General features: G+C 44.7%; 3 protein-coding genes and 1 long non-coding RNA gene across 4 annotated transcripts; 2 read left to right on the top strand and 2 right to left on the bottom strand.

The window, feature by feature from the left end:
• Positions 1–4,100: 4,100 nt before the first annotated feature.
• AARS2 (alanyl-tRNA synthetase 2, mitochondrial) lies at positions 4,101–17,413 on the bottom strand. Its single transcript, XM_066359303.1, has 22 exons — positions 16,944–17,413; positions 16,148–16,339; positions 15,464–15,609; positions 15,111–15,278; positions 14,549–14,693; positions 13,013–13,158; positions 12,689–12,797; positions 12,268–12,306; positions 12,073–12,184; positions 11,454–11,587; positions 10,870–11,014; positions 10,461–10,633; positions 10,228–10,341; positions 9,984–10,124; positions 9,045–9,182; positions 8,856–8,965; positions 8,608–8,716; positions 8,221–8,343; positions 6,174–6,284; positions 5,545–5,628; positions 5,328–5,438; positions 4,101–4,801 (listed from the first exon to the last, which is right to left on the bottom strand). The coding sequence occupies exons 1-22, from the start codon at positions 17,184–17,186 to the stop codon at positions 4,637–4,639; spliced, it is 2,958 nt and encodes a 985-aa protein (XP_066215400.1). The 5' UTR covers positions 17,187–17,413; the 3' UTR covers positions 4,101–4,636.
• A 28,241-nt stretch (positions 17,414–45,654) lies between these two features.
• SPATS1 (spermatogenesis associated serine rich 1) lies at positions 45,655–69,904 on the top strand. The gene is made up of 8 exons (XM_066361402.1): positions 45,655–45,787; positions 52,029–52,173; positions 56,419–56,543; positions 58,151–58,312; positions 65,539–65,659; positions 66,775–66,837; positions 68,059–68,174; positions 69,817–69,904. The coding sequence occupies exons 1-8, from the start codon at positions 45,655–45,657 to the stop codon at positions 69,891–69,893; spliced, it is 942 nt and encodes a 313-aa protein (XP_066217499.1). The 3' UTR covers positions 69,894–69,904.
• Positions 69,905–72,981: 3,077 nt separating this feature from the next.
• LOC136387549 (uncharacterized) lies at positions 72,982–75,243 on the bottom strand. Its single transcript, XR_010748131.1, has 3 exons — positions 75,195–75,243; positions 74,077–74,150; positions 72,982–73,196 (listed from the first exon to the last, which is right to left on the bottom strand). It is a non-coding gene; the product is annotated as an uncharacterized lncRNA (long non-coding RNA).
• An 18-nt stretch (positions 75,244–75,261) lies between these two features.
• Positions 75,262–130,379, top strand: CDC5L (cell division cycle 5 like). The gene is made up of 16 exons (XM_066359302.1): positions 75,262–75,436; positions 78,135–78,238; positions 79,408–79,569; positions 80,759–80,886; positions 82,979–83,078; positions 90,379–90,597; positions 92,623–92,767; positions 94,674–94,862; positions 99,245–99,393; positions 101,458–101,620; positions 102,939–103,103; positions 104,889–104,969; positions 105,254–105,496; positions 108,675–108,872; positions 121,161–121,373; positions 122,480–130,379. The coding sequence occupies exons 1-16, from the start codon at positions 75,392–75,394 to the stop codon at positions 122,582–122,584; spliced, it is 2,409 nt and encodes an 802-aa protein (XP_066215399.1). The 5' UTR covers positions 75,262–75,391; the 3' UTR covers positions 122,585–130,379.
• The last annotated feature ends 6,373 nt before the right edge of the window (positions 130,380–136,752 follow it).

Raw genomic sequence — 136,752 nt, 5'->3', positions numbered from 1 at the left:
GACAAGATGCCCCTGTTTGGCCAGGGCTGTCCTTATTTTTGATGGCTTGTGTCTGGTGGACAAGTGATCTGGAAACCAGCATGTGCACAGCAGGAGGCAGTGTAGCAGCTGGCTAAGGACTCAGGGGTCAAATGGCCTAAGGTCAAATCTCCACCCTGCCCCTAGCATCTGAGAAACCTTGGGCAAGTCATTTTACTCCCACTCAGCCTCCATTTCTTTCTCTATAAATGGGGATGGTAATTAATGTAGCTACTTCATAAGATTATCTAGGACTAAGGAGCTAATGTGTGTGAGGCATTTCATACAGTGCTGGGCTCAGAGCCAGCACTCAGATATGTGTTAGATATTACGATGAAAATGTGAGATGCCTTACCCAAGTTTATTAACGCATTACCGAGGATTATTATTGTTGTTACAGCATCATTATCCCCCATTTCACAAGATTTGAGTTGATGTCTGAAGCTCTCTCTTACTTCCAGGAACAAAAGCATTACAAGTAGTGGGATGTTGGGGTTGCTTCCTAACTGCCTTCAACTAGCTGTTCACAGCGCTTCTCTGGTGGATCCCCCCGCTTTCTCCAGCTCACGAGCTCTCTCATCTTGTCGCCAGAGTGGAATGTAGGGGTCCCCTTTCGGTGCTGACCTGAAGAGCCCAGGCTCCCTCACCCCCCTAAATCGCCACCAGGCACAGGGTCTTTCCGCAGAACTGGATCGTTGCCTGTATCCTTTAGCTTAAGGCCCCGAGGGGACCCGTGAGCATCCCGCAGAGCCATGCTCTCCTGGCCCACAGCTTAGGGAATCCTTTCAGGGGACGCCTCAGACCTTCTCCATCCTTCTGAAGTCCCCGCCCTGTGTCCTCAACCGCATTGGGCAGGGGCTCCTCCCACCTGCCCCCATGGGAAAGCTGAAGATGCTGGAGGAAGCCAGCTCCCCTCCCTGCTCATCACACCCTGGTCCTCAGCTGTCCTCACCTCCCTTCCTCTGAACTGAGACGCTGAAGCCTCCGGCCCTCCTTAGGCCTGTGAGCACCTCTGTGTCCCTGGACACTCTGATGGCCTACCTGACACGGCTTCCACGGGGCCCACCATGCTCCACCCACTTCTCTCATGCTTCTTGTGCCTTCAAACCCAGCCCTTCCTTCAGCCCAAGCATCTGTCCTCAGGGCCCTGGGCTTTTGTCCCCATTTCCCAAATCTTTCTCATGGCCACCGTGTCAGACCCTACCTCAGGTCAGGTCACTCCCAAATTCCTATTTAGGAATTCTCAGTTAGTGGAATCACAAAAGAGGGGCCAAATAGTTTCTCCAGGCCCAGCCTTCCTGGTCCCTGGCGAGTGCAACAGCCCTGGGCCTGGCCCTCCCTTCGCTCTTGTTCACTTAGGTCTGATGTCTTAAAAAAAGACCCCAGTGGCTTCACTCCTCAGCTCTCATCCCTACCACCGGCTCAGACACCTCAGCGGGACGCTCAGCACCAAAGACCAGCGAACCCCTCCTTCAATCGCCTAGGAGACCCGGTTACTCCTGGGTAACCACGGAAAACCAGCCCGGGCTGTGGGAGAGATGGAGGGAGGTGCGGAACCTTCTGGGCCTGCAGCAGGGATTGCCGATCCGTAGGAGCTGGGGTGGGGGTGGGGGTCAGTCTTCCTAAGAAGACTGGAGCCCTGGGTTTAGGACTACTCTTCTCCACGACCTACCTACAAATGCCCTATTTCCACCTCCCTCCTCACAGTACCCCTTTCTCCTTACTTGCACGCAAGCCCTAAGCCCCTGGGCCAGTTTGCAGACAGACACCGTGGCCCTACAGACCGGCCCTTCCCCGCCAAGTGAAATGTGGGAGCCAAGACTGGGACCGCGGGCGGGCTTTGGGCCAGGTGAGGGCGTCCGGCGGGGCGGGAATGAGGACAGGGAAGGTTCAGCCCTATAAGGGACACCCAGGGTTGAGTGTCCTCTCTCCCGGAGGTCACCTCACCGGCTCTCGGTCCCTAGGCGCTCGCCTTTCCGCAGGCTCCTGCGTGGTCTGCGCCGGTCGTTAGGGACGCCCCACGTCTCTAGGGGGCGGGTCCAAGCCGGGCGCACTTGTGTGTGTCTGGCCGCGTGCGCACCAAGTCTCTACTGGGTGCCTTGCTGGCGCGCGGGGCTGACCTTTGACGGCTGTCATTATGGGCCTTGGCACGGGGTTGACGCAAGGAAGTTTCTGGCTAATGCGCTGTGTGCGGCCGCTGTGCGGGTGGAGGGAACTCCGTGGCCATGGGCATGCTCTGTGTTTCTGGGGAACATGTTTAGGAGAGGGGAGCTCTAGCGGGGGAAGGTGGGGAGTAGGCGCCCTAGGCAGGACTCCAGGACTGGAGCGCTGCTCCTTCTTGGTACATTTTGTGTAGAAGTAGGGATGAGGGGTGACTTGTTAGGACGGTCCAGGAGAATGATCAGTCTCTTCTAGAACATGGGGAGGAAGGGCACCTGCAGGTGTTACTGGAACTCCCGTGGGGCGCGCCCTGCAGGAGAGCTGCGGGCTGCAGCGTCCCTGCTGGGTGGCACCTGCCACCTTTCTCTAAGATGTAAACAAGGCTGATGTCTGGCACCAGGCAGGAAGGCTCCAGCCTCCACAGGACTCCACGCAGCTCTAAGCCTGATGTCAGCCCCCTAACCTCCAGCCCTGGGTGACAGGATGCAGTCCCCACCAGCAAGCCCTGGTTGATAGGGTAGGTGTCCCTGAGGGGCACAGATGACCAACCTCACGGGGTTGGCTAGGAAGAAAAAGAATGTCCTTCAGGAGGGAGAGGCAATCAGGGTGGTGGAAAGTTGCACAGGAAGGCAGAGATAGCTTTAATTTCAGCTCCGCCGATGATTATGTCCATTTGATGTGTGGTTGGGAGTCCGCAGAGGACTGATCCAAGTTGTGCGTGGATTTTCAACTGCACGGGTGGTTTGCACCCCTAACCCCTGTGTTGTTCAAGGGTCAACTATACTAGTTGGTCACCCTGGATCAAGTAGGGTACCATACCTTACTTTGGCACCCACATATGGAGAGCTGGGCCTTTGCTGAACACGACTACTGCTATATTTGCCCAGATTTTGAAGTACAGCTTCGCAGCTTCGCAGAGCTGAGAAAGTGGTTGGGGCCAGGCACCAGGGGTTCGGGTCCCTTTCGAGTCCTCATCAGTGATTTACCAACATATTACTGGTGCCTCCATAGAATGAGAGATTGTGCAGGAAAAGCTGCCAGGAGGGCCTGCTCTGCTCTAATAATCTTAATTAAACACCCCCAGAACTTGGTGCCCAGGGGGCCTTTGACTTGTTGGGTCCCCTGAGGTCCTTTCGTTCTTATAATAACAGGGATTTGGGAACAGAGGTGGAGCTCTGGCATCTGACTTGGTTCTGGTTCGATTCATTCTGGGAGGGAAGGAGGGCTGCCCTCTCCCCCTCACTTTCCTCCTGCTCTGAGCTGCCAGTTTTCAGCTTCGGCTCAGGGGTGGGGCAGGTGCTGTGCAACGTTTGAGTGCCGCTGCTCCGGTTCCTGCTCCTTTGAGCCCATCCCCTGCCTCTCCTAGCTCAGTGTCTGCCCTCCTCCTCCCAGGGCCTCCGCTGTGGCTGTTCCCTCGGCCTGGACAGCTCTTCTCTCAGATGCCACTGACCACCCCCCCAGTCCCGACCCCCAGTTCACTTTCTTCACAGACCTCATCACGGGCCAACACCCTCTTCTTTCTTTTTATTGTGTTTCCATTGGAAGGAAGCTCCACAAGGACAGCAAGTTTCGTCTGGTTCTCACTACATTCTCAGCAACTGACCAGTACCTGTTACTCATTTTCTCAACAAATCACCAGGGCCTTCCATAAGATAGTTATTATTAAAGAACTAAGGGACACCTGAGAGGATCTGCCCTACCACAGATCCTCTTTTCATGACAGTTGTGTGTGGCCAGGCTGGCACAGAGAGGCTGGCCGAGCACTTGTGGCGACGAGGATGGTTCTGATGCAGGTACTAGGTGGCCTTCAGCCCAGTGTGAGGAGTCAGACTGGTGATGGGCACCCATACCAGGTTGCTGGGAAGGGAGAGTCTGCTCTTTTTTAAACAAAAGAACATTCTGGAACTCCCTCTGCTCTGGGAAATAGTTTTATTTATTTATTTATTGAGAAGATTTTATTTTTCAATTTACAGAGAGGAGGGAAGAGGACAGGGAGCGAGAAGTACCAACTTCACTTTATAGCAATAGTTCCTTCACTTCAGTTGTTCGGATTGCTTGTGTATGTGGCTTGACCGGGCCAGCCCAGGGTTTCGACCAGTCACCGCTCTCCGCCCTGCGCCACCCCAGCCAGGCTTCTGGGAAATACTTCCCAACGAGCAGTCACAGCCAGGACAGTCCACGTTTGCACATTCACCTAGAGCAGTGTGTCTCTGGGCCGACCCTGCCTTCAACAGCCCGCATTTCCTGTGTCCACGAAGAACCCAGCCCGGGCTGGCCCTTTTCAGCGCAGCTGCTTGGCCCCAGCCTCTCGCCCCCACTGCCGCCTCCAGGGAGGTCCTGCTGGGGCCGTCAGGGCTCCTTCGAGGAGTTTCATGTTTGGTTCTCACCATGTTCAGCTACTGAGCAGCAACTGTCACTGGCCTGTCTGCTGTCTCCTTCGTCTGCGGGAGTCCCTGGGTCAGAGCTGCTTGAGGGCGTAGGCTCGGGCTGTACGGAGGGCAGCTTCCAGGTCAGCAGTGCTCCCGGTGCCCTGGGCCACCACTCGAGAACCCCAGGCCTTGCCCCCCATGTGGCTGCACACGGCCAGCGCCCAGGCCTCTGCTGTGAAAGCTGGCGTGGCGCTCTGGGGAGAGAAACAAATGCAGCAGCAATGCAGAGCAGGCCACCTGCCACCGTCCACGCAGTGCACCGAGTGGAGCCATGGTGATTAGCACCTCCATCCAGTCAGGTGCACGGTGGGGGGAATCAGCAATGCAGAGCAGGCCACCTGCCACCGTCCACGCAGTGCACCGAGTGGGGTCATGGTGATTAGCACCACCGTCCAGTCAGGTGCACGGTGGGGGGAATCGGGCGAGGACAGGTGAGGGCTGGCTTGGGAATGTGTGTGGAGGTTGACGAATGGCTGCTGCTTGTTTGCAAGGGATGTGGAGCCTGGAGGGGGATGGTGGGAATCAGGGAGTCTCATGGTTCCGTCTCGGGTGGGGACGGGTGGTGGTTAGGGACAGGGAGGTGACCCTCTCTATGTCCTGGGGTGTCCCTCATGGATCACATCCCCCAGCCTTGGCTCCCTTGTCTGGGAGGAATAATAGGAGTGGAACCGGAGGGCTGGACTAGGAGATGGGTGGGGTGGGCTGCTCTGTTCCCCTCACCTGGGCCACCTGACAGGCACACAGCACGTGCCCCAGGGGCTGCGGGCTGAGCAGCAGCACGGACGTGCTGGGCACCTGCTCACACAGCTGCCGGACCACCTTCACCAGCACCTGGGCAAAGGAGGGCAGGTGGTGACCCCACAGCCCCAGCTCCTGTATCTCCTCGTTAGGACTTTCCCCTCCGCAGACCGTGGGGCCACCCCCACCCAGTACTCACCGAGAGGGACTCAGTGGAAACCGTGTCCACGATCAGTGGCCCCTCTGAGTGCCGCTGCAGCAGCTCCTGGGTTTTCTGTGCAGCCTGCGGGGCAGGAAGGACAGCACAGGGGTCAGGCTGGAAGGCAACAGGTCTCTACTTCCGAACTGAACCGTGTCCAGAACCCCCCCAACCCTCCAGCAGGTCTTCAGCTCTGAGCAGAGGGGCCAGGCACCCTGCCTAGAGCGGCCTCCTTCTCTGGTCCCACCTGTGTCCTCCCTCCCGTCCCTCCCAGCTCCAGGCCCCGACAAATAGGTCGCTGAAGGTGAAAGGACTAAGGCTGGAGCACAGATGGACGAGAGGGGCTGGAGGGAGAACGCACAGTCAAGGAGTAATTAGGGCTGAATGGAGAAATCAGCGGTCAGCTTCCTGGAGGGACAGGCTGACCAGACTTGGGAGCCGGGGAGACACAGTTTGGCAGAGAAGTGGGCATCTGGTGATGGCACCAGCTGGCACGAGAGGGAGCTGACACCTACTCCCACCCCCACGCCGGGCCTTGAGGCTTCTCTGTGTTCCCACTAGAGTGTCTCTGGCCCTCGATGGGTGTGGCCGGCATCCGCCCCCATGGGCGCAGCCCAACCCCCTCCTACCTGCCTTATTTCCAGCTTGCGGATGGCAGTGTTGGCACGCCGCTGCAGCGCCTTCAGTGTGGCCTGCAGCCCCCGCCGCTGCCAGTGGGGCATCACAGCAGTGTCCACAGCCTACAGCCAGAGGCAGTACGTCACCTCACACCTCCCTGGGCCTCCACCTCTGAGGCAGGGACAGCAGGGCCAGGGAAGGGACCACACTCATCCTACCCCACCCTGCAGACAACTGACAAACATCTGGGCCAGCTGGAGCCAATGGGAATGCTGGGGAGAGATGGAAGGGTCCAGGGAGACACGGGGAAGGACACAGGACCAGGACACGGGGTGTGTGTGTGTGTGTGTGTGTGTGCACGGGGTATGCATGTGTGTACATGCTGTGTGTGTGTGTGCATGCTGTGTGTGTGTGTGTGTGCACGGGGTATGCATGTGTGTACATGCTGTGTGTGTGTGTGCATGGGGTGTGTGTGTGTACATGGGGTGTGCGTGTGTACATGCTGTGTGTGTGTGTGTATGCATGGGGTATGCATGTGTGTATATGCTGTGTGTGTGTATGCACGGGGTGTGCATGTGTGTACATGCTGTGTGTGTGTATGCATGGGGTATGCATGTGTGTATATGCTGTGTGTGTATGCACGGGGTGTGCATGTGTGTACATGCTGTGTATGTGTGCATGGGGTGTGCGTGTGTGTACATGCTGTGTGTGTGTGTGCATGGGTGTGCATGTGTACATGCTGTGTGTGTGTATGCACCGGGTGTGCGTGTATGTACATGCTGTGTGTGTGTGTGCATGGGGTGTGCGTGTGTGTACATGCTGTGTGTGTGTATGCACGGGGTATGCATGTGTGTACATGCTGTGTGTGTGTGTGCACGGGGTGTGCATGTGTGTACATGCTGTGTGTGTGTGTGCATGGGGTGTGCGTGTGTGTACATGCTGTGTGTGTGTGTGTGCACGGGGTATGCGTGTGTGTACATGCTATGTGTGTGTACATGCTGTGTGTGTGTGTGCATGGGGTATGCATGTGTGTACATGCTGTGTGTGTGTATGCATGGGGTATGCATGTGTGTACATGCTGTGTGTGTGTATGCATGGGGTGTGTATGTGTGTATGCACCGGGTGTGCATGTGTGTACATGCTGTGTGTGTGTGTGCACGGGGTATGCGTGTGTGTACATGCTGTGTGTGTGTGTGTGCACGGGGTATGCGTGTGTGTACATGCTGTGTGTGTGTACATGCTGTGTGTGTGTGTGCATGGGGTATGCATGTGTGTACATGCTGTGTGTGTGTATGCATGGGGTATGCATGTGTGTACATGCTGTGTGTGTGTATGCATGGGGTGTGTATGTGTGTATGCACCGGGTGTGCATGTGTGTACATGCTGTGTGTGTGTATGCATGGGGTGTGTATGTGTGTATGCACCGGGTGTGCGTGTATGTACATGCTGTGTGTGTGTGTGCATGGGGTATGCGTGTATGTACATGCTGTGTGTGTGTGTGCATGGGGTATGCGTGTGTGTACATGCTGTGTGTGTGTGCACAGGGTGTGCATGTGTGTACATGCTGTGTGTGTGCATGGGGGGTGTGTGTGTGTACATGCTGTGTGTGTGTGTGCATGGGGTATGCGTGTATGTACATGCTGTGTGTGTGTGCATAGGGTGTGCGCGTGTGTACATGCTGTGTGTGTGTGCATGGGGTGTGCGCGTGTGTACATGCTGTGTATGTGTGCATGGGGTGTGCGTGTGTGTACATGCTGTGTGTGTGTGTGCATGGGGTGTGCGTGTGTGTACATGCTGTGTGTGTGTATGCATGGGGTGTGTATGTGTGTATGCACCGGGTGTGCGTGTATGTACATGCTGTGTGTGTGTGTGCATGGGGTGTGCGTGTATGTACATGCTGTGTGTGTGTGTGCATGGGGTGTGCGTGTGTGTACATGCTGTGTGTGTGTGTGCATGGGGTGTGCGTGTGTACATGCTGTGTGTGTGTGTGTGTGTGTGTGTGTGTGTGTGTGTATGCGCACACGCGCATTGCAGCTCCACGGTGGGCACGGCCCTCACGTCAGTGAGTCGTCCCATGTCCTTGGCCAGCCGCTGAGCCTCCACCACATCCTGGCTGCCCCGACTCAGCCGCTCTGTGGCCGCTTCCACCTCCTGGGCCAGGCTCTGGCCCACTTCTCGGGCCTGCAGGGAGGGAACAGGATGGTCAGGACACTTTGCTTATTTTCAAGGCTCTCAACCTATAGCTGCTTGGAGCCAAATTAGAAACGTTTAACAATCAGGACCAATCAAGGCACTGAATAATCCCAGCAGCTGCCAGCTGCCAGCAGTGCACATGTAGGGACACTGGTTCTGTTGCTGGGCAGCCCCCAGCCTGAGAGTATGCTGCATGCGTCCCCTGCCCCCAGGCACACTCAGCACCCGCCAGGGCCCTGCTGGCGCGCCGACCTGCTGGGCCTGCTCCCCAGTGATGGCCAGCAGGCGGGTGGTGCCCTTGGCGAGTTGGCGCTCCCCAGTGATCACCAGGTCCCTTACAGCCCCCGTGCGCAGCAGGTGCCTGTGGACAGAGGGGGGCGGGGGAGGAAGTCAGGGGGGATTATGGGAAAGAGCAGCCTAACCAGGGGCTGTGGCTCCAAAGACCAAGGAAGGGTGAGGATCCGGCCCCAGCCCAGGGCAGGCAGACACGGGAGACTCACGTCCCACAGCACAGCTCCACAGACGCCTGCAGTGCAGCTTGAGAGGCTGGGTCTAGTGCACGGGCCACGGGTACGCCCACTGACACCACCCGCACCGGGTCTGGGTACACCTGCGGGTGAGAGGGGACAGGTCTGCTAACTGGCCAGTGGGGGAAAAGTGATCTCGACCAAGGGGCTCCCCCAACTCACCTCATCCAGACAGCGCAGGCCAGGGACGTGGGCTGTGTGCGCCAAGGCAACCTCCTCTGTGTACACAACCTCGTCCCGCCTCACGGCCTCCTGCACGGCGCTCTCCACTGCCCGGAGCTGCTCTGGTGTCAGCGGGGTCTGGCGGGTGGGAGGGAGATGGACAGGCCAACAGGTGGTCAGCCCCATGCCTGCCACTGATGCATTGAAAAGCAGTCACTGGGACCTGGGCGGGTGGCTCACTGATTAAAGCACCTTGGTGCGCCAAGGTCATGGGCTTGATCCTTAGTCAGGGCACGTACGAGATACAATGAGTGCACAACTACGCAGAACAACTAAGTGCAACAATGAGATGATGCTTCTCTCCCATCCAATCAATCAAAAAATAAAACCAACAACAAAAAACTACAGTCACTGTTCACTGAACTATCCCCAGGTTCTAGAATGTAAAATGTGTTCAATAAACTTTTGTGGAGTGAATAATTTTTGTCTTAGAAAACTACCTGGGAGTTGGGCCTACTGGAAGCTGCAGGCCTTTCATTAGGCATTTAAAGTTGATGGAGAAATACAATGGAGGTTCTATACTCAGGGAGCTTACAGGGGCAGCCCGATGGAAGAGAACTAGAGGCCGGGGAGATGCAGAAGCAAGGACAGCCAGGTGGGATGGGACTTAGGGAGGGAGGGCTTCCTGGAACCAGATGTGCAAGGAGAGGAGGGAAACGGAGAAGGGAGAGGGCAGCTGTTGGTGAAGGAGGGCTCCAGACACTGTCTAGCCAATTCCTTGCTGTGCAGCAGGAGTCTGATAGGAAGACACTCCCCAGGTTCCCACAGTGACTGAGTGACAGGGAGACCAGGCCCGTGGACTGGCCAGACTCCCCACGCCACCAGACTTCTCACTTCGAGCCTGTCGCCTCACTTGAAGCCTCTCTGTGCCCTGCTCACCTGGGTGGCCACATCGAAGCGCAGCCGCTCGGGGTTGAGATGGGAGCCTCGCTGCTCGGTGCCAGGGCCCAGGGTCTGCCGCAGTGCCCAGTTGAGCAGGTGGACTGCTGTGTGCTTCTCCATGCAGCCCAGACGCCAGGCCTGAAACGTTTTTGTCACCCAGCTTCCTGGGTGAGAGTGTAGGGGGGTGTAGAGAGAGGAAAGGGGCTGCAAGGTACCAGGAACAGCCAGGGGGTATCCTTACCGTATCCACATGCAGCTGCACCTGCTCCCCCACCTGCAGGCACTCAGGGGCCACCACCTCGTGGAGGATGAAGCCTCCGCAGACCTGGGCCCGGGCCACTGGGAACAGCACATCCTGGGGAAGGGCAAGGAGCACGCTGCCAGAGTGACTGTAGCTTCTCCCTCCCCTTGGCTCCCTTTTCAGCTCAGATCTGCCTCCTGCAGAAGGCAGCCTGTGTGTGTGTAGGGGCTTACCTGTTGCCCCACCCGCACCAGGTAGCCTCGGTCTGAAGCCTGACCTCCCTGTTCAGCGTAGAAGTTGGTTCTGTCTAGGAGGAGGCCACAGCGCTGGCCTTCCCCTACGGTGGCCACGGCTGTTCCACCTTCTGTGTACAGCTGGAGCACCTGGGCCTCGCAGAGGCCAAACTCTGCCAGGGCGAAGAATGGTTATCAGCGCCAGGCAGGTTTAAGACATACACGTGGGTCTGTGATGTACTTGTAGCCAAAAGGCACACGGCTGGGGTGGGGGGAGGGGGAAAGTCCAGCTGAGGACCACAGCGGCCCCTGGTGGCTACCCCGGGAAATGCAGAGGACAACCCTCTGCCGCCCCTCCCAGTCACCACCAGGTAAGCCTGTGGCCACCCGGCTCAGTCCAGGCTCTCACCATAACCCCCGCTGGGTCGAAGGCAGTAGTTGTACTTGGGGCTGTCATCAGTTGGGGGCACCCCTCGGCGCTGCAGTTCTCCCAGTGCATGGATGTCGAGCCTCAGTCCCTGCTCCTCAACTGGCTCGGCCTGCTGGGCCCGGAGCTGCAGGGCGGGCATGCGCGTGTGCGCGTGCAGAAGGGATACGTGGAAAGCGCAATGGGAAGTGAGCCTCCGCAGGGCCCTGACCCTGTCACAGCTCTGTGGACCCGGCAGTCCCCTCGGGAGTAAGCGTGCAGGGCTTTGCTCGCTGCTGGAGACCCTGGGTGTGCTGGTGAACCATCCCTTGTGCAGGGTCCCTGGATCAGGGCCCCCTCACCCAATTCTTCCCCTGGAGGAGCCTCCTAGGACACTGGGCTGGCCTCTCCCTCTGTTTCTGTTTAGCCCACTGCACTAGTGTTCCTCTCTATGGGCTGTGGGTGGGGCCTGAGGTGAAGGACAGACCCTACCTCAGCCTACAGCTCCAGGTTCCCCCCACCCAGGAACTCAGGGTGGGGGAGGGGCTGGCAGTCCCAACAGAACCCTAGGGGGTGACCAGCCTCACCTGGGCCTCCTCCTGGGCAAGCTGCGCTAGCCCAGCCGAGTCCAGCTGCACCCCTTTCTCCTCCAGCATCAGCTCTACCAGGTCCAGGGGGATCCCCAGGTCCCCAGATATTGACAAGGACCAGGCCACTTCGGCTTTTCAGAAGGAAGACAAAGGGTGTTGGGTGGGGAAGGGCAGGGCGGACGGAGGGATAGAAGTGAGAAGGGTCAAGGCATTTCTAGCCACACCAGGTGCCAGGCACCACTGCCGTCTCCCCACGCCGGCTGGCCCAGGACAGGGGTCACCTTCCGAATTTGTGAGCCAAGGCCAGAACTGGGGGTCGCCTGGGGTACTCTTGGCCGCCATCATTCAGAGGAGGAGGGAAGCTCATTCCAGGCATGAAGCTAGCCTTGGAAAGCGGAGTCTCGGGCAGGGCCGGCCCGGCAGTGAGGCGGTGAGGACTGGGGAGGGGCAGGGTGGTGTCCCACCAGAGAGGTATGGGTGTTAGAAAGAGCAGAGAGAGGGACATGGGAGGAGGAAGGGGGGATGTGAGGCACAGGCCGGGCCCACAGCTCCCTCCTCGGCCTGCCCTGGCTTGCCTAAGTGAGGCCCTCACACCGTGGTCAGGCACCCCACTCACCAGGGAACACGTCAGAACGTCCCAGGCGCCTCAGGGTCCGATCAATGATCCGCCGCCCCCGCTGCAGGGAGGCCAGGAAGGCTGCCTCGTCCTCCGACACCAGGCTGGCTATCTGCACCGGGGGTGGGACAGGACTGGAGGGAGAGCCTCTCCCCACCACTCCCGCTGGCCCCCTCTCCCATCCGAATCCAGTACCTGGGCCGAGCTCCTCCGCAGTTCTGGGTAAGTGTCTCCCTGGAGGAGGCAGAGGGCGGAGGTATGAGAGGCAGCCAGTCTGTTCTGCACCCCCACACCCTGGGCTCCCCTGAGGACACCTGTCCTGGAGGCTCAGACAGGCTGATGGCAGGGGAAGGGCCCCAAATGGGAATGAATATCCCTGTGAGGTGGGGACAACAGGCAGAGGGGTCCCAAGGTCAAAGGCTCAGCAGCCTGGGCAAGGAGGCCTCCTGAAGGCTCTCTGCTTTTTGTACGCAATTCTCGCTTTCTCAGCCTGCTGGTGGGACACCGGGGTGGACATTCAGGGTGACGAGCCAGGATGGGCTCACTGCCTGGGCTCAGCAGCAGGCTCCCTGAGTGTGCAGGGAGGCTCACAGGAGTGAGAAAGCTCTGTCCTTACCAGCGTCTCTACCACTACAGGTACCAGGCTGCCTAGGAAGCCAGGTGGTGCCCGCAACACCTCGGTAGCGAACCGCACAGCTCGACGGAGGATCCGACGAAGAACCAGCCTGAAGGGGTTCAGAGCCCAGATGTGAACCCCCAGCAGCCCCTGGTCGGCAGCGTGGGCATCCGGGAGGGCGGGGTCTAGTGCGCGCTCCCGCCACAAAGCCCTCTTCCTCCTGGCTCCTCCCGCCATCCAAACCCGGCCCACCTCTCATCTGCTCCCTCTCTCCCGGCGGGCCCCAGCTGCCCCTGCCCCTCTCTGTACTCCTTCCAGACTCACGGGGCGCCTGACATTCCAGGGGAGACGCCATCGGCGATGCAGACACTGAGTGTGCGGATGTGATCGGCCACCACGCGGTATGCCATGTCTGTGCGGCCCTCGTCTGCTGCCCCTACCCGGCCCGAGTAAGGGGGTGCCCCACAGCCCTGGAAAGCAGAGGAGGAGGAGACATGGCTGCTGGCCCTGAGTGACCTGGCCCAGGTGGGATGCTCTTTGTCAGCCCTAAAGCCGACCACATTTGGAATGGCCTGGCTGGAGAAGTTTCAGAGATGAATGGGAGTCAGACCCCGCCCTCAAGGGCCCACATTCACACCAGCAACAATCCCAGGTGTGATCATTACTGAATCTTTACTATCAGAACCGTGTGGGTGTTTGGATGACATGATGTCTAATCCCCAAAACATCCTGTTCTGGAAGGTAATACTATCCCCACTTTAAAAGGAAACAGAGGCTCAGAGGATCTAAGGGCCACAAGGCCACACAACTCATCAGGAGCAGATCTGAGATTTGAACCAGGCCTGTCTGACTCCAGGTGCTCCCATGACCCACACCTGCTTCTACAGGCTTTACGGGGGGCAGAGAGGAGAGGTAAATGTGTGTTCATGTGTGTGCCCCAGGGCAGACTGCCAGACTCCTGCAGCTCCAGACCTGCCTCTTCCTCAAGCTGCCCCCTCTCAATAGACAGTCCCGCCATTCACCTCGATGCTCGAGTCAAACACTCGGGAGCCAGCCTTCTCCTTCCCCTCCTCACTCAACCTATCAGTGGGCCTGGACTTCCACTTCCCGGAGAGCTCTCAACTCGCGCTCCACTCCCACTTCCACTACCAGCAGCCTGAGCAGGACCTTGTGTCTCTTCCCGGGACTAGGAAATAGCCCCTCAATCGGTTTCTCGGCTTTTACTCTCGTTTCCTGCAGCCCGTCCTCCATTTGCCAACAGGAGTGACCTTTTAAAGTGTCAGTCAGATGACACTCCTCCCTACTTAGAGCCCTGCTCACCACACTTAGACTAAAAGCCCCACTTGGGACGTCTAGGTTCCACAAGATTGGACTCTAGCCTTCCTCTCTGTGGTAGATTGTTTGTAAAAATGGCCATAGTTCTTCCCTTTTCTGTGTGCATGCCACTTTGCACTGTGACTTTACAGTCGCTTTCAATCAAGGGATAGAAGCTACTTCTCCATCTCTTGAATCCGGGCTCGGCTGTGACTTGCTTTGGTCCACAGAGTGCAGTGGAAATGACCGTGTTCTGAGCCCAGGCCTCAGGAGGCCTTGTGTGCCTCTGCGCTCCTTCTGGGAACCTTGCTGAGCTGTGACGTGAACAAGTCTAAGCTAGCCTGCCGAGGATGACAGACATGTGGCCTGGTCACCCTCATTGCCCCAAACTGACAGCCAGCCAACGCCTAGAAGTACAGCTGCCCCAACTCTCCTGACTGCTACCTTTTTCACTTCCAGCCAGGAACTTTCCTGCATGGAGACCAGATTCCAAAAGCACGGTGATGAGCAGGGCAGAGGCTTCTGGGAAGGAAGAGGCAGGCTCACCTGGTGTATAGCGCTGAGCAGCGGGGAGAAGAGGTCAGTGTCGTAGGTGGAGCGTCTGCCTTGCAGCACAGCGACCAGCCTTTCCAGCCCCATTCCGGTGTCCACGTGTCGCTGGGGCAGCGGCTGCAGACTTCCATCTGCCTCTCTGGCCGAGGAAGGGGTGCAAGGTGAGGCCCCGCACAGGATTACACGTGAGAGGCAGAAGCTCAAGTGGGGTACAGCAGTGAGGAGGGCTCCAGGGAGGACAGAGCGAGGAACCAGAGGGCACTAGAACCCACCCCCCCACCCCCAAACACAGACGACGCTGGCCTGGGCCCTGTCCTTTCTTATAAAGGGTGATCTCCACCCTCACCTCACCTTGGGCCCTTTCCTGGACCCAGACATGCCCTTTCTGGGACAGAATACTTTGCCCTTAGAAAGAGGAATGTCAAGGCTGGAAGAAAACCTTAGAGACCATCAAATTCAACTCCATCACTTACTAAGAGAGCAGAGGCCACACAGAGAACCACAGTGACTAGTTTAAAGTTATGGGCGAAGACCAGAAGCTTCAGTACCGCATTACCTGTTGTGCTGCATGAAGACCAGATTCCAAAGCTCCACCAGCTGGGGAGCCCCGACCCCGCCAGCCAGGTCATAGTGGATCTCGGTACAGGGCCCACAAGGGCCAGTATCCCCCATCTCCCAGAAGTTCTCCTGTGGTCCAAAGGAAAGCACGCGGCTGGCAGGCACCCTGGAAAGAAAGCCAGGGTGGTGGGGAGACAGACAAACTCAGAAGCTGGACCTTCTCTGCCGTGACAGTCTCTCCATCAAGCTCAGCAAGAAGCGGAACAGGACTGATCCCACAGTCCTGGGACGTGCTGAGACTCTAAGGACTGGTGCTGGTCCAGGAGTGGACATTAGGGAAGATGGACTTACCCTAAGCTGAGCCAGATGTCCCTGCTCTCCAGGTCTGGGTCCAGTCCTGCTTTGGGGTCACCACCAAAGTAGGAGACCCACAGTCTGTCCTCAGGGATCCCATAGACCTGAGTCAGCAGTTCCCAGGCCATGCTGCAAGCCTCCTCCTGCAGTAGAAACCCACATAGGGTGGGAAGAGGAAGATGGGTGAGAAGAAAGCCCCATGGAAGCATCAATCAAGCCACATGAGTTCAGCCCTCAGCTTAAGACAAAACCATTTCCACTGTCCACCTTGTTTCTAAAACAAGCCGTGACCATTTCTCTAAGTTTTTTCCTGCCCAGAAAGCTTCCTCCCTCCTCTAAATCCTCCTTTCTTTCAAGTTCCACCTTCTCCAGAAATCTTCTAACCAAAGTAGCCTGAAATGATTTTCTTAACTCCTGAATTTTAGTGTCATTGTCTATTCATACAACTATTATTGACCAGCCATTAGGAAAGAGGCACAGTCCTGGCCATCAAGGAGCCTGCAGTAGAATTAGGGGAATGAGACACATTCCTATTATACCTGTTCATCTTGCACTTAGCCTCTGGGTCTGGCATGAGGCCCTGCCTAAGTAAACTCGAGGACTGGAGAGAGGACTAACCTTGATCCACTTCTTAGTTGGCCACTGACCCTTTCCTAACTCCAGGACTGCCTGGAGACTCACCTTAAAATATTCACCCCCAAAGGCCCAATTGCCAAGCATCTCAAAGAAGGTATGATGGGAAAGGTCTCGGCCCACATCCTCTAGGTCGCTGTGGCGTCCTCCAGCCCTCACACATTTCTGGCTGTTGGCCACACGTCGGAAGCCTGCCATCTCACTTCGTGGGTCCACAGTGCCCAGGAAGATTGGCTTGAACTGGAACACATGAAGAAGGGGGAGACGGATATCCCAGTCCCTCGTTAGAAATCATCAAACAGAGATCCTCTGCTAGAAAAATAGGCAAAATAAAAGGAGGAGCTCTGTTCTGGTGGCTGCATCCTCCACCTCAGCTTCTTCAAGCACATCCAATAACTTCAGGGCACAAAACAGACCACAGGGTACTGGGGATCCTAACAACACCAGCGTTTAATAGGGATCTTGGCACAGTCTCTAAGGTTAACCAACCCCCCACTCCCCAGTTTACAGATGAAGACAATCAAGTCTAGGGATGGTAAGCAGTGCTCAAAGTCAACATACAGCATGTGCTCAACACCCCAATCCTGTAATGAATGACTGAATGAGTTTATTCAGGGAATTAATAAATGAAGTCAGACTTCCTCCACCAGTGTGCCCCCATGGGACTCCAAACCCACCATTCCCGGGCCTAATACTCAACCAAGTCTTTCCTAGACCCTAACTCGAGCCCCCAAGGCCCAACCACTGCCCTCTTTTTCCAAAAGGTATGACTCCGCCCCTTGCTTCTTTTACCCAATCCCGTAGCGCCTTTCTCCCACGAAAACTCACAAACTCCGCCCCCCACCTGGTTCATGCCGGCATTGACAAAAAGTAAGCTGGGGTCGCCGCGGGGCCGCACGGAAGCGGACGGTACGAGCCGGTGGCCATGGCGGTCCCGAAAGAAGCTCAGGAAGGCGTCACGTATGGCCGTTGCCTCAGATGGAGGAGACCTGGATGAGAGCGGCCGGCGGCTGGGACCTCCCCACGAGGGCGACCTTTGAATGGCCCGCCACAGTCCTCCGACTGCAGCGACCATCGGCGCCGCCATCTTAACTAGGGGCAGCGACTTCACGGGGTCAAAGGACACCCGGGATAGACGGTGACGTGGAAGGAAGTGGGCGCGTCCTACAGCGGCTCCTGGTGATGGGAGGACTCAAGGCTGCCTCTGCGGCTATTGCTGAAATGACTGTGAAAGGGTCTCTTGCAAGAGTGGCCTAGCAGTACTGCCTGGCACACTGTAGGCACATAATTCATTCGGCATTAAACAAATATTCATTGAGAGTCTACAATGTGTCAGGCATTGTTTTAGGAGCTTAAGGTACATTAGTAACAAAATTAACAAAAACCTCTGCTCTCCAGATGTCTACTGTATAGTATTTTGTAACAGTAATTGCTAACTTAATTTTGCAAGGTTACATACAAATGGAATTGCATCAGACAGATGTGGATTCAACTTCGTGTGTGTGTGTGTGTGTGTGTGTGTGTGTGTGTGTGTTTCCAGGCTAAGAGAAGAAGGCAAGAGTGCCAAGGGAGCTAATACTAGCATTCAATCAAGAGACATTCAACAAATTTATTGAATACCTATTATGTGCCAGGCACTGTTGTAAGCATTTGCTAGTTTCCTGTGTCCTTGGCATTGGAAATGGCTGGTTGTTTTTTTTGTTTTGTTTTGTTTTGCGACAGAGACAGAGAGACAGACAGAGAAAGGGACAGATAGGGACAGACAGGAAGGGAGTGAGATGGAAAGCATCAGTTCTTCGTTGCTGCAGCTTAGTTGTTCATTGATTGCATTCTTATATGTGCCTTGACCCAGGGGCTACAGCACAGTGAGTGACTTCTTGCTCAAACCAGAGACTTTGGTTGGGCTTCAAGCCAGTGACCTTTGGGCTCAAGCCAGTGACCATGGAGTCATGTCTATGATCCCATGCTGGAGCCACTACCCCATGCGCAAGCCTGGTGAGCCTGTCAAGCCTGTGATGTTGGAGTTTTGAACCTGGGTCTTCTGCATACCAGCCCAGTGCTCTATCAACTGCGCCGCCGCCTGGTCAGGCGGCTGTTTTGTTCTTAAGGACTGAAGCAGACCCTTTAGGACAAGAGTCTAGTAGAGAGGCAGAAGCCAAACAGCATCTACTCCACTATTAATTGATTAATAACATTTGGTCTTTTAATTTATTTTGCCTGGGAATTAGTGAGAATCCCGTTGGTTAGGGCAAGACGAACCTGCTGGCCAATAGCTGCAGAGATTTTTCTCTCCCTAAGCAACCCAGTGCCCCTAGGGTTTTGTGTGTTTTGATTTAGGGTTCCACCTCCCCTTCTGTCTTTCTCTCCATGGTGACAGCTGTGACCATAAGGGCCACACAGACCCTTGAGGGTGTCCCCTAGGGTCTTCACAGTGCTTCTCCTGATATCCCTCTGCTCTTGGTGTGGAAAATTAAACATTGAAAAGAGAATTTGCCACGGTAAAAACCAGGTAGGGGCAGAAGAACTGAGGTCAGTGTGGTTACATCCAGGCCTCAGCCATCCAGGGAGGTTCTCTTGGCTGCCATTCTTTGTGAGCTGTGTTATTGAGGGACTTTTGAAACACAGCTTCCTTGGGAAATGTGTGGTCTTTTTTGGACTTGAGTTTCTGTAATGATATTCTTAAGTTGGTATTCTGTTCTGTCTCATGATCCTCTGTTTCTTCCCTGGCCCACATAGATTAAAGGTGTTTTGACAGTGTGTTTTGCCTGTTATGGTTTTTCCAGAGTTTTTGGAACAGGAACCTAAAGCTAGATGGGGATTTCCATTAGATTGATAATTTTGAGACAAGACTGTGAAATTCTTCCCCAAGTTAAGACGGGAATGTTTTGCTAGGGAAATCTAGCTGAGGCCTTTACCTAGTAATGATGTCAACTTTTTTTTTTCCCTTCATATTTTTTCCCAGAAAGGTTTTACATTGTAGTAGGAACTCCATGTCTTTAGACTAATGTGGATCTAGTATGGAGCCGTGGATTTTTTTAAAGTTTTATTGAAATATAATTCATATACCATACAGTTCACTCACTTAAAGTGTGTATTTCAGGGGCTTTTAGTACAGTCACAGAGTTGTCATCCATCACCACAATTAATTTTAGAACATTTTCACTGTCCCCCAAAGAAACCCCATACCCTTTAGCCATTAACCTAACCCTCCAATCCTCCCAGTCTGGGCAACCATTAATCTGCTCTCTGTCTGTATGGATTTGTCTATTCTGAACATTTCATATAAATGCAACCATACAACATATGGTCCTTTGCGACTGGCTTCTTTCACAGTCTTCTGAAGTTCATCTATGCTGTAGGATTTTTAGAAATGCGTTTTCTGTTTGAAGAAGGGTTTTCCAACCTTGTCTTGCTGTTTTGTCTTTGCCATTAAAAAATGATCATTGTGTTTTTGTTTGTGGAGTTCTTCGGTACGTCAGCCTCTTCTTTTTAGTATTTCCCATGAGGCATAGTGGTTCTTCTAGGACTGGGATGTGTCTACTCTGATTTCCCAGTCATCTGATGAGGAAGTTAAACTTAAGGTCGGCAGTTTCCCAAGATAGATGGATATGGAGAGAACATACCAGAACTGGGAAGTTACTAACCTGGGAACTTCTCTCAGGAGTTCATACCCACTGACTTAATATTAGGAGAATTTTAATTTTGAGGTTTAAAAGGCAAGTGGAGCCTGTTTCCTGGGAGCTGTTTAGCTGGGTTTAGATACTGCCTTCCCTGGGTCTGGGATTCTTCCTATGTTGCCATTTGACTGAATTACCCTGCTGTTCCCAGCTGCCCATTCTTTGAACTCTCTCTTTCCATGTTATTCATAAGCAGCAGCACCCTTACCCTGCGAATGGAAATTGTCCATCCTGATTTCCCCACGGCTCTGAGAGCAGGAACCTGAGGTCAGTGATGCATTTTGTCCTGGACTGCTGGTCAGAGGAGGCACGAGGGAATTTTCACCCTTAATGCGCAGAGAACTCAGCTTTGGGGACTTCCTCTTGTAAATCATAAAGGCTGTGCTTTAGCGTGTAGGTTAAAAGTTCAATTGTTGTAGGTGTTCCCAGCTTGATGTATTTATGGCTCGGTGTTACCTGGATGTAAAAGCCACGTTTGTCACATGTGAATACGCATGATAATCTCCTGAGATCTTGTTAAAAATGCAGGCTGATTCAGTAGGTCTGGGATGAGGTAGAAATTCTGTATCTCTGTCAGGCTCCTACCTGATGCTGTTGCTGTCCCCTCGTCTAAGATCATACCTTGAGTGACAAGGGTGTGGTAGAAGACTGATGGGAAGTGTTAGTACAGAGACTTTCGCGGGCGTCCAGGTCTCAGGGATTGTTTCCCTGGGCTCTCCCTTTTCTCCCAGAGCGGGTGGGGGGAGCCCAGAACTCCTCGTGCTGGTAGGGGAGGTGGCGGTGGAGTCTGCCTGTTGCTAAGAGACAGGGAGGTAGTGCCCGCCTGCGGCGGGGAGGGGGGGCGGGGGGAGCGGAGCCGGCGGCAACCGGCAGGAACCAGCGAGGGAAAGGGGGTATGGATGGCGGGGTTTGAGGAATGGGAACCTCCTGGGATCGGAAGTTCAAGGGTTAGTGACCTGTCCCCGGTCGCAGTGCTCGGGTTTGTCCTTATGCATTGTGAAATGGTTACATAAGTACCTGCACACTATCCTCGAGTTTGCCTCCTTTACAGCAAAATCTAAAATATGTCCTGTATGGCCCATTTTGAAAGGAGTTTAGCACCTCCTGTATTTGAGGTTTAAAAAAGATTTTTTTCCCTATATCACACACACAAAAAAACAACAACCAAAAAACAAAAAAAAAACAAAACACAGATGCAGAAAAGTTGACTAAACTAAATCTATGGCTTCATTATTAGATGGCAAACATTTTTGTATCCAGGTCTCGAAAAGAACTTGGCAACCACCCCAGGAGCCCGCCATGGACTCAGCCCTCACCCAACCACCTTCCTCCTGGCAAAGATGACTGCCCCTGACTTCACAGTAACCACAAGTTTGCGTGTCTTTGTAGCTATATCACCCACATGTCCATCCTTAGATGTTACAGTCTTGTCTGTTATTTTAAAAGGCTTACTTGATAGGCATTTTAAGCCTTTTAATCTGTAAATTCCCTTTTAATTTCCTTCTTTTCTTTAGACCAGGGGTTGGGAACCTATGCCTCGCGAGCCAGATGTGGCTCTTTTGATGGCTGCATCTGGCTCGCAGACAAATCTTTAATGAAAAAGATAATAACGTTAAAAATATAAAACATTCTCATGTATTACAATCCATTCATTTCCTACCGCTCATGTTCATGGTTGTGGGTGGCTGGAGCCAATCACAGCTGTCCTCCGGGACAACACCAAATTTTTATTGGATAATGCTTAACGTACACGGGTTGTTGTATGGCTCTCATGGAATTACATTTTAAAATATGTGGTGTTCATGGCTCTCTCAGCCAAAAAGGTTCCCGACTCCTGCTTTAGAGTGTATCCGCTGCAGGGCCAGGCCGGTTTGGCCTGTAGCATTTCCCACAGTTTATGTTTTTGCTGACCAGGGCCAGCTGGTAGTGTGTGAGTTCTTGACTTTGTGCACGAAAAATCTCATGACACAAGGTCCAGGTGATTTATTTATTTATTATTTTTGAGGGAGAGAGATGAGAAGCATCAATTTGTAGTTGCATCATTTTAGTTGCTCATTGATTGTTTCTCATACGTGCCTTGACCAAGGGGCCCCAGCTGAGCCCGTGACCCCTTGCTCAAACCAGCAACCCTGGGCTCAAGCCAGTGACTGTGGGATCATGTCTACGATCCCGTGCTCAAGCCAGTGACCCTGCGCTCAAGCCAGATGAGCCTGTACTCAAGCCGGCGGCCTCAGGGTTTTGAAACTGGGTCCTCAGCATCCCAGCTGATCTCTACCCACTGTGCCATCGCCTGGTCAGGCGGTGGTGCCATTCACTGGCAGGGAAAAGCCTGCGGAAGGGGCACGGCTGTGGAAGGGAATCAAGACTTTGCTTTGAGCATATTAAGTTTAAGTTTAGATATTGAAGTGGAGATGTCACTTGATGTTGAGTGTCAAAGTCTGGAGCACAGAGGCAAGATCAGGGCTATCTTTATAGATTTGAGGGTCACTGGTTCATCGGTGATTTTGGATGAGATACGATCACCGAGTGGAGGAGCGGGGTGGAGGAGGCATGAGGAAGGACAGGTCCTGGGCTGCGGGCTGGAAGAGGAGGCCCCTGCAGGGGAGACAGCGGTGGGGTAAAGAGGAAAACTGGAAAGAGTATGGTCACATCAAAGCCCGAAGAAGGGAAGAGGGGTGGCCAGTTGTCTCAAGTGCTGCTGAGGGTTGAGCAGAGGGGAGCAGAAAGCTGACCAATGGGCAGATGGGAGAAGAGTCAGTGGGCTGGTGGAAGGGAAGCCCAAACGGAGTGAGTGAGAAGGGGGTGAGAAGGTGAAAACAGGAAATATAGATAACTCTGGAGGGATTTTGCTGGGGAGAGAAGCAGAAAAATAAAATAGTAGAGGCTGGAAGAAGCTTTGATTTTTAGGGAGCATGATTATTTATTTTTAAGAATAAATAGCGCCTGACCGGGTGGTGGTGCAGTGGATAGAGCGTCGGACTGGGATGCGGAAGACCCAGGTTCGAGACCCCGAGGTCACCAGCTTGAGCGTGGGCTCATCTGGTTTGAGCAAAAGCCCACCAGCGTGAACCCAAGGTCGCTGGCTCCAGCAAGGGGTTACTCAGTCTGCTGAAGGCCCACGGTCAAGGCACATATGAGAAAGCAATCAATGAACAACTAAGGTGTCGCAATGCACAATGAAAAACTAATGATTGATGCTTCTCATCTCTCTCCGTTCCTGTCTGTCTGTCCCTGTCTATCCCTCTCTCTGACTCACTATCTCTGAAAAAAAAAAAAAAAAAAAAAAAGAATAAATAGCAACATTCCCTCAAATGTGAACACACAAGATGGTGTACAGAGATGTGTTGTAGAATTGGGCACCTGAAACCTGTATAATTTTGTTAACCAGTGTCAGTCACCCCAAGAAATTCAATTAAAAAATTACCAACATGAGCCCTGGCTGGTTGGCTCAGTGGTAGAGCGTTGGCCTAGCGTGCGGAGGACCCGGGTTCGATTCCCGGCCAGGGCACATAGGAGAAGCGCCCATTTGCTTCTCCACCCCTCCGCCGCGCTTTCCTCTCTGTCTCTCTCTTCCCCTCCCGCAGCCAAGGCTCCATTGGAGCAAAGATGGCCCGGGCGCTGGGGATGGCTCTGTGGCCTCTGCCCCAGGCGCTAGAGTGGCTCTGGTCGCAACATGGCGACGCCCAGGATGGGCAGAGCACCCCCCCTGGTGGGCAGAGCGTTGCCCCTGGTGGGCGTGCCGGGTGAATCCCGGTCGGGCGCACGCGGGAGTCTGTCTGACTGTCTCTCCCCATTTCCAGCTTCAGAAAAATGAAAAAAAAAAAAAAAAAAAAATTACCAACATGAAGGCTCATTTGTATGCACATAAATATGATCTATCCCCTACCAAGAAGAAACTGATAAAGTTAGAGAATGAGAGGATTATTGAAATAGCAAAGATTTTAAATATTTGAAGAGACTGAAGAATTCAATGCAAAGTGGAGGGATAGGCTATGGCCAGGAGCACAGACATGGTTTCCGTTATAACAAGAGAGGGAGAACTGGATAGGAATGCTCGAATGCTCGTAGGTCAGTGGCTCTAGGGCTGGGAAGGTGAGGGAGTCTTCATCCTCATGCGTCTGTTTCCTTAATGAGTGAATGTGCAGTGAGATGAAGAGATGACATTGCTGTCGTGATAGAAGGAGATTTACTGGGGAAGCGTAGGATTAGCTGATGGCGTTGGCCTCTGTTTTAAGATTTGAAGTCATCGATTTAGACTATGACTGGTAGGCACCGTGGGATCCATGCTTAGGTGCTCAAGTGCTCCGAGCAGATGGGTAATGGGGTATAATCAGGTCTGCTGTTCCGCCTTCTGAGTGTGATGGAGGGAGGGGGGCAGGCACGAGTAAGGGTGTTTGCAGGCAAATGGTTCAAGTCCTGAGCGTTGTTCAGTATTTGAGTTCTAGTTAGCATCATGTCTCAAAACACAAACTTGCTCACAACACAATCGACAGTTCAAACGCTATGGAGATGTTTACCTGAAACCTGTTTTCTTGTTGACCAATGCCACCCCATTAAATTTAATTCCTAAATAAAACCAATAAATAAAATAAAGATGTTAACAGAGTGCCTAGCTAGGCACTATGCTAAAAGCAAAAACAAAAACTAAACCATAACCTTTAATCAAAAATGATACGTGGCTTCTTCCTCCTTCGCTCCCTCCTTTTGAAGCTTTGTTACTTACTTTAAGGTGGAGAAAATAGACAAGAGATAGTCACTAGTTTAGCAAGAGAAAAATTTGCTGACTTTTCCTCAGAAATAATAGAAACCAGAAGACAGTGAAAAGGCATCTTTAAAGTGCAGAAAGAAAAACTATCAACACAGGATTCCTTATCCAGCATAAATACCTTTCAAGAATGAAGACAAAATAAAATTATCAGATAAAAATACTAAGAGTTTATTTATTTATTTATTTTTATTAATTTTAATGGGGTGACATTGATAAATCAGGGTACATATGTTCAGAGAAAACATCTCCAGGTTATTTTGACATTTAATTATACTGCATTCCCATCACCCCTAAGAGTTTATTGCCAGCAGACTGCACCACAAGAAAATATTTCAGGCTGAAGGGAAAAGTTACCATATGGAAAAGTTGAGTCTTGGTCCTGGCTGGTTGGCTCAGTGGTAGAACGTTGGCCCAGCTTGTGGATGTCTCGTGTTTAATTCCTGGTCGGGCACACAGAAGAAGCGACCGTAAGCATCTCCACCACTCCCCCTCTTACCCTCCCCCCTCTTTCTCTCTCTTCCCCTCCTGCAGCCATGGCTCATTTGGAGCAAGTTGTCCCTGGGTGCTGAGGATGGCTTCATGGCCTCCTCCTCAGGTGCTAAGAAGAGCTCGGTTGCTGAGCAACAGAGCAACACCCCAGATGGGCAGAGCATTGTCCCCTAGTGGGCTTGCTGGGTGGATCCTGATCAAGGTGCATGTGGGAGTCTGTCTCTGCCTCCCCTCCTCTAACTGAATTTTTTTTTTTGTATTTTTCCAAAGTGAGAAGCTGGGGGATGCAGATAGACTCCCGCATGTGCCCGACCAGGATCCACCTGGTATGCCCACTAGGAGGCGATGCTCTGCCCATCTGGGGTGTTGCTACGCTGCAACCAGAGCCATTCTAATGCCTGAGGCAGAGCCCACGGAGCCATCCTCAGCGCCCGGGCCAACTTTGCTCCAGTGGAGCCTTGGCTGCAGGAGACAAAGAGAGAGACAAAGAGAAAGGAGAGGGGGAAGGGTGGAGAAGCAGATGGGCACTTCTCCTGTGTGCCCTGTCTGGGAATCGAACCTGGGACTTCCACATGCCGGGCCAACACTCTACCACTGAGCCAACCAGCGAGGGCCACTCTCACTGAATTAAAAAAAAAAAAAAAAAAAAAGAACGTTGAGTCTTTACGTGAATGAAGAACACAGGAAATGTAACTGTGGATGACTATAAAAAAACTATTCTTTTTTCTCAGTTTGTTTAAAACACATTGAACTGTTTAAGCAAAAGAATTTTGCAATTGTATAGGTCTATTTAATGCTCCTGTGCTTTGTGTTATATAATATATCATAAAGGATGGAGACGGTAAGTGAAACTTTATAGTTGCAAAGTTCTTACATGTTGCATGAAGTGGTAAAATATTTACTCTGGGTATTCTCTGAAAAGTTAAAGATGTATATTATAATCCCTAGAACGGTGGTTCTCAAAGTGTGGTACCAGGACTTTGGGGTTCCCAGAGCCTATTCAGGGGTTCTGCTATGTCCCCCTTTTTACAATTATGTATCTCTATGAGGTTGGCTTTTCTTCATATGGGCCAACCAAAACAACACGTCACAACAAATTGAATGCAAAAGTAGATATGAAAACCCAACTGTCTTATAAGCCAGACATTAAAAAGATTTGCAAAAATGTAAAACAGTGCCTCTCTTCTCACTTATTTTTACAGTGTTAATTGTTTTTGTAATTACTTTATTTTTTTTAAAGTTAATTTTAATGGGGTGACATTGATAAATCAGGGTACATATGTTTAGAGAAAACATCTCTAGGTTATTTTGACATTTGATTATGCTGTATTCCCATCACCCAAAGTCCAATTGTCTTCTGTCACCTTCTAACTGATTTTCTCTCACTTTTTTTTGAAAACATATTTTTCATAAGAACATGTTGTTTATGTTAACATGTAATGGATTTATTATTTAGTTAATTAAAAATATTTAAAAATTAATTATATATATAACTTGCATAAAAGCTCTTTGGGGGTCTTTAGTACTTAAATTTTTTTTTCAATTGAGTTTTAGAGATGAAGGGAGGAGAGAGAGAGAGAGAAACATTGATACAGTGTTCCACTTATTCATGCCATCATTGGTTGATTCTTGTATGTGCACTGACCCAGGATTGAACCCGCAACCTCAGCTTGTCAGGTTGACACTCTAATCAACTGACCTACCTGGCCAGGGATCTTTAATATTTTTTAGGGCTATAAAGGGGTCCTGAAATTAAAACACTTGAAAATTCTGCTGTAGAGCAAACACTTAAAAATAATGCAATGAGCAGCTCTATTTACAATAGCCAAAAGGTGGAAATAACCCAAATGTCCATTAATGCAAGAATGGAAAAACATAATGTGGCATCTGCATACAATGGAGTTTTATTCAGCCTTAGAAAGGAATGAAGTACTGACACATGCCACAGCACGGATGGACCTCGAAGAGATGCTAAGTGAAAGAAGCCAGACACCAGGCCACATGCTATATGATTCCATTTATATGCAGTGTCCAGAATAGGTAAATCTATAATGACAACATTGATTGCTGGTTGCTAGGCATTGAGGGAGGAGAGAATAGTCATGCTTAATGGGTCTGGAGTTTTATTCAGGAGGATGGAAATGTTTTAGAACTAGATAGAGGTGGTGATTGCACAACATCGTCAATGTACTGAATGCCACTGAATTGTTTCAAATGGTTTTATTTTAAAATGGCTATTTTATGTTATGTAAATTTTTTCTCAATAGAAAATATAATCAAAAAGCCCATAGAGAAGTTAAAATAGAATTTTAAAAATTAGTTAACGCAAAAGAAGATAGGAAAAGAGGAAGAAAGGAACAAAAAACAATGGAGCAAACAAAACAAATAGCCAAATGGTAGACCTATATCCAACCATATCAAGAACTACATTATTCACCTGACCAGGTGGTGGTACAATGAATAGAGCCAGGTTCGAAATCCTGAGGTGGTCGGCTTGAGCTTGGAGGTTCATCTGGCTTGAGCATGGGGTCACCAGCTTGAGCATAGGATCATAGACATGACTGCATGGCCACTAGCTTGAGTCCAAAGGTCGCTGGCTTGAGCAAAGGGTCACTGGCTCTGCTAGACTCCTGTCAAGGCACATATGAGAAGCAGTTAATGAACAACTAAAAGGCCACAATTGTGAGTTGATACTTCTCATTTCTCTCCCTTCCTCTCTGTTTTTGTCTCTGTCTCTCTCTCACAAAAGAAAAGAAAAGAAAAGAATTACATTATTCCACAACCTAGCAACTCTAGATATTTAACCAAAAGAAATGAAAGCATATTTCAAAAGACTTGTATATTGACATTTATAACAACTTTACTTGTAATAGCCAGGAACTTGAAACAGCCCAGGAGAATAGAGAAACAAATTGTGGTATATTCATATGATGAAATAAGAGGTAGGGATGTGAAAGAGCAAACTACTCAAATAGAAGAAAGGATACATGACCTAGAACTGGGACCCTGGAGGTAAGTACGTATTCTGGTGGAGGGGGGAAGATAAAAGGGTCAAAGGGATCAGTGATGGAGAGTGGGAAAGAGGGAGGGCAATTAGAGCCCACCTGTGAATGTTTGTCTGGAAAGGACCTGTTTCGAGAGAGGAAATTACATAAATTACTAGTTTTTCTGTTGCTTTAGGCACTTAACACTCGAGAGAATCATGGTAGCGATGGGAGCTAAGGGAGATCATCTGGCTGTTTGGGCAGGATCTCTAAATGGCATGATAGGGTTTGGTTCTCAGGATCACAAGTCCAGAAACTAAAACATCTGAGTACCCCATGTGTGCCCAGATCATGCCAGCCCACTTCACAGGAAATTACTGCACAAACCAGAATGATGGGACATGGAAATGCCAAGTGGACCAGATGTGTGGGGCAGATGGTCATTGCATTCTGTCTCCTGTGGGCATGAGAAACAAACGCCTTCAGACGCCTCCTTGGGGAACAAAGCAGTGTGGCAAGAGGTGCAAGTGGGTTGATGGCTTCACGGCTGACGTCATTGATTTAGGGTGGCCAGACACTTGCCTACACATCCAATTGGAAGCTTCACCTTGGCTAGATCTAGCACACTCTCCTCTGGGCATGGCTGGAGACACTCACATTTTTGACCCTTGGTCTTATTTCTAGACTCCATGCTGCTTCTGTTAACAGTTGTAATTCTTTATATGACACAGTGAGTTGGGTTGTGACATTTTAAGTCAGTTATCCCATGGGTACTTTCTTTAAAAAAATTTTTTTTTGATTGATCTTAGAGAGAAAGAGAGAAACATTGATTTGTTCCACTTATTTATGCATTCATTGGTTGATTCTTTTATGTGCTCTGCTGACTGAGAATTGAACCGGCAACCTTGGTGTACTGGGACAACGCTCTACCCATGGGTATTTTCCATGAATTAATGCCACTCCTTTGCACACAGGAGTCAGAGGCACATAAAATAACCATGGTTGGGGAGTGGGAGGTGCTAAGAAAAGAGAAAAAGTGATGGTAGAGATAGACAGCCAGTTGTGCACTCAGACTATTTGTCAGGCCCTTTTCAAAGTTTATGGTCTCTGTGGGTTCTACTTGGATTTTAATCCTGAGTTTTTCATGCCTCCAGCTTGCTTTACCAGCTGGTACACAGAACCATTGTGAGTGTGTGTGTGTGTGTGTGTGTGTATGAGAGAGAGAGAGAGAGAGAGAACGAGAGAGAGACAGGAAGGGAGAGGAATGAGAAGCATCAACTCATAGTTATGGCACCTTAGCTGTTCATTGATTGCTTCTCACACATGCCTTGACCTAGGGGCTCCAGCCGAGCCAGTGACCCCTTGTTCAAGCCACTGACCTTGGGCTCAGACCAGCGACCATGAGGTTTTGTTGATGATCCCACACTCAAGCTGGTGAGCCCACACTCAAGCCTGATGAACACATGCTCAAGCTGGTGACCTTGGGGTTTCGAACCTGGGACCACAGTGTCCCAGGTCGATGCTCTATCCACTATGCCACCACCAGTCAGGCATTTGGACCCATTTTCGATACCTTGGAGAGTGACATCTTTTTCTATACTCGATTCCTACAATGCATCTTTGCTTGGAGCTGAAATAAGTCTGCCCTGCACTTGTCACTAACGGTTCTGATGGGATTCTCTCTCACCATCTCAGCCGCAGTCCCTAGCTGAGCCGTCTTTTCTAGATTGGCAGATAGAAAATGGTAAAACATCCTTACCTGGCTAACCAATATAATGTAGGCATTTGTCAAAACTCATGTCAAAACATTTCATGATGTATAATTTAAAAAAACTAAACTAATATTAAGTCTAATTGATGATATACATGCTGAACTGTTTAAATTTTTTAAATTAATTTTTAGGGAGAGAAGAGAGAGAGAGAGAGAGAGAGAGAGCAAGAGAAACACAGACTTGTTGTTCTACTTATTTATGCATTCATTGGTTGATTTTTGTATGTGCCCTGACCGGGGATTGAACCTACAATCATGGCATATCAGAACGACACTAACCAATTGAACTACCCGGCCAGGGCCATGCTGAACTTAGTAGAGGTAAAGTGTTCTGACATTTGTAACTTATGGTGAAATGCATCAGAAATAGGATGAATTTAGTCAGCGGGGGCAAAGGACTCAAAATTTGTTGGGCGCTTGTTAACAGAGCACCATCATCTAGTCACTGGTTTTAAAAAAGTAGTATTTATTATAATTATTATTTTTACTTTCAGAGCTACATGTGTATTAAAAAAAAAAAGGCTGAAGATTGAGCAGCTTCCCTTCAGTGTGGTTGTGAGTGATAAGGATGCGTTGTGTAGGAAAGCATCTTTCCGTCGGGGGCCCAAGACGCTGTGGTGCTGGGAAGGGAGGGAGGAGCGGCTACGTTGCACAAAGAGCATGCGCGGGAGCCTGGCCCTGCCCCTTGCTCGATTGTAACTCTCACTGATGGACGCGTCTGAGCAGCTTCGAGGGGCTGCACAATGAGGGGTCTATTCTCTCATCCGAATTGACCAGGGCCGGGGACCCTGTGTAATGTTTGTTCCTTCCAGATTCTTTATCTGGAATAAAGAAGTTCTAGATGTACTGCTATGGAAACATCTCCAAAAGTGAAAAGAAAAACAAGCAGACTGGTGTGAGAGTCTGTGCAGAAGGGGATGGAGAGAGCGCGCATGCTCGTACCTGCTTGTGTGGCTCTGGGAGGGCCCCGCAGCCTCCCCAGTGGCTTCTGTTAGGATGGAGAGGAGGGGGGACCTGGCCCGACGTGGAGAGGCGGGTGCGGTGGGGGGAGGCTTTGCGTGTGTACCTTTTTATAGTTTTTGATTTTTCAAGCTCTGTAAATGAATTTCCTGTTCAAAATTAAATACACTGCTCACAAAAATTAAGGGATATTTCAAAATGAATATGAAGCAATAAATATCCCCTAATTTTTGTGAGCCGTGTAAATGAAATATAAAAAAAGAATATAGAATAACATGAGACGATGCTCTTCAGTTTCTTGGAAGAAACAAAAATGGGAAATTACAAAGCTGTGGCATTCCCCAATTAATCACAATTTCAGTTACAAAGATCAGCGCTACGCAGTGAGAGGCAGAGACTCTGTCTTCATAAATGTTATGCATGTGGCTCTAATAAATGTCATCCACGTGGCTCCGCTGTCAAGGTCCATTATTTTGATACTGGTTTTATTTCTCGTTGCTTTGTGTTTGATTTTGTTTGTTGATTCTGTAGGTAAGTTTATCAACATACCCTTCACCTTTCACAACGGTGTTTGGGCATATGCCTGCCTGTAGGTGGGATTTGGGGATACAGAATAGCGTTTTCTAGAACAAATTCTACAAAGGCAGGCATCATGTGATGGGAATCAAATTAACTCATTCACCAGAATATCTGCCTTCCCTGTGGCTTCCTTCTCTCTTGCTGTTTGAGCTTTTAGGCATGGAGATAGTCACTCTGGCTTTGATCTAGAGGCTTATGCTGAGAAGCCCTTCTGCAGTAAGTGTTTAATAAATTAGAAGATCAGCTTCCATTATCCCTTCTTGAAACGGGACCTCTGTCTGTCTGTAAGGCTATCTGGAGAATGGAAAAGTAAACACGGAATAGGAATCCTAACATTAATGCATTTTCATTTGTTATCAGCTTCCTCTATTGTCTTTGAGATGCTATTAAAAATGCGTGCAGGATGTAAGTGAGATAAAACATATCAAAATTCAAGTTGATGCCAATTTACAAAGGCTCCATTTCTCTAGCCCTCTGGCTCCCAGCAGCTTGAGTTGTTTGGAGTGTGGCCCAGAGTGGGGAGGGGGGAGGGGGAGGGCAGGCCTCTGAGCAGCGAGGGGTGCTGCTGGCAGGCTCAGGAAGCTCAGCTCAGAGGAGGGTCTTTCTGGCACCCAGCCTGTGAGATCAGTAGCTTATTTCATATTAGTGATAATAGCTCTCACACTTACTGTATGCCAGCTGACATGCTTGAATGTAACAATTTATTTAATCTTTATAACAACCCAATGAGTTATTATAATTCTCAAGTGACTTGCTTAAGGTTCCACAGACAGTGGGTAGTAAAGCAGTATTTAGTCCTAGGCAACCTGGCACCAGAACCTACCTTCTTCTTCCTTCTTCCTTCTTTCTTCTTTCTTCTTTCTTCCCCTTCCTCTACCTCTTCCCCTTCCCCTTCCCCTTCCTTCTCTTCTTCCCCCTCCTCCTCCTCCTCCTCCTCCTCCTCCTCCCCCTCCTCTACCACCACTACTACTACTTCTTCTTCTTCTTCTTCTTCTTCTTCTTCTTCTTCTTCTTCTTCTTCTTCTTCTTCTTCTTCTTCTTCTTCTTTTTATTCTTCTTTGAGAGAGAGAGAGAGAGAGAGACAGGCAAGAAGGGAGAGAGAGAGGGACGAGAGAGATGAGAAGCATCAACTTGTAATTGCTTCACTTTAGTTGTTCATTGATTGCTTCTCATATGTGCCCTGAGGGAGGGCAGCCAGTGACCCCTTGCTCAGGCTTGCCATGACCTTGGGATCATGTGGATGATCCCACACTTAAGCTGGCGACCCTGTGCTCAAGCTGGCAACCTTGAGGTTTTGAACTGGGGATCTCAGCACCCCAGATCGATGCTCTGTCTACTGTGCCACCTCTGGTGCAGAGCCTATCCTCTTAACTATCTCTACTTGCATCCCATTTGATTGTCTGTGTGTGTGTATGTAACATATATAATTCTAAAAAGCTTGGCTATTTGATTTTCTGACTCTAAGCAGATTAGGAAGTGGGGCTGCTAGAAGCAAGCATACTCATAGCATCAAGCAGTGATTGAGAAGGTGAAGACCTGTAAGCTCAAGCAGTCTGGGTCCTTGCTAGAGTCAGTCCTGCACATTTCAGCTGTCCTTGAGGGAACCACCAAAACACAGCATAGTACCATGATTAAAATTTATAAAGATGGTGGCAGACACTACGCTGTCCATAAAGTTCAATTTCACCTTCTCTCACTTAGTAATAGAGCCCCCAAGTTCTCCATGGATCATGGCTGCTGGGTGTGGCCATGTGGCTCAGTTTTGGTCCTTGGACTAGGAGCAGAAGTGAGACATGTCAGGTCAGACAAGCTCTGCCTTCTGCCTTTTCCTTTCCACAGGCTGGGTTGCAGTCCTGGGGTCAGGTGGTGAGAAGGGAAGAAATACCCAAAGATAAGAGCAAATGAAATGGGCTCAGGTCCTTGACTCTGTGGAGTCACCTGGGCATTCTGGACTATTTATTCATTCTTGCATTGTTACATGCGAGAGAAACAAACTGGCTTGTTTCACCCATTTTAGATGCCCTTAGAGCAGCCAAACTCACAAGCCAATGAGTAGACACAGGACCTCAAGGAAAGGTTACATTATGTTTGCTGTATTTTGTTAACAAATCAAGGAAATATTTAAAGCATTTTAGAAATAGCTCAATAATGTGATTTGAGGCCTAATAGGGACAACTTTAATTATTTGAAACTTTTTACATGGTGGCAGAAAAAGGTTGGTATAAAAGAAAGAAGGTAATTCAGTTCATTTCCATAGATATTTATGGAATGGGCACTGTGTGCCAGGCAAGGCTGCTAGAGTCCTTGCCATCAGGAAGCTCCCGGTCAGCAAGGTGTGGGGACACAGATGAACATGTGGCCAACGCTAGTGGCATAGGACTCAACCCTGACTTGGGGCACCAGGGAAGGCTCTTTGGAGGGACAACTAGGCAGAGTCCTGAGGCTGCGTAGAAGCTTTGCTGGCCCGTGTTCTAGCTCTTGGCAGTGTTGCGTTTTCCTTAAAGAAAGGAGGACTTGTGTCTCATGGAAGCTGGAGCTGAAAAGCCCATTCAGAGGCTTCTCTGCCTTGAGAGGTGTGTCCCATGGAAGTACCATCTGGAGTCTCCCCCTCTCCTTTCTTTCTTGTTCCAAGCTCCTCCCACCCATGGGAGAGGTTCCAGTGAGCTTCAAGGTGGCCATTGTGCCCTCTTGCAATGTGCGTAAGCAGTTATCACCTAAGAATATCATCCAGGAATCAAAAGAGTCTTCAGCTAATAGTTTCTTTTTTTTTTAATAGTTCACGTTTAGTTTTTTTCAATTGCACTTTCTATTTGTACTCATTTCAGGTGTACAGCACATACTTTACAAAGCATTCCTCCTGATATTTCCAGTACCCACCTGGCACCATACATAGCTATTATAATATTATTGACGATATTCCCTATGTTGCACTTAGCTAATAGTGTCTTTTCTTTCATCTTTCGGTAGTGGTAAAGGCTGAAGCAATAGCCAGGAGCTCGGGGAATTAAATAGAGCAGTGCTCACTGCAGTCAAGTTGGCTCCACCTCACACTCATCCTCAGTGACAGGCTGATAGCTAATGGGAAAATTATTTAACTGTGATTGTCAGCTCTGTGGATGATGATGTTACCCTTACCCAAGCAGGGGACTTCAGGGAATGATCAATCGAAGGTATCAGATGGCACTTGGCGGACGGAGAAAGAGAGTCGGTAATTAATAGCTTTGGAACAGTCTTGCAGAAATATTGATGCCCGAAAGACGCTTGACATTTTCTTTTCCCCAGACGGCATTAACTCAGGAAGAGTTCAGATTATGGTAGCTGGGGTGGCGCCGTGAGCTGTAGAACACAGAGGAGGAGCAAGAAAAGGCAGGGCAGGGTCAGTCAGTCAGGAGAACTGTCTTTCCCTACGCTGTGGTTTGAGTCTGGCTGCGTTGGGGGCTCACCCCATGGCTTTTGCTTATCTTTTCAGTGTCCCCAACGTTACGACCTGCATCAGATTTCAGCTGAGTCCTAAATCAAAGCCCAAACTCAGCAGCTTACGGTCATGGACTTCTAAAAAGCTGACTATAATTTTATTTTAAAGAAAACTGTTTTCTTTCACACACACATATATATCCCTGTATATACATATGTATATTTACATATAAACATTTTTATTTGACTTTTAACCAAGATTAATCACATTTGTTTTTCACACAAAACTTTGTGACTTGATAAAAAAAAAAAAAAGACACTAGAAGTGGAATAAATAAAATACCAAAACGAAAAGTCCTTGATGTTGCTGAAATGAAATTTCAGTGATAAATGAGAAGGCTTCTTTTAAGCCTGATTGAGTTAACATTGTCCTTCCTCTTTGCTATAATAGATAAATACATTAAGCAGGAATTATTTGGCACACTCTACTAGTTATTTGAATTTTAATCTTTCCCTGCCAAAAAAAAAAAAAAAAGAAAGTATAAAATTGCTTCCTGATGTTCTTAGGAGAGAGTACGAAAAGCCGCAGCCCAGCCCAGCAAGCCCTGTGTCCCCCGCCTGCCGCCCCCCCAATTCTCCGTCCCCTTCCCCAGTTTCATTTCCTTCGCAGCGCTATTTCTGTCTCTCATGCCCACATCTATTTCTCTGCCACTTTCAAACTTGCCACTGAAGTATATAATACAGGTGCTGAAAGGTGCACTTCGGTGACTGTTGGAAGGATTTTTCCAGTGGTCATGGACTTCTTAAAATTTTATTTTCATTGTAAACTATATGTAACATAGTATTTAGCGTTCTATCTGCTTTTAAGCGCACCTTTCAGGGGCATCAAGAACAGTTACATTGTTGTGTGGCCATCACCGCCATCCATCGCCAGGACTCATTCATCATCCCGATCTGAAACTCCACACCGGTGAACCCCGCGGTCCTCCCGCCCCCGCCCTGGTAACCATCAGTCTCCTTCCTGTCTCTGCGAATCTGACTGCCGCGGGGACAAGGGCTTTGATATGAAGTGTACTGGCTATGGCCCCGAGGCCCCATGTGCCTCCCATTTCTTTTTATTTGGTGTAAGTTTATTACCGTCCAGCTGTGTGATGACAGTCTCCAGCCAGCAAGTGGTGCCTGGAAGGCTGTTGCCATGGATTTTTCTCTCGTTTTCTGTCATCGCCATGAGAGACTGCTATGCAGCTAAGGTTTCAGCGTCAGACCACTGTCTCCAGTGTGAGTCAGTGTTGCTGCCAACTTCACAGCTAACTTCCCTGGCCCCGTTGCAGGATTAAGTGGCTTCCTTCCCCTTAAGTGGTTTCAGTTCAGTGCTCGGTGGTATGAACGCCATCTCAGAATAAATCAAAGCCACGTTTGAGGGATGCTGCTTCCAGTGGTGACGATTTCCGAATGTTTCTTCTTCATCTGCTCAGGAAGACTTGCCTCCTAAAGGCAAAGGTTTCATATCCAAGAGTGTGTGAAAGAAAAATGTGTTAGGTAGGCCGTTCTGCTACCTTTCTCCTGCCCTGACCCCTTCCCTAAAGCTGAATCCTGTGTAGCCGAGCAAAGAACATCTGGAAAGTTTAAAGGCCTATTTCATCTGGGAGAAAGGCACATCTGTGTGGTTAGAGCGTTTCTGGAAAATGAAAAAGCAGAACAGAAATTTGTAAAGGTTGCCGCGTGTTGGAAGAACATGCCCATGTCTTACTCCTGAGCGTGAGAATCACGAGGACATCTGGTTCGGAGGAAGCCAGTTATCCCACAGGCGAAGACTCCCTCCCTCCAGAGCCCCACAGAGTGAATCTGTGGGCGGTGTCAGAAAAGTGGACCACGAATTTATTGTAAGAGTTGGGAGAGGACAGAAGAGGAAGATGTTTCCCCCTGCACTTTAAAGTAACAAGGACTAATGGTCTCCCATGCCCCTGGGTGTATTGGAGGAATTGCTGAGCATAGATGAAATTTATCAGAGTAAGTTCTTGTCCTCAGCTCGTCGCACCCTCCCTGTGTTAGAGCTATATATCCACACCCTGTGCCACGTGATTTTGCATTATCTGGTGTGGATGGGGTATGTGTCCTCACTTCACCGATTTTGGGTTTCCTCCTGTGATCACTTTGACCAACAGAAGACGGGTGGAAGTGACAGTGTGGCAATTCAGTCACCCCTCTTGTGCTTATGCCACATGACACAAGAAGAACGCAAGTCGTGGAGCGGTTGACCCCAGGAGCATGAGACCACTCTCAGTGAGTAAACTGCACCCTTGAGCCAGGCTGCACCCTTGAGCCAGGCTGACCTGCAGTACCTTGATGTTTAGCTGACTTCCAGACCCATGAGTAATCAAGATACATGCTTATTGTAGGCCACTGAGTTTTAGGGAAATTTGTTACAGAGCATTGCTGTGGCAATAGCTGACTAATGCAAAGACCAAAATGCAGAAACAGAGAGTAAAAGGATAAGTGAAGTAGGTGGCTAGCCTAGGAATAAGGAAGGAAGTGGTGGTTGGGTCTGAGCATAGAGCAAGTAGGGAAGGGCCTGAAGAAGAAGACGAGGTGAAGATGAGAGGAAAAGGAATGCTATAGCCGCTGCCCCATCCGATGCTGGGTGGGCGGTGGGAAGAGAAACAACACACACGCATGCGCATGCATGCATGCTCACGCACACACGTATGCACACACACACACCTTTCCTCTGTGCCTCTGGTAACCACTGGGTGTCTTTGTTCAGTTTTGCCAATGTCTGGGAGGTAGATGCTTGCTTTCTAGTGGGGGTGGGGTCTAGACTTTTAGTGTTGGGGTCTATCTAGGTTTGTGGTCACATTATGTCATGGGAGCAACAATAAAAAGGTCGGGCACATGAGGTCTAAGGACAGAGCTCTGCTTAGTGGGTACTGGCACCACTAACCACGGGCAGGATGCTTCTGAACTTTAGAAAGTCTTTAGCACAGGGAACCAACTCAAAAGCACATGCCCGTGCTGTGAGCTGGGCTCTGGAAGGTCTGGTGAGCTTGGGGAAGTGACTTAGCCTCTCCAGACTGAGACTCGGAGATAGTGGCCCTCACAGTACCTACCCCGGGGGATTGCCAGGAGAAGTTAAGAGAGAGTGGATGTTGGCAGAGGAAAGCCCTCCACCCATTGATGTCAATAACCGTGCTGCCATTTTGTAATAAGAACTGATAGCTGATGTTCAGTAAGGAACTGATATATCTTGTTTTCCTGAGCCTTGATGTTTAGTGAAGGTAGGAGTCCCACCGAATGGGATGTCACACCTGACCAAGTCTTGAACTCTCATTGGCAATCCTCTGAGCAAAAAGCCATCCTCCGCCCTGGCCGGTTGGCTCAGTGGTAGAGCGTCAGCCTGACGTGCGGGGGTCCCGGGTTCGATTCCCAGCCAGGCACACAGGAGAAGTGCCCATCTGCTTCTCCACCCCTCCCCCTCTCCTTCCTCTCTGTCTCTCTCTTCCCCTCCCGCAGTGAGGCTCCATTGGAGCAAAGATGGCCCGGGCGCTGGGGATGGCTCCTTGGCCTCTGCCCCAGGCGCTGGAGTGGCTCTGGTCGCAACAGAGCGACGCCCTGGAGGGGCAGAGCATCGCCCCTTGGTGGGCAGAGCATCGCCCCTGGTGGGTGTGCCGGGTGGATCCCGGCCGGGCGCATGCGGGAGTCTGTCTGACTGTCTCTCCCCGTTTCCAGCTTCAGAAAAATACAAAAAAAAAAAAAGCCGTCCTCCACCTGTGGTTGCTTCTCCCTCAGCCCACATCAGCCACCCTGCTGGCTTTGTTTCTTCCTTTCTCTCTTTCTCAGGGAAGCCTGTTTATTTCTGTGCTTGTATGGGGGTGGGAGAGGACCTGAAGGTGGCGGAGTTCAGTAGGACACCCCAGCTTACCACCAGTTTGGGCTGTGACGGTACAATATTCTAGTTGGCCCACCCACCACGATCTAGGTGACTCCTCTGTCACACTTATGGATTGGAAGAATGGATCAGATGACCCTTATCACAACCTCAGTGGGATATTTTTAGCTAGACTGGTCTCTGGACACTAACTTGCATTTACCTCTGAATCTACTGTATGCATTTGCTCCACTTCTGTCTCGTACTCTCCTTTTCCAGCGGAGAATTTCCAGACCAATGGGCACCTTGTCCAGCCTTCTTTCCATTTTTCTTAGGGTTTAGGTGGAGGAAGCCCGTTGGCCCCAGAAGCCAGTCCTCCCTAACTGCTTCCTACAGCCAGTCTCCCTGGAGGCTCTCTGTGCGTCCCTGGTCCTGGTTCGGACACCTGAGCGGGTGGGATTCTGCAGCCCGCCTCTCAGAGCAGGTGGTAAGCAAGGCAAGGGGGATCCCAACCCCTTCCCCAAAGGCCTCTAGCCCAGCTCTTCAACAACCTGCAAAATAAACATTGCTTTTATTGCTGGGTCTCCTTACCCATTCCCCAAGAGAACAGGCCGAATACTGCTCCTTCCTCTGCATCAGACTTGAGTTTGTTGTTCATTATAATACAAATCAGTCATAGAAGGAAATGCTCTTAACAGGAGTGCGCCCTTACGGGCTTCTTACCATCTGCATTTTATTCTAAGTGTCTTGTATCTATTTATTTACTCATCTGCTCAGTCACCGTGTGAGGTGCGTGCTATTGTCACCACGCTTTACACGTGAGGAAACCGAGTCTCACAGAGCCTGACTTGCCCAGGTGTGCCCAGCTAGTGGGTGGAAGGGGCGAGATCTGCACTCCCGGAGTGCGACCCTGGCGCCTGCACTTGTGCCTACTATTGTATGTTCTAACGCTCATCGACACAGTGTTGGCTGGCTTGAAGGTCACTCCAACATTCATTCACTTCTTTCCTGGAAAAGTAACAAATATTTAGCAATGCTCAGAGATTTGGCAGGCTCTTACTAGGTCCTAGGAAGACTTGGGCCTTCCACTCAATGTTCTCTTTAGAATGTGGATTACTCAGTAATGCCTCTTTGTCCCCAGCTCTGAGCCCCAGGTACCTAGTCCAGGAAACAGGAAAAGTCCAACTTCCTGTTATTATGTCAACATCTCTCCACTCTCAGCTTTTCTGAAACGGAGTCAACCACTTCCCTCGTCACCCCTCTTTCCTCTCTAACTCACACGGGGACTAATGTACAATTAGATCCATTTTCTGAGACCTGAGGCCCTCGGGCTACAAGTCTTGCAGTGCCTTTGTCTCCTCTGTTTGGCTTCTCATACCCAGTAAGTCCCTTCTGGCCTGGTCCTCCTCCCCAGACAGTGGCCTTCCGATCTCATCAGACAACGATCCGCCTAGAGCACTGGGGCCCCAGCAGGAAAGGCCTGGCACTCTTAAACTGGTCAGTGACATACTGTGATGAAGGGACAGGTCCCAGAGGTGCAGGTGGGATTTAGGAAAGTCAAGGAAGGATGGAGCAAGACCCCAAGGCTGTAACAGTGAGGGTGGGGGAGTCCCTTCTTCCCCAGGCCCCAGGGTCCGGGGAAGGGAGCAGTTATGCGTGGAGAGGGCCCTGATAGGGCTAGGCCTCCAGAGGAGGGCTATGGATAGCTATTCAGTCTTAATGGGGAAGGAGTTGGAATAAAATCCCTGATTTTAATAACTCTCCCTCCCTCCCTTTTCCCTCCTCCGTTCTTCCTCCCTCCTCCCTCCCTCCACCCTCCCTTCTTCCCTCTGGTGCCTCCAAAGGGAGCTGGGGGAGGCAGTTTGTACCGGTCAGCCTGCTGGGCATAGAGCAGGGTGGAGACAGTGGGGCATGGACCTGGAGGGCAGAGGGAGCTAGGAGGGTGCACATGTACCATTTCCCCTCACCTTCATTCTGCTGCGGGATCTGCAGTGACTTCCTGTCCATGCTGGGCCACACTTGGTATTCAAGAATTCCACAACAAGCCCATCAAATCCAGTCTTCTCCCTTCTAAACCTATAGAGAACGGGCATTGCACTCACATACACTGGTATTCTTACTCTGCATGTCTATTTTATATATTATATACATTTTATTTATTTTTAAGTGGAAGTAGGGGAGGCAGAGAGACAGACTCACACATGCGCCCCGATTGGGATCTACCTGAAAATCCCCGTCTGGGACTGATGCTCAAATCAACCAAGTTATCCTCAGCGCCCAGGCCGATGCTTAAACCAACCGAGCCACGGTTTTGAGAAGGGAAGAGAGAGAGAAGGAGGAGAGGGACAGGAAGAGAAACAGATGGTCGCTTCTCATGTGTGCCCTGACCGGGGATTGAACCCAGGATGTTCATATGCCAGGTTGATGCTCTATCCACTGAGCAAACCGGCCAGGGCCTTATGTACATTTAAAAATCATAGTAATTTATTTATGTTACTCTGATACCCAAGGCAAGGGGGTTGTGCTCATGAGGATGAGCATCACCTAAACCCCTCCCAGCATCCTAACAGCCTTGCTGGTCCTGAGATGGCAAATGGCCCCCTCGCTGCTGAGAGTACACACCGGAAGGCTCAGATAAGTGGAGAGCCCGGGCTCTGAATCCTCAGAGAATGAATGGGTTTATACTCGAACTTTGCCACTTACCAACTAGACCAGGACTTCGCCCCTTTGAGCCTGGCTTTCGTCATCTTGTAAATGGGGATGACTCTCACAACACGTTCCTGTTGTAGGATTAAATGAGATTGGCATAGCGTGGGCACTCAATAGGGAAGGGACTGAGTCTTACCCACCTTCGAATCACTGCCCCTGGCAGTGCCTCAGACACAAGAGGTGCTTGGGAACTTCCCTGTCCTGAAGTGGGGGTGAGGTCCTGCAAGGATGTGAGAGCTAATGGTGTTAGCAAGTTCCAAGGTAGCGAATGCTCCCTCTCCACATCCTTGCCAGAACCCATCTGCCTTCCCTGAAGGTTTTCAGAGGCGATCCTGAGCCGGTAGTCCATTCAGCCCCCGTTTTCCCAGCGCCCTCTTTGTTTTAGTCTGTGAATCTCCTGCCCCAATTGCCTGTCCATGTCCTGGCTTACACTGCCCTCTGGTGTATGCTCATGGGACGAGCATGTTACATGAGGGTTTGTGGTGACATTTTCTTGACATTGAGGAAGAAGTTCCCTTATAGCTGCTGTTTGCAGTATTGTTGGGGTTGAGAGCTAGTATTTAAGACCCCTTCCCGAATTTAGCTCAAGACTCCTAAGGTTTACCAAACACGAGGCATTTTACCAATGTCCCTGATGACTCAGCCTTCAAATAATATCGCCCTTCTATACTCAAGTTTCTCTCTATGGCAGGCACTTTGTGTTTGGCTGAGACCCAAAAGGAACAAGGTAGTTGGGTGTCGTTCCCCATTTGCTGTCTGTTTTCCTCTAGTCCCTGGACACTTAATTCTTAGAGATTCTCCATCTGCTTTTAGGGGTCTGAGGTCATGGGAGGCGTTGGACCCAAGAGAGACCCAGAATCTACCCTCCCTATGCTGGGTCTGCAACTGCCCGCCCTTCCACCTGCTTCCGCCGCCTTGCCTCCTGTCTGCTGTCCCTTCTCAGAGCTGAGCTCTGGGTCAGTGAGTGCGAACTGGGGTCGCTCAGGCCAGAAGGGGGCAATGGGCACTTAAGTTCAGCTCACCTTCTGCTGACCTTGCTGTGGCACCTGCTAGAAGCATATGGCTTTTACCATTAGCCTGAATCATGAAATTGCCCATATGGAACAATTTTTGACCTACAAAAACAACAATTTCATATGGTTTGGCACAATACTTAGCCACATCAACCCTGTGTGTGCTGTTGGTGGCCCTGGAGTCCAACACTCCCCGGCTCACTCAGACCCAGGTTTGTGACATATCAGGACTCCGGACTGTTGAGCTGCAAGGAGGGCCCTAAGGCCCTAGAAAAGGTCAAGTCGACTTCAGGGGCCCGTGGCCAGCCTCACTCTCCATGTCAGAACCCTCTGATCCTGCACGAGTTCCTCGGTGACCTCCAGGCCAGGCTTGGTTGGGGCACTGCTCAAGGGAGGAGCTGCTATCGCCGTGCCAGGTAGCAAGGGAACCCCGGAGAAGCGCTTCTTATCAGGTAGTGCTCACCCTCTCAGAGTGGCCTGCAGGGAGGCAGGAGGGCAGGAGGCCTTGGGCTTCCGGACACACCAAGCACCCCCAACCCTCACCTCTGCTGCCCAACCTGGCAGCCCGGCTGGCGTTGGGTGTCCCCAGACTGAGTGTGAACTCCGCAGGCCACCAGGACCCTGCAGATGGCTCCTGTGCGCCGCCAAACTTCCGGCTGGTAGCCTGAGCCAGCCTGGTTCAGGAGTCATCTAGAACGTGCCCAACAATGAAGGCAGAGTGGCCCCGGAGGTTTTAAAGCTACAGAGTCATGGGAGGTTTGTGAGTCGCAATTCATCACTGAAAATTTCGACTCTGAGATTCATCAGCCTGCTTTGAAATCCCCTGAAACCCCCAGGACTAACACAGAGATCTTGATGTCTTAGAACCTGGTGGTGCAGGTTAAGGACCTAGTGTCTTTCTTCTCAGGAGGATGCAAACAAGAGAGGGAGGATCTCAGCTCAGGCCATTTTAGCATCCATCCACCCATCTGTCTAACCATTCATTCATTCATTCATTCAAATGATTATTGAGTGCTAATCTGTGCTAGGCACTGTGCTAAGTACTTGGACAGCTGTGAACAAAACAGACAAAATGTCTGCCCTCCTGGCATTGCAGCATCTTGGGTCACGCCATTAGTAACACTGCAGTTGCCCAGCTAACATTTCTATTACAAAGCTTACCACTTTTACCATGGGATGAGATAATTAAACAGATAAGATGTGTTTTTCTCAGACTTTAATAAGAGGAGATGCCCTGGATTTAATGTTAAATAAAAAAGCATGAGAGAAAATGATATATGCAGTTTAGTTCCAATTATGTTCATAAATATGTGCATAGAAAAAGGACTGGTGGGCATTACCCCTAATTATTAGTAGTGGTGTGACAGGCCGTATTTCCTAAGATGACCACAACAAAGTCCCCCATACTAGGCTCTGTATGCAATGTGAACTTGATTCTTCCATTGAGAGGTGTGGTCAAGGATTCCTCTCCCTGCATCTGTGACAATACAACTTCTGCCTAGCCCTCCTGGGATGCTCCTATTTGGAATGCCAGATGCTGTGAGGAAGCACATGGAAAAGCACATGTGTAGGTGACTTGACCAAAGCCCAAGATGAGGTCCCAGCTGATGGCCAACACATGCCATGAGACATGAATGAGGAAACGAGAGCCACCTTCTGACTGTAGCCATGTGAGAGACCCCAACTACGACCAGCCTCGTTTAACCTAGCCAATCCTCAGAATCAGGAGATAATAATGAGAGTTGTTTAAAGCCACAGACTTTGGGGATTTTTTGTTAAGTGAGAGGAGGGGAGATAGACTCCCACGTGCACCCTGACTGGGATCCACCCAGCAACCCCCGTCTGGGGCTGATGCTTGAATCAACCGAGCTATCCTTAGTGCCTGGGGCTGATGCTCAGACCAGCCAAGCCACTGGCTGTGGGAGTGGAAGAGAAAGAGAAGGGGGACAGGGAGAGGAAGAAAAGCAGATGGCATGTGTGCCCTAACTGGGGATTGAACCCGGAAAATCCATATGCTGGGCTGATGCTCTATCTACTTAGCCAACCAGGCAGGGTTGATTTTTTTTTTTTTTAATATAGCAATAGAGATCCAGAAAAAGTGGTTTATCTGCATTGTAGGACTGTGGGTGTTAATACTACTGTTCTATATTTTCCAAGATTTCTACAATAACCACTTTATTTTATAATCCATAAAAATTGTCATTAAAAATAAAACATCTAAATTTTTTCACTTCACCTAAGGAGAATTAAGATCTGAATTTGAACTGAAGGCCTTAAATTAGACTTGGAGAAAGCTTTCCACACAAGGCTGATGAGATGGTGCTGGAAAGGATTAGTAAGGTCAGTTCAAGTTGGTATGATGAAAAGAGTGGTAGATTTGGAGGGAGGAAACTTGGAAATGAATCTCAGTTTTCTGGGTGACCTTGAGCAAGCCCTTGCTCAAATTCAGCTTTCTATTTTGAAAAGTGCAGCTGGCTGCACAAGGCAGATAACACCCACCAGGGCTCCTGGCCCAGAAAAGGCGTTCTGGAAGCGCTAGGTGATCCTGTCTAATCAATGCCTATTATAAGCGGGCATCTGAGAGCTCTGTGGAGGGCTCATCCTTCACTGCCACCAGAGGCTCCAGTTCTAACAATAATGTGCTATAATAGCCCAGAGAAGAGCCAGAATTAAAAAAAGGAAAGAAAGAAAAATCCAGAAACGCTGAGCAACTTTTCCAGTAGTCTTTGCTCACGACGCCCCACCATGGCCGAAGCCTCTGATTCTGCCCATCTCAAATGACTCCATCGCACGCCGGAGCCCCCAGATGCAAAGGGAAGAGAACCCGGGGCCCCCGCCTGGCGCGAACCCGCGCTGCAGCGAGTTGCTGGGGCCGGTGTCCCGGCAACCTCAGAACTCGCCTCTGTGGGAGGAGTAGGCGGTGGCCGTGTCCCTCTGGCCTTTGGCTCTGAGTTTCCAGCCAGGGATCCCGCAGTTGGGCCGCCAATTGGTGCGTTGATCACTGCATCTTCCTGTGAGTCCTCCCAGTGTAGAGCCGGGCCACCTTTGGGTAGGAGGGGACGGAAGACCCACAGGTGGAAAGGGAAAGGGCACCCCGGATGCGCGGGCAGTGAGCCCTGATGGGGCTGGGAGAGAACTCACTGGAGCTCTGGGGCATCCAAACCAAGAAACACCTGGTAGAGGGAGCCAGGGAAGCTGGCCAGCCCTGCCCTCTTGACTTTCAATGGCCTGTGGAATTTCTGTTTGTTTTGACTGCTACCGTTCTTACAAAGGTCTTTTCTTTGTCTCCGGGCTGCGGTTACTATTTAAAATCAACACGTGCAGAGATGAGTCCATCCATGGGAAACGGTCCCGGGGACTGCCATCCGCCCTCCGTCTCCAGGGCGACCCACAGCGGACAGCTGGAGAAGGTTCAAGAGGAAGAAGACGCTGGCACCACCGCGGTGGAGAGGAGACACAGTTGAGTTTAAGAAATCAAGAGGGCTGGGTGTGGATTTGCTCGTCATATCCAAGTGTAATAGAACCAAGAGACAACCCCTCTAGTTTAAAAGGAGGCTGTTTGGGGGCATAAAAAAAACTACTTGTGTAGCATCGAAGCAGAGAGTCTCATAAATGACTTCCTGGACCTCATAACAGCCCTGGGTTATATTACAAATGAGGAAAGGGAGCCAGAGGTTTGACTGACCTGATACTACAGTCAGTAAACAGCGAAGCTGGGATTGGGCAGGAGTCTTCTGGTCTCCACGGTCCAGGCTCTTTCGTTTTTTTCCTTGCTCATATAATTTTTTTTTTTTTTTTTGTATTTTTCTGAAGCTAGAAACGGGGAGGCAGTCAGAGAGACTCCCGCATGCGCCCGACCGGGATCCACCCGGCATGCCCACCAGGGGGCGTTGCTCTGCCCATCAGGGGCCATTCTAGCGCCTGAGGCAGAGGCCATGGAGCCATCCTCAGCGCCCAGGGCTAACTTTGCTCCAGTGGAGCCTTGGCTGCGGGAGGGGAAGAGAGAGACAGAGAGGAAGGAGAGGGGGAAGGGTGGAGAAGCAGATGGGTGCTTCTTCTGTGTGCCCTGGCCGGGAATCGAACCTGGGACTCCTGCACGCCAGGCTGATGCTCTACTACTGAGCCAACCGGCCAGGGCCAGCTCATATAATTTGTGGCACTGTTTATTGGATGGGACAGATCAGGTAGAAATTATGATCACCTTAAAGAAAGGTCTGAAATAAATAATGGATAGTAGTTCTGTAATTGGCTCTTCAGGCTGAGGATGGTGTTTGGGGGCACATTTGCCTTGAGAGAACGGTGTTGTGGAGCAGAACAGCCACAGTTTCTCAGAAAACCGTAGAGTAGTATATGCCCAGGTTGACATTTACCTGTTATTATAAGTGAGTGGACTATATGCTACAGAAAGGGACCATAAGGTCTTCTGTCTCGTCCCCATCAGATCTTAGTGTGGTCCCTGGTCTTCTGTATTCAGGTCTGCGATCTCATTCTTTTTCACAAGTGCGGGGAGGGGGGTGCTGTGACTCACCACACCCACTTACAAGTGGGGCCAGTGGAACGGGAGGAAGTAGCATCATTAACTGCCCAATAATACCCTGGTCAGCAAGGAGGAAAAGGCTCTGGGCTTCTAACTCGAAGCTCCAGACTTCTCTACAGTTTCCAGGTGGATCTGGGTGAAGGAGGAAGCTGTTATTTTAAGGGTGGGTCACAGGGGCTCAACGTCTCTGAGTTAGAGGCACCAACCCCTGAGATCCCCAAACCACATTAACCAAAGTTCCGTGGCTTCCTTTTCTGCTCTGAAGGTGTGTCCACTTGGGAGACCACACCTGAGCTCGTGGGGTTCAGGAATGAACGGCTCCAAAAACCAGTTGAAGACGAATGCACCACTGTGGGTGTCCATGCGTTTTTCTAGCAGAGGGCTCCCAATACTTTCATTACTTCTCAGGGGAGTCCGTGATCCAAAAAAATCCGGTTAAATGCCACTGTCCTAGATCCTTAAGTTATTTGTTGAGCAGATAAGCAGGGGTGGGAAACTGAATGTTTAGAGAGTATTCATATGAAGCTAACTTGGATCGTTGTGTTATTTTCTCCCTTCCAGACAGTGCTATTGTGTAAATCAGCTGAGATGACAAGTGTGTGAAAGAGCCTTGGTTATATAAGATGTTATTCCTGCCTAAAGAAAAGGAGATAATTATCCTGAGTTCGGCAGATGGTACCAAAGAAGCCGAATTTCTTCTAAACTCTCCTTCTCCCCTGAATTCCTTTCTAGCCCCTAGAACCTTCGCTTGGTCCTTTGGTTTCCTCATCTCGTAGTGTTTTAGTGACTTGTTAGAATTTCCTATCTTATGGCTTACTGAATATTTATTGCATTTGAATAACAATTATCATGATAAATGGTGACCCTTTCAAGAAGGATGTACCTTAGCTAGAGAGAGAGAGAGGTGGGGGAGGAGTTGGGGGCTGGGCATGGAGAGGTAGTTGACCTGATTAAAGTTACTTGATGTCAAGCTCACATGGGATCATCAGCATCAGAGTGGGAGGGCTCAGACTCTCCTACCTGAGCAGGTGCTGAGGGACAGCGGGAGGCCACGTGTAAGTGTCTCCAGGTCCTGTTTGAGGAGGATTGCTTCTGGAAGGATCCTGTAGTCAGTTGGCTCTGGAGAAGGTGCTGATGCCAGTGGAGCAGAAAGACTGCTCTTTTGGTCCTTGGCTGTCAGATCAGTCTTCCCTGTTATTCAGCCACGGGCCACTTTCTAGAGCAGGGGTCCCCAAACTTTTTACACAGGGGGCCAGTTCACTGTCCCTCAGACCGTTGGAGGGCCAGACTATAAAAAACACTATGAACAAATCCCTATGCACACTGCACATATCTTATTTTAAAGTAAAAAAACAAAACAGGAACAAATACAATATTTAAAGTAAAGAACAAGTAAATTTAAATCAATAAACTGACCAGTATTTCAATGGGAACTACGGGCCTGCTTTTGGCTAATGAGATGGTCAATGTCCGGTTCCATATTTGTCACTGCTAGCCGTAACAAGTGATGTGACGTGCTTCCAGAGCCGTGAGGCGTGCATCCCACGTCACTGGAAGTAGTACTGTATGTGAGCGATGCCATGCTTTGCATCTCTCACTGACCACCAATGAAAGAGGTGCCCCTTCCGGAAGTGCAGCGGGGCCGGATAAATGGCCTCAGGGGGCCGCATGTGGCCCGCAGGCCGTAGTTTGCGGACCCCTGTTCTAGAGTGTTGCCAATACAAGCCTTCTTAAGCAAACAAGGAAATATGCTAAATCTGTACATGTGATTTCACTGCTTGCTGCTCAAAGTTATGCAATATATTCAAAATTTTCCCCTAAAATGAAAAAATAAAACAAAAAACTTCTGAAGGGCCCCTCTGATACCATCTGTAGCAACCAGTTTTTGCTTTGGTGAACTTTCCAGTCCTCTAGTGGCAAATGTCCCAGGTCGATGCGCTATCCACTGTGCCACCACTTGGTCAGGTTGAAACTACACTTTATAAATTATACCCCATAGCTCTGTCACCTTGCAAATGTTATTTGAAATTTTGGGTCCTCAATTTCTTTATGTGTAAAGGTATTTCTAATTTACCTATAATTGTGACCTCCTTCTTCTTCCTAATACTGTATATTTGTATTTAAATATTTTTCTTGAACTTTGTTAATCTGTTTTCTTGAACTTTGATGATCAGAACCCATAGTTCTGATCATCTTCCTCATTTCATTTATTTCTGTTTGTATTTTATGATTTACTTCTTTATAATTTTAGGGGATTTATTCTCTCCCCTCCCCCTTATTTTTTGAATTGAAAGCTTAGCTCATTAACTTTGGAATCTTTGTGTTTTTTTTACACTTTAACCCATCAGTTCTAAGATGAACATTTTTCAGTTTGCATCTCTGAAGTTGGGTTGGTCTAACCGGTGCTGTGGGCCCAGTGGCAGGTGTGAAGTAGTTGTCATAAACTTTGCTGCATGAGCAATGAATAATGCAGAAAGTATGTGAGAGGCTTCGGAGAAAATGCCAGAGGCAATAAAGGAGCAATCATTTAGAAATGCTGCATCACCCATGCTGTTGCACCGACCTTAATAGAAAATGTGGATATTAGTGATTGCTTTGAAGAGTGAGTTAGTAATCAGATTTTCGAATGGGAGTATGGTTTGATAATGCTTTAATCAATTTATTTTGCCTTTATTTTTCTTCTTATTTATTTATTTGTTTTTGCGAGCAAGAGAGAAGGAGAGAGAGAGAGACAGATGGGTATATATAGACAGGAAGGAAGAAAGATGAGAAACATCAACTCATAGTTGCGGCACCTTAGTTGTTCATTGATTGCTTTCTCATACATGGCTTGACGCCTGGGGATAGGGGGACTCCAGCTAAGCCAGTGACCCCTTGCTCAAACCACCGACCTTGGATTCAAGCCAGTGACCTTGGGCTTCAAGCCAGCGACCTCTGGGCTCAAGCCAGCGACTATGCTGTCATATCTATGATCCCATGCTCAAACCAGCAACCCCCGTGCTCAAGCCAGTAACCTCGGAGTTTTGAACTTGGGTCCTCAGTGTCTCAGGTCAATACTCTATCCACTGCGTGACCACCTGGTCAGGCTCTTTTTCTTTTTTTTAAATTTTTCCAAATTTAGAAGTGGGGAGGCAGTTGTCAGACAGACTCCCGCATGTGCCTGACTGGGATCCACCTGGCATGCCCATCAGGGGGCGATGCTCTGCCCATCTGGGGCGTTGCTCTGTTGCGGCAGGAGCCATTCTAGTGCCTGAGGTGGAAGCCACAGAGCCGTCCTCAGTGCCCGGGCCAACTTTGCTCCAATGGAGTCTTGGCTGCGGGAGGGGAAAAGAGAGATAGAGAGAAAGGAGAGGGGGAGGGGTGGAGAAGCAGATGGGTACTTCTCCTATGTGCCCAAACCATGAATCTAACCCGGGACTTCCACATGCTGGGCCAACACTCTACCACTGAGCCAACTGGCTAGGGACTTTTTCTTTTTTAAAGGCGTCTGAAATCAAATTTGTTTGGGAAATGTTGTATACCATGTCCCTCATTTGGATGTTAAAATGCATTAATTTTTTTTCTTGCCAGCTATATATATCAGTAGCTCATTTAAAAAAAATTTATTTTTGTATTTATTTATTTATTTATGAGAAAGAGAGAGGCAAGAAGGAAGAGGAGGAGGAGAGAGATGAAAAGTATCAACTTGTAGTTGCAGCACCTTAGTTGCTCATTGATTGCTTTCTTATATGTGCCTTGACTGGGTGGGGGGGGTGTCAAGCTGAGCCAGTGACCCCTTGCTCAATCAAGCCAGTGACCTTTGGGTTCAAGCCAGCAACCATGGGGTCATGTCAATGATCCCGTGCTCAAGTTGGCTAGCCCATTTTTAATTTTTGATTGATTTTAGAGAGAGAGGAAAGGAGAGAGAGAGAGAGAGAGAAAGAATCACCAATTTGTTGTACCACTTATTTATGTATTCATTCATTGGTTGTTTCTTGTATGTGCCCTGACCAGGAATCAAACCTGCAACCTTGGCATGTCGGGATGATGCTCTAACCAACTGAGCTACCTGGCCAGGGCTGTTCTTATTATATTTTCATAACCAAAAGTTACATTATGTCTACTGAACTTCTATGCTCTGTGAAATTATGCATGTACTATCCAGCCTGACACAGTATATGAAGCATCAACCTGGAATGCTGAGGTTGCCTGTTTGAGACCATGGGCTTGCCTGGTCAAGGCACATGTGAGAAGTAACTACTATGAGTTGCTGCTTCCTGCTCTTCCCCCCCTTCTTTCTCTCTTTCCTCTCTCTAAAATCAATAAATAAAATTTAAAAAAAAAGGTACTATCCTGTCCACTTATCTGACATTTATAAAATGGACAAGGTACACATCTCCATCCGAAGAGGAGAGTACAGTTTGTCTTTCACGAAGCAATGATTGTAAAGAGGTGAAGACAATGGACACACTTCTCTAACCGGCAGTCACTGGACTCCCTTAGATGTACTTGTGGGTGACTGGGGAGTGCTACTTTTTTTTCCCACTTATTGAACATCTATTTTGTGTCAGGCCCTGCACTGAGTGCTACGAAGATGACCAAGACACACTCTGGTGGGGAAATTGCGTATATAAACAAATGACAACACTACAGTATAAGGGGAGCCGATGGACGTCTCTGAAGACAAATCTTTGGGTTATGATCACCAACTATATTCATTATTCTTTCTATGAGCAAATCCTTTGAAAAATTGTATTTAGAGGTCAGTCAAGATACAGTGATATATAACTCAAGTCAGATCTTACCTTTCACTTAGTTCAGAGTAGACTGTGTGGGGACGAGCAGTCTAGCCCAGTGGCTAGGAATTAAGACTAGTGTCATAAAAATTGTGATCAAATCTGGGCCAAGATGTTTATTTTTTACGTGATTAAAGGCAAGTTGCTTAACCTTCTAATCTTCAGTTTTCTCATCTGTAAAATGGAAGGATAAATAATCCCTACATCTGTGGGTAGTGATGAGAATTAAATGGGAAAATGTGTGTAAGATGTCAGCACAATCCCCAATATACAAGAAATGCTCGAAAAAAAATAATGCTAGTTTTTAAAAAATATATAATCTAGGGAAAGAGATAGAGTGGAAAGTATTTTCATTAATGTAATAAATGGCCATATCTATGTGTTGCAGGTACTAAACACAAGGAATTTGTGGAATCTGCGGGATGCTTTGCCAATACAACATCTGGCCAAAGGGTCAGTCCCTCAACCTCTGTTGTATCAGGTCCAGGTGTCAGTGAGCCTCTAGGCTCCTGCAGAGAGTCTGCCCACCTAGAGTAAGTAAGCGTCCAGTGAAGAGCCATAGACGATGGGGCAGTTTCGACCAGCGAGCCAAGAGCCTGATAGGTGTCTTGACATCTTTGGCAAGAACATGAATTCTGGAGCCAGACGAGGTTAAAATCCTCGCATTACCACTTAGCATCTGTGAGAACTTGGGCGAGTGATTAAATTACTTCCTGGCATATAATAAGTGCCGTGCAAGTGCTTGCTATTATGAGGTTCAAAAGTAGCTTAAACTAACCTAAACTATATTTTTTAGGAATATATACATACATACATAGGTGGCAAATTTTAAAGAAGAGCGAAGAAATGATTCCTATGAGGGTCAGAGTAGGACAGTGGCTACTTCTCTGGGAAGGGAGCACGACGATGATTTCTGGGGAGCAGGGGGCAGGGCTGGCCTTGTTTTATTTGTTTCTTGTCCTGGATGTTGGCTTTATAATTATAAAACTGAGTTTCTATTTTATATTTGGTCTATTTTTCTCTGTTTATATTTATTTTACAGTAGAATTTTTTAAAACCTTATTCTAACAAATTTTGTTATAATGGAAATAATTTCAATTCATTGTAATAATTTTTGCAAATATAAAAGCAGTATTAAGAAAATCACAGTAACTTCATCTCTTACAGAATCAATGTTAACATATCAATGTTTTTAGTATATGTAAGAAAAAGACTTCTAGTTCTTCCTTATGGATATAAATATATATACTTTATTGATATATATTTATTTTTATTTTTTATTTATTCGTTTTAGAGAGGAGAAAGAGAAAGAGAGAGAGAGTCAGAGAAAGGGTGGGGGGAGGAGTAGGAAGCATGAATTCCCATATGTGCCTTGAGCATGCAAGCCCAGGGTTCCTAACCGGCGACCTCAGTGTTCCAGGTTGATGCTTATCCATTGCGCCACCATAGGTCAGGATAAATAGTATATATACTGCTCACAAAAATTAGGGGATATTTAAAAAATGACTATGAAGCGATCAAATATCCCTTAGTTTTTGTGAGCAGTATATATTTATTTGACACAATTAAGATCTATTATACTACTCTTTTTATTATTTTTATTTTAAGTGAGAGGAGGGGAGATAATAAGTCAGATTTTGCATGTGCCCAACCAGGATCCACCCAGAAACCCCTGGTCTGGGGCTGATGCTTGAATCAACCCAGCTATTTTTAGCACCTGAGGGTGACACGCTTGGACCAACTGAGCTAGCTTCAGCACCTGAGGTCAATGCACAAACCAATGGAGCCACTGGCTGTAGGAGGGGAAGAGGGAGTTAAGGGGGAGAGGGAGAAGAAGAGAAGCAGATGATTGCTTCTCTTGTGTGCCTGACTAGGAATCAAACCCAGGACATCTACACACCAGGCGGACGCTCTATCCACTGAGATAACCGGTCAGGGTCTAGACTACTCTTTTTAAATCCTGCTTTTTTCCCCCTCTTCATTTACTCACTCTTCCACAATCACCTGTTTATCTGTCCATGTTCTCTGCCCCTTGACTCTAAGCTCCTTGAGATCAGGACTGTGTTGGTTCCTTGGTGTCTAGAACAGTGGCCACCACAAAATATACTCAGATAAATGTTTGTTGAGTAAACAAAGTAGGTGAATACTTCTAAATTTCTTTTGGAAAGTTTCCTTTATCCTTGCAATCTTTTTTGTACAGTTTGTTTAGCAAAGTCTTTTCAAAAATATTTAAGAGGCCCTGGCCGGTTGGCTCAGTGGTAGAGCGTCGGCCCAGCATGTGGAAGTCCCAGGTTTGATTCCCCATCAGGGCACACAGAAGTGCCATCTGTTTCTCCACCCCTCCTCCTCTCAGTTCTCTCCCTCTCTCTCTCCCACCTCCCTCCTGTAGCCATGGCTCAAGTGGAGTGAGTTGGCCCTGGGTGCTGAGGATGGCTCTATGGCCTCCACCTCAGGTACTAAGAAGAGCTCAGTTGCTGAGCAACAGAGCAACTCCCCAGATGGGCAGAGCATTGCCCCCTAGTGGGCTTGCTGGGTGGATCCTGGTCAGGGTGCATGTGGGAGTCCATCTCTGCCTCCCCTCCTCTCACTGAATTAAAAAAAAAAAAAAAAAAAAAAAAAAAAAAAAAAAATATATATATATATATATATATATATATATATATATATATATATGTAAGAGATTTATTTCATCCCCGTGTCAAAATTATCAATATTCTGAACTGGGGGACTCTGAATTATTGCATTTTTTTTTGCTCTATCTGCACACAAACTCAGAGTTCAAAAGTATTAGTATACATGTATTTATTTAAAACTGGAGATCCAGCTATACAAGACTAGTGAGTTATTGAACTAGACTTCCTTATGATTTTTAGGCAACGCAGTCTAGAGTGAGGCTACAGATCAAGCTCTGACCCTGCCTGGGTGTGTTTTATCCTTAACTTCTCTGAAGGCCCATTTCCTTTTCAAGTGGAAATGATTTTATATTGGCCCTGCCTACCTCACAAGGTTGTTAGTAGGGAGCAAACACAAGCAATATGAAATTGCTTTGAAACTATTCAAATATAAGGGTGATGTTATCTTATGAAGAAAAAGCCTATGACTTGAGAACAGATAACTATACTTGAAAACATTGGCCAGGGCCATCTATCATATGCAAAGCCTCTTAAACCAGAAGTGATTGCTTTTTCTGCTGACACCCACAGTACTTTGTTGTGGGACCTACTAACTTCCAGGAAGTTTAGCACCAGACATAATGCTCTGTTGTTATAACCACTTCAGTCTAGGTTTGTTTTTGACTGTTCTTTCTCTTTTTTTTTTTTATACTTAGTTGTCATTTAATGGTTCCATTGAACATGGATCTTTTTTGTAAGTTTTATGTTTTTGAATTGTATTAGGGTGATTCTGGTTATTATTGTACAATGATACAGGTTTCAGGTGCCCAATTCTACAACTCATCTCTATACGCCATATTGTATATTCACCCCCCCAAGTCAAGCCTCCTTCCATCACTAGGTACCCCCCCATCCCTTCCCCCACCCCCCTCCCAGCACTCCCCACCCTCTCCAAACTGTTTTCTGTGCCCATGATGTAGCAGTTCTCGTGACGCCTAATTCACATGCTATATAATTCACTCATTTAATGTGTTCAACTCAGTGGTTTTTTGTGTATTCAGAGTTGTGCAGCCATTACCAGAATTCTAAAACATTTTACTTACCCCCAAAGAAGCCTGTGCCCCATAGCAGTTACCCACCCCGTGTCTACTATCCCCCAGCCATAGACACCCACTAATCTACTTTTTATCTCTATACATTTGGTTATTCTGGACACTACATATAAATGGAATCACCAATATGTTTTGTTTTTGTTTTTGTTTTTTTAGTGTCTGGCTTCTTTAATTTAGCATAATATTTTCAAGGTTCATCAGTGTAGTAACATATAGCAAGCAGTACATCATACCTTTTTTAGAAAAATTGTGGCTAGATATATGAACATTTGCTATTTTATCCATGTTTAAGTGTACAGTTCACCGTCATTAATTACACTTACAATGTTGTGCATTTTTCACTACCATTTAAAAAAATATTTTCATCATTCCAAACAGAAACTCTGTATCTGATTAGCAATAATTACCAATTCTCCCCTCTCCCCAGCTCCTGGTACTATAATCTAACTAACCTAATCTACTTTCTGTCCTTATGAATTTATCTATTCTAGATATTTCATTTGAGTGGGATCATACAATATTTTTTCCTTAGGTATTTTGACTTATTTCACTTAACATAATGTTTTTAAGGTTCATCCGTATGTAATACATATCAGCACTTCATTCTGTTTTATGTCTGAATAATATTCCATTGTATGTATATGTGACAGTATAGTTATTCATTCATCTGTTGGTGGACATTCGTGTTGTTTCTACTTTGGGACTCTTATGCATAATACCACAGTGAATATCTGTGCGCATGTGCCTGTTTGAGTTTCTGTTTTCCCTCTTTTTGGGTATTCCCTAAATGCCTAGGGGTGGAGTTGCTGGGTTGTATGGTAATTCTACATTTCAATTTTTAAGGAACCACCAAACCACTTTTAAGCATGCATCTTTTGAATATGTTTCGGGCTCCCGAATTGTGAATAAATAAATTATATGCTCATGGATGTGCATGGAAGAGGGAGCCTGGGTATCACGAGTGAGGTAATTCTAGTGTAAGAAATGTCAAGCTCAGGTTCTAAATACCAGGTTCAGCGCATGGAAGAATTTAATCCTGCTACTTCCCTTCCAGGCCAGCTGCAGAGTGGGATCTGAAATCCTCCTCCTCACATTCGGATCAGTCCTCTGAAACCCTGCGGTCTGCAGTCCAAAAGGAAAAATATCTCGAGGAGTTCAGCCTGCTCAAGTTGCAGACAGGTAAGTCACAGCTCCTCTTCCACACGCCTCCAGGCCCATGGTCCTTCCGGAAGTCCACCCTCCTGTTGGGCGCCATGTACCGGAAACCCACTAAGGGCCAGGCACTCGACATGCTTCATCTCTAAATCTCACAACAAGTCTTCTGGGGAAAACATCATCGCATGTGTTTCAAAAATGAAATGCTTTCTACAAAACCATAAAAGAACTGTATAAAATGCTAAAATAATAAAGAGGTATATAAAGTATATAAAGAAATACCTTCCCCAATATTCTCCAACAATACCCCCATTCTGCTCAATAGCTGTGAAAAGTTTAATATCTACACACCATTCTTCCCAAACTTCGAACTACATATGCATTTGTATACGTTGATATATGAGCAATAGTATTGAACCACATTTTCCCCAGAAGAGACTAGTATAGAAACTATTTTCACTCAAAGTAAATAGATCCTGGACTTCTTTCTGTGTCAGTACACAGAGATCTATGTGGCTAAGAGAGACCCACCTATTTTACACAGGAGACCGAGGCTTGGAGAGATTCAGCGGCTCGGACAAGCACACGTAGCTAGGAAGGAAGCAGAGTGATGGGATTAGAACCCCGACTTGCTGACCTCCAAAGCCCAGGATCGTTCGCTGCCCTCCGCAGGGCCCACGTGTTTCTCAAGCAACCATGGAGCTACTAGGAGATCTTTTAGTGCTTGAAATCACTTTAGCAATTTTGTAGGAAAATGGTAGAATGAGGAGACAAAGATGCCGAGAGACCCAGTAACTCACCTGGGTTCGCACAGCCGCCTTTCTCCTTTGCCGTAATCACGTGGATGCATCTTCTGGTGTCGCCGTAGGGCATGCAGGAGCCACTGTTGCTGACACCACCAGGTCCCAGTTGCCATGGTTGGCCCAACCCTTCCCTGGTTGGTGAGCATTGTCTTCTTCTTACTCACTTATCAGAGTGAAGGTTGGGTCACAGGTGCTTGTAAATGGTCTCTGAGCTTCCCAATGCACAAAATCACTTTCAACCATAAAATTGGCTTTATTTTTTGGAAAAAAAAAAAAGAGGCCTCTTAGCCTGACCAGGTGGTGGCACAGTGCATAGTGTCGGACTGGGACACAGAGGACCCAGGTTTGAAACCCCAAGGTCGCTGGCTTGAGTGCAGGTTCATCTGGTTTGAGCAAGGCTCACCAGCTTGAGCTCAAGGTCACTGGCTTGAGTGAAGGGTCACTGGCTCTGCTGGACCCCCCGTCAAGGCACACATGAGAAAGCAATCAATGAACAGCTAAGGTGCCACAACGAAGAACTGATGCTTCTCATCTCTCCCTTCCTGTCTGTCTGTCCCTATCTATCCCTATCTCTGTCTCTGTATCTGTCACACACACACACACACACACACACACACACGCGCGCGCCTCTTAGATAGCTTTCTTCCCATGTCCCTTTCTTTTGTGTCTAGTCCCACAGAGGCTAAGGGTGCCGTGATGTAGGACCAGGGAGTTATACACACTGATCAAAGCCAGAGAGTGCCTGGGGAGTTTCCCCAACCTTTCGTCACCCTGTTGCATTATGAGGCTGGGAGCGGTGCTAATGTAGAGACCTCTGATGTCTTGCAGAAGATGGGCAGCGTCCTGAGTGGACATTTTACCCAAGGCTGAGCAGCAGTATCCACACATACCATGTTGGAAAACAGTGCTTCTTTAATGGGGTCTTCCTCGGCAACAAGAGGTCTCTATCAGAGAGGACGGTGGACAAGTGCCTTGGGAAGAAGAAATACGGTAACATTTTCCTTCTTGACCTTGACTGTGCAGTGCCTGAAAATCCCCTCCGGTTGTGCTTCCACAGGCCCAGCCCGGCAGGGTCAGCGTGTCAGCCTGGCGCAGCCAGCAAGATAGGACAGGGAAGGGGAGGGTTGGCGGCTGCAGTTTTTGGCAAAGAACTCGCAGCAGATGCTGATCCACATTCTTGCTTTTCTCTGAATTTCATAAAATGCTAATGTGACATTTAAGTCATCAGATAAGTTCTCTCAGATACTTATTAATAGAAACCTTCATTGAAGTTTGAAGAAAATCATTTATGTTTTAGTTAGGTGCTGCCTGTCATTTGCATTTAAATTGTACTTTATATTTTTCACAAGGAAAACATCCTATAAGTCTTAGGCTAAGGCATATATTGTTATTTCATACCTTATTTAATAAAAGGTAACTGGCACAAGAATTTATATCTATCTTTCTATCTATTATCTATCTATCTATCTATCTATCTATCTATCTATCTATCTATCTATCTATCTATCTATTTATCTATCTATCTATCATCTTCTGCCTATCTACCAATTTGTCTCCTTGTTTTATAACATGGTGAGTTTTCTGTTCCCAGCTATTCATAATTTATTAAAGACCTTAAAGGGTTGCTGAATCCCAACAGACCTTTTATGACACAATCTTCTACAGAAATACCTGTGTAGGAGGCAGCCACTGCTTCAGGGATGCAGAGAATTGCTGTAGCAAGAATACAAAGACAAAGAAATAGAAAGTTCTCATTTTTGAGCTTTAAAATAGGCTTTTAAACTCTTATCAGTGACACATGGTTTTGAAAACCAATGATTTTGTTTAGACAGAGAATAATGAAAAGCCAGACTGGAGGAGTTAGGAGGATATAGCGATATGGGAGTGTTGAGGAGGCTAGCTCCTGAGATCAAAATCCAGTGGGTGATTGGATGTGACTCTAGCTGGGGCTTCTGCCTCAGAGTGTGACTTGGGGATAACCTGGAGCCTCAAAGGGAAATGTTAGCTGCTTGACTCTGAGCTGGAGAGTGGTGATAGCTTTGGCAAGGATGGGCAGAGAGCCAGCCTCAGGGTCTCACCCACCCAGGAGGTGTGGGAGAATAGCCACACTTCTGTACCTTGTGAAGGCTGTGGAGGTTGGGACAGAGAGAAAGGATGAGAGAAAGAGAGAGAGAGAGAGCAAGCCAGGAGAGCCACATAGGACTCATTCTGGAATGCCAGGAGGCCATGGTAGAATGCGCTGTGGATGATCAAACCAGGGATGTTATGAGAATAATTTTATGCTTCACCTGATGCATTGTGGAGGGGGATGGCTTCTTGAGGCTCAGACTGGATGGCACATTTTGCAGAAACAGAAATAGAAATAGATGCCAGCTTTCAGAGAGTAGCAGAGGTCAGGCAGGCAGCAGATACCAGTGTGGTCTGCAGACAGTAACCTGGGCCCCAAAGCCTTCCACTAAAGCCCTGATGTCATATAAGCCTGCTCTGCACACCCCTACTTTCCACTCTCAACTGAGACGCAGCCATCGGGCAGAATAGGAAGGGCTTATTTTACTGGTTCAAATCAGAAACAAATGAGAAAAACCAAGAAGGAACTAAGTTTAGCTGTATATTACTTAAGAATGCTCTTGGCTGCAAGTAAGAGAAAACCCAAATCACCAGAGGCTTAATTTGTAAGATATTTATTATATACCTAACAAGAATCTTTGAAATCTAGGTGGCCTATAGGGTCTTGTTGCCTAGAAATATCATCAAAGATACAGGCTCATTCTGTCTTTATGCACTATCATTCTTTACTACTGTGTTGGATTGTTGTCTTATCAAAAATGTTTCTTGTTTTATGGTCACGAGATGACTGTTGCAGTTTCAAGCATCATGTCTGTTAATAAGACCAGAAGAAGAGGAAACTCTCTTGTTGTCTTTTTCCTCCCTTTCTTTTTTTCTTCTTCTAGAAATATGGAACACTTTACAACCCCACATGCCATCCTTGAGCAGGGCCACATTAACCTCTCTATTGCTCCAACTCTAGAATATGGACTGTGGAAGCGAGAACTTGCCTTCCCTTTTAGAAGGAAGGAAGAGTTTGCTATATGGTCCTTGGGAGATTTTTTTTTCACTCATGCCTCACTGACCAGAACTGGGCCAGTGACAAGTATATATCAAAAGTGGGCCCTGGCCGGTTGGCTCAGTGGTAGAGAGTCGGCCTGGAGTGCAGGAGTCCTGGGTTCGATTCCTAGCCAGGGCACACAGGAGAAGCGCCCATCTGCTTCTCCACCCCTCCCCCTCTCCTTCCTCTCTGTCTCTCTCTTCCCCTCCCGCAGCCAAGGCTCCACTGGAGCAAAGTTGGCCCAGGCGCTGAGGATGGCTCTGTGGCCTCTGCCTCAGGCGCTAGAATGGCTCTGGTTGCAACAGAGCGGAGCCCCAGATGGGCAGAGCATCGCTCCCTGGTGGGCGTGCCGGGTGGATCCCAGTCAGGCGCATGCAGGAGTCTCTCTGACTGCCTCCCCGTTTCCAACTTCAGAAAAATACAAAACAAAAAAAAAAAGTGAGTGGGATTATCATGATGATCCAAGTCCTAACCCTAACTCATCACTTCCCTCTGAACTCAACAGTAAAAAGTATCCTAAACTTTGTGATTATTCTTTTTCTCTTCTTCCTTTTATGTTTTTTTCCATAAATACTGAGGCATATTTATGAAATAATTATTGACTATATAGAATAAAGTTTCACACTTATATGATTCTCAGTCCATTTAAGAAATGACATATTATGTTTGTATTTGAAGCCTCCAATAGGCCCCTCCTTAAATATAACATCTTTCCTTCCTTTATTCCAGGGTAACCACTATTCCACCTTTATTAAAAAGGAAAACAATTTTTTTTTAAGTGAGAGGAGGGGAAGATGGAGAGACAGACTCCTGCATGCAACCTTACCGGGATCTACCTGGCAACCCCCATCTGGGGCTGATGCTCAGATCAACCGAGCTATCCTCAGTGCCTGAGGCTGATGCTCGGACCAGCCAAGCTATCCTCAGCACCCGGGGCCAACATCTGAACCAATCGAGCCACTGGCTGTGAGAAGGGAAGAAGAGAGAAGGGAGGGAAAGAGAAGCATATAATCGCTTCTCATGTGTGCCCTCACCAGGGATCAAACCTGGGACATCTCTCTATCCAATGAGCCAACTGGCCAGGGCCAAGAAAAACTTTTTATTAAGGTCATTTTCAAGTGTGTCAAAGTAGAAAGAAGAGCACAATGTAACCAGAAAATCATCACTTAGCTTCAATAGTGATTAACATGTGACTAATCTTGTTTCATTTTACCCTTCTCCCCCAGGGGTTATTTTAAAACTAGTTCCAGGCATCATATAGTTTCATCTATAAATATACTTGTATGTACCTCTAATAGATAAGGATTATTTTTATTAACATGACACCAATACTATTCTCATATCTTTAAAATAAAACTAGCAAAAATTCACTAATATCACCAAATATTCAATGTTCAAATATTCAACTGCTTCCCAAGAGCCATAATTAAAAAACATTTATAGTTTGTTTGAAGTAGGATCTAAATAAGGTCCACACTTAGCCATTTCTTGAAAAGTCTCTTAAGTCTCTTTTAATATATCGGTTCTCCCCACCCCCTTTTTTCCGTTGCAATTTATTTGGTGAAGAAACTAGGTCCTTTGTCCCTAGTCTAGAGTTTGCCACAGTTGAGAGATAGCTGATTACACTCCTTGATACCACTTAACAGATTCGTCTGTCCTGTGTATTTCTTGTAAAGTGATGCTTGATTGGTGTTGGTGTGATTACCTCTTCTTCGGTGATGTACAACGACTTCCTTCAACGTCCAGTGTTTAAGGGAAAAAAAACCCCACCAGGGTCTTTTCCTGCTTCTTCTCTTTCTTGGTTTTAGTTCAGCTCTTGATATTGTGAAGCTTGCCACTGAACTTTTATTCCTTTGTGAAATTCTCTCCTCCCTCATTATTTTCCTTTTTAAAAATTTAAAAAAACTGCCTGACCTGTGGTGGTGCAGTGGATAAAGCATCGACCTGGAATGCTGAGGTCGCCGGTTCAAAACCCTGGGCTTGCCTGGTCAAGGCACATATAGGAGTTGATGCTTCCTGCTCCTCCCTCCCCCTTCTCTCTCTCTCTCTCTCTCTCTCTCTCTCTATTTCTCTCTCATTCTCTCTCCTCTCTAAAAATTAATAAAAGTAAAAAAAAAAAACCTTCTTCAGTTACAGTTGACATTCAGTATATTAATTTCAGGTGTACAATGTATTGGATGTGGCACACATCCTTTTTGCTCACACTCTAGTGGTCAGAACGTGGCTCTGCCTAACTGCGTCGGGGGTGGAGAGATGCGGGCCAGAATACGTTACTTGGTGAACAGTTGCTAGTTTGCTCCTTCATATGGTTCTTTGATTTTAATGTGTATACAGTATCCCATTTTCTACCTCCTGAGTGTCTTTCTAGCTGGGACATTGCATGGTTCATCTGGAAGCATAAACAAGCAGGATATGGATCTATCAGCTATGCATACATGGTGGCCAGCACTTTGTTCTGACAGCCGTGTTTGTGGAATATTCAGAAACTATCCAAGATCCCATATTATACCTAATAGCTTAAACAAACATTATTTCAGAGGTGTTGTTTGGGAGATTTTCTTTTAAAAATAACATCTTATATTTGGACACAAGCCATTGGTTCTTTTTCTACTTGCTGACATTATCTTGTGAAATCTAGTAGATTTCTAAGTGTTGCCCTCAGAACACCTGTATCATAATCAACCAGAGTGTTTATTAAAACTTTTGGTTCTTGCCAAGTATTGTTCAAATATGCAAGGGTTGCGAGTTTGATCTCCAGTCAGGGAACATACAGGAACAGATGGATGTTTCTGTCTCTCTCCCTTCCTCTCTCCTAAAATCAATGAATGAAATTTTTAAAAATTCTGGTTCTGGGAACCACTCCAGAGCTTCTGAAACAAAATTTGGGGGGTTGGGCCTGACCAGGTAGTGGTGCAGTGGATAGAGCTTTGGCCTGGGATGCAGAGGACCCAGGTTAGAAACCCTGAGGTCGCCAGCTTGAGCATGGGCTCATCCAGCTTGACCATAAGGCTTACCAGTTTGAGTGCAGGGTCACTGGCATGAGCATGGGATCATAGACATGACCCCATGGTTGCTGGCTTGAGCCCAGAGGTCACTGCCTTGAAGCCCAAGGTTGCTGGCTTGAGCAAGGGGGTCACTGGCTCAGCTCTAACTCCCTGGTCAAGGCACATATGAGAAAGCAGTCAATGAACAACTAAGGTGCTGCAGTGGAGAATTGACGCTTCTCATCTCTCCCCATTCCTGTCTGTCTGTCTCTCTCTCTGTCTCTGTCTCTCTCACTAAGAAAATAAAAGAGTTAGTGAAAAGCTTAGATGAAGAGTCTTAGCAATTGAAAAGGGTTTTAAAAGAAAATGGTAAAAAAAATGAAACCCTCCAGTCCTTTCACTCCTGTGAGGTGGCGTCTCCGAGTCAGCTAGAGGCGTTGGGTCGGTAGGGAACAGCTTATCAAAACCCTTCCCTGGCTTTTCTGTTGATTTTTTCCCCTTTAACTCAAACTGGCCTCACCCAGCATCCTGACTCCCCCACCTCCCTCTCCCTTGCTTAATTAATCATTCTGCCCTCAGGACAATGAGGCTCTGGTCAGCATCTAGTAGTCTTAAGGACAAGGTCCTGGGTCTGTTGACTCCAGAGACAGAGTTTTCAGTCAAACGAAAGATGACATCTTGGCCTCAGCTGTGTTTTAGCTCTGTACCCAGAAAAGATGAGTGATCCCACCCAGTGAACAAATCCTTGCAAATTCAGAAAGAACAACTCCATGGCTGACATCAGGACCAGATACAATGATCGATTACCCCCTGCTCTAGCACCAACTGATCAGTAGAGACCACGACCCTAACTCCTTTAGTCATGATTCATGCTTTTTTCCCTATATAACCCTTCCCCTGGAAGCCATTGGGGAGCCAGGTCTTTGAGCATTAGCTCACTTGTGACTCTGGGCATGGTGCCATCTCCTTAATAAATCCTTACTTTCTTGGCTGCTAACTCCTGTTCGTGTCTTCCTGGGCTTTGATGCACAAGGGCAAACAGACCCCTTTAGCCTGGTAACATGATCCCAAGGCTGTGTAGTCTTGCAGTTAAGGTTTGTTCCCTTAGGAGGTGCATCTGGTGTCAGATGTGTGGGTTTAAATGACTATCTTGTACCAGCTGTCTCCTTCCGAGCTCAAGTGATTACTTGTTCGTTATTTGTTCCCGGGGTGCCCGAAGGAGCTAGTTGAATATCCTAGTATCAGCTGAATAAGCAATGTGTGCTCTTTCTCCTAGCTCCTCTTCACTGGGAAGCCCACTTTCTGCTGCTGCACTGCCCCAGTCCTTGAAGCAGAAGGAGAAGGACTCTCATTGGCCGATTTCCTCCTGAGAGCCATTCAGAGGGGCAAAGCCCCACGATAACTCCTCCTAGAGCTTTATAGGACTCAGGGATTCAAAGCGTACTAATGCTCAGGGATGAAGAGATTTAAGTTAGAGTCCTTGCTCATTGTTGACACCAGAATTTTAAAAAATTCATTCACTGATTTTAGGAGGCAGGAAGGGAGAGAGAGAGAGAAAGAAACATCAATCTGTTCCTGTATGTTCCCTGACTGGGGATCAAACTCGAACCCTTGCATATTTGAACAATGCTTGGCAAAACCCAAAATTTTTAACTCCAGTTGATTATGATACAGGTGGTCTGAGGACAACACTTAGAAATCTACTAGATTTCACAAGATAATGTCAGCAAGTAGAAAAAGAACCAATGACTTGTGTCCAAATAGAAGATGTTACTTTTAAGAGAAAATCTCTCCCAAACAGCACTTCTGAAACAATATGTTTGTTTAAGATATTAGATTAGGTATAATACGATGACCTCTGAGTCATCATTCATTTTAACCCAAACCTCAGCTATTCTTCTTTCCCAGGGTGAGAAAGTCATAACAATACCTTTTAGAAAACGTCCTAAACACAGGTTCACACTTTTATCTTCTTCTCCTCAATTATAAACAGAAGTTTAAGATACCTATATGCATCTCATAATAAAGCGCTAAATTATCTTATTTCCATTGTCATCTCAGTGCTTAAAGCAAATCTGTGGATCATCTTTAGCCAGTTTTATGACTTTTTAATACATCTTTCACAGATATTGATACCAGGAATGGAATCCCAAAGTTAACTCCAGGAGATAACCCATATATGTACCCAGAACAGAGTAAGGGTTTCCACAAAGTAGGATCAACGCTCTCACCAGTGAATTTTTCAATGTAAGTATACACTAATACTAGGGTTACTTAGTTAAATTTAAAGAAATTCTATCTGGGGTGGTGAGCACACAATACAATATACAGATGATGTAGCATAGAATTGTACACCTGAAACCTACATAATTTTATTAACCAATGTCACCCCAATACATTCAATAAAAAATAAAAAAAGAAAACATTAAAAAATAAAGGAATCATATCTTTCTCTACTATAAAGAAATTATATTTAACAAGGCGTAGATCTCAATAAAACATAGTGGGTGAAAATTTCTAAAAATGTCCGTATTTAGTTTGTTAATGTAGGCATACATATAATTAAAATTATACACAGGACCTTTACTACAAAAAGTGGTTGTTAATTATATTCCTATTGTTATTACCACACATCTGAAGACTTTTCAGGTTTCATAGTGAATCAGGTTGTTGATTAGTGACTACTATTTGAGTTCACTTACACGGGGAACTAAACTTAGACCAAAGTGAATGAGGAGAAAGGGAGGACCATTAAATTAAAAGAAAAATGATGGCATATCACATTAAAAATTATCTATGTTTAATGATGTTCACTAAAAATGATAAAACTAATAAAAATTATGGCCCTTACATATTTGAAGCCCATATGTAACAATTAAAATGAGAAAATAAGCCCTTCCCAGTTGTCTCAGCGGTAGAGCGTCGGCTTGGCGTGTGAAAATCCTGGGTTTGATTCCCGGACAGGGCACACAGGAGAAGAACCCATCTGTTTCTCCACCCTTCCCCCTCTCCTTTCTCTCTATCTCTCTCTTCCCCTCCTGCAGCCGAGGCTCCATTGGAGCAAAATTGGCCTGGATGCTGAGGATGGCTCCCTGGCCTCTGCCTCAGGCGCTAGAATAACACCACTTGCAATGGAGCAACGGCCCAGATGGGCAAAGCATCGCTCCCTGGTGGACATGCCAGGTGGATCCCAGTTGGGCGCATGTGGGAGTCTGTCTGTCTGCCTCCCTGCTTCTCACTTCAGAAAAATACAAAAAAAAAAAAAAAAAAGATAAAATAGGACATTTTATTGACCGCAATGACGTACTGATCTCTTCGCTGTAGGAGCAAACTAATTTCATGCTCACCTTTTCTGTTTTCAGAGTGCCTTATGAAAAGGCATTTGATACATTTATTCCACTTGAGCCTCTTCCACAAGTTCCCAAGTGAGTTCTCTCATGTTTTTTATTATTCTTTCTCTATGAAAATATCAATTATTTATTATTTTTTCCTATGGAGAAACTCATAGACATCCAACACATAGGGACGTTTTGAATCCCAGCAGGTGGGCGGGGCAGTTTGTATGGACAGTTTTTGGTGAGACAGTTGGAGACAAGTGTCTGTAGAGTCTGACAGCTGGGCTGCTCACAAGATATGATTGACAGGCTACCAGATGCCGTGTGGTGTGCTAGGGATGCGCTATGTGGGGATGTTATATGGAGCAAAAAGACAGGAGTCCCTGGCTTCCAAAACTTGAGAGTTTGTTGGCAAAGAAAGACACATGCTTCAGTAAGTGCAGCCAGGGAATATGATTAGAGTTTGAAAAGGCAGAGAGAAACCATTGGAGTATTCCTGTATTTCAATGAAATATCATGCTTCCCACTTTTTGATTTTGCTTAGCTCCACTCTAAACTTTATTTATTTACTCAAGTAAAGAACGTCCTTCATCTTCCTGCTTCAGCTCATCTCAGGAGTCTCACTGCCTGATACCTCTTGGGACACACAGGGCACAGCCCGGCATATACCATTTCAAATCGCAACGGACCTGGGAGGGCCCTGGGTGTCTGCATTAGCTGAGGTCCCAGCAGAAAACAGAAGGCACACTTCCCTGGGATTCTGAAAGCAGTTCAGTGTAGGAACTGTGTACAGATGTGTGAGCAGGTTGAGAGAACTCACACGGGAGGGTGAAGCACCCAGGGGCTCCCAACAGTGGGAAGCTCTTACCACGAGGTCTGAGCAGCAAGAGGAGGGATCGTGGTTCACCGAGCAGTGGGCAATGGAGAGGGCTCTTGGGAAGGACTCGCGGCAGTGGAGCATGCCGCCACTGCCAGAACTGGGGCTTCTCAGGAGACAGGGCAGAGCTAGGTAAGATATTTCCCAACCTCTCTCTTCTCACCTTCTGATCTGTTGATGCCTCTCATTGGCCAAGCCCAGCTCACAGGTGGGGGCAGGGAGGAGTCAAGTTGATGACAGCTGCAAGGGTCAACTTCCTGGACAGAGAAGGGCAGAAAAAAATATCTTCGTTTGGGTCAAGGACAAATGGTGAACAATTAACACGGTGTCTTATTCTGACACTGATCTTCTAAATTTGAGGCCTTCTTACTGACCATGTTTATAAATTTTGCATCGGACAAACACAAGCTCTGGGTGTTGTTTTCTTCTGACAGCTTGCCTTTCTGGGTAAAGGAGAAGGCCAACAAGCTGAAGAATGAGATAAGAGAAGTCAAGGAGCTTGATAACTGGCGCCCAGCGATCCCTTTGATGCGCCGCGTATCCTCTGCTGGTGGGTGTAAGCACCTTCAAAGAATAGCGTAAAAGCTGGAGGCGAGCCCAGGAACGCAGGGTTCTGAGGGCTTCTTCACGGAGAAGAGGAAAGGCAGAGCCTTTCCCAGAGTGGATGGTGTCTTTTGCCCCACCCAGGTGGAGGTCCTTGGGGCAGATGCCATGGCCACACTTCCTGGGTTGACTCTTTTAATGAAATACCACCTTGAACTCAGTGCCTCAACCCGTAGGTATTTTGGGTACCCCAAGACAATCCTGAGCAGAAACAAGCCCACAGAGCATGCACCGAGCACTGTGGGGAGCCTCTTCGAGTCCATTGCATCTGCTGGTGTGACTGTTCTCAATCAAATGTTTGACTTTGAGAAGGAATCACTGGGCTTTGCTTTTTTATTTATTTATTTATTGATTGATTGATTGATTTTTGTGGCAGAGACAGAGAGAGTCAGAGAGAGAGACAGATAGGGACAGACAGACAGGAAGGGAGAGAGATGAGAAACATCAATTCTTCTTTGCAGTTCCTTAGTTGTCCATTGATTGATTTCTCATATGTGCCTTGATGGGGGCAGGAGGGAGCTACAGCAGACTGAGTGACCCCTTGCTTGAGCCAGCGACCTTGGGCTCAAGCTGGTGAGCCTTGCTCAAACCAGATGAGCCCACGTTCAAGCTGGCGACCTCGGGTTCTCGAACCCGGGTCCTCCACGTCCCAGTCCGATGCTCTATCCACTGCACCACCACCTGGTCAGGCTGCTTTTTTAAACTTTATATTTTGAACACTTTCAAATAAACAGAAATATTGTGAGAATTGTACAATGAACAAATATGTGCGTATCCTTCACCTAGATTCTATGATTGTTAGCAACTGTCCAAAATTGTGTGCTCTCTCTCATATTATTGCTATTGTTATTTTGCTGATTTATTCGAGAGTGAATGGCAGACATCATAACCCTTTACTTCTATGTACTTCAATATGTATCTCCTAGGGTCAAGTATATTCTCCAACAATCACTATACAAATATCAAATTCATAGAATTTAACATTGATATAATTCCCCCACTATACAGTCTACATTATGTCGTGTTTTTTTTTTGTTTGTTTGTTTTTAGTGCGAGAGAGAGAGAGAGAGGAAGGGAGAGAGATGAGAAGCGTCAACTTATAGTTGCAGCACTTTAGTTGTTCACTGATTGCTTCTCATATGTGCCTTGACTGGGGAGGGGGACTCAGATCAGGCCAGCAAACATAGGCTTACGCCAGTGCCCTTGGGTTTCAAGGCAGTGACCTTTGGGCTCAAGCCAGTGACCATAGGGTCATGTCTATGATCCCACACTCAAGCCAGTGACCCCATGCACAAGCTGGATGAGCCTGTGCTCAAGCCAGCGACCTCAGGGTTTGAATCTGGGTCCTCTGCGTCCCAGTCCAACGCTCTATCCACTGCATCACCACTTGGTCAGGCATCTCACTGTAGGTTCTTTAGTAAATAAAATGTGTGTACACAGGTGTGTGTGTGTGCGTGTGTGTGTGCGTGTCTGCACTTCTTTCAATAACTGAAGTTTGCAGGTTTAATAAAAACAACGCATATATGACATTGAGAAGTAAATTCAGTGAAGTACTGACTTACCTCGCACATATCGTATTCTAATTTCAGATCCTGGGAAAACTAAAAGCCGTATGTCGTCCGGATGGAAAATTGTTACGGATCTAATGGCACTAAGGACCAAATAAGCTAAATGAAGATAGTTCCAAGATTGTTTCTACTGTCTCTGCACTCTAAGTTATCAAAGGATTTATATATTAGGGTATTAAACTTTTAAAATTCCACAGATGATTTGGGAATATTTTGTATGATTTCATTGTCTACATTTCTAGTTTGAGGTATTCAGTTTGGTTAGATTATTTCTTTTTGCTCTTAAGCATTTGAGTCTCTAAAGTTAGGTAGGTTGCCCTGGCTGGATAGCTCAGTTGGTTAGAGCATCATCCCAAAGCACAGAGGTTGCTGGTTGGAGCCCCGGTCAGGGCACACACAGTAAGAAATCTATGGTCCTGTCTCTCTCTCTCTCTCTCTCTCTTTTTTTAAACTTTCATTTTTCTTTATATATACATATATATATATATTTATTGATTGATTTTCGGAGAGAGAGAGAGAGAGAGAGAGAGAGAGAGAGAGAGAGAGAGAGAAAAGAGGGAGGAGCAGGAAGCATCAACTCCCATATGTGCCTTGACCAGGCAAGCCCAAGGTTTCGAACCGGCAACCTCAGTGTTCCAGGTCGACGCTTTATCCCTCTGCACCACCACAGGTCAGGCCTCTCTCTCTTTCTATTCATCCTTTCCTCTCACTCTGAAATCAAAAATAACAACAAGAGTTCGGTAGGTAAATGCCTGGTTTATTGAATTTACCACAAGTATTCTAGTGTTGGATCTCTTCAAGAGAAGAGGTCTAGGCTATGCCGAGAGGCTTTCTTTCCTGGCTGGAAAGCTAGGTGCAAGTGATACCATGGCAATATGCCAGGTGTGGGGAGGTGCATCTTCTAGGGGATACTGGCGAAGTTCCCAGGGGGCTCTGGGAAAGCATGTGGGAGTCTTTTTGAGGTGCCTGGCATCGTCTCAATGTTGGGAAACTCCAGGAGGGGTCATAGCAGGAGCCCACCCTAGAGGGTGGGGAGCTACTACGTGAGGAGCCAACACCTGGACCTTGTAAGAAACACATCCATGGCAACCATTTCTTGTGCATGGAGGGACCCAGCCCTCATATCAAACAAGCAACCCTATATGCAGATGACTTGTTTTCGGAGGAAATGTATCTGCCACACATATGGAGAGGCTGTGGGGGCAGCTTTCAGTGGTGATAGTGTGAGCATGGGTTTGATCATCTGGCTAGAAATGTGTTCTTTTGGTTGGGCGCAGTGTGGGCTGGAGTACACACTGGGGTTCTCCTAGAAAGGGAGGACAGAATGGATGCATGAGGCATAATTACACTAAAAATCATTAGTTTATCTGAAGCTCAAATTTAACTGGGAGTTCGATATTTTTATTGGCTAAATCTGGTAATTTATAGGAGAGGTGGCACAAAGGAGAAGGATTTGATGGCCAACTAATAAGTTCAAGTGGCAAGACTCTGGGATGGCTTGGACATGGGTGGGGGAAGGTGAGAGAGAAGGAGAAGTAGCTACAAGCTGGATGGTGCTGTTGCCAGGGCAACAGCTGGAGTCTAGCCCATGTGGCATCTTCATACACCTAAGAGAAAGATGCCCTCTTCGTGGACACAGTCCGTGGATGTACCACTTGGAGAGCAGTGTGCCAGCTAGGTTTCCACCCTATTTGTCCTTCGTGCAGTGACCTGCTTACACTACTATACATGGCAGCCTTGGCTAGTCACTGAGAGAAGGTGTGCTGAGGGGAAGTGTAGGTTTTCTGGGGGGAGCTCAGTTTTGGAAAGTTGAAATTGAGGAACCTGTGACACACACAAGTGAACCTGTCCAGCAGGTAGTTGGGCATCTGAGTCTGGGGTCTTCTATACACATGTGGAAAAGTCTCTTGTGAGAAATGTCAATCCCAAGCCTGTGCCACGTGGATGCCAGGTTGAGATGTCAATGACCTGACTGGACTATCAATCCCAAACCGAGAAATGAGCTCAAAAAGACTCCTGTACCTCTGGGGGGAAATCAAATTCTGAGAAAAAGCAAATTCTCTTTGGGAACACTTTTCTACCTTGGGGCACAGGGGACTCCCTTGGAATAACATCCAGGAAAAGGAGCTTCTGAGAAAAAAATTACAAACTATAACTGGACCCCCCACAGGAAGTCTCGGTAGATGAACCTCAAACCCATTAACATGATTAACCATGGTTGGCAACACGGTAGGAATTACCAGCATTTAGGGTGCATGAAATTCTATTTTGCAACAACCTGACACCCAGACATTAATTTCTCCCAGTACTAGCTGAGGAGTTTCTAAATGGGAGGGAGGGGCTGTGGGGTGGCAATCTGGTAGATGGGATGAAATGGTATTTGCAAAGCAGCACATTGTTTCTACTTAAAGTCCACCTTTTTATTTTTGGGCAGATGAAAATTACGAGGGTAGCTAACCCCAGCCCCTTGCCATGCCTTGCTGTCACAGGCTTTGACCATTAGTTTAGCACAGGGTTCGGAAACCTTTTTGGCCGAGAGAGCCATGAACGCCACATATTTTAAAATGTAATTCCGTGAGAGCCATACAACGACCCGTGTACATTATGCATTATCCAATAAAAATTTGGTGTTGTCCCGGAGGACAGCTGTGATTGGCTCCAGCCACCTGCAACCATAAACATGAGCGGTAGGAAATGAATGGATTGTAATACATGAGAATGTTTTATATTTTTAACGTTATTATTTTTTTAATTAAAGATTTGTCTGCAAGCCAGATGCAGCCATCAAGAGAGCCACATCTGGCTCATGAGCCATAGGTTCCTGACCCCTGGTTTAGCTCTTTCCTCAGCAGTTTCTTAATGACAAGATCCTGGATGAAAGAGAAACTAGAATTTTGATTGTTTTCTTGGCTAAGCAAAGTTAGTTCATTAGAATCTGCTCCCCCAAAAGGGATGAAGGGTGCAACCTACAACCTCCCTGCTTATATCTCTTGTAATCTATCTATCCCCTGGTAAACTGGATGGATCTCCAACCTCTTTCCCCTCAAATTGTGTTCCCTGTATATCAATAGATTTAAGGAAAAAGGTTTCCGGGGTCAAATTAGTTTGGAAATGCTGTATTTACAAGGGAGTGTATTCGTTTCCTAGGACTGACATAACAAAGTGTCACAAACTGTGTGGCTTAAAACAGGAGAAATTTATTCTCTTACAGCTTTGGAGACTGGAAGTCTGGAATTAAGGTGTCAGCAAGGTTGGTTCCTTCTTGGAATGTATTCCATACCTCTTTCTTAGCTTCTGGTGTTGCTGGAAATCCCTGGAATTCCTTTGGCGTGTAGATCCATCTTCAACCTCTCCTTTGTCACATACTGTTCCCCCTGCGTGTCTGCATTCCTTCTCCTCTCCTTGTAAGAACACCAGTCATTGGATTAGGGCTCATCCTACTCCAGTATGACCTCCTCTTAACTTGATTACATCTTATCTCCAAATAAGGTTCTATTTATAGGTACCAGGGAATAGGACTTCGAATGTATCTGTTTGGGGGACACAATTCAACCCACAACAAGGAGACACGATTTCTTCATCTTACAGCATCTTGTTGTAAGGCTTTGATTTTGGTGACTGTAAAAGGGAGCTGACAGAGCATTGTGTTTTTTTAAATGTTCAAGTAATCATGAAAAAACTTGTTTATTTTTAATGGAGTGTCCCAGTGTTCTGTAGAACATATTTGGGTGAGTGAGGAAGACATGGGGGCTCTTCCTCTCATCAAGCCTCTCTTTAGAAATGACCACTCACTTTCCTAAAGGTTCACAGTGACTGATGGTACCATTTGGTTGCCTCTTGGTTGACTATTCACTATGGCTGCCTTTAGGGAGGTCGTTGGCTTCTGATTGGTGAGGCTGGGGTGGTATGGTGGAGTAGACTGGCGAATCTAAGCCATGCTGGAGGACAGCTTCTGGTGTTAGTGGTTATGGGCTCCGGTTTTGGACATCCTAGAACTGGTATGATACTGCATTTTCTGAATCCTGAAATGGAATATGCAGTCTGCACCTTCGGAGGTGCCTTGGGGGACATTTGACAGGGCTGCTGTGTCTGGATGGTTAGGCTGTATAATGCATGTCCCTAGGGAACACAATGCACATTGTAAACGTGGTATTTCTAATTTTCTTGTAAAAAGAGTGTTCTGTTCTGAAAACAATATGTTGTGACAATTTTCAAGCAGATGTCAATAAATTCTGCTTTGAAGAAGGGGCATCTTTACTAGCTGATACAAAGATGACTTACGTTGTGGAGGTGGTCCTGCGTGAGATGGAGAAGCCATCATTATGGGCTCTTGGAATGTTAGATCTGAAATGGCTCTTGAGAGAGAATTGGATTTGTTAGGAATCTTTCTTAAAATAATAGAAACTCAACTATGACTGGCTAAAGCCAAAGAGGAACTAATCATTAGAATTCAAGAACAAGAATGCACCTAGGACTGAGGAACATACTGGACCCAGGGACTCCCACCCAGTCAGGACCTACGCCTGGCTATCTGTACTCTTTTTTCTGTCCCTCTCAATGCATTTGGGGCCTGCTTTCTTCCCTTCTTAGTCTAAACAGTACAAAACATCGTGGCAGACAACTCCTGGGCATCACCTATCAGAGATTCATAGGGCAGCAGAGAGACTGGCCTCTTCCAGGTTCCTGTCAAAATTCATAGGGAGGAGACCTAACTGGCTCATCTTTGATCAAATCAATCACATGGCCAGAGCACCGTGTGTGTGTGTGTGTGTGTGTGTGTGTGTGAGAGAGAGAGAGAGAGAGAGAGAGAGAGAGAGAGAGAGAGAGAGAGAGAGAGAAAGACTGTAACCATAGTAGCTGAGTGGCTATTGGGGTGCAGGGGCAGAAGGTAAAGGTCACATATCGACATATCGTATAGAGGGTTTCTAAGACGACCTAGGGTTGCCCTTCTTGCAATAACTTTTATTTAACAATAATTAGGTATAAGACACTATGCTAGGTTTATGATATTTAATCCTTAGGCAACCTTATGAGGTTGGTACTATCATCTCTACAGGTTAGGAAATGTAGAAATAAGCTGTAGTCTTTTCTTGAGTATTCTGTGCACAAATTCCTATTAGTTAAATGCTTGATAAAGTGCTAAATTAATAACTAACAAATCTCTTTTCAAACCAACTGGGCTGAAACTCCACGCGCGTGACGGTGCCTCTCTTAGCCACCGGGTGACGTCACAACCAATCCCACCTCTGCGTTCTTGCTAAGAGCCACGGCGTATATCTCGCGACGGCCGTGTTCTCTAACCTGTTGTGGACATGCGCGCACCCTACTGCGCTTTAGCCAGGGTGCTTCAAGGGTTTCCTACCAGTCTTAGACTACAGCTTTAACAGCGAGGCACTTACTTTCTTTTCAGCTACCGAGTTCTCGCGATACTTGCTACCCCGCTCTCCCCGCCCACCTCCTTGCGACTGCGCAGATCTTTACATAGCAGAAGGTCGCGCCTGGGGGGAAGTGGCGGTTTTGAGTCCTGTGGCCGCAGGGCCGTTCCTACTTCTCTGAAGCTCCTCTCGGCCGCTTGCCGAGACACTCCGCCACCAAGATGCCTCGAATTATGATTAAGGGGGGCGTGTGGAGGAATACCGAGGTAAGTCTCCCTTTCCCGCCGTCAGCTGCCCTTCGCCCCCTTAGCAGTTTGTGCGCACGCGCGCGGAGGTCGGGAGGCGAGGTGGATGCCCTGCGGGGTCTGCGTGGGGGACCGCGCGGGGCAGCGCCGGGCAGACCCTCTGCGCTTTTACCTCGTGCCCAAGAGCCTGCGTTATTTGAGCACCTCTGGGATAGGGACCGTGATTTAACCGCCTGCCTGCCTGCCGGGCACTTGTTAGGCCCCCAGTGAACCTTGGTTGAATAGAGGTTGCGCCCCCTCCCCCGCCCTGGAGGAACTCAGAGTGTGGAGGGGAAATAGAACATCAGCGGGAGTTGGTCTTCTGGGGGCACCCCTTCCCCTTAGCCCGGGCACCGTGCATTTTTTTGATACTCAAAAATAAAGAAGTGCTGTGGCCACAACTTTGTTTCTTTATTGACTTCCGTGCAGAGGGGAAGCAGTTTGGTGGCCAGGTTTGAATAGCCCGTTTATGCCCTCATGTCTGTGGTTATCTATTATCAAGGCGTAACCTGTCTGTCCAGCCGACAGATCCCAAGGCCTGTCTCTTCCTGTCACTCCTCAGCCTGGATAGAATCCAGGTGGAATAAACTGATTACAGTCGTCTTTTTGCTTCCAGAAATGTAGTGGATAATGCCCATGGCGAGCCAGTGGACGCGGGGGTGGGGGTGAGGGAGTAAAATAGAAATATTAGTGCAGTCTGTGTACAGAGTTCACTGAATTTGTCGATTTCTGGAGCAGATCATATGTTTTCGTAATCTGTGTCTTTATATATCTTGTATTTTCTTGAAATAGCCTCCTACTGTTTGGTATCTTTCCTGCCATCGTTCAAAACCCAATTCACAACTCTTTTTGGAATTTTTGCCCATTTTCTTGTAAAAAATGAGTTCCCCCCGGTGTTCCCATTGCTCCTCCTTCATCCATTTGTTATATAGCTTGCTTTGTCCTCTTGCGTGCATCACATCATTTTGTGTGATGCTGGTTAAGTTTCTTAACCTCTCAGAACCTCAGTTTCCTTATTTTTCTAATATTAGGGAATGATAATAATACTTCCCCACCTCCCAGGATTAAATGAGTCAATATATTTAGGACAGAATCTGGCACATAGTATTGTTTCAGTAAGTACTAGTTGCTAGTTCTTTCCTTTAGCAGACAGCACCCCAAGAGGACCAGATCTTGATGTCCCTAGAACCAAGGACAGTAACCGACATGAAGTAGGTCGCTTAGCAAAATGTTTGCGGAATAAATCCTGTAGGACAGATAACTGTGATACAGGGGCAGGCAAAAGTTATACAGTTGTATGTGAAACACAGAATTTATTCTTGAATTGTTATTAGTTTTTGTATTGCAACTGTAAACCTACTTTTGCCCACCCCTGTATAAACTTAGTTGAAGATGTATGTAAGTGTAGCAGCACTGTAGCAGAGTTACAAATAAAGTTGGTGACAGTCTTGCCTCACAGTTTGCACAGAGGGAATCAGGCAGTTTAAATTGGAGGAGAGATGGCTTCTGGAGGAGAGACAGGTGTACAAAATCAAGTAATAGCAGGATTCCTCTGCAGTGGCCAAAGCTCCGCAGTCTTTTAATCTCGGATGATGGGAAGGTGGAGTGGGTTAGAGCAGCTCATGTATGAGGCATAGCTTGAGTGGAGAAAGTCTTAAAAGTAAAATGCCCAAGTGCATTCCTCTGTGGCCTGGTGTCCATGCATATCTTGCTGGGATACCCCAGGATGGGTAAATTCTATATCAGAATGGGTGCCTTAGTGAAATAGCATCTAGGGACTGGGGGAGACTGGAAGGAGGTGGGAGAGAATTACTTAATTCTCAGGTTAGATCAAGATGTGGATTCTAGGCTCAGAGTGGAGTTTATGGGACTGGAGAGAAAATACTGTTTTATAAACTGGAGACAGGAACCCTGGATTTGATAATGGAATCACTAGAGTCTTGACTTGCTTCTTGAGGGCTGGATGTGTCCTATTGGATTCTTTTTCCCTAAGTACAGAAGACCTGGTGTAAGGTAGGTGTTCAGGAAATGTCTTTTGAATGAATGATTAAGTGAATGAGCTTTTAAGGAGAATGACAGCGACACACTGGAGAATATTTTTTGTTAGTCTCTATCAAATAAGATTTCTTATATTGGGCTGTATCCATCCCAATTTATTGGGGAGTGTGTATGTGCAGGGGTTGTGTGTAAGGGAGTGTAGGATGTCCTTCTAAGAGAGGTCTTAATTTGTTGCTTTTTGCTGATTTCAGCTTTCTGTTTATTATGATAGTAAAAAAGATTTTTTCACTTTTTTTTAAATCAAGGATAGCGATTTTCAATCTTTTCCATCTCATGGCACACAGAAGCTAATTACTAAAATTCTGTGGCACACCAAAAATATATTATTTTTTTATGTTTTTTTATAATTTTGATTCAGTTACACAGGATGGCTATTGTGTTAGCTGATATCATATATTTATTTGACAATCAAAGGGAAAAGAGGTCAGTACCTGTGACTAAATAGTTAGGTATTGCATGTTTTAAAAATTCTTGTGGCACACCAATTAAAAATTGCTGATCTAGGAGGTGTGTGTGTGTCTCTTTTTATCTCCAGCAACACCTCAGAATTTATTTAAATTTTGTCATATCTCACTTTGAGTTTTGTGATTGAATATACTGTTTTTCTTTGACAATTTTTTAGGATGAAATTCTGAAAGCAGCGGTAATGAAATATGGGAAAAACCAGTGGTCTAGGATTGCCTCACTGCTGCATAGAAAATCAGCAAAGCAGTGCAAAGCCAGATGGTATGTACCAGTTAATGAATGGAAAACAGAAAACAACCTTAATTATGATGATGAAATGTCAGCTTTTTGAACCTTACCAACAAAAACAGGTGATGTGATATAACAGAAAGGATGCAGTGGGAAATGGGAATTTAGATATAAGACTTAGCTGTCTCTTGCTTCCTATGTGATCGTAGGCAAGTCATTTTCCTATCCTCTCCGTCCTGCACATGTTTTTTCCCATCTGGGGATGGTAATACTTGGCCCTAACTGATGGAGATACGAGGCTCAAGTGAGTTAATGTGTTTGAGAATGCTTTATGAAGTGTAAAATGAATCTGCTTGTAGGTACAGATGGACTTCAGCTTATAAACGGATTCTGCTCCAAAAGTTTAAAAGTTGGTTAGAATTCTCTTTCTCAAAGAAATGAATGATAAGTAATGGTTAATTTTCTAGGCTAGCTCACAGTAGTAGTTTCCTCATAATACAGTTGAAATATTATACACACTGCTCACAAAAATTAGGGAATATTTTATAGCTTCATATTCATTTTGAAATATCCCCTAATTTTTGTGAGCCGTATATTTGCTACCCCAAAATATAACATAAACCATCTCTACACCTGGGATATCCCCTTTTAAGTCCTAAGCGGTAGACACATTAAACTTCTTATTTCATGTGTTCTTGGCATGAGTGGTCTGGCCCCAGCTCTCACCCATGTGGTTCTAGGATCGTATTTTGAATTGTACAAAAGTGACCTAATTTCCTAGGCAGCTGAGTAGGGGAAGAGATCATAATGTAGAGGTTGGACCCCAAAGAGGAAGAAAGTCCTCAAACTGAAGATGTTCTGATTTCTGCTTCTCTTGGCAGAGCTAGGCCCCTGCCCTAATGTTTGGTAAGGCTTATACCTTGTTTGTCAGCCTCTCCTCCAGCTAGGTAAACTGAATGGGAAAGGTGGGTTGGGATTAGGAAAGGCAGATAATGACAGTAGTTTCACTTAAATTGAAAAACTTCAAAGAAAAGCAGTGACTATTCTGTTGTAAAAAAACATCTTTTGTAATTGAAGGATGAGCGTTAACCTTCCATTTTTCAGGCACTGGAAGTCAGTGTACCTAATGTGAAAATAGGACATTTGTGCCAGGTGACTGATTAATGTACAAAAGTACATTATTAAAAGTATCTTTTTAATAGGTATGAGTGGCTGGATCCAAGCATTAAGAAAACAGAATGGTCCAGAGAAGAAGAGGAAAAACTCTTGCACTTGGCCAAGTTGATGCCAACTCAGTGGAGGACCATTGCTCCAATCATTGGAAGAACGGCTGCCCAGTGCTTGGAGCACTATGAATTTCTTCTGTGAGTGAGTCTACAAAAGCAGTATTAAAACGCGTGTATATCATCTGAATGAATCTGGATAAAGTTCTAGCATTTGTTGTCTTTTTTTTTTTTAATTTATTCATTTTAGAGAGGAGAGGGAGAGACAGAGAGAGAGAGAGAGAGAGAGAGGAAGGGGGGGAGGAGCTGGAAGCATCAACTCCCATATGTGCCTTGACCAGGCAAGCCCAGGGTTTCAAACCGGCGACCTCAGCATTTCCAGGTCGACGCTTTATCCACTGCGCCACCACAGGTCAGGCGCATTTGTTGTCTTTAAACATTTAGTTACAGATTGGAGTAAAGCTAAAGGAGCTAAAGCTACTGGATGGTATACTCCAAACCTCATGTGGCTGATCAAAATTATTTTTGTTAAACCATACATGTTCATTATGGAAAACCTGGGGAAAAAATAATAAAACATAAAAATCACCCATAATCGCACTACTGAGAGTTAACTATTGGAACCTTTTGTTTCTTCGCTAATAATCTTTTTTTTTTTTTTGGTGTGGCTGTACTGCTTGTGTGATTAAGGGACTGCTTGGATCCTGTTTTACAGTGAATGGAAACACTCACTGAAATTAGAGGGAGTATTAATACTCTCTTTCAGGTGAAGCAATAGTAGAAATGTTTTATTTTGTTTATGCCCATCCTTTGGTATATATATTTTTTATTGTTCTTGAATTTATTGGTTTGACATTGGTTAATAAAATTATGTTTCAGGGACACAATTGTACATCATTTGTGTATTGTACTGTGTGTTCCCCACCCCAGGTCAAGTCTCCTTCCATCACATTAATTTCTCCTGCTCCTGCTCCTACCTCCCCCACCCCCCTTTCCCTCCTGTAATCACCACACTGTGTGAAGTTTTTATTTTTACTTAATCCCTTCACTTTTTTTACCCAGTTCCCCTACCCCTGCCCCTCTAACAGCCATCAGTTTTCTGTATCTATGAGTCTGTATTTTATTTTGTTCATTAGATTCCCTATATAAATGAAATCATTTGGTACTTGTTTTTCTCTGCTGGCTTATTTCTGTTAGCATAGTACTCTCCAGGTCCATCCGTGCTGTTCCACTGGGTTTCTGAAAGAAAAGCGTGCCAGCACTAGGCAACCTGGTGCTTCTGAGACTAAATGGGGTGAGAGTATGACTGATTCATCTGAACCCTTTGTAGGGATAAAGCAGCCCAAAGAGACAATGAAGAGGAAACAACAGATGATCCGCGAAAACTTAAACCTGGAGAGATAGATCCAAATCCAGAAACAAAACCAGCACGGCCTGACCCAATTGATATGGACGAGGGTAAATACATGTTCGTGAGAAATTTCTTTGGTAACCCATATTCTCCTCAGGCTTGTTGAAAAACCTAATTCCTTTCTGAATTTCTCTGACTTTTTAGTATCCAAGGTCTCCTGTTATTCCAAATCTCATTCTAAGTATATCGAGTCTTTTATTATAGAGTAGTTGCCCTTTTTGAACAGTGTCCCTTTATCTTCTGATTTTTTAACCCATTTTCTAAGTTAAGCAGTGTACTACTACTGGACAGATTTCGTGGAGGCTCGGGCTAAGCTCTTGAGATCTTGTATTCTTATTCTCATTCTGTGAAGAAAGCCAAGAAGTCAAGATACTGGGCTCCAGTCCTGTTAATTACTTCTTTGAATTAGGCTGGTAATTTAATCTGTGAAAAAGCAGCACCCCAAGATTGTGATGGCGATTTAGGGTGACTCCATGAAACATTGAATCAAGAATCAGGAACTAGATTTTAGATGCATGTCTGCTAATTAGTAGCTATTTGACATTAGGCAATTTATATAATCTCTTTGAGCTTTGATTCCATTTCCTGCCAAATGGAGAATAATATCTTTCTTACCTTCTAAGTTTATTGTAAAGCATTCATTAAATATTTGTTTGAGTTTCTAAAATTTAAAAGTTTGACTGTAGTGGTTCCCAAAGGCAGACATTGGCTGGTCTGGCTGCATCGTTGTTACATGGCGAACTTTTAAAAATACAAGTACCAGCACTTCTCCTGGAGTTAACTGAGGGGGATAATAATTTATCCCCCTCAGTTTATTATCCTCAATAATTTTGGGGATGGAGGGGCAATCCTGGAATCTGAGGTGTTTTTTTAAAAAATTTTTATTTATTGATTTGAGAGAGACACAAACATTGATTTGATTTGTTTTTCCACTTATTTATACATTCATTGGTTGGTTAAAAAAAATTTTTTTTTTAAAGCGAGACAGTAAGATAGATGAGAAGCATCAACTCGTAGTGGTGGCACTTTAGTTGTTCATTGATTGCTTCTCATGTGTGCCTTGATGGGGGGGGGGCCTCTAGCCGATCCAGAGACCCCTTGCTCAAGCCAGCAACCTTGGGCTTCAAGCCAGAGACCATGGGGTCATTTTGATGATCCCACACCCAACCTGGTGAGCCTGCACTCAAGCCAGATGAGCTTGCATGCTCAAGCCAGCAAACTTGATGTTTTGAACCTGGGACCTCAGCATCCAGGTTGTCATTCTGTCCACTGCAGCATTGGTTGATTCTTGTATGTACGCTGGTCAGCCTCATTGGTTGATTCTTGTATGTACGCTGGTCAGCCTCATTGGTTGATTCTTGTATGTACGCTGGTCAGGCTCATTGGTTGATTCTTGTATGTATGCTGGTCAGCCTCATTGGTTGATTCTTGTATGTACGCTGGTCAGCCTCATTGGTTGATTCTTGTATGTATGCTGGTCAGGCTCATTGGTTGATTCTTATGTGTATCCGGTTTAGCCTCATTGGTTGATTCTTGTGTGTACCCTTTTCAGGCTCATCGGTTGATTATTGTGTGTACCCTGGTCAGGCTCTTTGGTTGATTCTTGTATGTACCCTGACCAGGGATCGAACCCACAACCTTGTTGTATCGGGACGATGCTCTAACTAACTGAGTTACCCTGCCAAGGCTAGAATCTGAGTTTTTCAAAAGTTCCTTTGTGACTCCATTGGATAGCCTTGTATAGGAATTGGTCTGAGGCATCAGTAATGACATTTATTATTATATTCTCTGGAGCTATGGGAAGTGTATTGGAGGACAAAATAGTTCTGAGGAAAGGAAGGTATATCTAATGAGGATGATCAGTTCACTTATAATTAAATAGTTTTGCAATATTTCATAATTTGTGCTTTGCCATTAGTAGATGATGGTGGAGGATATGAAACTTATAGTCACGTTTTAATGGATACTTGCTAGATGTCTTCCTGTTTTGTTATACTTAGCTCTTCTCAACATATCTGTTAAATAGGAATTGTTCTGATTTTATAGAAGATGGTTTTTCTCATCTTAAGCACTAGGGTATGTCACTTACATACTTTCCTTCTGTTGGAGAAGAACTTAGTTTTTTGTTTATTTTTGCAGATGAACTTGAGATGCTTTCTGAAGCTAGAGCCCGCCTGGCGAATACTCAGGGAAAGAAGGCCAAGAGGAAAGCAAGAGAGAAACAGTTGGAAGAAGCAAGGTATGGTTGTTTCCATCCATAGTTGAGCAATTAGTCTGTGCATCCTTAGCCCAACAAAACTGCATGATTATCCAACCCTTTTGGGTAATAACTAGAATTCCAGTTTTGGTAATGTTCTTTATTACTTTGGAAATGCCTAACGCCCGCCCCCCCATCATTTCAGAATATAGAAAAAAATGCATATTAAAAAATTTGAGGGGGAGATACAGGCAGAAGTAATGCCCTGCTAGTGTGTTCAGTGTGTTGAATCTTCCTGTTAGCATGGCAGTGCTTCATTGGTTGGGCCTGCTCGGAGTCAGGTGGCTGGGACACACAGGGCTGTGTGACTTGTGCATGACTGCCAGTTACTCGCCTTGGTTAGCTTTGTGCAGGCACTGGCTTAAAACAGGAAACTTGACTGAACCTAGAGGGAATTAATGAACTTTCAACCAAATTTAAGTGTTCACAGAAATTATTTAAAAAGTGAGTGCTTTAAGTATTGCTCTCTGTTCAAAGTTTTCTCCACTTTCCCCTCCCTTTTTCCTTTTGGATAAAGCCATGACTGACGCCATTCCTAATGGCCCAGGAACGGATAGAGGGAAAACCTGAACTGTATAAGAACTTTTTAGCTTTAGGAGTGCAGGCATTGTAATAACCTCCCTAGCCTGCACAGCTACTTTTTGTGGTCCCCAACGTGCTTCCTGACTTGATGACAACCATTGTGTTGATGGTTGCCCCGGTAACAGCTTTGAAGTGCCAGATCCTGGGCTGGAGGATTCTTCCATGCCTGAGGATGCTGTTGGCACAGATGGCCAGTCACTATTCCAGAATAATTACTAATGATGGAGTGTGACTGGCTGGGACAGGAAACTCAAACAAAAGGAGGTGCTAAAGTTTCTGCCCAGTCTCAGCCACCTCTGTTCTGTATACTTGTTAGGGTTAAGTAATGTAAGGTTGAAAATACCGTTTTTCCATTTTTGTCCATGGTTGGTAGGGAACCGGATTTTTTTTTTGAGCCTTTTAACTATATGGATTGGGCTCAGGATTTGCCAATCTCATGTGAAAAATCTCCAAGTATGGCTGACATTGCTTGCCTTAAATAAATTTTTTCAGGTTTAAATTTACCTATACCTTACAGATTTTCTTGGCAGGGCTACACACCTTTGTAATGTATGTTGTATGTAAATCTTGTAATAGATTAGATCAGCAGTTTTCAACTTTTTTCATCTCAGGGCACACATAAACTAATTACTGATATTCTGTGGCACACCACAGATCTGATCTGACTGAAGAAAGGTATAATTTTGATTCATTCACTCTGGACAGCTGTTGTGTTGGCTCTTGTCTTTTTTTTTTCTCTTTTAGCCAGAGAGAGAGACAGAGACAGACAGGAAGGGAGACATGAGAAGCATCAACTCGTAGTTAACTTTTTTTTTTTACAGAGACGGAGAGAGAGTCAGAGAGAGGGATAGATAGGGACAGACAGACAGGAATGGAGAGAGATGAGAAGCATCAATCATCAGTTTTTTGTTGCAACATCTTAGTTGTACATTGATTGCTTTCTCATATGTGCCTTGACCATGGGCCTTCAGCAGACCGAGTAACCCCTTGCTCGAGCCGGCGACCTTGGTTCCTTGGTTGAGCTTTGCTCAAACCAGATGAGCCTGTGCTCAAGCTGGCGACCTCGGGGTCTCGAACCTGGGTCTTTCTGCATCCCAGTCCTACGCTCTGTCCACTGCACCACCGCCTGGTCAGGCAGTAGTTAACATTTTTTTAGTTGTTCATTGATTGCTTCTCATATGTGCCTTGTAGGGGGCAGGGAGCTCAAGCTGAGTCAGTGACCCCTTGCTCAAGCCAGTGACCTTGGGCTTCAAGCCATTGAATTTTGGGCTGTAGCCAGCGACCATGGGATCATGCCGGTAACCTAGTAGTTTCTAACCTGGGGCTTTATCCCAGGTTGACACTCTGTCCAGTGTGCTACCACCAGTCAGGCTGTTGTCATTTTGTAATTTAACAATCTAAGGGAAAAGAAGTTCATGCCCCCGACTAAACAGGTATTCCATGTTTTAAAATTTTTTGTGACACACTGGTTGAAAATTGCTGGACTTGATTGGTCTGTATGCAAAATGCAGTGCAAGGCTATTTAAAAGCTAAATTACAAATCTGTCTTATAACTTAAAAGCTTTTTATTGATTACAAAAATAATACATTTTTTTATACTTCATATGAAGCGATAAAATATCCCTTAATTTTTGTGAGTTGTACATTTAATATTTTCTTTTTTCTTTTTGTGGCATAGCTGGTACAATGCTATATATTTTGGTTATGGTAATTTAATATTATATTGCAAAGGTTTTCTAATGTCACTTAAAGTTTTTTTTTTGACAGAGAGAGAGACAGACAGAAATGGAGGGATAGACAGGGACAAACAGATAGGAAGGGAGGGAGATGAGAAGCATCAATTCTTTATTGAGGCATCTTAGTTCATTGATTGCTTTTTCATATGTGCCTTGACCGGGGCGGCGGGGGGAGGGGGGGCTACAGCAGACCGAGTGACCCCTTGCTCAAGCCAGTGACCTTGGGCTCAAGCCAGTGACCTTGGGCTTCAAGCCAGTGACCTTGGGCTCAAGCCAGCGACTATGAGGTCATGCCTGTGATCCCATGCTCAAGCTAGCAACCCCATGCTCAAGCCGGATGAGCCCATGTTCAAGCTGTGACCTTGGGGTTTCAAACCTGGGTCCTCTATGTCCCAGTCCAATGCCCTATCCACTAAACCACCGCCTGGTCAGGCAGTCTTTTTTATTTTTTTAATGTATTAAAAAATTTTATTTATTGATTTAGAGAGGAAGACGGGGGCAGGGAGAGACAGAAACATCGAGCTGTTCCTGTATGTGCCCTGACCGGGGATCAAACTGGCAACCTCTGCACTTCAGATGATGCTCTAACCAGCCAAGCTATTTGGCCAGGGCCATTGAAGTCTTTATTTATTTTATTTTATTTTATTTTATTTATTTATTTATTTTTTATTTTTCTGAAGCTGGAAACGGGGAGAGACAGACAGACTCCCACATGCGCCCGACCGGGATCCACCCAGCACGCCCACCAGGGGGCGATGCTCTGCCCCTCTGGGGCGTCGCTCTGCCGCAACCAGAGCCACTCTAGCACCTGGGGCAGAGGCCAAGGAGCCATCCCCAGCGCCCGGGCCATCCTTGCTCCATGGAGCCTTGGCTGCGGGAGGGGAAGAGAGAGACAGAGAGGAAGGAGGGGGATGTGGAGAAGCAAATGGGTGCTTCTCCTATGTGCCCTGGCCGGGAATCGAACCCGGGTCCCCCGCACGCCAGGCCGACGCTCTACTGCTGAGCCAACCGGCTAGGGCTGAAGTCTTTATTTAAAGAAAGAAGTTACTTTGACTTTTGAAATGTGTTCTTCCAAACCTTTCTCAATATAGATGTACACACATAATAATATTTATATATGATTAAGTCATACTGTATATACTGTTTTGAAGAGAAGTCAGCCTTTAATTTTATTGGGGTTCCCTTGTAAGTTATTTCTTGAAATATTTTTACTTTGCTCCCTTTTTTCTCTCTTCTATTTTTGTGCATATACGGGTGCACTTAATGGTGCTCCCTATATCTGTGAGGTCTGTTCATATTTCTTCATTCCTTTATCTCTGTTCTTCAGTTTGCATAATCTTTATTCATCTGTCTCCGTCTCCAAGTTTGCTAAATCTTTTGTCAGTTTGAATCCACTGTTGAGCCCCTCTCCTGAAGGTTTCATTTCATTTCAGCTTTATACTTTTCAACTCCGGAATTTCCATTTGGTTCTTTTTAATCATGTCTATCTTTTTACTGATATGTAGTTGATGCAATGTTGTCATCATACCTTTCTTTACTTCTTTAATCATTGTTTCCTTTTGTCTTTGAACATGTTTTTAATGGCTCCTTTGAAGTCTGTCTGTTAAATAGGACATCTGGTAGCTCTCAGGCAGTTTCTGTTGCCTGCTTTTTTCCTGATGTATGGATTATGTTTTTCTGTTTCTTTGCATGCCTCATAATTATTTGTTGAGAGCACTAGAACTCAGATGATATATTATAGTAATTCTGAGTACTGGTGTTCACCTCCACACCTCCTTGGTATTGTTATTTGCTTGTTTACTTGTTTAATGAGGCTGGATTATTTAGTGAAGTCTGTTTTCCCTTTCTCTCATCTCAGAAATGAGAAGTCTCTGATATTATCCTTCATGGGGGCACAGTCTGGGGTATGCTTATAGTCACCCTTGGATGACATGACATGGCTTTTTAAAAAAATTTTTATTTCTCAAGTATGCCCTTTTTTTTTGAGAGAGAGACAGAGAGAAAAGCATCAACTTGTTCCACTTAGTTGTGCATTGATTGCTTCTTATACTTGCCTTGACTGGGGATCAGACCGGCATCCTTGGGCTCAAGCCAAGACAGTGTCCCCTTGCTTAACCTGACGACCTCAGGATCATGTTGATGACCCTGTGCTCAAGCCTGCGACCTGGGGTTTTGAACCGATGACCTCAGTGTTCTGGGCCAGTGCTCTGTCCACTGCGCTACCACGTGAGATGATGTGGTTTTGTCAGGACTTTATTTGACATCTTTTTTCCTGGCTACACCTAACTCTATTACTGGTTAGCTGATTGTTTTATTTTCAACAGTGTTTTGAGGCATAATTTACTCTAGAGACTGGTCCAGTCAAATTGGGGCTTCATTGAAGGGATAGTTTCTGAGGTCTGGGTTTGATAATTGTTCTGACCCCCCAGGGGCCTCTCCCACCTGTCTCTATGTTTCTTTCTCGCAAACAAGTGGGCCGGCAGCTTAGCTTATATATCTCCAGTGACAGTTTTTCCCATTTGCTTCACCACAACTTCCACTGGTTTTGAGAGTACCTTTAGGCTCATGCTCTGTTGCAGATGAAGTTAGTTTCCTTGGGGAGAGATTGGAGTCTGGTTTTGCTGCTGCACTCAGATGGGCTTGTCTCTGAGTGACACCCTGACTTTAGCAGCCGAGTGCTTGGGGAGGGGGTGTAGTGGCTCCTGTTTTCCTCGGCCTGCCTCTCCCAGCATGGAACCCTCATCCCACAACCTGGGGCAAAGGCTTTGGGCCTTTAGTATTCTCAGCAGTGATGTGCTCAAGACGGCCTTTGGCCAGAAGGAGGAAGCCAGTACATGGACGCTCTGGACCGAACTACCCTCGGCGGTGCGCATCTGGAGGAAGGATGAGACGTGCTCCTCCTGGAATAAGAGCCCTCCTGCTGGGGCCGGAGCAGAGGCCCAGGACGCCTGTGTGTCTGGCTTAGCAGTGTGGAGTGGGGTTTCCATCTCCTTGAGCTGCATGAAGTGGGTCTAGATTCAGATATCATAGATTCTCACTTTTCTTGCCAAGTTTTGGTAGGGTTTCTTTTTCTTTTTTAAAAAAATTTTTCCATTGATTTGAGAGAGAGAGAGGAAAGGGTGGGGGGGGGCAGAGAGAGAGAAGCATCAGCTCGTGCTCCACTTAGTTGTGCACTCATTGATTGCTTCTCACATGTGCCCTGACTGGGGATTGAACCCTTGACCTTGGTGCCCCAGGATGATGCTCTATCCACTGAGCCACCTAGCCAGGGCCTTAGTAGGTTTTCTTGAATAAATGCTTCTTCATTTGCTGTATTCCCTTAGAATCCTTTTCAGAGACTTAAAATTATTTAAAAAATAATATTTGTCAGTTTTGCTAGGGTCTACAGAGCCTTCTCAAGCTGGAAGTTGCTTCTATAATTGATTTTTGTGGATTGATTTTCTTCCCCCCTTTAATATTATGAATAACTTTCTCTTCATTAAATCATTAAAATTATGGCATCATAGGAAAGTACAAATAAAAAAATTCCCACTTCCAGTGATGATTACTGTTAATATTTTGGTGGATCCCTTCACATTTCCTCATGCGTATGTCATTCATACACATGTATGTAATTCTTGTTGCTCTGTACACATTTATTTTGTAATCATTTTTGCATAGCAGTGTGCCTTGGGCATCTTTCTATGTTGGAATAGATTTATAGGCTTTTTAAAGATTATATGTATAGCTGTATAATATCCTATCTTATTGCTATGTATAAATTCATTTAACTAATTTCTTACTGTTGGGTAGATTATCTGGTTATTCAGTATTATAAACAATGCTTGAGGGCCAAGTCCTTGTTCATGTTCTTATTTATTTCCTTAGGCTAAAGACTGAGGAGTGAAGTTACCAGGTTAAAAGAAAATATGAAAAACTTCAATGTTTTAATGTATATTTTCAAATTCCTTTTGGGGAAAGCTACATCAGTTTATTTTCTCAACTGCCAGTGTGGGAGAGGGTCCACTTTTTAGCACCCTTGCCTTTGAAACAGGACAAAAAGCTAATTGCTAGTAATTAAATATGCAGAAATGGTACGTGATTTAATTTGTGATTTTTAAATTATTCAAGTTGAATTTTTTTCTTAGTGAACTGCTTTTTTTAAAAAAAACTTGCATAGATTTTTTATGTCAAATTATTTCTATTCCTATTATTATTGCAATATTATTATTTTATTTTAATTTAATTTAAGTGACAGGAGGGGAGATAGAGACTCCCACATGTGCCCTGACTGGGATCTACCTGGCAACCTCTATCTGGGGCCGATGCTCAAATTAAGCTATTTTTAGCTCCTGAGGTTGATGTGCTTGAACCAACTGAGCTATCCTCAGCGTCTGGGGCTGATGCTTGAACTGCTTGAACCAACGGAGTCACTGGCTATGGGAGGGGAAGAGGGATGGAGAAAGGAGAGAGAGGGGTGGAGAAGCAGATGGTTGCTTCTCTTGTGTGTCCTGACCAGGAATTGAACCTGAGACATCCATATGCCAGGCTGATGCTCTGTGACTGAATCAAGTGTCCAGGGCCTAACTATTCTTAATATTAGTAACATATTTTTTCCTATTATTTGCCTTTTAATTTTGCTTTATGGTTTTTTAAAAATGGTACAGAGATATAAAATTTAAATTTCAAAGCCATTGCTCTTTTCCTTTGCCCTTTATTTATATTTGGTACATGCCCATCCAAAGATAAGATACATATTTACTCACAGTTTCTTCTGGGTTTTCTTTCCACTTCTGTGTTTGTGTGTGGGTGTGTGCATGTACCTGCGCTCGTACCTTTAATTCGAAACTGAATTTTTATTTTGATGACTGGTGTAAGGGGTGGATTTTTTCCCCTCAAATAACCAGTTGTCTTAATTCTGTTGGCTAATCCATACTTTCCTCATGAAATGATTTTCAAGGTGATCTTATGTTCTTTTTTTTCAGGCGTCTTGCTGCCCTCCAAAAGAGAAGAGAACTTCGAGCAGCTGGAATAGAAATTCAGAAGAAAAGAAAAAAAAAGAGAGGAGTTGATTATAATGCTGAAATCCCATTTGAGAAAAAGCCTGCTCTTGGTTTCTATGATACTTCTGAGGAAAACTACCAGGCTCTTGATGCAGATTTCAGGAAGTTAAGACAACAGGATCTTGATGGCGAGTTACGATCGTAAGTGCCTTTCTGATTTTGAAAATGGGAAGGTGCAGTAGGAATTTTATGGAGGGCCAAGTGTTATCCTTATCAGAACCAGATGTTTATTATTTAGCCCAGTGGTAGTCAACCTGGTCCCTACCGCCCACTAGTGGGCGTTCCAGCTTTCATGGTGGGCGGTAGCGGAGCAACCAAAGTATAAATAAAAAGATAGATTTAACTATGGTAAGTTGTTTTATAAAGATTAATTCTGCCTACCTTAGCGAAAATCCGACATAAAGTACTTGTTAAGTAATTATTATTATATGCTTTAACTTGTAACTCTGCTTTATAAATTTTTTAAAGTAAAGTTACTTCCCTACTTTATAAATCACCATCACTGTGGAACCGGTGGGCAGTTAGAAAATTTTACTACAAAAGTGGGCGGTAGGTATAAAAAGGTTGACTACCCCTGATTTAGCACAATAGAGCCTCCCTTTGCTTTTATTTATTTAATGAGTTCACTTTGTGAGAAAATCAGTGACCCTGGCCGTCCTGTTTTTCGCATAGAATGCTGTTTGTATCTCTTGAAATGTCAGCATTTGGCTCTTAGCGAACTTCTTTTCAATGAGTCACAATCTTAAGATTTATGCACATTTTTGAACAGTTAGTTGTTTTACTAATAGCTTGAAGGAATCTGTCAAAATCTGGTCTGGTTCTTTTTGCCTTGCGTTTTAAAATTTTTCACTTAATAAAGATAAGTAGGTATATTAATAAAATGTCTTAGAATGCAGAGGATTTTGCCTATTTCAAGGGATTTTTAGCGTTCCTTTAATTATGTCAGAAAATTGTGGGGAGAACTATTTATGGTTGTCAAAGATTTTTAGTTTTTCACCTCCTGATTGATGTTCCATTTCTATTGCGTGAATTGTTACTGAATAACAGGTATTAGCCACTGTGAAACAGAATTTTCTTGGATGTACTCCATTGCATTTATTTCTTAAGTTAGGACCTTCCTTTAGAATCTAAAGATAAGAGCTTCTACAAATAAAGAAGTATAAGATGAAAACTAATCATTTGGAAGGAGTAAACTAGATGGGGGGAGAGGATGACATGCAAAAGAGGGGAGGAGGTATTCCTGGAGCTTTAAAAGACAGCTGAGCTAGTGACCCTTCGCTCAAGCCTGCGACCTTGGGCTCAAGTCAGTGACCATGGAGTTGTGTCTGTGATCCCATGCTCAAGCTGGTGAGTCCTCGCTCAAGCCGGCGACCTCGGATTTTAAACCTGGGCCTTTAGTGTCCCAGGTCGATGCTCTATCCACTGTGCCACCACCTGGTCAGACCTAACAACTTTATGGTGTAATTTGTCAGGACTTAAATATCCTTTTTTAAATGTTTTGTGAATTTAAAAAATCATGAACAATTGAATTACAGTTTTAAAGGGAAATGTTAAAATTCACAATGTTTTAATTTTGTTACCTCTATGAATTGCTTTCCTTTCGGTATACTTCATCATTTTCCTATGTGTACACACATATTTTTATGTGAATATAATAAGATAAAGGAAAATTTTTTTTTTTTTAATTCGAGAGACACAGGAAGGGGGAGAGAGAGGAAAGCATTCATTTGTTGTTTCACTGGTTATGCATTTGCTGGTTGTGTCCCATGTGTGCCCTGCCCGGGGATCTTGAACCTTGGCAGTTTGGGATGACGCTCTTACGGACTGAGTTAGCCAGCTGGGGCCTGAAGGAATAATTTTATGGGTTGTTTTTTTTGATATATGCAGCATTCAGTTTGTCATAATCTTCATACTATATAGTTTTCATATTTAATACTTAATTTAGTGTATCCTGTTTTAATTCTTTTGTTATTTTAAGTCCATATTCCTGTTGAATATAGTGGGTAGATATTGGTATAGAGACCAACTTAATTTATATAGTTTTTGTCTGTTAGTAATTCTCATAGAAATGAGATTATTTTGTTCAAAATGTATGAGTATTTATATGACTTTTAATGTTGTTGCCTTTATGTAACTTTTAAAAATCTCTTCCTTGGTCCATGACAGTGAAAAAGAAGGAAGAGATAGAAAAAAAGACAAGCAGCATTTGAAAAGGAAAAAAGAATCTGATTTACCATCAGCTATTCTGCAAACTAGTGGTGTTTCTGAATTTACTAAAAAGAGAAGCAAACTGGTACTTCCGGCCCCTCAGGTAATAGGATAAAAGCATTTTTTTCTTTCATTGTGTGGACTCATAATACTTATCATTTACTCAGCAATACTTGAGGGCTTTTGTGCCAAGTTTTTACTAGGTGCTCAGTGCCCTTAAGAAATTCATGGTGTAATATGTGAGTCACATAAAAATAAGTCATTGTGATAGAACATAGTAAATAAGCAAAATGTCTTTGTAAAATCATGCCAGGCCTGAAACTGCTTATATGATGGTTTAGTAAGTAATTGGCAGCTCTTAGCAATTTGTGAGCAGGTTAGGGCGCTAGGCCTGTTTTTTTTTGTGGCAGACCAGGATAAAGGTTTTTTTTGTTTTTTTTTTTTAAAGATACTTATTGATTTTTTTCAGAGAGGGAGAGAAAGAGGGGAGGAGTGGGAAGCATGAACTCTAGTTGCTTCTTGTTTGTCCCCTGACCGGGCAAGCCTGGGATTTTGAACCAGCGACCCCAGTGTTCCAGGTTGATGCTCTATGCACCGTGCTGCCACAGGCCAGACCAGGATAAAAGTGGTATTTGGTTTTGTGGACTTTAGGCTGCTTACTTCTAGTTAATATTTTGTCGTGCCACGCTTATGTTTTAGAGGCAACAGCAGTGAAAAATCAGTGTGGGAGATTGGGAGGAGAGAGAGAAAATCCTTCAGCTTATTACAAGCTCCAGTCCTTTGACTTATTATAAATGGTCAGGAACAGAAACATGGGAATTTTGAATAAGCTTTTTTTTTTTTACTTTAAAAACTTCAGATGAAAAAGGAATTTATATTTGCCATAGGAGTGGAGCCTCATAAGCTCTTGTTGTGTTTGGAGGACTACAGCGCGTAGAGGAGTTTGATGCCACAGAGGGACGGACTTCGGCGGCCGGAGGAGCGCCCTCCCAGATGCGTGCACAGGCCGCATCAACACAGGAGTCTTTGGCGCACACAAAATAATTTGTCAGATGTTGCCATTCCTAGTAGTGACAGTTCTCAAATTGAGATTGTTTGATGTCGCCGTTCCTAGTAGTGATATTTCTCAAATTGAGATTTTTTTTTTAACTTTTTTTCTTAGTCCTCTTTAGGATATTTTTTTTTTATTCTTTTTTTATTAGACTGAAGCTGGAAATGGGGAGAGACAGTCAGACAGACTCCCCACATGCGCCCGACCGGGATCCACCCGGCACGCCCACCAGGGGCGACGCTCTGCCCCTCCGGGGCGTCGCTCTGCCACGACCAGAGCCACTCTAGCGCCTGGGGCAGAGGCCAAGGAGCCATCCCCAGCGCCCGGGCCATCTTTGCTCCAATGGAGCCTTGGCTGCAGGAGGGGAAGAGAGAGACAGAGTGGAAGGGGGGGGAGTTGGAGAAGCAAATGGGCGCTTCTCCTATGTGCCCTGGTCGGGAATCGAACCCGGGTCCCCCGCTCGTCAGGCCGACGCTCTACCGCTGAGCCAACCAGCCAGGGCCTCTTTAGGATATTTATTTTGGTTAACTTACCAAGATAACACATTTTGATTTTCTTAGGGACCTTGTGGATGAGTGTACTCTCTGTGTGATATTTTTTTTATTTTTCAGTCATTCCCCCATATGATAGTTTTGTACAAACACTAGTATTTTGTTTTTGGTATATTAGTATGTTGTATGGTTTAAAAGGATCTCAGTGTGGAAATACATATAAGACTTTGCAGCTTGATACCATAGAATTACCATTATTCCCCCCTTCCCACTGCTACACACAGACATTATATAGGAAAGACTTGAAAAAACTGTTATGGAAATTTTCAGACCCAAAAACATAGAGTGAGTAGCACAGGGAAGCCTGTGTACTCATCACACAGCTTCAGCGGTTGGTCTTGCTGGTGTATGGAAGGTGTGTTCTTCTCTGATTAAAATACTGCTTACTGTGGTGACGATCTTTTTAGATTTCAGATGCAGAACTGCAGGAAGTTGTGAAAGTAGGCCAGGCGAGTGAAATCGCACGTCAGACTGCTGAGGAGTCTGGCATAACAAACTCTGCTTCCAGCACTCTGTTGTCTGAGTACAATGTCACCAACAACAGCATCGCGCTTAGGACACCGCGGACACCGGCTTCCCAGGACAGAATCCTGCAGGTGAGCTGTCAGAGTGGAGTGCGTGAGCCTTTCTCTTTGTTCATTGTTCTTGAAAGGGTTGTGAAGCCGAACACTGGGCGGTCGGTTTTGTTTCTTTGAGGGTCAGCAGTTTGAAACTGAGTCCTGAATGCAAGGATCTTAGAGATTTCTGTAGTAGGGATGCTAAACTAGCAGATTCAGTTTATTAGGCCGTTTTCTTTCTACCTGTTAAGTCATAGTCTTTTTTTTGGAAGCCAGCCCTTCTACCTTCTTAGTCTTTAGCACCACATTTTAAAATGTCATGTTGCCCAGCAGTTCTAGAAAGAAGTCGCGTGTAGTCAGCAACTTGAAGAACTTCCTTGCCTTTCTGTCCTTAGCTTGGTGTCGGCGCCGTAGTGCTGCCGCCTCCCCTCTCCTCAGCGCCGGAGGCCTGCAGCTCCGTGGGCTTCGGGTGTCTGCGGGCCAGGCCGGAGCCGAGCCAGCAGACACTGTGGAGCTTCTGTTACCCTGGCACCTCATTTCCTTTTCTCTAATGGTCAGAAGTGCCATGTCGGGGTCTTGCTTCGGGAGGGACGCAGTCCTGCCTGGCTTCAGGGAGCAGACAGTTGTGGCCCTTCTCACTTGCTCTCCCCAGGCTCCAGTGACAACTCTGCTTTACCACCTTATTGCTAAGACACTTGTTTCCGTTGTTCACAACGAATAAGATGCTCCCATGTATAAGATGCATGTTAATTTTGGGGCCCGAAATTTGAAAAAAAGTGTATTACATAAAGTTATTATAAGAACTCAAGTTTTATTCATCATAAACTCATACAACTCCTCATCACTGTCAAAACTCCCATCCATTAGCTTGTCCTCATCTGTGTCTGATGACAGATCACTGTCTTCAACAGTGAGCGCAAAAACAAGCGCGAAAAAGCAAGAAGTGCAAGTAAAAAAATCTACAACCTCTGTAGTAGACACACCCAGTTTTTAGACCCCAAGTTTTTCGAAAACAGTACGTCTTCTACATGGGGAAATACGGTACATGTTGATTTTTCCAGTTTTAGGCTCTTATTCCCGAGTTTGAACATCGGACTCCCTTACATCCTCCCCTCCATCACACATGCGCATACGCAGACGCACGCTTTCCAGCCCCTCTTCCATTATGGTTCTGTCATTTTGGTTAGCTCCACATTCATGGTTGACCGTATGACTCGGTAAGCCGTATTCGGTGCTGAGTCACAAAGTGCCGTATACCTACTTTACTGCACAGTATTTTGTTTTTCTTTGAGTTAATACTTGTTTTATCCAGTTGTTAAATTTTCCGATTACATAGCACTAATTCATCTGTAGACTTGATGTTAACTGTGTAAATCTCCTGTAATCTGGGCAAATTTTAGGTATTCTTATCTATTTGAGGAAGACTTTCCTAGACATTCTGAATGTTCTAGTCTGGACTGATGACGTTTTAGATCTTGTGGACAGCCCCTCCTCCTGGTTTCCTCTCACCTCACCCGAAGTCCTCCATCCCCTCCTCCCCAGCTCCCACGGGCTTGGGCTTTCTGGGTTCATCCCATGTCAGTGAAGTGGACCTGATGGTAGTTTTCTGCAAAAGTGTTTACGGACGATAGAATTTTTAAGACCTTGTATACCTGCATTAGTCTTCTACCTTCTTTTTTGATTGGTAGTGTAACTGGATTTAGAATTCCAAATTGAAATGGTTTTTTTCCGTTTTGAAGGCAGCACTCCCTTGTTGCTGTTGAGACCTTGGGAACCATTCAGGCTGTTCATAGGGAACCTGTGTTTTCCTTTCTCTGGGAGTTTAGATGGGCCTCTCTTTTTTACAAGCCTCTTTGTTGGTGTGGGTCTGTTTTTAACCATTGTTCTACTTCCTTTGTGGATCTTTTCATTCTGGAGACTCATGGCCTTCGGTTCGGGGAAGTTATTTTGAAATTAAAAACAAATTTCCTCCCTCTCATTGATCTGGTCTCTCCATGAACTTCAGATTTTCTTACTTATTTATTTTTAATTAATTAATTACTTTTTTAAGAGAGGCTAGGGGAGAGAGAGAGAGGGAGGGACAGAAACATCAAGCTGCTCTTGTATGCGCCCTGACCTGGGAAATAAAACTGGCAACCTTTGTGCTCTGGGATGACGCTCCAATCAGCTAAGCTATCTGGCCAGGGCTTAATTTTTTATTGAATATTAGAAAGACAGAGAGAGGAAGAGAGAGGGGAGGGGGAAGAGAAGCATTTGTTGTTCCACTCAGTTGTGCATTTTTTTGGTTGCTTCCCATGTGTGCCCTGACCAGGGATCGAACCTGCAACCTTGTTTCGGGGTGATGTTTTTAACCAACTGAGCTAACCAGCCGGGCCGTGTTCAACATTTTAACATTGCATTCTTATATATAAATATTTTCTCTTATTTCTATGAGGCTGTTAATGATGGTTTTGTTTATTTTCATAGGTTTTCTTCTCTCTGCATAGTCTTTAAGTTTCTTTTGTTAGCCTTATTGTCTAACTTTCATATGAGATGCCTCCTTAAATATCTTTTGCTCTTTGGTTCTCTGCCTATATCCAGGGTAGGGATGGGGCAATTAAAGCCGATCAGAAGTTTCCGGGGGTGGTTGGGGCTCCTTGACTCTGGGCTTCCTTGTAGGGTGAACTTGCTGGGATGTTTGATTGAGGAACTCTTATTTATTTATTTATTTGAGAGCAGCAGAGACAGACAGATTTCATATCCATTTCTTCTGGCATCCACCCAGGCTGATGCTCAAATCACTCAAGCTATTTTTAGCCACTGAGGCTGATACACTCAGACCAATGAGCTGTGCTTAGCTCGCGGGGTGACGTTTGAACCAGTCGAGCCGCTGGCTGTGGGAAGAAAAGACGGAAAGAAGGAGGAGAGGGATGGGGAGAGGGACAAATGGTAGTTTCTCTTGTGTGCCTTGACCAGGAATTGAACCGGTGATGTGCACATCCTGGCCGATGCTCTATCCACTGAGCAAACCGGCTAGGGTGGGGAACAGTTGATGTCAGTATTTCTAGATTTTTTTTTCTTGTGTTAGATTCCCCAAAGAAGTAGGTAGCTTTCATTCTTCTGCCTGGAGAGATCAAGCTGGCCAGCCTTTTGGGAACATAGATGGGGAGAAATGTTTTTTATTTGGAATAGCAAAAAGAACACCTAAGTTGATAATGTGAAATTTTAAGGTTCTTTCCATGAATAGTGAATAATGGAATAAGCCTTGCTCCACTTTATTTTGCCCCAGAACTTAAGTGGTTTAAAACATTTTGCTGTACTCATGGTTTCTGTGGGTGAGGAATTCAGACAGGGCACAGAAGGAACGGCCTGTGTCTGCTCCATGGTGTCTAGGGCCTTGGCTAGGATGACTCAGCATATGAGCGTGACTTGATTGATAGGCCTGGAATCATCTTTCTGTGTTTGGTATTTGATGCTGGCTGTGTGTTGGATCCTCATCTGGGAATGTGGAGTAAATTTGCGTGTGGCCACTCCATGTGGCTTGGGCTTTCTCATGGTATAGTGGCATCAGCAGTTGAACTTCTCCCATGGTCTCTCAGAGCTCCAGTATGTGTTTTAGTGAATGTGGTGGGAAGCTGCATTTTTTTCTACCCTTGCCTTGCAAGTCAAGCAATGTCATTTAATGCTGCATTCTGTTAATTATAAGTGAGTCCACCTAGATTGAAGAGGAGGGGACATAGACCCCCTCCCCCACCCTCTAGTCCATGATGGAAGGAGTGTCAAGATTATATCAAGAGCATGTGAGATGAGAGATAATGGTTGTGACTATCTTTAAAATGAAGTCTTTTACAGACCCTAAGTTCAGTATTAAGAGGCTTGTAGGTACAGTGGTAGTAATGAACACAGGGCTGTAGTGGAGGGACTGAGGTCGGGCAGGATTTCAGGAGGGACCCTGCCCACATGAGTTTTCTTAGGACGTGGATAGGCCAGTTAGTTGGTAGTGCCTTAACTTCGCAGAATGAGAATCTGAGATTCAGAGCATCTGGTGAAGACTAGGTATACAAGTAGTGATGAAGCTTGATTACAGTTTTGGTGTTCTGACATTTAGCCTAAGCTCACTGGGAAATTTGAATTCTTAGTTTATCATTATAAAGAGGTTTGGCACAGGTAATATAGGAGAAGCTTTTGGGTAATGGTAATTTCATATGAAACCACAAAAGCATTTCCTGACATAAAAACTTTGTTCAAACTTCTGAGGTACAATGTTAGTTTGATAGGAGGAATGGAAGTGTTGACTCTGCCATGGCCCGGTTGTCTCTGGGTTTTCATTGAGAAAGGGTGTAAGAATTTTGCCTGTTGGTAAGATTTCTATAGTAGGACAGATGAGAGCATTCTGCTCATCTGTCTAAATTGTTAAAATACTTTACTTTCTCCTTAATCAGGAAGCTCAGAACCTCATGGCCCTGACCAATGTGGACACCCCATTAAAAGGTGGACTTAACACACCATTGCACGAGAGTGACTTCTCAGGTGTGACTCCTCAGCGGCAGGTTGTACAGACTCCAAACACAGTTCTTTCTACCCCGTTCAGGTATTGTAAATTAATAGATGTTTTCTGTTTTGAATAAACTTGAATCTGAGGACTTGGACAACGTGTTTGCTTTCATAATATTAACAGAGAATGGAAATAAGTGATCAACTTGTCTTTCTGATTTTTCTTCACTCCTAGTAGTACATAACATAAAATATCCTGGAAATGGTTAAATACTATATGGAGCTTCCTTCTTTTTGCAGAGTTTCTGATGCTAACACCTTATTTCCGAAGACTTTCTGTCTGATTTAAAAGACCAGGTCAACCCATTGTTAATGATCATTTGGGGAATTTGATCAAAGCTGTAATCCTTTTTGTGTATGTATTACTATTGCCTTCTCCTCAACATTTTATTATGAAAATTTCGAACATTCATAGAGGTTGAAAAAATGGGAAAGCAAACATTGCTACACTTACCACCTAGGTTCTACAGTTGTTAACATTTTACTGTATTTGTTTTATCACAAATCTATCCATCCATCCATCATCTGTTGATCCATTTTCTTTTAATGTATTTCAGAGTAACTTGCAAGTATCAGTTTATTTCACCCCTGAACACTTCCTTGTGTATGTCATTAACTAGATTTCAGAGTTCAGTATTTGTTTGCAATTCTTTTGTTTTAAGCTATTGTGTTCTAAAGAAGAATTTTTGAGATACGAACGTTATAGAAGCAAGTCGTATTTAAATAGAATTTGAGGTTGGAAATATTTGGGGTTTACTTTTAATTTTTAAATTAAATTTTAAAAATGTTTGTAAATTGATTTTTGAGAGAGAAACATTGATTTATTGTTTCACTTAGCATTCATTGTTTGATTTCTGTATGTGCCCAGACCTGGGATCAAACCTGCAACCTTGGCGTGTTGGGACGATGCTCCATACTTTTAAACATTAGGATATGTCCGCCCTGGTTGTTCAGTATGAGAAGCATCTGACTGTTAGAGCTGTAGGTGACAGCAGGATCTGTCTTAACACTTCTTGCAAGGCTTGTAAGAGAGCCTGATCCCTCTTTTTCTGTGTATATCCTGTCTCCCAACTAGACTGTAAGCTCCTTGGGGGCAGGGACCATGTTTTGTACGGTAACACCTCACCGCTCCTCACCTCTCCTCTGGGGACCAGCTTGTCTGACAGCACCACCTATCTGAAACATTCAAGAAACAGGAAGGAAGCAGCCAAAATAAAAAGGCTTTAAACAATTAAAACTTAAGTTGAAAAGTCTATGGACTTTATTCCTAAGAGAGTCTCTCCCAGCTCTTACAACTACTCATATTTAGATATAATTCTAAAATCTCTCACTTAGAACTTCATATTTAGGTATGATTTCAAAAAAAATGTGAGAGGAACTACTTAAAGTTTGCGCACTGATGATAATGAAGTGATAGCCAGTAGAGGAAGGAGGATAGAATGATGAGATGAAGACCCTGAACTCAGAGAGCCTGGGTGTCTTTTTTCTTTTTTTAAAATATTTTATTTATTGATTTTAGAGTGGGGAAAAGAGAGAGAGAAAGGCAGGGGAAGGAGCAGAAAGCATCAACTCATGGTTGTTTCTCTTATGTGCCTTGACCAGACAAGCCTGGGGTTTCAAACTGGTGACCTCAGCGTTTCAGGCTGATGCTCTATCCACTGCGCCACCACAGGGCAGGCAAGCCTGGGGTTTCAAACTGGTGACCTCAGCGTTTCAGGTGGATGCTCTATCCACTGCGCCACCACAGGGCAGGCAAGCCTGGGATCTTGGGCTGGTAGCGCTCTCCGGCCATTGTATGTTCTAGGCCTCCCTACGGCATCAAGGAAAAGTTGAGATAATGTTTGATGGACCTAGTTTAGAAAGGTAGGAAATGTCAAATGTAATAACTACTTGAAAGTCATTAAAATAAAAATACTGCATGTAAATATTAAGCTAGCTGAGCCAAACTTTATTTTAACCTAAAGATATAACCTAAAACCCGGTAGGGAGACAATTTCTGGAATATTTATTTAATTTTTTCCTTGTAAAATAATTCATGTGAAAAACAATTGAAAACACAATACAAGTAAAAGCACTTTTATTAATTAGAATGTCTTTCTAGGACTCCCTCTCATGGATCTGAAGGGCTGACTCCCCGGAGTGGGACAACCCCCAAGCCAGTCGTTAACTCCACCCCGGGAAGAACTCCTCTTCGAGACAAGCTGAACATTAATCCTGAGGATGGAATGGCAGACTACAGTGATCCCTCTTATGTGAAGCAGATGGTACACGCCGATTCTCTTTCAATACTCTTAAAAAATTTTCCTTTGTATCTTATGGGTGCCAAGCTAAAATCCCCCCCCCCCCCCCATCAGTGCTGTTTCATTATTTTAAGGCTCTATACACCCATGGATGTCGGAAAAGGAAAATGATTAGTAGTACTTAAGAAGGGAAACTTTTGGTCTTATGCCTATTTTTTCTTATTATGTTTGTGAATATTGATTATATCTGTAGTAATATTTCTTATATCTTTTATGATTTTATCAGTTTACTAATTCGTACATTCTTGAGTGACACATTTATTTAAAAAATCTTTTATTTTTGTTAGTTTTGAATGCCTCAAACTAGATTTTGACTCTTGATTCCTCTGTTTGCTCTGTACTTGTAAAAGGACCGTCTAGATTGCAGAGCCAAGTTAATTTGTTATTTATTGCTGATCCTAGTGAAGTTTTCTTTCATGTGTTGTTGCATGGTGATGTACAAAGGTAATTATAAAGTTGCAGTTTTGCTCTGCCTGTGTTACTGCTTTTATTACATCATTATTAGGCCTTGCTCTCTGATGCCACAGAAAATCACTGAGATACATTTATTTTTTTAATGAGTTCCAATGATGTTGTAGTCAGTTTACAAATTCTAACTTCATATATAGATTTGGTTAGAGTTAGTTTTTAACGGGGTGGGGCTGAGGACGTGAGTGAGTGTGTCCTGGACAAAACTTCTTCATGCACAGTGGGCTTTTTTGGCCTGCGTGTGATCTAGTCTTGGTATTAAAAATGTACATACACAGCATACACATACAGATTCAGGCATCTTTTTAGATTAAATAAAAAATTTATTTTGATTTTAGAGAGAGATACAGGAACATCAATCTGTTCTTGTCTGTGCCCTGACCTGGGATCGAACAGGCACCTTCTGCATATCCGAGTGATGCTTTAACCAGCTGAGCTATCCAGCCGGAGCTCAGATTAGATTTTATTAGTCCAAGGACAAATTGACTTTTGAACTCGTTCTTTTGTTTGCCATTAAATATCTTGTCAGAATGTTTTCCTTAAATGGAAATCCTGAAGGACTTTTCTTTTGGCCCCGCTTTGAGGTACTTTCTAAACCTTCTGTGAGACTATCCCAGAGTAACTGTACTGATTCCAAATGGATTCTTCTTACCACAGGGAAGAAATGGAGACAGAAATTTAAAAACTCGTCTAGCTCTGAAGTTGGGGATTGTTTTGTAGAATTAAAATTAGGCTCATTATTTCTTAGAAACTTAAAGAATATTGGTTGAATACTAAATGTGTATGAATTGAGAAGGACCATTTTTTCCTGCAGGAAAGAGAGTCTCGTGAACACCTCCGTTTAGGGTTGTTGGGCCTTCCTGCTCCTAAGAATGACTTTGAGATTGTTCTACCAGAAAATGCTGAGAAGGAGCTGGAAGAGCGTGAGGTAGATGACACGTACATTGAGGATGCTGCCGACGTGGACGCGCGGAAGCAGGTGGGTGGCTGTGCTGGGGGCGGGGTGTGTGTGTGTATGTGTGTGTGTGAGTTTCTGAGCGTGTCCACGTGCTGCCAGAAGAAGAATGGCCGGTAACTGTCTCAAGAGCTCAACTTAAAAGTTTTTTCAATATTTCAATAAATTATCCTAAAGTGAATTACTTATGTCATTAATAATATATATTCACATAATTAATAATAGGCCCAGAATATTTTTATCTTTTTGTTTTTAAATTTTCCATTGATTTGAGAGAGCGAGTAATGAGGAGGAGGGAGAGAGAGAGAGAAGCATCAGCTTGTTTCACTTAGTTCCATTTAGTTGTGCATTCTTTGATTGCTTCTCATATGTGCCTCACCGGAGGTCAAACCCTTGACCTTGGTGCACTAGGACAATGCTTTATCCACTGAGCCACTTGGGCCAGGACTACTCAGAGTATCTTTTTAAGTGAGAGGAGGGGAGATAATGAGACTGACTCCCTCATGTGCCCTCTCTGGGATCCATTCAGTAACCCCCCCTGTCTTGGGCAGTTGCTCGAATCAAATGAGCTATCCTTAGTGTCTGGGAGCCAGTGCTTTCCCAGTGAAGTCTCTTCCTGTGAGAGAGGAGAGGGAGTGAAGGGCTAGATGGAGAGGCAGAGAAGCAGATGGTTACTTCTCCTGTGTGCCCTGACTGGGAATCGAACCTGGGACATCTACATACTGGTCCAATGCTCTACCACTGAGCCAACTGGCCAGGGCCTTGATAGGCATTCTTAAAATGTATATGTATATATCAACTTAAATAACCTTTGTTAAATTCATTATGCTTCTTAAAATACACGTAAGTACGCTTATAGACATTGCTTTTCATGCTAGCCAAGAAAAGTATTACCGATCAAGTCTTAAAAACAGGTATCTTTTGGATTGTTTGAATAAATGATTTTAGGCCAGTGTAAACTAATAAAAAATGTGGATTTGGAAATTTAGAGCATGTGCCAGACTAATAATAGTAACACTTTGTACAAATATACCTTATAGTTAATTTCTTTCTCATTTGCACATAAGCTAGCAATGTAAATAGGATAGGTACCAGCTTCATTTTAGAAATGAGGGAACAGACTCAGGTTTCATGGCTGGAATGTGGTGATCTTGAACTGACATTGAGATCGGGTGGCCCCTTTCAGGAACTCTCTTGCAGTCTATTTCAGGATGGGTTTAGAAGCTGAATAATTTCATGGGCTTGGAGTGAGAATGGCATCAGTAGGAAATCATATTTTAGAAGAAACCACATAAATATGCTTTTTGTTGGGAAATATAGGATAATACTTTTTGTGTTTAGTTCTCTTAGCTACTTTTACATACATTTACTCAGAAACAGTGTGAAATTCAAATGTGTTTTCCCACATTATTTATAATTTGAGTTAGCAAATGACACATTCATTAGCTGGATTTTTAAATAAAAAAAATAAAGGTAGCTTTGGGATGGAAGAATAGGGCTGTGTTGCAGAAAGGGTAGTCCCCACTAAGTTTAGGATTCTGATTTACACAGGAAAAGGATAATGATCTAATGGATACAGCCATGCAAATTTGAAGAATGTTGTAGTAGACGTTGGAAATTTAGTGTCTGTTTTATGAGAGGACGAATAGATTAATTTCGGTTGCCTTACATTGTCTTTCTACAAATATACAGGTGTCTACCGCTTTAGCTCTTGAACATACATGTTCTTACAGGCTAAAGTGTTTTCACCTTTATTGAACTGTGTTAAATACGGTCTAATTGCAATAATGGATATTAAAAATATTTTAGGCCATACGAGATGCAGAGCGTGTAAAGGAGATGAAACGGATGCACAAAGCTGTCCAGAAGGATCTTCCAAGGCCGTCGGAAGTGAGTGTGAACATTTTTGGCCTAGGGAGTTTTTAAGTTTCTTTTCATATGGTTGATGTTTTTTCTTATATCATTAATAAAGTCTATAAAATAAAATTTTATCTACTCTGTAGTATATTAAAGCATTCCCAGAACCTGTCACTATTACAAATCAGAATTTAGAAGGGGAAAAAAATGACTATTTTGAAATTGTATAACTGCTATTTAATTCATGCTAGGAAAAGTAATAATGGTAGTATGTTGCAGTGGCATGTTTGGTAATTTTACTTGTTTCCCAATTTTAGGTAAATGAAACTATTCTAAGACCCTTAAATGTAGAGCCACCTTTAACAGATTTACAAAAAAGTGAAGAATTAATCAAGAAAGAAATGATCACAATGCTTCATTATGACCTTCTACATCACCCGTATGAACCGTCTGGAAATAAAAAAGGAAAAACTGTAGGATTTGCTACCAATAATTCAGAGCACATTGCCTATCTGGAACACAATTCTTACGAAAAGTTCTCTAAAGAAGAGCTGAAAAAGGTATGATTGTATGGGAATATTTGTCTTGAGATCAGGGTATTTATTTGATACTGTGTATCATGGACAAATACTAACTTCTTTTCCCATATCGATATTCATAAACACCTGACATGTGTCATCAGGAGATAAGTGTTCCTATTATTAAGTGTAAAGAAAAGGGCATTACTGCCCCCCTCCTGCCCCCCCCCCCCAGGTTCAGTGGTAGATAAACACTACCTCTGCTGGCAAGGGGCTTTTGTGTCATGTGTGCCTGACTGACAGGTGCCACAGTTGCTGTTTTTTCTAACACTGCTGTCTGAATAGGAGGGATATAAAAAAAAAGATATTAAAATTGTTTGCAGTTTAAATTTTTACCTATTCAAAGGAAGGAAGTTTTTTTTTTTTTTATTGAATTTATTTCCTTCAAATGATTTCCCCCTGTCTTTTTGTGTAAGGGCAGAAATATATATTTTCTGTATAAAGTTGCCCTGCCTGTTCCTCCATGTGTATTACTCTTTCTGCTCGGGCTGAGCTGATAGCTGGCTGTGATTGTGAACAGAATCTGGACACAGGTGTAAAAGAACATAGTTGGTTTCATGGTTGGAAGCACAGTGGTCGTTAGCTTAAAAGTCTTTTTAGGCCCTGGCCAGTTGGCTCAGCGGTAGAGCATTGGCCTGGCATGTGGAAGCCCCGAGTTCAGTTCCCGTCCAGGGCACACAAGAGAACACCCATCTGCTTCTCCACCTTTCCCCCTCTCCTTTCTCTCTTTCTCATCTCTTCCCCTCCTGCCCAAGGCTCCATTGGAGCAAAATTGGCCCGGTTACTGAGGATGGCTCCATGGCCTTTCTGCCTCAGGGGCTAGAATGGCTCCAGTCTCAATGGAGTAATGGCCCAGATGGGCAGAGCATTGCCCCCTGGTGGATATGCTGGGTGGATCCCGGTCTGGGGCATGCTGGAGTCTGTCTCTCTGCCTCCTAGCTTTTCACTTCAGAAAAAGACACACACACACACACACACACACACACACACACAGTCTTTTTTTAGTCTTCACACACACACACACACACACACACAGTCTTTTTTTAGTCTACACACACACACACACACACACACACAGTCTTTTTTTAGTCTTTAGTCTTTATCCCTGAGGGGCAATGATAGACCGATTGATTGGATAGGCTAAATGTATAATTGGGAGAAAACAAGATTCTTTTTTCTGTCTTCTCTCCTGCACTTTTCCTCTCCCTTTCTCTTTTTCTTATTTGTATTGCATAAGTGATACATGTTTATTGTAGGATTTTTAGAAAATAGAGAAACGGAGCGGGGTTTAGATTTATAATTCAACAATTTGCCCCTGATTTCTGAGTAACTTCTGAGTTGCTTTTTTAAAAAATATTTTAAGATTTTATTTATTGATTTTACAGAGGGGGGTGGGGAATGAGAAGTGTCAACTCATAGTTGCTTCAGTTTAGTTGTTCCTTGATTGCTTGTCATGTGCCTTGACCTGGCAAGCGTGGGGTTTTGAACTGGCAGCCTCAGTGTTCCTGGTCGATGCTTTATCCACTGCGCCACCACAGGTCAGCCCTGCGTTGTGTTTTTAAAGTGCTGTGGGAACCTGACGTTCGCTGAGTGCCTGTGCCCTATAGGCACTTCAGTCATTGCACTGGGGTTGAGAACGAGACAGTGAGCTTGATACTTGACCAGTTTCCTCTTCATAGAGTAAAAATATGAGGGGAGGATGGCATTTAGGAAATACGTTTCTCTAAATTAATTGTATGTATGGAAACCTGAGATAAGGTTCACGTTGTTGCTAATAGAGGTTCTCTAGGGATTAGAGTCCAATGAAATTTTTGAAAATGCTGTTAGTGGTGCTTTATATTTTTATGTATTTGAAACCATTACAAATGAAATATTTTCCCATATTTTATTTACTTACAATCCTGTTTATTCCAAAATGAATTTGAAGTAGCTATTTACTTAGATTCTTTATAGACAGTTTAAAGATAACTTAGTGGTACTCTCTCCTAATAATAGTAAGAGCTGAACTTAAAAGTTTTTACTATGTACAGAGTGAAATACCAGTTTTCTTAAAAAGTGTCAGGTTCATTAGGTGGGTTAAAATTGGTTTGTTTTCATTATTTCTCTTAAGTATTGTTTAAAAATATTTATTTTTTATCTTTTGTAGATGTGAAATTTTATATCTTCTGTTTAAATTTTCTGTATGCTGGTCACTTCTCTTAATTTTGTATATTTTGGTTCTCTGCTTATTTTATGATGTTACTAGCATGATAGAAAGCTTTCTATAAGGAACAAAAAGCGGTTGGCAGTTTTTCACGAGCCCTGAAGCAAAGAACTGGAGAAAGGTCATGGGCTTTGCTCACAGAGTCTGTGTGTCTGTGTGTCTGGTGCTGGGCAAGGTGCTGTTGATGTGTTAGCCCCATTTTAGAGATGTTAAATGGCAAAGCTGTGGTTTAAACCCAGGCTTGTCCAGTTCCCCTTCTCCCCTTCATGCTGTCATTTTAAACTGTTCCTTTAGTAGTGAGCTAACGCTGGTCAGTGATCCATCCTTACTTGATTTGTGCCTTCAATCCCATTCTCTAACAAAGCCAGGGACATTCCTTCAGGTGAGAAAAGAGGCATGTGTCAAAAAAAATGCCTTGTTCCCTTTACGATCCTGTGAAGTCCTGAGTGTAGGGAGAGATGGTAGGGTGGAGGGAGCTCACCCATTGGTGGTGCTCGGCTTGGGCATGGTCCTGCCTTGTGTGCTTACTAACAATGTGTTTTTGAACAAGGCGTTTAATCTCTCTGAGTCTTAGCTTCATCAGCTTTAAAATGAGGCTAATATTGGCTACTTTCTGTGGGGGTTCTGGTGTTTGGAGATAGCATAGGTGAAACTAGAATAAATCCAGTTTTCCTGGCACATAGTAGACACCTGAGAAATGAGAGCTGCTGGTATAATGAATAAAGGCAAAGGGAGTTGATAGTATTGGGGATACATGGATGCTTGCCTTCAGACCGGTCTGCACCGACTTGTAGGCTTTTGTTTAGGGATTGCTTCCGCCTTCCAAGGAACAACCAGTCAACTAGACCACCTTACCGTTGCCCAAAGAAGGAGGAAAAACTAGTCTTTTGTTAAAGCTCTTTGCTAATGGCAAGTATTTCTCGTACTCAGACTTACTGAAATTATTCTTTTCAACAGGCCCAGGATGCTCTGGGACAGGAGATGGAAGTGGTGAAACAAGGCATGAGCCACGGGGAACTCTCTAGTGAAGCTTATAACCAGGTGTGGGAAGAATGCTACAGTCAGGTTCTGTATCTCCCTGGGCAGAGCCGCTACACACGGGCCAACCTGGCGAGCAAAAAGGACAGAATTGAGTCACTTGAAAAGAGGCTTGAGGTTGGTATCATTTTAACATTCATATTTAAATGTACTATGATTGAAATAATGAACGAAGTAATACCACTGGAAATAACTTCAGAAAAGTAGACCTGAAGGTGATTTACCTTTGCAGTTCTTGAGAGAAAACAACACTGAAGTGTTTGATCCTTTTTGGCCTTTTTTTTTTGTTGTTGGATTTTCAGAGTTGCTGGCCTTCATGACGGAGAGTGTCCTCCAGGGTGGCCACAGGTCAGTCAGACCGTTTGGCTGTGGGAGCAAGGAGCCAAGAAGTTAGCACTCGTCACTCAGAACAGTGTAGATCCATGCTGGAGTAGCGTGTGTTCTCTGAGAAGGGAACTCTGGGACCTAAGAGCCTTTTTTGCTGTAGCCAGAAGAGCACATTACAGCCCTCTGATACCTTTTTGTTCATCCTCTGATTCCTGTGAGTTTGTTACAGAGAGTACGCTGAGTTGGATTATCTAGACCAGGGGTCCCCAAACTTTTTACACAGGGGGCCAGTTCACTGTCCCTCAGACCGTTGGAGGGCCGTACTATAAAAAACACTATGAACAAATCCCTGTGTACACTGCACATATCTTATTTTAAAGTAAACAAAATGGGAACAAATACAATATTTAAAATAAAGTACAAGTAAATTTAAATCAAACTAACCAGTATTTCAATGGGAACTATAGGCCTGCTTTTGGCTAATGAGATGGTCTATATCCGGTTCCATATTTATTACTGCTAGCCATAACAAGTGATATGACGCGCTTCCAGAGCCGTGACGCGTGCGTCCCGCGTCACCGGAAGTAGTACTACGCCGTGCTTTGCGTCCCTCTCTCACTGACCACCAATGAAAGAGGTGCCCCTTCCGGAAGTGCAGTGGGGGCCAGATAAATGACCTCAGGGGGCCACATGCGGCCCGCGGGCCGTAGTTTGGGGACCCCTGATCTAGACAATGGCTTCCATGTTTTTAATGTCTATGAAGATGTTGAAATGTACTAGATGGGAGTTGCATGGTATGTGGTTTCTTAATGTCGTCTGCATGTTTTGAATTCCAGAATCTGTAGGCATTTTGCCAGTGGCATGCAAATTGTGGTTCATGGGCCACTAGGCTGCCTGGTGGATTCTTCGTGGAGTCTTTAGGGATGTTTCTGAGGCCAAGTTGGAATGGAAAGGAGAACAGGGTGCTTCACGCAATCACATGGAGAAAACGGCCTCAGTTTTCTCTTATGTGATACCAGTTTCTCTTTACAGAAAGCATATTTGAAAATATTTTTATTTAGGGTTAAAATTAAAAAATGGTAAAAATTTACTGGGGTGGTTGGGGCTGTGTGAGGCTAGGGAAATGAGCAGGAAAGTCAGTATCTTTTTTCATTCTGAAATGTAAAAGTCTTTAAAGTGTAGTTGACATACAGTAGTATATTAGTTTGAGGTGTACAACATAATTTGCCATTTATGTACCTTACAAAGTTATCACCCTGAGAAGTCTAGAAACTGACACTGTGCAAAGGTATTGTGTATTATTGACTGTATTTCCTATGCTCTACATTAGATCCTTGTGACTTGAATATAACTTAAGTTTGTACTTCTTCATCCCTTTCACCTTTTTTTTTTTTTTTTTTTTTTTTTAAACAGAGACGGAGAGAGTCAGAGAGGGATAGATAGGGACAGACAGACAGGAACGCAGAGAGATGAGAAACATCAATCATCAGTTTTTCGCTGTTAGTTGTTCATTGATTGCTTTCTCATATGTGCCTTGACTGCGGGCCTTCAGCAGACCAAGTAACCCCTTGCTCAAGCCAGCGACCTTGGGTCCAAGCTAGTGAGCTTTGCTCAAACCAGATGAGCCCACACTCAAGCTGGCGACCTCAGGGTCTCGAACCTGGGTCCTCAGCATCCCAGTCCGACGATTTATCCACTGTGCCACCGCCTGGTCAGGCCCCTTCACCTTTTGCCCATTCTTGCATTGCCCAAACCTCTGGCAACTCTCAGTTGGTGTTCTGGTGTTCAGTTGGTTTTTCGTTTGTTCATTTGTTTAGTTGTTTAGATGCACATGTAAGTGAAATGATACAGTGTTTGTCTTCCTCTGACTTACTTCACCTAGATATACCCTTTGGGTCCATCTATGCTGTCTCAGAGGACAAGATTGCACTCTCTTCTATGGCTGAGTAATATTATAGTGTATATGTACACAGCACATCATCATCACCCACCATCTATGGATGGACACTAGGTTGCTTGCATGTTATGGCGAGTATAAATAGCTGCAGTGAACACAATGGTGTGTATATCTTTTCAAATTAGTGTTTTCCTTTTTTTTGGATAAATGCCCCAAACTGAAAGTGCTGAATTGTATGGTAGTTTTATTTTTAATTTTTTGTGGAACCTCTATACTGTTTTCCATAGTGGGTGCACAACGGTTCCCTTTTCTCCACATCTTCATCAACACTAGTTGTTTCTTGTCTCTGCTCATAGCCATTGAGACAGGTGAGATGGTATCTCGTTGTGGTTTTTACATGCATTTCCCTGATAATTAGTGATTTTGAGCTACTTTTCATAAGTCTTATCATCTGCCTGTTTGGAAAAGTCTATTCAAGGGTCCTGCCCATTTTTAAATTGGATTATTTGTTTTTTTGATGCTGAGTTTATAAGTCTGTTATATATTTTGGATATCACTTCCTTATCTGATATATCACTTGCAAATATACTGGTCACAAAAATTAGGGGATATTTTATCTCTTCATATTCATTTTGAAATATCCTCTAATTTTTGTGAGCGGTTTATATATCTTTTCCCACTCAGTTGGTTGCCTTCTTGTTTTGTTAATGTTTTCTTTGGCTCTGCAAAAGCTTTTTGGTTTAATGTAGTCCCGTTAGTTTATTTTCAATTTTGTTACCCTTGCCTGGGGAGACATATCCAAAAAGAAAAAGCAGTATCTTTTTATTTGAAATTATTCTGAGTCTTAATTTTGCCTTTAAGAACACCTTAAGAAACACACAATGGTTAATGTCTGTGAACCTATTTTGTCATTTAGTGGGAAGTTATAATTTGGTTTTGAAGTAATTCTCATCGTGGAGGAAAGCTGCTCTCCGGTTGCAGGCCCCTGGGGCCGTGCTGCTGACTTCCAGCAGGGTGTGCTGTTGCTGCTGACTTCCAGCAGGGTGTGCTGTTGCTGCTGACTTCCAGCAGGGTGTGCTGTTGCTGCTGACTTCCAGCAGGGTGTGCTGTTGCTCTGTGTTTCAGTCCAGGCGGCCGAGGAGCCTCAGCGGTTGCATTTTAAATTATGTTTTCTGTTGTGCAGGCTTCGTTTCTTATAAATGATAGTTAGCAGTGTAATTCTGATCCGAGGTCAGCATCATAGTTGATTGGAAAACTATTTGGAGAGGTTTCTTGTAATATTTGTATATATATACTTATGTCTCTCACATAGTTTGAAAATCTTCTCATTTGAGGTGGGTAAACTCTGCCTCAAATGGTAAGGACATTTTGTGCTCTTTAAAATGTAAAAACCGTTTTCCTCTAAATCTCATTTACTTTGTTGAGGCACTAACTTTCATGACAGCAAATAAATGTGTCACAAAGTGAGTGGTGCCATAAAGTACAGTAATTTTTATTTCTATTTTGAATTGGTCTTGTGAGTTTTGAAGGGAAAGGACAGAAAGCGCCGCTGCTGCTCTTCTGGAGATTTATTTGGGTCGTTTATGAGCAAGCATTAAAAACATGTGGTTCTCTTTGTTCAGTTCAGTACCAGGAACGGAAATCTTCCGTTGAACTATTTTTGTTGAAGTATTGGTGATTTTGGAAGAATATTCATAAAACAGTTTGAAGTAATTTTTTTTTCTTAACTCCTGGATATTGTTTACCCAACTAGTTACTTTTAAAGAATATGTAATCAAATCCTTTAATTTACTAAACTATGCTTATTTCAAATGAAAGTTCATTAAATCTTTAAAAAGAAGAAAAGAGACTGAAAAACCCAAATAAACAAATCCCCCGTTCCACTTGTACCCATCCCTGATTCAGAACTAGGTTTGTCTGAGCTTATTTTAGTTTTTGAAGACACAATTCTACTGGTTTGAAATACATATTTTATTTCAATTGTGGTAATTCTTTCATCATTTCAGTTGATTGCTAAATTATAAACATTATTCTAAGTTTGTTGTGGGGAAGGAACTTCAGTTGTATTGTATAAACTAAACACTATACTTCAATTATCCTTCCCACTGTTAGGTTCAGGGCGACAGGCCTCTCTGTGGCACAGGGCGCCCGGCTCCAGTACGTTTGCTTTCTGCTGCCGTGAACTCTGCAACAGCGAGTTTAAGTTATGGTCTTATCACAGCATATCAGGCAAGATGAAATCCATCTTTGTCGTGGTTGGTGTCTCCTAAGTGGATTAAAAATATTTTATATATACCCTGAGGTTTATATTGGAACTCGTCTTTGAGCCATTACTCATGATTAATATTTGAACTAAATGAAAATCCTTAAGATACTCCTTTTAAACTAATAGAAACCTCTCAGATTTTATGAAGAATGTGGTGGGTGGTGCAGAGAGTCTGTTAAATAGAGTCAGAATGTAGACACAGGTCAGAAGTAAGTGGGAAAGACTTCTGAATTATAACCAAGTCTACATACATAGTTTATTCTACTTTGGAGGCAGAATTAATTTTAGAATGTTGCCAGACATTTGTGTGTAAAATAAGACAGCAACAGAAACTAGAAATAGCAGCTGATATCAAGAAGGAAAGGTTAGAAAGCATAACATGTTCATGCCATTTAAATATAGTGGCAGAAAGCCCTCTGAATTTTGACAGCTTCTGTGAGGGTATTATAGGAATATGGTAGAAGGGTAGAGTGATTGCTGTTTATAGAGCTATCCCAAAAAAGAAAAGGTTAATTTCTCTTCAATGTCATGTTCTGTTTTTTTTTTAAAGGAGGAATGGCTATAACTGTAGGAAAGTTTTCACCAAATGGTTAAAAATAAGAGAGCTTCAGTACTTCACTTAATCACACGTTCGGTGGTGCTCCTGGGCCTCTGCTTTGGCCAGCCCGGTCCCAGGCCCCGGGTCCAGCAGGAAGGGCAGCCGATGGGCGCTCCGCTCTGCGCACTGATATCTGGAAAACGCTTCATGTGGAGAACCTCGTTTTCTGACGCTGCCAGATAAATGAGTCATTACTGTATTTGGGAAGTGCAAATAGAATTTGAAGTGTTCTAATTTGTTTCCACTTTAAGTGGAAATAGGAAATCATCTGAAGACATAATTATTTTGAGTGAAATAATTTCCAGTAGGTGCAAAAGTGAAATGAGAAGTCTGAATTTAGGCCTGCCATTAAATTTAATAGTATTTGAAATAGTATCTAAACTGCTGTGTTGAGGAAGTTTGGCTGAAAAGTAGATTTTGTCATGTTAGCTATAAAAATGGCAAGGCTTTCCTTAGAGGTGGGAGCCAGGTCCAGGAGCAATACTTCTCCCTGTGTTTTACTGGCATAGTCAACTTAGTTAAGAAATATTATGTAACATTGACTTCTTGGAAATAAAATAACTTAAAGAACACAGATAACACATTGAAAATCTTTTTCAGTGTGTTTGTAGAACTGTACGGACCCCTGCCTTAGAGAGTGGTAATGTTTCAGCAAAACTGGCTTGCAGAATGGACCTTGTTTTCTCAGCGGCTTCATTATAAAGTCAGATGTTTTCACACAGGAAAAATGTTCCCTTAATACTTGAAAGAGTGAAAACTTAGGGTAAGGATTAAGGTGGAGGGCAATTTTGGGTGGAGGACTACGTGTTGTATCTCAGTAGGTTTATGCTTAGAGAGAGAAAAAAAGGGGCGTGTGTAGCATGGAATGCAGGAGAGGGGTCCCCAGTACTTTGGAATGCTCTCTCAGGCTCCACTTTGTCATAACTCTTAAAGACGTGCCTTGTTGTTCTAGCAGGACTCTAGAGCTAGACCAGAGGTCTCCTTGGTACAACCGTGTTGCTTGTTACGCCTCAGCATTGAGTTGAATGTTTTTCATGCAGTTTATGTTTCATTTTCTAACTTGTGCAGATGTAAAGAGCTCTTGGTATATAGCTTTGTTGTGACATTACTGTTCTTGGAAAGGTGTTGAGTCAAGTTTTGCCATACTGCTTAGCTTGCTTTGCAGGGGTGCAGTCTCACAGTCGCTAACTCTGACAGATGCTAACAATAATCACGTAGTGGACCTGCATCTCCTCAGTATAGAGAAGGTTGGCTGATAACCCTTAATGCTAGTAAGCAGTATAGAGAAAAAGAACCACCCATGGACTCTGGTTTGCAAACATTTGCTGGTTGAACCACATCTTTGCTACTACAAGATCACATTGCTGAATGCTGGACTGGGAAGTGGAGCTGCCATTAACTGTATTTATTTGGGGTATACTTAAACCTGTTTTTCCAGTGGTATATGGTCAGATTATGGGCCCCCAAGCAAGAGTTTCAGTGAGGGATGCTCTTAAAGTTTCTGAACCTCACTGTAACAGACTTTAACTGAAGACGGTATTGGAGACCAAGGATAATGTGTTTATTTTGGAATTACTTAAGCTTAGTAACCTTAACAAACTTAGTGAGTTTGAAAGTAACAATTACACTTTTATAAGTCCCATACAGCCCCCTTTTGTAATGGCCCAAGGAAACACTTATGGTTCTACTGATTCATCTCCTGGGGACCATCAGTTTTCCACTGGTCTCTGGCCAGTCTTTTCTAGACAGTTTCTTTTCTATGCATTTAAAAAATAACATTTATAGGGCGTTTTTCTAAAAATAATGCCAGTACTTTGTTTTTCTAAAAATAAATGCCAGAAAATTTAAAAAGAAATTTAAAAAATGAAGAAAAGAGCCTCCCATCGAGACATAATCACTGTAACATTTTGTGGGGTGTGTATTTATATATATATATGTGTGTGTGTGAGTTCATCTATATATAAGATGAAATGTGATAGGAAAAAGGTTATAATACATAACACGTAGCTATGTATGGATGAAAAGAGGAAGGTGTTTAAAATTGGGATCATCATTCTGCTTTGTTCATTTTATAGTACAATATTATAAATATCATTAAAAATGAAAAGAAACCTGATTACTTGCTCTCATTTAAAGTATGTGGCAAAGATTAGCTTTGGTGAATCTACAAATAATTATACGAGTTAGATTCTTCCCAACTTCTTAAAAAGTTATTAAGTAACTTTCTTTCCTCTGTAAAATTTTTCTGAGAGGTGTTTGCTTACCTGTAGTTTTATGTAGCTTAAGAATTAAAGAATTATGAATTTAAAAATATAAACTGGGGAAAGTAAAAGCTTTTCTGAAGAGTCTAAATTCTTCTAAGTGGGTATATACAGGTTAATGTCTAAATTGGAAGCATGATGGGCAGCTCCATTAATCAAGGTCAGGAGTCCCCAAACTACAGCCCGCGGGCCGCATGCGGCCCCCTGAGGCCATTTATCTGGCCCCCGCTGCACTTCTGGAAGGAGCACCTCTTTCACTGGTGGTCAGTGAGATGCATCCTGTGCTCCTGGAGTACTGTATGCGTCGCTCATGTACAGTACTACTTCCAGTGATGCAGGACACACGCGTCACGGCTCCGGAAGTGCATCATATCACTTGTTACAGCTAGCAGTGACAAATAAGAAAAAGCAGGCCCATAGTTCCCATTGAAATACTGGTCAGTTTGTTGATTTAAATTTACTTGTTCTTTATTTTAAATATTGTATTTATTTCCGTTTTGTTTTTTTCCTTTAAAATAAAATATGTGCAGTGTGCATAGGGATTTGTTTATAGTTTTTTTATAGTCCGGCCCTCCAACGGTCTGAGGGACAGTGAACTGGCCCCCTGTGTAAAAAGTTTGGGGACCCCTGATCAAGGTTTTGTTTACCTGTGTGTAGAATAATTTGTCAGGGAACTGTCTGGTGGCGTCAAGCCATTTAGTCCACTGCTTGGATTTCTTCAGTCGTGTTTGCACTTATGGGGTTGAGGCAAGGAGGACTTCCATTTTATTACCAGTGACATGGTCCGAGTATTAGACTTTCAAGTAGGACATGACTGTGTAACTTCATCACTTAGTGACTGGCTGTGTGGCCTAGGCGAGTTACTTAACCTCTCTGGGTCTCAAGTTTTTTTATCTGTAAATTTTGGGTAGGTAATAGTTTGTAATCTTGTGGAAGTGAGAGTTTGAGATAATGTAAGATTAAGTGAGATACTGTGTACCCAGCAGGTAGCAAGTTTTAGTGAATGGGAGTTTTCTCCCATGTCTCAGGTTTGTATCATCCTTAGATTATGTAAGTAGAGGAAACTTGGTTTGAAACTCTGAGATATGGAGAAGTAACTTCACCTTGAACAGCAGAGTGGCTAAGTTTTTATTTTATAAATTTTGATGACTGTCTGAAATTTGAGACATAGTTGATCTTAGGAGAGAGATTAAAACTAAGTCTGATTTTGGTTAGTGTAAATGGATTTTACATAATTGTGGATTTTAATTTACCATTTTATATATACAGTTTGGTATGTTGAAATGGTTGACATACTTGTACATTTTAATGTCTACATTACATTTCATTGTATTGGCGTTTCCATGGTTTGCGGTGTACAGTCTTAAAATAATTAGCCTTTAGAGTAGATACTGAATTTGAACTTTAAAAAACCGCTTATTATGGGAATTTAAAAATATATCCAAAAAGTAAAAGTAGACTAGCATAGTGAGTCCTCATTATCACCACCCAGCTATGACAGTCATCAGCTCATATGGCCACTTTGTTTCAATTTCCCCTTCCCCATTATCTTGAAGCAAATTCCAGACATACTATAAAACAGTTATGGTGCATGAAATTTGTCACCTTGTTTTTCTTACACATTTATATGTAGATTTATTCATCTCCTCTTTTAAAGATTTTTATTTATTGGTTTTACAGAGGAGGGGGGAGTGGGAATTATCAACTCATAGTTGCTTCACTTGAGTGGTTCATTGCTTGCTTATGTGCCTTGAGTGGGCAAGCCCAGGGTTTTGAACCATCGACTTCAGTGTTCCAGGTCAACAATCTGTCCACTGTGCCACCACAGGCCAGATTTCATCTCCTCTTTTTTTTTTTTTTTCTTTTTAAGAGAGAGAGAGATACAGGAAGGGACAGATGAGAAGCATCAACTTGTAGTTGTGGCATCTTAGCCTATTGCTTCTCATATGTGCCTTGAATGGGGGGGGGGAGTGCTTCAGCTGAGCCAGTGACCTTGGGCTTCACGCCTGCGACCTTTGGGCTCAACTCAGTGACCCTGAGGTCATGTAGATGACCTCACACTCAAGCTGGCAAGGCCACACCATGCTCAAGCCAGTGATTTTGGGGTTTCAAACCTGGGATCTCAGCATCCCAGGTCAAAGCTCTGCCCATTGCACCACCGCAGGTCAGGCAGCTCCATACGCCTCTTTTAAATTGAATTTTACTCTTTCATTTTGGCTGTAGTCAGCTTTAATTATATCAAGTGTTGTCCTACTTTAAATTTGTAATGTTATAGTGAACATTAGACATGTAGTGCTGATATTTATTTGAGAGAGAGGCAGGGAAAGAGAGAGAGAGAAACAGGAACATGGAACTGCTCCTGTATGTGCCCTGACCTGGGAATTCAGCCGGTGACGTCCAGCTCTGGGAGGACGCTCCAACCCACTAAGCTATCCAGCCAGGGCGTTTTTGTTTTTGTTTTTAATAGAGCGACAGAGAGAGGAAAGGAGAGGGAGGGGAGAAGGAAGGGAAATATTCATTTGTTCTACTCAGTCGTGCACTCATTGGCTGCTTTCCGTGTGTGCCCTGACCAGGCCTCGAACCCGCAACTTTGGTTTCTGGATGATGCTCTTTACAGAGCTAACAGGCCAGAACTTGTGCTGATGCATTTTTAAAGCAAATTTCTGTTGTAACCATGTTGGGAGGCTTGTCTTGTGTCAAGTGAATAAAGTATTTAATCCTAGCTCCATTATTTTTGTTAGATGTTTTACGAAGACTTTGATGTACCTCTAAATGCATATAAGGATTTAAAAAAATTTTGATAAACTTTTGGTAAATCTACTATAAATGTAGTGACTTAAAAATTATTTTGGGGGGAGAACTTTTGGTAAATCAGCCTTAAGATGCAGTGCAGACTTCTTAAGTCTATATATATATATATATTTTTAAATTTTGTTTTCTCAAAATAAGTCATCCAGAGCCTGACCAGGTGGTGGCGCAGTGGATAGAGCGTCGGACTGGGATGCAGAGGACCCAGGTTCGAGACCCTGAGGTCGCCAGCTTGAGCGCAAGCTCATCTGGTTTGAGCAAAAAGCCCACCAGCTTGAACCGAAGGTCGCTGGGTCCAACAGGGGGTTGCTCGGTCTGCTGAAGGCCCGCGGTCAAGGCACATATGAGAGAGCAATCGATGAACAACTAAGGTGTTGCAACGTGCAATGAGGGGCTGATGATTGATGCTTCTCATCTCTCTCCATTCTGTCTGTCTGTCCCTGTCTATCCCTCTCTCTGACTCACTCTCTGTTTCTGTAAAAAATAAAAATAAATAAAAAAAATAAAAAAAAGTCATCCAGAGCAGGTGCTAATGCTTCATTATGTTTCTTTTTTAAAGGCTCAGAAATGTGGGTCTGGTTAAACCAGAGTCGTGTTCTTCCCTGGTCTTTCTTTTTAAACAATACGAGTTTGTCCTCGGTGGCAGTGGGCCCCAACCTCTTTTGGGCCATGGACTGTTTTAATGTCAGAAAATATTTTCACGGACCGGCCTTTAGGGTGGGACGGATAAATGCACAAAATAAAATTATGCGACCAGCGTAAAAACTGTGGTATTTTTAAATATAATTGTCGAACTTACGAGACAAGCATCAAGAGTGAGTCTTAGATGGATGCAACAGAGGGAATCTGGTCATTTTTTAAAAATAAAACATTGTTCAGACTTAAATATAAATAAAATGGAAATAATGTAAGTTATTTATTCTTTCTCTGCTGACCGGTACCAAATGGCCCACGGACTGGTACTGGTCCATGGCCTGGGGGTTGGGGACCACTGCTCTGTGGGACTTTAATGTTGTTTTTGTGTGTGTGGGGGGTGTAGGGCCGGGGAGCTGGGGCTGATTGAAGGTAGTTCTGTCCCATGTATGCTTCGGACGGACGCCGCTTGATGGAATCCGTTTCATAGGGGCAAGGTGGGAGGGAGGGTAGGGAGAGGAAGTAGGTTGAGGGAGGGAGGAAAGGAGGAAAAGACAATCAAAGAAATCAGCACTGATTTAATAATTATTCCCATGGCTTTGACCTCACAGTTTTAAGTGTGTGTTGAAAGCAAGCGTGTGCAGATCACTTTGCAATCTGAAGTGGTTCAGTTGTGAGATGTAGTCACACCTAGAGAAGGTGTGTGCTGGGGGATTCTGCATGCATCCCTCTGGTTCCTTGTCGGCCACCTCTCCCTGGACCTTCTGAGCTGGGGTTTTCTCTGCCCTCATGTACCAGCTTTAGAATTTTGTTCAAATCTCTCTTCTGTTAATGTCTCTCTCTGTTCCTTTGTGAGTTTATACATTTTTAAAATTCTTTCCCCTAATTTTAGAATGGTCTAAGGAGGCAGCCCACCTGTGTGAGAGAGAGGAAGGGGGAGAGAGAAAGAAAAACAAACCCATTAACTTGCTGCTCCACCTGTTCATGCTGTCATTGGTTTATTCTTGTATGTGCCCTGACCAGGGATAGAACCTGCAACCTTGGTGTGTTGGGATGATGCTCTAACTAACTCTCTACCTGACCAGGGCTCATTTTTCTTAATTTTATGTTATTCTCTTTCTTTAATGGGTTATATGGTAAGTTGAGGATTTTTACATTATAAAAATAATCTAGTAATTTTACAGTTTGAGGGCTTGTGCTTTAATCCCAATTCTGGTACATTAATTGGATATTATCCAGTTATTTAAAATACACATGTGTAAGCAGAAGTACACGTTTGAGAGAAGGTGGTGAGACTGAGTCACTACCCAGTTCCCATTCGGTGCCGATTAATTAGAAGTTATGTTTAGCCGTAGAGATGAGTTTTTCCATGCTATGAAATTCAAGCGTGCTTTGAGATTGAATCATGGGTAAAATTATTATAAATAGGTTATTTAGGACTGACCTATAAAACCCCTCAGGTATAAGACAGATCCTCCTTAAGCCTAATTTTGTGATACAGTAGCTGAAGTATAAGAAACTCCTAATGTAGTTCTGCCTTGAACCAGAACTGCCCTTTTTTAGTCTTATTATTTAGCCTGCTTTTCTCATGTGTGCTAATGTGATGTTTTCCCAGATAAACAGGGGTCACATGACGACAGAAGCCAAGAGAGCTGCAAAGATGGAAAAGAAGATGAAAATTTTGCTTGGGGGTTACCAGTCTCGTGCGATGGGGCTCATGAAACAGTTGAATGACTTATGGGATCAAATTGAGCAGGCTTTCTTAGAGTTACGCACTTTCGAAGAACTCAAGAAACATGAAGATTCTGCTATTCCCCGGAGACTGGAGGTAAGATGACTGCCCTGGATCACTGCCTAGACAGACAGTGTTGAAGAATTGCCCAGGCTCTCCTTCTCCCCTCTTCCTGTGCAGGCTGTCGTCTGAAGTTGATGATGCTATCTGACTTTTCTTCATTGAGAGCCTAAACTTCTGATCTAGCATTGCCTGGGTGTTGATGGATAGACCAGGCCAGTGGTGGAACAAAGGCTTTTCCTTGACTCATTTTTTGTATAATGATACATTATGAAAGGAATACGTACCCTTATATCCCATTCAAATGGTACATTAAACCAGTGTCTTTTGCTTGGTAATTTAGGATGATGTGTATATAGTCATTCCAAAGCATCAAGTTCCTTTTTGGTCACATTTAATTTAACTGTTTCCCAAGCGTGCGTGGTAACCCCCCTCCAGATAAAGTGCAGGCAGGGCTTAAGGACATTTGTGGGTATTGGTAGGACAATAATGGCTCGTTTATTTTTAAATTTTTTAAATTTTTAATTGATTTTTGAGAGAGAGACAAGAAGTGAGGGAGAGGGAAGAGAGAGAGTGAGAAGCATCAACTCATAGTTGCTTTACGTTAGTTGTTCATTGATTGCTTCTTTATGTGCCTTGACGATGGAATTGGTGGGGGGGTCTCAAGCTGAGCCAGTGACCCCTTGCTCAAGCCAACCACTTTGGGCTTCAAGCCAGCGACCTTTGAGCTCTAGCCAGCAACCATGGGGTCATGTTGATGATCCTGTGTTCAAGTTGGTGACCCTGCGCTCAAGTTGGTTACCCTGCGCTCAAGCCAGCACGACCTCAGGGTTTTGAACCTGGACCCTCAGCATTGCAGGTCGATGTTCTATCCACTGCCACCTCCAATTAGGCGTGGCTACTTTATTTGACATAGAAGATACAAAAAGGTGGTAGCAATATGACCAATCAAAGAGTGGCTGTAGTAGTATTTAGTATTTGTTTTATAGCAAAAGTAGCTAATTTTGTTTCTCTTTGGGCAATACTTGCTTCTAAGAGTCATGACTTAACCCAGCTGTTTGCAAAATAATAAAGTACCACAAGATATATTTAATTTTCAGTGTGATTACATATGAAATAATTAATATTTTTGTCTTTTCAAGTGTCTAAAAGAAGATGTTCAGCGACAACAGGACAGAGAAAAGGAACTTCAGCAAAGATATGCTGATTTGCTGCTGGAGAAAGAAGGTTTAAAAAACAAAATGTGAAGCACAGTTTGTATTCTGTCACAAGATGAATTAATTGCTGGTTTTCGTACTCTGGAAGGCTGAAGCTGATGTTTATCTTCATTGACAAATTTGCCCATGATATGTGGTTTTTTTGGTTGTTTATTTTAAATGATATCGATCTTACACATTCTATGTATAAAGACTTTAACTCCACAGGACATTTTAGGGTTTAAATTATTATGACAATCATTCTTTTAGCAGTGTCATATTTGCAAGTTTTTTTTTAAATTTTGGCCTTTATTTTAAAAGCCTATTTTAAAGTGCTGCCTGTGAGTATACTCTTGAATAAAAACAAAATGTAAAAAATTGAGAATGTAGCCTTTTGTTTGAAGTAATTGGAAACTTAGAGTACCCACAAACCAGCAAATATGTTCTCTGTCATATTTGATGAGTAACTCTTGGGTAATCAAAATGGTGATCCAGTATCTTAACTGAAATCCTTAAGATGTAATCCTTTTGTGGCTTTGTTTTCACTATTTCAGTATGCAATGGTCATTTGTCTGTGTACTGTACTGACAAGATACCTCTTTTTGCTCCCTCCAGTATCATGTTAGGAACGTCTCTTCTCTGCCCAGCTACTTACATGTATAGTTTATGGATTAGGACTCAAAGGTTTAATTTTCCTGGACGTATTAATTTCTTATAAATATTTTTGACAAAGGCATTTGAAAGATTGATTTTAGCAAGGCTGTCAAACTTTATTAAAGCTCGGTGTTTATCTTAACAAGCCAGCGACACAAATGTGGAATTGGGGGAATGGATGGGTAGAGGTGGGAAAATCTAACTTCATAACAATTCATATGACATCTTTTAGGACAGTATTAGGTGACTACAAGTTCAATATAGCCCAACAGTATGTTGGACTCACCAAAAAATTTGCCCAGTCTTAGAATATTAGGGACTTAAAAGGGAAGGAGGGTTTCATTCATTCATTCATTCATTCATCAGGTATTTAGTGACTGTATACCTGGTGTAGAGTCCTGGGGATAGAACAATAGAACAATGAATAAAATAGGCATAGTTCCTGTTTTGTGGGGCTTACAGTAAATTTCAGTGTTACTGAGTGACATTTATGTTCTAGGCACTTTTAAGTGTTGGAGTTAAACAGTTACAAAGACACAGTTCTTGCTGTCATGGAGGTAACATTTGTGGGTGGAGATAAACATACAGGGGAAAGTGTCCGATTGTGAACTTTAGATTCTCTGGAGGGAATTAAAATAGGGTGATGAGAAATAGTGACCCGTGGCTACTTTAGGTTGGATGATTGAAGAGCTCTCCAGGGAGGTGACATTGAAGATAGGGTGTGACTGCCATCTCAGAAGGAGCCATCCTTGTTCGATTCAAGGCAAGTGCAGTGCGGCAGTGTGAATAGCTAGCACTAAGGTGTGTCTGAGGATCAGCGAGTCAGTGTGGCCAGAGTGTCAGTGGTGTCTGTATGAAGCCTGATTGTATGGGGCCATATCTATAAGGAGTTTGGGTCTTATTCTATGATGGGAAGCTTTTCCTTCTAAGCCAAGGAGTGACGTGGTCAGATTTGTTTTAGAAACTTCCTGTAGCCATACTGTGGGTTATCTCACCAGGCTGAAATAGGCACTCCGGTTAGGAGCCTGTTGCAGTAATCCAGGCCAACACCATGATGCAGACTAGGACTGGAGCAGCCCCGATGGAGGTGTGGGAGGGACTGAGCAGCAGTGGTTCTGGTCAGATGTCAGTTTACATTTCCTGGTATCTGCTTCATTCTGGTACTTCTTCCAGTCATTTTGCATGGGCTTTCTGGGAAATTCTTTGCTATCTATGAATAATGATGTTCTAACAGTCTTATTTAATTCTTACTGCATGTTTTGTTGGCTGAAATGTTTAGAACAACATTAGACAATCCTTGTTTTTTGATTTTGATGGGAATATCGCTAGTGTTTTTACCTTTAGGTTGGCTGTTTCGAGTCAGATATTCTTCATCTAAAAAGGAAATAGCCCTCTATTTTTAGTTTTTAAAGAATTTGAATTAGGTATGGTCCTGGAATTTTGTTAGGTATGCTTTTTGGATAGCTGTTAAAATGATTATATAGTTTTTCATTTAATTTGTTGATGACATATTAATAGATTTTTCAGCATAAATCATCCTTGAACTCTTGAAATCAGGTAGATCAATTAAAAAAAAGAAAAAGAAAAGATGTCCAGTTTACTTGCGTCTTTAAGTAGACTTGAATTATACAGATTTGAAATTGTTGGTCTAATAGTAGTAGTCACAACTCACTCTGATTTCAAAGTTTGAAGCAGTGCACGTACCGTGAGCCTAAAAATCAACCAAGAACGGCCGCCTCAGTGCACTTGTAGACTGTTCTGGCTTCTGCCACATTGCAGTCCAGCTTTGACTCGGACACGGACATGCGTCACCCTTTGTTAGTGTCTCGTGAAGCCAGGGTTCCTTACAGCACCACTCTGAGCGCGACTTTGGTGACTAGTTTAATATGCACATTTACCCTGTTCTCTTACAGGCCTTTATTAAGTGGTAGCAGTAAAACTAGTGTTGAAGATCATGTTTGAGTCTCAGTAACTTTGGGACAGAAATTAAATGTGATCAAGATCCTAAAGGAACTACCACTATGAGCAAGAGTCCTTTTTGAAATATCAGAAATAATGGTGAGATAAGAAAAAGCAGTCTCAAAGGAAAAATACACTATAGTGATTGTGGGCTTCTGTGGTCCCACTGTGTGCGCCCCTTGTACATATATTTTTCTGGGAAAATTAGTTTTGAAATACGTGGTGTCTTCTGGAATGCATTTTCCCTAAAATGTGACTGCCTTATTGGTACTACAGAATTTGATTTGCTAATATTTTACTTAGGAAAATTGCATTTTTACATGAGTGAGTTTGGTCTTTTGGCTGTCGTCCAAGTTTTGACGTAGGGATTTTGCTAGCTCTGTAAAGCAGATAGGATAACTAAATATATTTTTCTATGCATTAAGCAGTTTTATTATAGCACAGGAGTGATTTGTTCCATGAAAGATTGAAGGACTGTGCTTATAAAACTTGAGTCCAGAGCCCTTTTTTGGAAAGAATTTCTTGATAACTATCTGTTTCTTTTGTGACTATTAGTATGTCATTTATTTTGAAATATAAGTAACTTTAAAATTTTGTTTTCAAATGTATTTTTGCTTTTGTGTTTATTATTTACTAAATTTAGGTAATTTATACTTTTCTAGCAAACTTTTCATTTTTTAAGAAATTTAATGTATTTATTAGCAAAGAGTTTTAATTAGAAAGAATAAAAAATTTCTATTAAATTTGGTACTTCTAGGTTAAAAGAAATTTACCTTTTCTTAGTTCCACCATTTCATATTTTTTCCTTACTTAGACTTGCTAAATGTGTCTTTTTTCTTTTCAAAACACCAGTTTGGATTTGTTTGTCAGTTGTGATTTTGTATTAATTTCTCATTTTGTGTTGATTATTTTTGTTTTCTATAGATATTGTATTTTCTCTGTAATGTTTTGAGTCTGATGTTTATTTGGTGATTTTGTTTGTATACCGATGAATGCGTTGGAAGCTGTTGCTTATCACTAATTTCAAATCTGTTACACCCCAGCTATGCTGATGTGTTTTGCTTTCTAAGTTGTATATTAATGTTTTAAATGTTTGCTTTATTAAGAATATTCAAATTTTTCTGTGTAGTTGACTTTTATTTTTCCAGTTTTTGCCACTTGTAGGATTTTTCTACTTTGTGGAAAGAAAGTATGGCTTATATAGTTTTTGCTTTTTAGAATTTATTGAGGTTTGGGGGCCTAGCTTTTAAAAAAGGTATTTTCTGGATGGTTTTAATGGTTTATTCAATTAGTGTCAGACAGGTGAACATGCATTTACTCAACCATTTTAATTACATTATTCCAATTTTCTTTTCTTTTTTTTTTTGGTTATAAACTACCATAGACTGGTAGTATTGTCTTAAAGTCTCCTAATATAGCTATTTCTCTGAATGTTACCTTGTTCGTCTCTAGAGCTTCTGCTTTGTGTACTTTGATACTATTATTTAGTGTACAAGTACTTGTGCTGTTAGGTACAATTCATGAGGCAGACTTACTAGTCTGTAAAGTTATTTTTTTGTCCTATTTATGTTTTTGCCTTGAATTTTACTTCCAGACATTAGAATATTCCTTTTTTTTGGTTCATATTTGCTTGATAAATTGATTTTTATCCTTTCATTTTTAACTTTTATATAATTTTTAGTTGTCTCTTAAACAGCATGTCTTTTTATATTTCAGCCAATTTGGAGAGTCTTTGCATTTTATGAGGGGAGTGTAATCCATTTGCTCTTATGTTAATTACTGACTCTGATCTTCTGTGAGCCTGTCTTATGCTTTCTCGCTGATTCCTCTCATTTCCTAAATGGACTGTAATTTCCTGGCTTTAATTTTCTTAGTGATTTAGAAAATATACATCCTCCTTTAAACTGTACAAATGATTATAGTATCATTTAGGGTTCAGGATCTATTCAGGAGAAAGAAACCCTACCAGAATTTGAACAGGGAAATTTCTTGGTATTTATTGATTTTAGAGAGGAGAGAGAGAGAAAGGTGGGGCGGGGTGGGGGGTGAGGACCGGAAAGCATAAACTCGTTGCTGCTCGTATGTGTCTTGACCGGGCAAGCCTGGGGTTTCAAACCGGCCACCTCGGCATTCCAGGTTGACGCTTTACCCCCTGCGCCACCGCAGGTCAGGCTGAACAGAGAAAATGTAACATGAAGAATTACTAACTAGCAAGAGGGGGTTGCTTATCCTCTCAGAGGGCCCAAGACATCTCTCAGGAATGCAGGACTTGCGGGTGTAGGGGCAGCCACTGCTTGTTGACTGAGAGAGTGCCCAAGGAAGGGACAGACTTGGAAGAGCCCCTTCTTTCCCTGCAAGGCTGAGATTCAGATCTCATTGAAGGAAATGTGTGGCCCACTGGAAGCAGCAATTTGCTGAGGTGCCACTGTTTGAGGTGACAGGCAGGGCATCAGGGAAACTCGAAGTCACTTGCTGAGGTACCAGTGACATTTGGAGGACAGCTGCTTCTGGGGCACCAGACCAGCAAACCCGGAGAATGTGCACCACTGGCTGGTAGGGGCGCCCCGGCTGGCAGGAAGGTGACATGCTGGTAGTGACTCGAGGAGCACGAGGGAAAAGCTCTGCGGCCAGCAGACGGGAGGTCCCTTCCACTTGCAGTGTCTGCCGTGCCGCCAAATGACAGCGCCTAATGCGTCCACTGGCAAATAAGATATGTTTGTTCGTTACAACTTGAGTACCACGAAGCGGGGCAGAAGGGTGGATTTGCAGCTGGCTCTGACCATTGTTTTTCAGAGTCACACTCAAGCCTCTGTTTTTCTTAGCGGCTGAGTAAGGAATGAAGCCGGCGTCTGAACCGCCTTTAATCCCGTTAACAGCTCCTTCCCACCGCCATAAGGGGACTCTTTCTAATTTTAGTCTCTGGGCAGTCTCCAGGGTTGTGTGCTCTTCCGCCGTGCAGAGTCTATTCAGGGGAAAGAAACCCTACAGAGTTTGAACAGGGAAGTTTCCTGGTACTGACTGATTTTAGAGAGGAGATGTTGACTCCATCTGGTTATCCCTTGTGGCCAGTCTGGGGTTTGGGCCCAGGCTTTTCCTCTTCCTGGAAGTGTTTCCTTGTTCCTTATCCTTCCTGCAACGGTCCGTCCATCCTTTGGGTCCCCTTTATTCCAGATGTTCAGCCAAAGCAAAAGACAAGGAGGGGAGTTCAGCAATGTTATCTCTTTAAAAACATTTTTATCAGCAGTACATCTGTATGTTTTACAAAATTAAACTCTGGGATGATGGTGATGGCTGGAATAGAGCAACCAAACCCCCCCAGCCAGCATTTACAACATAACTGCATGCCATGCGGCCCCGAGTCTGTGTGGGTGGGGATAAGCCAATAGACCTACAGAGGGCACAAGACCTGGGTGCTGTTAAGTCTGCAGGAACACGCGGAGGCAAGGAGGCATCTGACACCCAAGACCAGGAGAACCCTGCAGTAGCCAACAAGTATTCTTGGAATGAGTGGTAGACCGATTTGAGAACAGTGGCTAAAACTAGAGTTTTGCCTACTGCTGTAGTGGGCGAGCCAAAGGGAGTAAATAAACGTGTGAAGACAAATTAGCCTCAATGATCAATGTGCATGTCTTCTTAGATAGGACTAAACATTTCCGAAGCCTTCCTGTCTCAAGGCAAGATTTTTTCCTTTGGTGGGAAAGTACAACTTAGTACTGAGAATTAACATTATCAGATATAACATATTTGTTGACCTGCCATGTTGACTAGTGCTGCCCAACACTGTACCACCACACTACAGGGGACTGTCAAGCCCTTGTCCTGGGGCTGTTCACATCACCATGTGCTGAAAGGAATTGACTGGATTAGGAAGACTTAGTATGAAAAAAATCTCACTTAAAGTATTGCTTACATGTTGAAATGAGAATATTTTTGATAATAGTGGCTTAAATAAAATATATTATTAAAATTAAGTCCACCTGTTTTCTTTCTACTTTTAAAAATGTGGCTAGTAGAACATTTAAAGTTACATATGTGGCTTGCATTATATTTCTACTCCCAGCACTATTCTAATTTCTTTGTTATCGATTGCTAATTTAATTCTACTGTGGTTTGAGAACATACTCTGGATGGTTTCAATCTTTTTAAGTTTATTGAAACTTGTAAGACCCAGCATATGGTCTGTTTTGGTGAATGTTCCTTGTTCACTTGAAAATGTGTACTCTGCAGCAGTAATGTTCTATAAATAGCAATTAGGTCACACTGATTGGTAGAATTCAGGTTTTCTATATCTTAAAGTGCTTTTTTTCTCTCTTGTAAGTTGCTGAGTGAGGTATGGTGAAATAAGCAACTGTAATTGTGTATTTGCATATGTCTCCATTCAGTTCTGTTTTTGCTTCTATTTAGAAGTTTTGTTACTGTCTACATACACATTTAGGATTATTATGTTTTCTTATAGAATTGTCATTTTTGTCATTATGAAATGTCCTTTATAACTGGCAACATTCTTTGGCTCGAAGCCTACTTTGATATTAATATTGCTACTCTAGTTACTTATGATTAGTGTTTGCATGATATATCCTTTTCCATCCTTTTAGCCTCTGTAGCTTTGTAGTTAATGTGAGTTTTTATAGGTACCCTATTGTTTGTTGGGGTTGACATGTATCTTAGACTGCTTAATGTTCCACAGGTCCTTGAGGCCCTGTTCTTTTTAAAAATGATTTCTCTTCCGTCCTTCATTTTGTATAAGTCGTATTTCAGTTTTTCGAGTTTGCTGAACTTTGTTTTTGCAGCGTCTAATGTGTTATTCCTTTGCAGTGAAATTTTCATGTCAGATGTATTTTTGTCTTTAGCAATTCCATTTTGTTCTGTTTTATAAAATTTCTCTCTTACTAGTATTCATACTTTCCTTTACATCCTTGAGCCCATAGAGCATGTTTATAATAGTTGTTTTAATACCTTTATCTGCCAATTCCATTGTCTGTCATCTCTGGGTCTATTTCTATTGACTGATTTTTCTCCTGGATCCTGGCCATTTTCCAGTTTGTTGGTCTAGTACCTACAAAGGGTGGCATACATTGTGAATGTTCCATTGCTGGCTTTGTTTTCTTTATAGTGGGCTTTATTTTAGCAGATAGTTAATTTACTTGGATATCAGTTTAATCCTGTTGAGGCTTGTTTCTAAGCAACTAACTGGCCATGCCTGTTTTTGTAAATAAAGTTTTATTGGAACACAGCCACGCTCATTTGTTCCTTATTGTCTGACTGCTTTCACTGCTACCCCCGGGGAACTGCCGAGTTGTAACAGAGACCATATGGCCTGCACAGCTTAAACTGTTTACTTGCCTGATTCTTAAAGAAAAACCTCGCCTACCCCTGCTTGAGTAAAGCATTTATTATTTTAAAATGAGTTTATATGTAAATATCTAAGAAACATTCCCAGTTTTAATTACACAGTAAATATCAATAGCTATGACCCAATGTTTCAAAGTGTAGAGGAACCCTGAGGTCCCCCCCGATTGAGACTGCCATTTTAAACTTGCTGGATGTAGCGAATGCCTTCTGCCTGGAGAACCCGCACTTCTCTGTGCTCTTTGATCGGAAGGGCGCTGTGCCTTGCTCTCCTGGGTCCTTCCAGCCCCACTGTCCTTTCCTTACTCTCCTATTGTGTTTTGAGGTTTTTCAACTGAAATAAGAAGCAGAAGTGACTAGTTAGATTTTGTTTTGTGTTTATTGGTCCTAGAGAGATGTGCAAAATATAGTTATGGGGGAATACTAATAAGGCAGTAAAATCTTATTTGGAGATGAGGTGACTGCAATCTCATGAAGGGAATAGATTTGGCCAAATAATGAAATTAATGTTCACGCCAAGTCCAGGGTCCAACCCTTTTACTTTTTTTTCTTTTGTATTTTTCCAAAGTTAGAAGTGGGGAGGCAGTCAGACTCCCGCACGCGCCCGACCGGGATCCACCTGGCATGCCCACCAGCGGACGATGCTTTGCTTATCTGGGGTGTTGCTCTGTTGCAGCCGGAGCCATTCTAGTGCCTGAGGCAGAGGCCATGGAGCCATGCTTGGCACCCGGACCAATGGTGTTCCAATGGAGCCTTGGCTGTGGGAGCAGAAGAGAGAGATAGGAAGGAGAGGGGGAAGGGAAGAGAAGCAGATGAGCGCTTCTCCTGTGTGCCCTGACCGGGAATTGAACCTGGTACTTCCACACACCGGGAAGACATGCTACTGCTGAGCCAACTGGCCAGTGCCCCTACCCAATGCTTTTCCACTAGAACCAGCCACCCTGGGATCTGAAATCTCAGACCAGACCGATCCCAGAACACTTACTTGTTTTTAAGTAAAACAACTCTTTGTGTTACTGTACCTAATAAAACTGAGGGACTCACCTCCTGGAAAACTGGCATAAACTGGAGGTTTAAAGAAATCCACCATTTTGCCCTGGCTGTTTAGCTCAGTTGGTTATAGCAATGTCCTAATATGCCAAGGTTGCAGGTTTGATCCCCAGTCAGGGCACATAAAAGAATCAACCAATGAATGCATAAAGAAGTAGAATAACAGGTCCTGGCCGGTTGGCTCAGCGGTAGAGCATCGGCCTAGCGTGCCGAGGACCCAGGTTCGATTCCCGGCCAGGGCACACAGGAGAAGCGCCCATTTGCTTCTCCACCCCTCCGCCACACCTTCCTCTCTGTCTCTCTCTTCCCCTCCCACAGCCAAGGCTCCATTGGAGCAAAGATGGCCCGGGCGCTGGGGATGGCTCTGTGGCCTCTGCCTCAGGCGCTAGAGTGGCTCTGGTCGCAACATGGCGACGCCCAGGATGGGCAGAGCATCGCCCCCTGGTGGGCAGCGCATAGCCCCTGGTGGGCGTGCCGGGTGGATCCCGGTCGGGCGCATGCAGGTGTCTGTCTGACTGTCTCTCCCTGTTTCCAGCTTCAGAAAAAAAAAAAAAAGAAGTGGAATAACAAATGTTTCTCCCTTTCTCTTTAAAATCAGTAAGAATTAAAAAGAAAATCTTCATTTTGATTCATGAATAATTTGGAGGTTCTTTTTTATATATCTTGGAACTATGTCTTGTATGGATAAACTTTAAAATTGAATTTATGGAGGGGCAATTGCATCCCCACCAAGCATCTGCCCCCCCCCCCCCCCCAAGAATATTTGGCTGAATGTATTCAGAATTGTACTGGTATAACGAAGAGGCTTAAAAACAGAAGTTGGACCGGAGTTTGGAAGTGATTTATGGCCTGCCTCTCGGAGGTGCATCATGGATCCATTGGAAGATGAAACATCCGCTGGTTTATTATCCGCTGGTGTTTTGCTTATTATATTCAAGTGTGAATTCTTCTGCTCTGTGAATTGTCTTCTTCAAGTGTGAATTGTCTGCTCTGTGTTCCCTCAGTAGCCCTTGCAGGGAAACTTAAGTCTGACTATGAGTAGAACTGTTCAAAAATAATGTGGGTGAGGCTTACTCGATTACTCCAGTGAGAACTTTCTGATTCCCAACAACAACAAAAAAGGCAGGTCGCCAACTCTAGTTTTGTGTTTAAAGCCTTACCCGAAGAAGGAGAGGTCAAGAAAACCTGTCCAGAGTTGGGATTGGCTCGCCTATGAAATCTAGAAGTTTTTTAACATCCATAGAGGTGTCCAGTGTCTGTCCTCAAAGTTCAGACTTGGTTCCTAAAATCTGATGGAAGAAGAAAGAACAGCAGGCACGTGTTAACTCGTGTTCAGCTGGCAGGACACTGAGCTTGGCCCGAGCGAGCCTCTTCTGTCCTCGAGTTAGGAGGAGCCCCGGTGAATGAACAGCTTCTGAATCCTTAGGGGATTGCGGCTTGGAGAACTGAGCTCAGAGGGACGGTGGCGATCTTAGTGGTGATGAGCCTGCAGATGGGAACAGGCACTAGAGGGATGTTGGGGGCTCCACCTGCAGAAGTTGTCCATTTCAGGGGGAGGGAGGATGGAACTAGAGGGCGAGGCTGGGGAAACTCACGTGTGAAATTATTTTTCAAGTCACCTGTTTGGTTTTATTATCCGCTGGTGTTTTGCTTATTATATTCAAGTGTGAATTCTTCTTGCCTTTAATAAGACTAGGTTCTGAAGTGACATGCTTTTATGGTTGGTTAAAGAAGTGGAGGCACCTCTTCCAAATTCCAGCTGTCTCCTCTCAAAGAACCCAGAGGGTAGTCCCGAACGTGAGCCAGCTGGCTCAACCTACCACAGCTCGAGTGCCGCCTAGTGGTTGAATGAAGGAATTGCTTCTACCTGAGGGACCAATCACTAGTCCTTGTTGACGAAGACTCATGACTTCCAAACTTGAGAAATGGAACATGTTCATTCTCAGCTGTCATCACTATTTTCAAGTGGACTTGCTTCTTTGGAAATCTTTATTGAGAACTAGGTGAATTCCAAAATGATACCAGGTCCTGAAATCCCTAGCAGATAATAAAGGAATTAAAATAAAAAATGATTTTGCTTGATGACAAAACTACAGCAAATATGCACAGAGAGAAAGCTAAACCAAGCCAGCGCTCTTTGAGAAACAGGTCATTCAACCTGAGACTTAAGCATCACTCAATAGAGCTGTCAACATCTCAGCATCCAGCCCTCGTAGGAACTCCCTGAGTTGATCAGGTAGTGGTCTGCGTCCCTAACAGTACTGCGACATGGCTCTCAAGTATCACAACTGATTGTGGGCGGTTTCATGAGCATCAGGTGCCCGTGTGTGGCCTCTTCGCAAGTAGTCCCCTGGGAAGCCATGCACTGATCCAACAATGCTGCCACTGCTTTCAGAGCAGTGTCTCTGGAACTGCTTACAGGGGTGGTTTTGAACACCTCCATTGGTACTTGGGAAGGACTGACCAGGGGGCATTTCCTGTATAGGGATTGGAAGGAGAGAGACAAAGGTAGGAAGACTGATGAGAAGTTAATGCAGGAGTCCAAGAACCGGTGATGAGGGTAGAGGGGGAGACAAGACGGTGGATACCAGAGGCTTGGTGAAGGCGGAGTTGAAAAGTGTGAGGATATTGACCTGGATATGGACGCAGAACGGGCCTTGGTTAGCTGCCTCTGACAGGGACAGTGAGTATACCTCCCACAGGAGATGGTGAGGGAAACCCATTTTGCAGAAACGATGAAATATTTGCTTGTAGTGGGAATATCAGGCAGGCTTTGGGTCTGGAGGTCACGAGGGAAGTTGTTATTGGAAACATCTGTACTTATTCATGGAACAAACATCATGGAGCGCCTCTGATCATAACAGCTTGCATTTAGTTAAGTGCCTGTCATGCTAGCAGCAGTGGTAAACCCCTCTGCACTCTAACTTAATCCTCACAAAACCTCAAAAGATAATAGAGGTGTAGGTGTTCTATTATCTTCACTTTATAGATAAAGTGGTTTGAAAGGGCAAATTATATCCATTTTATTCCCAGTTAGTGCTTAATTGAGAGAGTAGGGAATAAGAAGAAATAAATGAAAACATCAATGTCATTACTGTAGGGACCAGACCGGAGGATGGAGCTTAGATTTGTGTTAACATGACTTTCTAGTGGTCCCACCACTCCCAGCCCTCAGAGCAGCCCCCTTATGGGCCAGTGTGAGCTTTAGAGCAGATACTTTTACCTGGGCTGCTGCCTCACACTGGTTTCTCAGGCCTTTGTCCTAGATGTTTGATGGGTTCTGGCAACTTCACAAAGCAGGCGAGTTTATAAAGCGGGGCTGAATTCCCAGGAGACAAGCCCCAAAATGATCATTTCAAGAGAGTATAGCTCTCGGCAGTCGGGGGCAGGCCGGGAGTCAGGGCACTAGCGGCCAACTGCTGGCTGTTCTGAGTGGTCTGTCTCTGCGAACCCCCGGGGCATTGAGACCTTGAGCCTCACTGTGCGAAGTGTAGTCTCTGCACTAGCGGGTCAACATCACCCAGCCCCGCTGAACGGGAATCTGCATTTTAACAAGAGTCCCCAAGTTGCGTGCGGCACATTAAAATTTGGGAACCATATCCAGGAGCTGCCTTGCGCATGAAGGGAAGCTTGTTTTTCTCCTGGTTTTCCCCTCTCGGGAAGGCTTGATTAATATTCTCCTCCCAGCAGAGGCCTTCCTGCTCCAAAGCCTGCCAGCCGGCCCTTCCTTCGATCACTCATTATATCAACAATTTGTCCGTTATTTGGGAACGGTAAAAAAAACCTTCTCAAAACATGCCCTGAGGGTCATGGGCATATGTGATAACTTAACTCAAACCAACCTGATACTTATTTCATTTCCCCGCCTAGTCCACTCCAAAGAGTTTTTAAAAAGTAATTTTCTGAAACCTTTGGATAGGCCATTTGTTTCCCTACAAGACTCCCTCCCCGGAGGGATCTGTGATTATAACGGGAGTGAGGAAACTCTGTTATTAGAAATAATATTTGGTCCTAGAAAACTCTAGAGAACCTGGGTAGAAGGGCGGGGGGGGGGGGTGTCGGATGGTGGGGACAGTGAGAACAAGGGCCCTTGCTGTACCCATTGTCCCCGATCTGGTACTTGGACAAAGGGGCAGAGAAATCCCTGGAAACATAAAGGCTCAGAAAGGCGCTGGTTCTCTTAGAACTGTGGTGTCCGATATGGACCCTCGCTCTAGACAGCACTAGTGAACATTTTAAATCAATCAAATTTAAATACATCGACATACATTTAAATAAAATGTACATTCAGTCTCCCTAGCCACATTTCAAGTGCTCAATAGCCACATTTCTACCACTGAGAAAGTCCTCTGGGGCAGGGCTACAGTCCTCTTGTACAGTATTCTGGAAAGTCCTTTAGGTTTGTAAGGTGTGTTGGCTGCTAAGACCTAGTAGGTTACTTCTGATACAAAACTGAACGGCACCACAAGGCCGCCGGGACTTCCCTCGGCAAGGCTGGGTCTGCGTGCCTTTCTACTCTGCGAGCTTTGAACAAGGAAGGTAAACCAAGTGCCCGTTTCTTCTTTTGGAGCGACAAGGGGCTGTGGGCCACGGCCGGCACCCACAGCCAGAAGAGCCAGTTTCATGGTCGGCTCTGTCGCACTGGGCCATTGGTCACATGCATGGCCACAGACTGGCAACGTGCTGTGTACCGGAGGGACGGTGTGGTTCTGAAGGGCACCCGGGGCTTAAAAGATGAAAACCTTCAGAAATCCTCTTTTACTGAAGCAATAACAGCAGCAATAAAATTCACCACCACCACCACCACCAAAATGTATTTCCTGTACATCCAATAATGTGCCTATTATTCTGTCTGGAAGAAAACTCAGGGGTGAACATTTGACTGTATTAGAATATGGAGTTGTATAAGTTTAGGATTGCTTCTGATACCTAATTTTCCAGGTTTGAGACTAACCCTGATGCAGGCTGTTTTACCTAACAAGAGCTTAGTTTGGCAGCTCAGCAAAAGGACACGTTAAGACACAGAGGCATTTGCATTCTGACTTAGCTCAACATTTTATGTTGAGGGTTTGCACACATCAAATGTGTCTGCCCACAATTCAAAGCCTTGTCCTGGCAGCTCTTCCTCTGTCAGGAAGAAGCTTTCTGCTTTTGACTCATTGAGTCAACACTGTTGACTGCCTCTTCCTGCACGCGAGCACAACAGC

The sequence above is a fragment of the Saccopteryx leptura genome, chromosome 1 (assembly GCF_036850995.1).
Source record: "Saccopteryx leptura isolate mSacLep1 chromosome 1, mSacLep1_pri_phased_curated, whole genome shotgun sequence".
Classification (NCBI taxonomy): Eukaryota; Metazoa; Chordata; class Mammalia; order Chiroptera; family Emballonuridae; genus Saccopteryx; species Saccopteryx leptura.
The sequence above is the reverse complement of the archived record's forward strand: the minus strand, read 5'-3'. Positions and strand labels throughout refer to the sequence as shown.

Excerpts from the sequence above, each read along its gene's own strand:
- AARS2 (XM_066359303.1), bottom strand. The coding sequence starts at position 17,186 with ATGGCGGCGCCGATGGTCGCTGCAGTCGGAGGACTGTGGCGGGCCATT. Across the intron at positions 15,279-15,463 it reads GACATCTGGCTCAGCTTAGG|GGTGCCTGCCAGCCGCGTGC; the intron begins GTAAGTCCATCT and ends CTTTCTTTCCAG. Across the intron at positions 11,015-11,453 it reads TTGCCCAGGAGGAGGCCCAG|CTCCGGGCCCAGCAGGCCGA; the intron begins GTGAGGCTGGTC and ends CCCGCCCTGCAG.
- SPATS1 (XM_066361402.1), top strand. The coding sequence starts at position 45,655 with ATGAGTCCATCCATGGGAAACGGTCCCGGGGACTGCCATCCGCCCTCC. Across the intron at positions 66,838-68,058 it reads CCTCTTCCACAAGTTCCCAA|CTTGCCTTTCTGGGTAAAGG; the intron begins GTGAGTTCTCTC and ends TTCTTCTGACAG. Across the intron at positions 68,175-69,816 it reads GCGCCGCGTATCCTCTGCTG|ATCCTGGGAAAACTAAAAGC; the intron begins GTGGGTGTAAGC and ends TTCTAATTTCAG.
- CDC5L (XM_066359302.1), top strand. The coding sequence starts at position 75,392 with ATGCCTCGAATTATGATTAAGGGGGGCGTGTGGAGGAATACCGAG. Across the intron at positions 83,079-90,378 it reads AAACAGTTGGAAGAAGCAAG|GCGTCTTGCTGCCCTCCAAA; the intron begins GTATGGTTGTTT and ends CTTTTTTTTCAG. Across the intron at positions 104,970-105,253 it reads ATCTTCCAAGGCCGTCGGAA|GTAAATGAAACTATTCTAAG; the intron begins GTGAGTGTGAAC and ends TCCCAATTTTAG.